At 41.1% G+C, this 122,885-nt stretch overlaps 5 protein-coding genes and 3 long non-coding RNA genes across 9 annotated transcripts; 6 read left to right on the top strand and 2 right to left on the bottom strand.

Annotated features, from left to right (window-relative positions):
• The first annotated feature begins 1,840 nt into the window (after positions 1-1,840).
• fam20cl (family with sequence similarity 20 member C, like) lies at positions 1,841-10,313 on the top strand. 2 transcript variants are annotated; one of them, XM_056269743.1, is made up of 11 exons: positions 1,841-2,109; positions 2,185-2,565; positions 3,588-3,763; positions 4,424-4,502; positions 5,187-5,279; positions 8,606-8,721; positions 8,806-8,986; positions 9,306-9,415; positions 9,630-9,711; positions 9,818-9,877; positions 9,960-10,313. In XM_056269743.1, exons 2-11 carry the CDS (start codon positions 2,189-2,191, stop codon positions 10,207-10,209), a joined length of 1,524 nt encoding a protein of 507 aa, XP_056125718.1. In that variant the 5' UTR covers positions 1,841-2,109; positions 2,185-2,188; the 3' UTR covers positions 10,210-10,313. The 2 variants fall into 2 exon arrangements, with proteins under 2 accessions (XP_056125718.1, XP_056125719.1); XM_056269744.1 differs by having other exon boundaries at positions 1,841-2,562.
• A 4,535-nt stretch (positions 10,314-14,848) lies between these two features.
• Positions 14,849-60,485, top strand: LOC130103471 (uncharacterized). The gene is made up of 13 exons (XM_056269725.1): positions 14,849-14,924; positions 15,099-15,440; positions 15,527-15,748; positions 15,860-16,186; positions 16,284-16,493; positions 34,610-34,711; positions 56,062-56,412; positions 56,499-56,720; positions 56,832-57,158; positions 57,314-57,523; positions 57,612-57,699; positions 60,057-60,111; positions 60,200-60,485. Exons 1-13 carry the CDS (start codon positions 14,879-14,881, stop codon positions 60,386-60,388), a joined length of 2,691 nt encoding a protein of 896 aa, XP_056125700.1. The 5' UTR covers positions 14,849-14,878; the 3' UTR covers positions 60,389-60,485.
• Positions 37,817-38,665, top strand: LOC130103501 (uncharacterized). The gene is made up of 3 exons (XR_008809361.1): positions 37,817-38,182; positions 38,276-38,329; positions 38,422-38,665. It is a non-coding gene; the product is annotated as an uncharacterized LOC130103501 (long non-coding RNA).
• A 2,725-nt stretch (positions 60,486-63,210) lies between the features above and the next one.
• Positions 63,211-63,789, top strand: LOC130103470 (vitellogenin-like). The gene is made up of 4 exons (XM_056269724.1): positions 63,211-63,329; positions 63,416-63,511; positions 63,600-63,719; positions 63,775-63,789. The coding sequence occupies exons 1-4, from the start codon at positions 63,213-63,215 to the stop codon at positions 63,787-63,789; spliced, it is 348 nt and encodes a 115-aa protein (XP_056125699.1). The 5' UTR covers positions 63,211-63,212.
• A 7,796-nt stretch (positions 63,790-71,585) lies between these two features.
• LOC130103433 (vitellogenin-like) lies at positions 71,586-79,926 on the top strand. The gene is made up of 34 exons (XM_056269680.1): positions 71,586-71,637; positions 71,727-71,747; positions 71,835-71,986; positions 72,149-72,400; positions 72,477-72,638; positions 72,867-73,015; positions 73,127-73,277; positions 73,378-73,535; positions 73,610-73,775; positions 73,860-73,985; positions 74,077-74,295; positions 74,397-74,614; positions 74,702-74,799; positions 74,930-75,054; positions 75,149-75,250; positions 75,337-75,456; positions 75,555-75,741; positions 75,831-75,933; positions 76,017-76,202; positions 76,301-76,400; positions 76,486-76,690; positions 76,768-77,042; positions 77,144-77,188; positions 77,301-77,378; positions 77,478-77,684; positions 77,786-77,928; positions 78,018-78,156; positions 78,242-78,371; positions 78,461-78,644; positions 78,748-78,842; positions 78,929-79,023; positions 79,125-79,290; positions 79,424-79,585; positions 79,815-79,926. Exons 1-34 carry the CDS (start codon positions 71,598-71,600, stop codon positions 79,916-79,918), a joined length of 4,863 nt encoding a protein of 1,620 aa, XP_056125655.1. The 5' UTR covers positions 71,586-71,597; the 3' UTR covers positions 79,919-79,926.
• A 4,259-nt stretch (positions 79,927-84,185) lies between these two features.
• LOC130103437 (uncharacterized) lies at positions 84,186-84,972 on the bottom strand. Its single transcript, XR_008809355.1, has 3 exons — positions 84,688-84,972; positions 84,503-84,591; positions 84,186-84,418 (listed from the first exon to the last, which is right to left on the bottom strand). It is a non-coding gene; the product is annotated as an uncharacterized LOC130103437 (long non-coding RNA).
• Positions 84,973-93,999: 9,027 nt separating this feature from the next.
• On the top strand, positions 94,000-100,433 carry LOC130103436 (vitellogenin-like). The gene is made up of 27 exons (XM_056269681.1): positions 94,000-94,009; positions 94,095-94,246; positions 94,377-94,628; positions 94,703-94,864; positions 94,955-95,103; positions 95,187-95,337; positions 95,431-95,588; positions 95,677-95,842; positions 95,929-96,054; positions 96,145-96,363; positions 96,450-96,667; positions 96,757-96,854; positions 96,969-97,093; positions 97,177-97,278; positions 97,384-97,503; positions 97,614-97,800; positions 97,889-97,991; positions 98,079-98,264; positions 98,369-98,477; positions 98,581-98,770; positions 98,848-99,128; positions 99,222-99,266; positions 99,349-99,426; positions 99,518-99,724; positions 99,810-99,952; positions 100,059-100,197; positions 100,283-100,433. The coding sequence occupies exons 2-27, from the start codon at positions 94,238-94,240 to the stop codon at positions 100,406-100,408; spliced, it is 3,849 nt and encodes a 1,282-aa protein (XP_056125656.1). The 5' UTR covers positions 94,000-94,009; positions 94,095-94,237; the 3' UTR covers positions 100,409-100,433.
• Positions 99,268-99,905, bottom strand: LOC130103438 (uncharacterized). The gene is made up of 2 exons (XR_008809356.1): positions 99,783-99,905; positions 99,268-99,703 (listed from the first exon to the last, which is right to left on the bottom strand). It is a non-coding gene; the product is annotated as an uncharacterized LOC130103438 (long non-coding RNA).
• Positions 100,434-122,885: the final 22,452 nt, after the last annotated feature.

Below are 122,885 nucleotides of genomic sequence, written 5' to 3'. Positions count from 1 at the left end.
TCCATTAAAATATTAGCAACTTCCCCAACACTGCTTTTAAATGGTTGTCAGTGGAGAAAAATACCATGATCCTTTGGTCTAAAGCTAACCACATCCTGTGTCGGGCGATATAAGTGGTTTTAAAGAGCATGGGTTCAAATGTTGAGTTGTTGAGGCTCATTTTATTGACACATTATTGCACAAGGGAGTGTAGAAATCTGGCTCAGAGCATCTGTTTACACACACACACACACACACACACTGACCTGCTGTCAGGTTACTGTGCCCTTCTTCCCATATACACACAGTAACCTTTCTTTGCTCACCTTTTTCATACCTACAGCAAAAGTACATCCACTTGTGCATCAGGTATAGCACATTATGCTTAAGTAATAATTTACCACATTTTGTCATCATTTACTAATTTCATGCTTCTGTGGAGGACAATAAACAGATATTTAGCAGAATGTTAATGCTGCTCTTTTACGTTCAATGAAAGTGCTTGGCCACAGGTGCTGTCAAGCTCAAATTTTTTTTATATATATATATATATATATATATATATATATATATATATATATATATATATATATATATATATTTCAAACACCGAAATCTCCTCTGCTGCAGCATTTAAATCTTATTTGCATTCATGTAAATTCAAATATGAATGAAACTGCATCACCACACTAAAAAGTAAAAATTATACACTAAAACTTTGTTAACTGAACAGGGTGCATCATTTTGAAAACTAAATTAACATTGCATATCATTTTACTGTATAATATTGCCCAATCTGTTTTTTTGCAAGTAAAAGCTATAAATTACTGAATAATATATGATGAAAACAGTAAAAGGAAGTCCCTGCGTGAAATATTTTGATAGCCAAAGATTGGTATATTAAAATTATATCACTTTATATCAACATGAAATATACGGTTATGATTTGTACAATTGCAGGCACCAATATGATCCCGTAATACTGGAAAAAACATCATTTGAGTTTGTAAGAAGGTAATATGCCTGACATATTATCAAACCACAGTCAATCTTTTGGTCTGCAGCACTTAATGAAAACAGCCTCCCACACTCTAAACAACTTTGATTTAATTGTTTGGCCTTCTGGCGTCTCCCTTTTGATCAGCTTCATTTTAAAACTGTTACTTAGCAACCCAGAAAAAGACAGAATAGACCGTCCACTTATACAGGGTGCTGAATGATAACTAATTCTATATGTGTACATGCACTTCTGTGTTTATATATCTCTATATGTATCATCATTGGCTTAGTAACGCCATACACTTCGATTTCGGATTTCTGATTGCATGCCATGATGCAAGATTAGCAAACATGCAGATTTGATCACAAAAGCACCATGCGGTGTGAGGTGTTCATCTGCTGGGGCACGATTAGATGTGAATGTGGTGAATGTGGGCGCATGTGTGCTTGAGAGATGCACATGCCAATCTGTGTCAGAGTTACCATGGTGAGGAGGTCCCCCATCAGATATACAGGGTGAGATTATGAGACCCAAAAGAGCAATTGTGCACCTGTCTCACCTGATTCGGAATGCATAATTTGCATTGCTTAATTTATTGAGTGTATGAAACATATGGCCAAAATCTATAAATAATTCAGTATGAATGTCAGCAATTTTTTTGTAAGTAAAAATTTAATTTAAGTTTATGTTTTCATGGCCAAACCCCCAACATTTGGTATCACTGTAAAGCCTCTGTAAGATACTCATGGCCTTAAAATATGACACATAATCGTCTTCATAAATTCCTTCATAAATGTGACCAAAAAAAAAGTAAAAAAAAAAAAAAAAAGTTCTGGGTCGCAGGAGGCTAGAGGACAACTTTGGTAAAAAGTGGCACAGTTTGCCCCACTCTCCCTTAACAGTCAATTCAGGTTCTTCTGAGTAGAGAATACACTACAACTCTGACGTGTGCTAGACGTTGCAGGGGGGAAAGTAAACAGATCCATTCAGATCAGCCTAACCTGGCACCTCTCCTCTGTAATGTTTGAGAGAAACAGGGAGTGAACAGGGGAATGAAGGTCTAAAGGACAAACCAAGCTTCCTTTTAGTCCAGGCGTACGGAGACGAAAATACCTTAATCTGGAAGCCGGGTATGTTTTGCTCTATATTCTTTAATACAGACGACTGTAGAGTTGAAATTAATTACCTTTGCCATCTCATTTCAGTACAATGCGAGTATGCACACGTCGACGTTCACAGACATTGCGTATGTGGCTATTAATCGTCTTCCTGAGTCTGCATTTGCTTGTGGTTTCACTTGTCCTGTCAACATACCACACTACTTGTGAGCCCCGCTCGCACCCTGACATCCAGACCTCCATCAGCTTCTTCATTCAGAATACATCTACTTCAACAAACACAATGGCTACTGCAGGAAGTGACACCCTGGAGGTGGAAATAGACAGCGCAGCAGATGACCTTGCCAAACTGGAGGCTCTGTACTCCCATCCGCTGTATCATATGCCCACCCCACCTGTGCCTGATGGTGATTGGTTGCTGAAAGTCCGAACAAAAAGAAAAGAGGAAGGGAGTAGCATACAGCAGTGGTGAGGACTTAATTACATCATTTATTTTTATTATTTTTGGCTACATGTGGATTTGCTAGTTCTTCTAATCCAGGCTATATAGTAAAACCTATTGTAAATCATAGCGATGATTCATTTGTGAGTGAATTTTGAGTGAGATCTTTTCAATGGCACTGTGTACACCTGATATTAAAATGCGTTTTGTTTGATTGGATGAAAAGTAGACGAGGGAGACATATTCCCATTTACAACATGTTTTAATATGTCTATTTTGTCCACTTGCGACCACTTCTGTCCTGATTTTTACGAAGGGAGGGTCTATTGACGGGTAAATGTATGGGCTTTTTCAGATGTTTCGATCTAATGGACGAAATAAGCTAGAGCAATTTACACACGAGGAGACGAGAGAAAAACATACGGAGAGCAGGATCTTTCGTTTCTGCTCTGATAGCCGCAAGACCACGCCGAACGCTGTGAGTGTGTGTTAGAAATCAGGAATGGTGAGAGAATATTGTGCTTGGTACATTTTTTCGTCTTCAAACCAAATTTGGGTTTTCAGCCTGTAAAGTTTAAATCCTGCCTGGCTAGCACATAATGTTTATGCATTAGGTCAGTAGGGGAGAGTAAACTGTCTTTTGTGGCTGCTAGAACACATTCGACCACATGAGCATTTTCACTATGAAAGCAATCCAATTTGATGCGTTTTCAACTACTTCTGAAAGTGGTCGAAAGTGGACATAAAGCTCAAAACTTTTTTTTTTGAGCCGTAAATTGCCGTTTACACATGTATTTAGCGTTGTCCAATAATCCGATCGACCAAACTGCTTCTTAATACCAGCTGTAAACAGGGCCAATGATTCAGTATAACTTGTTCACAAATCAGTCTGTATCAAGATAATCACGACCGAAAACATTCAATTTGGCGTGATGCAGCATCCTGTCCTCTAGATGTCAGTATAAAGTTCTTTGTGCATAATTACTTGGTGCACCTTCAATTATGACTGCTGTACAGTAAAAAACGCACAAGTGATTCCCATTCTTAGGTTGAGTGCTAATGAGGACGGCTATGATCCTATCCTCTGGAACGCCAGTGCTGTGACACATCCGCCTTGGCTCCGGTTTCACCTTGGTATATCTCGCTGGCAGATGTATCAGCACAAAGATCCCATCCTGTCAGCGCTGACTCAGCAACTGGCCTCCCACCGCATCGTCAGTGCAGGTAGGTGACCTTAAATTTTGCAAGGCAAGGCCTTTATATGAGAAAGAAGGAGGGAGGAGGATTAGAGGTGTATAGACGTTTCCACCTTCCAGTAATGTAATAAGTAAGTAAATTGTGAGACAAAGTTTAAGGTAAAATCCCATTGTGAGATTTAAAAAGCCGTTCAACCATGCAACTCTCAAAATATATAAGTGTTTTGTTGATAAGAATGGAGTGTAGGTAGAATTGATCTTGGAGACATGAGCACATGATGTTTTCTGAGATGATGTTTTCTCCTGAAACATTCTAAAAATTACAGGGATTAGGGAGGTAAAGTAGGAAAAAGCTTTGTAGATGATCTTGACAGGTGGTGCTGGGGAGGAGGAGGGCAAAATAAAATGATGTTGGCTCAGTACTGAACTGGACCAGGTTGAGACGAAAATTAATAAGATTGTGTATAGATAGGAAGGAGAGATGAATTGGTTGAACTTTGTATTTATGAAAAATTAAGTCAAAATTATGAGGTCAACTGTGAGACATGAAATTATGAGAAATAAACATATGCAATTGTGAGATATAAAATGAATATTACATTTGAGAAATAAAGATGCAAATATGAAACAATAAAGTTGTAATTGTGAGATATGAAGTTAATTTACAGGTTTTTATTGTACTTTTCAGTGCAAAAATCAGGTGGGACACAGCTGAAGTTGGTGATGTCATTTCGTAATTATGGACAGGCACTCTTCAAACCCATGAAGTAAGACCCAAGCATGTGCCTCTTAGTATAACAAGTCATTATATTTGTCTATTTGTGTATGTATGTATGAGTATAGTTTAAGTTTTATAGAGACTTTTTCTATTTACATATTAATAATTAAAAGCATTCAGTGCTGTAATGAGTGAGACATTCTGATTTAAACCACAGACTTTTAGACTTTTAAAAACTTAGGGGCGTTTTTGCATTGCACTACACTGCTTTTCCATTGTTTTTTAACATAAACACGTGCTAGACAGACACATGACATGGTGATCTAAAAATGTAGCGCTCAGGTTAAAATAAATGTGCACTTTTTCAATTTGATTGCCCTGTGTCTCACATTTTTAAAAGCAAAAATGGGTTCTGTGTGCACCGGCCCCAACCAGGATTTAAAAACATGAAACACAGGGCAGTGGAATGAAAAAAAGCCATAAGGTATAGAGACAATAAAAAAACAAAACTATTTTGAACTTGAACAGCATTTTTTCCGAATGTTGTGTCAATTGCAACAGTCAAACACTGGAAAATGCAATGAAAAACAATGGCAATGCAGTGCAGTGGAATGCAAAATTGTGCAATGGTTGTTCTATTGAACTATTGAACCACCCCTAAGACATTGTAAGAAAACAGTAAAGTAGCACAGATATGTTAATGTAATTCAAGATCATTCTCGTTCAACTGAAGACAGGAACGGCAGGAGGAGACCAATGTGAATCTGTATTATTTCTCTGACTTTGAGAGGCACAATGCTGAGATCGCAGCCTTCCACCTGGACAGGTAAGAGAGACTGTATATTACATGTACAGCCATATAATTAATTTGTAAGTGAATTGTTTTTATGAGTCAGTTCTTTTCAGTGAATCAGTCAAACTGGTTAACAAATCACTCTGAATGAATAATTAGCTAATCACTGAATCAAAATTATATATATATATAAATAAATCCTTATACAATAATCAAAGCAAAGACGTCCAAAAGTTAATTATCTAAAATTGATCATGTAATATGCAGTGTTTGGGAAAGTTATATTTTTAGAAGTAATGCGTATAAAAGTAACTAATTGCATTAGTTCCCTATCTGTCAATCACGTTCAACGTTACATCAAAAGTGAACTGACGAATTGAGAGCCCAAACAGGGTAAACAAAACAAGCCAATGAACATTGGCAAGCGAGATTTACATCGCGAACCACGCCCCCACAAAGCAGGTATATAAGGATGCACGCTGCACTTGCTCATTAAAACTTTCGCTTCGGAGCTGAATGTTCCATTGATTCTGCTTTGCAATCATCTGTACGAGTGCTCTACAAACCTCTTCGGAAAGAAGCTCTACAGAGAGGGTTGGTGTGACGGCACGTCAGTGGTGGTCGCCATTTAAAGAGACATTTCCTCTGCATTCATTGGAGTCTAAAAAAGTACTTTCTCTGCATTCATTGCTGTTGAAAACGTCTCGGTTACGTATGGTAACCCTCTTTCCCCGAGGTTCCCCGGGAACTGGCGTACGTCAGAGATGCTGACGAATTGGGGATCTCGCTTGAGAGACCAATACACTTCGATCCCCGGGAACTGGCGTACGTCAGAGATGCTGACGAATTGGGGATCTCGCTTGAGAGACCAATACACTTCGATCCCCGGGAACTGGCGTACGTCAGAGATGCTGACGAATTGGGGATCCCGCTTGAGAGACCAATACACTTCGATCCCCGGGAACTGGCGTACGTCAGAGATGCTGACGAATTGGGGATCTCGCTTGAGAGACCAATTCACTTCGAGTGTAAACACAGCTGCTGTTCATCGCGGTGTAGCATCGTGAGAGGTAGGGTATCACCAAAGTGTGGGTTGCTTCACAAGTCGAGTCCAGGCAGAGATCAAGTCACTGGTTTCTTTTTAATAATCAACTCAAAACTCCAAAATGTTTTTAACCAAAACTCTCTTCCAGCTTCTCTTTATGCTCTCTAACAAAAAAACAGCCAGTCTCTCTGTTCTCAGCTCATTAACAGCTTTTCTCCTTCACTCGCAGCTGTGTCCCCGTCGCTAAGGAACCTGGTAACTGTAGTCCAGGACCAGGTGGCCATTTTGGTTTGTAGTCCCCATTGCTGCAACCACCTAGATGGCACATAACTTGCCTCTGTGACATACCCTCTCACGATGCCACAGCGGCGTGAGCATATAAAGAGCAGCAGGTGTGTCACATCTTTGTTTTTCCGCTAAGGAGCCAGACTTGTGACTCAGCCGTACAGCGGAAGCTCAGCAACTGTGGCGACGAGACATACGTCTCCATTCCCTCCTTGGGGAACGAGGGTTACCATACGTAACCGAGATGTTCCCCTTCGTCAGTCACTCTCTACGTACAACAGAGATGCTGGCGAATTAGGTATATCTGACAACACGCCACTGCTGCTGGCCCTTCCAGCGCTCCGTTTGAGTCTCGTGGCCAGACTGCCGTATTGGGCAGAAATAGGAGCTCTAAGTAGAGAAGGTCAATCACTGCTGTTCCGCAAGATCCACTTAGTGTGACTTATTGGATAACGCTGGGAAAGCGTACCCATGGAGAAGGGGACGCTGCGAAAGCCACGTCCTACCCTGGAGGGAGGTACTGTGGCGGTTACACATATGGACTAGTCGAGCAGGGTAGTTCAACATATGGCAGTCTCTGGGGTAGACGCAACATCTGAGTGCTGCAGGTGTGATGGAGGAACTCACCAGGATTAGCCAATTCTGGGGAACAATACTGGAGGAAATAGACGCACGTATCCGGCCCAGCGGGTGGGAGTGGCGTTGCAAGCCGACACTAAGAACGGGTCCACTGGGGGCGAGTACATGGGAAGATACCGGCTCAGTACGGAGGCTATAGAATCTAGCGAACGTCTTGGTGTCGCTTTAACCCGCAGCTCTACATATATCTGTCAGCGAGGCGCCTTGAGCCAGCGCCCAGGAAGAAGCAACACTTCTTCAACCCGAACGAGCAAGGCATGTCTTGGGACTGATACGCCAAGACAATAGCATCCACTATCCAGTGGACTAACCTCTGCTTGGAGACAGCCTTTCCCTTCTGCTGGCCTCTGTAACAGACAAAGAGCTGGTCTGAGGTCCTAAAGCTTTGCATTCTGTCCACGAACAACTGCAAGGAGCGGACGGGACAGAGAAAAGCCAGGGCTGGGTTTGCCTCCTCCGAAGGTAGCGCTTGCAGGTTCACTACCTGATCCCTGAAGGGAGTGGTAGGAACCTTGGGCACGTATCCAGGCCTGGATCTCAGGACAACGTGAGAGTTGGCCGGCCCGAATTCTAGGCACGATTCGTCGACCGAAAATGCTTGCAGGTCCCCTACCCTCTTGATGGAAGCCAGAGCAGTCAGGAGTACTGTCTTTAATGACAGGATCTTTAACTCAGCTGACTGCAGTGGTTCATAGGGAGGTTTCTGCAGTGCACTGAGCACCAGAAACAGGTCCCAAGAGGGTATAGAGGGGGGTTGGGCAGGTTGGGGGGGGGGGGGGGGGGTTGTGGATGGGGCGAGGCGGATGTAGTCTCCTCGCTCCCCTCAGGAACCTGACGATCAGGTCATGCTTTCCCAATGACTTACCTTCAACTGCATCATGATGTGCGGCAATAGCGGCAACATACAATTTGAGGGTGGAGGGAGACAGCCTTCGCTCCAACCCCTGTGTAACACTACCTGGTTCAGGGTGGGGCAGAGGGTGCGTGGAAAGGCCTGGTGTGGTCCCCGATACACATGCACATGACTATTGACTCTCAGTCAATAAATTAGAAAAGAACTTATTTATTTGAAAAGGGATTGTAATAAGATATTTTGTTGTAAATTTAAAAGGAATGTGTTACTTTACTAGTTACTTAGATAGTTTTAGCAAGTTACATAATCAGATTCATAGTTAAAGTAATCTGATTATGATTATGGAACTTGCACTACTTGTAATGTGATACCCCCACACTGGAAATAAGATCACGTGACAATAAAATTACAGCTATTTAAAACTGTTTACCTTTGAATATTTTCTGTTATTTTACACAAAAAAGGTTTATAGTAGACATTATACTGCACATTCTGTATTCAATTCTGAACATAACTCTTTTTCTCTTTCACATTAAGGATACTGGGTTTCAGGAGGATACCTCCAGTGGTTGGGAGGCTTATTAATATGATAAAAGAGATCAAAGATATCACCACTGACCATAGACTGGTTACAACATTTTTCACGTCCCCAGGTTCGTCCCACTTGACTCTTCTCCATCACTTCCTCTGATGCGTGGTGTATTTGTAAGTCACCATCTGTCTTTCTCTTTCTGCAGTGGGGAATGTGTGTTTTTATGGCCAGTGTTCCTATTACTGCTCCACGGAGCATGCTATCTGTGGGCGTCCCATCATGATTGAGGGGTCTTTGGCTGCTATGCTGCCAGACCCGTCGTTGGCACAGCGCCGCTCGTGGAAGAGCCCCTGGAAGCGTTCCTACAGCCGAAGCAATCTGGCTCTGTGGGTGGAGTGTGTGTTTGTGTTATTTAAAGGGATAGTTCACCCAAAAATAAACACTTTGTCATCATTTACTCACCCTCAGGACATTCTAAATCTGTATTATTCTTCTATTGTACACAAAATAAGACATTTTGGACATTTTTGGTATTTTCTTTTCTAATACAGTGAAAGTGAATGGGGTCCAAAGTTGTTTTCTGGACCCATTTGACTTTCAAAGGTTTTTTTTTTACGTTCGTCTTTGTTGTGTTTTTGTAAATATTTCAGTGTGATTCGTAATTGAGGAACCACAGTAGCTAACCGATGATTATTTCTGTAACAGGTGGGAGACAGATACCAACTACTGTGACTCAGTAAAAAAGTCTCCTCCCTACGACCGAGGCACTCGATTGGTGGATCTGATTGACATGAGCATTCTCGACTTTCTCATGAGTGAGTAATGGATCAGTTAAGATAACTCAAGGGTGAACACTTACAAAAAAATACTATAGCTTTCTATGTATATCACAGAAATACCATGTTTTTGGACTCGAACCATGACATTCTTTGAAATACCTTGCTTTCATTGAGCTGATGTAACCCATCATACTACTCTCTTTTTTAAAATATTCATGTTTTCCTGATACTTTCCATCTACCATCTTCAGGTAACATGGATAGGCACCACTATGAAACATTTGAGAAGTTTGGCAATGACACATTTCTCATACACTTAGACAATGGAAGAGCGTGAGTATTCAAAATCAGGAGTCCAAGAGGTTTTCTGACAAAGTTTTGTTTGGCTCAGTTTGAATGGGCGTGATGCTTCTGTGTGCAACTTATGTGTGTGTTGTAGGTTTGGACGTCACTCCAAAGATGAACCTTCTATTTTGGCTCCTCTTGTGCAGTGCTGCAGGTAGAGTGAACATATTGTAAGTAACAATTTAAAGGGGGTTGTGTTTTTTATCAGCTTCTTATTTCCTCGTTCTTTCCCTCAGGATCCGTCGTTCCACGTTGCTTCGTTTACGTCTGCTCTCTCTCCCGATGTATCGGTTGAGCGATGTCATGCGTGCATCTTTGTCTCAGGATCCCCTTGCGGCAGTGGCACCCCTCCTTACTGAGCCACATCTTTTGGCTCTTGACCGTCGCCTGGCAACAGTCATTCAAACCATCCAGGACTGTCTGGAGCAACATCAACATCACAGTGATGTCATATATGATGACATCACTGATTACCCTGGGGCTTGATGTGATATTATTTAGATCTATGTTGTGTTGTATAACAAATCAATGACACATTATAGGGTTGTAAATTAATGTTAAATAAAGTGGATTATAACCATCTGCGACCAGTTGCTTGTTGCATGATTTGAGACAAAATTGAAAACAAAATGTTTGCAAGTAACATATAAATCATGAATATTATATAAGTACCAAACTCTCAGAGTCAGCAAAGCCATCTCAGCTGGCATAACAGGTAAGCCTATTTAAATATATAAATACATTATCCAACTGTTATTCTATCTTCATATTATCGTCAGTCTAAATGTTAGATCATTCAGAATTTATTTACAAGCAAAGCACGAATCTGAGCTTACTTACTAGATTCAATGTGAAAGTATTACAATATAAAAATATAGCTGCGAGCAGCCATTAGCGGGGCCAAGCGCAAGAAGAGCATAAGACATGCAAACATGGCTGGGAGTATCAGACCAACTGCAGCAAGGAGCAATTAAAGACATTTAAAGATGTATTTCAGCAAAATGGCTAAAAAATCATATACATTAACTAAAAATATGATTTAATGGATTATCACTTTCGACCAATAGGTGGTGTAGTTACAGAATCGATGTGATGTGATCAGAGTGAGGTGACAATGACACTTACAAAGTTTGGTGTCAAAATGTCATGTTAATGCAGATATAAAGCCTGAATAGTCATTTTGGCATCATACCTCAAATTTGCTGCTGCGGAATACGGGAAAAGTTTTATCTATCAACACGAAATCCATAACATTTAGTCGGCACGGTCTGGAGATGATACGATTCGATTTTAGTGAAAATCGGACAAACGGTCTAGGAGGAGTAAGAAAAAGTAGGAATTGAATGATAATCAAGATGACGGACAGGAAGTATGGCCAAATACGGCAAACTTAGTATCTATGTTCTCAGCATAACCCAAGGAATCTATTAAGACCAAAGTCATTACAATAGGAACATTTATTCAAAAGTTATTAGCATTTTTGTGCATTAATTATAACTTTTGACCAAAAGGTGGCCCTGTCTCAAAATATTTTGAGTACCTTCTGGGCATGCTGCTGATGGCACATACTGAGTTTTTATAATGTTACACCAATGCATTCATTAAGTATAGCATTGTAATCACAAAACTATTGAATTCAATGGAAATTTCATGTTTTGTTCTATTATAGCGCCAACACCTGGCACAATCCCATAATTTTTTTCATGTCACCTCAGAGTGAGCCCATACAGGTGTGTGTCAAATATGGTGAAAATATCTCATTTAGTTTTGGAGTTATAGACATTTATATGTATAAACACAAAAAAAATTACTGACACCTGACTTTGATTGGATTTTATTACCACTTACTATCAATATTTTGACATTTCGGCAATATTATATGGCCAACGACCTAAGTTTCCAAACTTCTGATGGTGGTTTCGTCTCGATCGGTCTAACGGTTTCGAAGATATTAGCAATTGTTTTTTAAGTGCTAAATCACAACGCTACACAAACCGTAAGGTGTAACCTAGCATGGGTGGTATCGTTGGACTCGGCAAGGATTCAGGAGCCCAAGGAGATGATTCCTGTGAAAATCAGTCAACCACACTCAGAGTTATAAGCATTTGAAAATTGTATTTTACCACTAGGTGGCGCTGTTTCGAAACTTCTCAGGCTCCTTCAGGGCATCGTACTGATGACCCATACCGAGTTTCGTAACAATCCGTTCATGCGTTCAGAAAATACAGCTTTTTGGAACATAATTCAACATGGCCGATCTGGGAAAATTGGATATCAGTCGACTCGGCCTGACGCCCTGAATCCAACGTTTTGGATTCATGATTTTGGACAAAGCGTTCAGAAGTTATAAGCAAAAATAGCCATTTTCAAGTTTGGTCTGAATACGATAAAGCGTTGCGGAGATACAGCCTTACGTCTGTTTTTGCAAGCGCTACGTAAAATGTGTTTGTGCTATTTATCGAAAACGGTTTGACCATAGGTTCTCAAAGTGCGGCCCGCGGGCCAATGGCGGCCCGCCGAAACATTTCTAGCGGCCCGCGATAACATCTGTAAAACTGTTAAAACTATTGCTTTGAAAAAATGAATATCTCCGTTTAGTGGTGTTTAGCGGCATCCATAGGCATAAGCGGTAATTACATGATCGCACTTGACCTCACTCCCAAGGCCACCAGGAACAGTGGTTGTCTACACAGGAATAGGAATCGTGGCCAACCGAAACCAGCACCACAAATCCCATTGCAATTTAAAAGGGTATGTTGACCAAGTAATCAATATTCAATGTGACTTAATAATAATCTTAACAATGTCAAGCTTATTAATAGCCGCGTTTCCATTACCTTTCAAAATGTTCGCGGGCGCGAACACTTGCATTTTCCTATCAACAGTGGAAACAACTTAAACTAGTCTATCATTTCTGGTCATACAGAAAATAATAATGCATTATTCGCAACTACTTTTATTTGTGTAAACTCATAACAAGAAAACGTGCTTTTGTAAAATAAAATAAAACAATCAGTAGCCTAGGCTACTACGCGCTTTCATGATCTCCGTGAACTGGAGCGCGAGAACTGAAACAAAATATAGCCTATGTAGGCTAAAGCTTAAAATGTGCACTTTTAAACAAACAAACTCGAATCGAAAGCAAATACCTGATTATGTAATCCGTATGAAAGGTGGATTTCTCTCTAATGCAAATCTGCAATAATGGAAACGCGACTGACAAGCAATGATAGAAATGAATGATGATGATGACTTGTTTGGTAAGCTTCTATTTTAAAAGTTTCTTTCTCTCCCCCCCAAAATTTTCACAAGTTTTGCCAGGTTTAGCCTCAGTTATGAATTAAAATGTGTTTATTGCAACTAATGTAAACTGTAGAGATGCAACCTGGTCATTAAAATAATTTCAAATGGGATTTTCTTTTCAGTTTTTTTTTCTTCGTTTTCTCCCCCGCCACTTTGGCGGCCCTCAGTTCAATGTTGGATTCCTAAATTGGCCCTCACCTATCAAAACTTTGAGAACCCCTGGGTTTGACGAATCGACTTGAATTCAATACTTTTTTGTCGCCATGGTCTGGAGATGATCTGGTTCGATTTTCGTGAAAATCGGAGCATCGGCCTAGGATGAGTTCGAAAAAGTAGTTTTTTTTGGAGAATTCAAAATGGCGGACAAATTACCATGACGGAAAATGATGTCATAGGGTGCAATTGAATCGTTGTGAGCCAAGGAATCAGGGGAAAAAAGAATTTTGTTTCTAGCCCTTATGGTAAATGGACTGCATTTATATAGCGCTTTCACAGACCCAATGGCCACCAAAGCGCTTTAAATTTTGCCTCACATTCACCCATTCACTCTCTCATTCATACACCAACGGCGGTGTCAGCCATGCAAGGCGCCATCCAGCTCGTCGGGAGCATCTGTGGTTAGGTGTCTTGCTCATGGACACCTTGACACTTGGTCAGGTGGAACCGGGGATTGAACCACCAACCTTTTGGTTTGTAGACAACCTACATGAACCACTGAGCCACTGCCCAGCACAAACATGAGTGACAGTTGGTGGCGCTAGTGGGATTGAGTTAGAGACTCCAAATTTGCTATGGTGACAGTTCAGACTATCCTCTATCTGTGTGCCAAATTTCATAACGTTCCCGCAAGCGGTTCTATATGGGCTACCATAGACACCCAGTCAGAAGAAGAAGAAGAAACGGAAGAATAATGATAATAAGAATCGGAACAGATACAATTGGTGCCTCCGCACCTTCGGTGCTTGGCCCCTAAATATATTTAATGTTAATTACAGAAAAAGTGCGATGAATTAGTTAATATTTTTTTAATCGATTGACAGCACTAAATACGATATATTTAATAGTTCTTGAGTTATAGGCATACAAACTTTGGAGAGAAAACATGTGATTTCCTTTTTCCCATTTTTGAACTGTCACCGTTGGCGTATAATGGAACAAGGCTTGCTAAAGCAACAGATATTAGTAAAAGAGTTACTAATCTCTAAATGTCAGAAATTTTTATCTGTTTATGACAAAGGAAGATTATTTTAGGTTGTAAAATGTCATGTGGTGCAACTCCTCCAAAACTGAATGTTTATGAATTAATATGACGTTTCATTAAATCGTTCAATTAACTTGAGAATAGTGTAAAGGTCTTCAAAACCATATGAAATCAAAAAACTATTTTCTGTAAATTTGAAACATGTTTTAAACAAGATTTGTCATTGACTCAACTGTTTGGGAAATGTAAAGCCTAAAAGTGAACTTGAAGCTATAAAACATGAAGATGCTCATGTAGTGGATACGGTCGTTGCACAACAACAAGTAGGTTTTTTTTAGCTTCAGAAAAAGGAAGGAAATGATATCATCTGTTTGCCTGGTCATCTTCAGACGTTGACAGCACTTTTGCAACAGCACACAACTTCTTCATAGCTGGAGAAATCTGCAACATGTAAGTATGTAAATCTCTCATTAAAATTTGTTTTAAGAAAATTGTTAAATTGACATTTCCTTAACCATGGTCTAACTTTAAACAAATACAATTCATGAAGGAGTTATTTAGATAAATGAGTTGAAATTAATGAGTGCCTCTTTCCACATTTTTTTTTTTTTCGTTCTGGACAAACAAGTGAATTATTTTCAAAGTTTAAGCATGGACTTCAGACTCATATCACTGATCCTACTTATACACATCTCGGGTAAGATTATTGTGTTAATGGATTGTAGTGTATCAATGTCTTATCAAAATTAAAACATTTTAGACATTTTAGACATGAAGGAGAGATGCCCCACTTCTGTCATGTGGTTTGTCATAGAGGATCTTTCCTTCGTCAATGCAAACTTTTTGGTCTAAGTGTTACCTTTTTCATCAGGTTCTCTAACATTGGACTGCCTCTCGGTGACCAGTGAAGATGTTTGTGCTCTGAGCGAAAGCCCTGTGCAGCTGAGATGTTCTTATTCCAACTTCAAAATCAAAACTGTGTTCTGGTTCAGCCAGAAACAGAGTACAAACTGGAGAAAGAATGATGAACCTGAAGACTTGACTTTAGACTCGGACTACTCAGGACGGGTGAAGCAGGAGGTCTTAAAAGACCGTTCAACACTCACAATATCAGACCTGAGAGAGAGAGACTCTGGAGAATATCAGCTCATGTTCATCATGAAGGATGGAGTTAAACATCTCAGCTCAGTCGCCGTCAATCTAACAGTCCCAGGTGAAACTGAGTCTAGATTCTGGTCACTTCAGCTGCTTTCTTTTGTCATGTGATGAAGTATTTCTTATTTTTGTACTTTAATTCAGTCCTGCAGGTGAGAATGAATCCTACAGACCCGAGAGATCAGAGTATAAAACTGACCTGTGATTTTTCCTGCACCGCTGGAGCTGAGTATTATTACTGGATGAAGGATGGAAAGTATTACAGAAGTACAGTGTCTCGAGACATATTTGTGTCACCCAGCACAGAGGCTGGCAGATATTCCTGTGATCTTGATACAAACTTAAAACATCGCTCCTCTACTGTGTGTGAGTGTCAAATAATACACACAATGCGGTACCGTTTGTTCATCCATGTGTATATTTAAACATGTTTTAAAGTAAGTGTGAGTTTTACATGTTAATCTGTAACTCTTTCAGGTATTTCTAAGAGTGGCTGCTGGGATGTGTCTTACTCCTCTAGAAGAGTCTGTGCTTTGATGGGCTCAACAGTAGATATTTCCAGCACATACTCACATCCCTCTGGTTATACTGTAAATAAAACATTCTGGCATTACGTTCAGCCTGGTGACTTCAGTGATCTGCGTGAGGAGCTTCAGTTTGCTGGTCGTGTGGAGTATGAGGGAAACACACTGAGAATCAAAGAGCTCAAGATGAACGACTCTGGAGAATATAAATTCAGGATCATCACTGACACAGCAGAAGGAAAATACTCTGGATCACCTGGAGTCATGCTTACTGTCACAGGTAACTGCTTATTCAAAATTGAGTTCAAAATGTTTCCTATATAATTTCTAATAGGCTTTTGTGTGTGTGTGTGTGTGTGTGTGTGTGTGTTCTTCAGATACGACAGTGATAAGCAGCCCAAACATTATATCAGAGGGACAGGAAGTGATATTAAGCTGTTCAACTAAATGCACTCTGAACAACAATCATATTTACATCTGGTACAAGAACGGACGACTCGTAACGGATGGATTCACTAAAGCCAACAAGCTGTACCTGGACTCAGTCAGCAATGAAGATCTTCAAGAGTATTCCTGTGCTGTAGAAGGTGACACTTCTCTCATGATACATGTGCTTTAGTCTGAAATGATTGCTGCATTAAGATGATGCACTTGATATGTAATTATAGTTTTGATGTTATAAGCGTATTTTTAATTTTTGTGTATCTGTAACTTGTGTCTTATGCTAGAAAGTCCAGAGACGAAAACACCTTTACTGAACGCCGTAATCATACTGTCCGTGTTTCTGATCATTGCACTCATAGGAGTCCTGTGGTATAGGTAAAAAATTGTTTCTATTATGTATTCTATTTTTTCCTGAGGTCCATTTGTAATATTTGTCAAGGGAAAAAGTTGCATTATCATTTCCACCCTCTCTCTTACTCTGAAATAAACAACCATTTTTTGCCACTGTCATAACCCGGCTCAAAGGCCATGACAAATTCAAAGAGGACGCGAAAGATTGCCAAAAGTAAACATTTATTGTAATAACTTAAACAATAAAACTAATAAGTAACAGCAAGTAGCGCGTGTTGGTCAGTGACATCAGTGATGTAAATGTGGATGAGTGACTGTTGCAAAGTTGAGTGTTGAAAAATAAAGGTAACAGAACATAATATAATCAACAACAAAACAAAGATGTGCTGCTGGCAGGAGTGAGACCAGGTCAGAGAGAGCGAGAGATTCAAAAGGCCGGAGTATTTATCTTCCCACAGCATCTAGCGCAGGTGCTCCCAATCTGGTGCTGATACCTTCATAGCTGATACCCCCCCCCCCCCCCCCCCTTAAAGTCGGTGTCCCCAAGGACCACCGACCTAGCAGTAACACCTAACAACACTACTCCACATATCTAAATAACCTAAACTACATCAATATGACACAAAGACGATATCTGACCTCCGTCCCAGCCACTTCACCTGCAAATTTCCCCATCTATGCTCATCAATCCCGGAACCTGAAAAACAGATTAAGAAAATAAATACAGAAGAAACAGATATAGAAATAAGAGGCAAGAGTACAAGAGGCAACATCAACTTGGAGCCCATACTAATCCCCATCACTGCAGAGGAGCACGAGACAGTGCATCTGCAATAATATTCTCTGACCCCTTTATATATTTAATGTCCAGGTTATAAGCCTGGAGAAACAATGACCAACGGGTCAATCTCTGGTTGGGACATCTGAGCGACCGCAAAAAAGTTAGTGGATTGTGGTCAGTATAAACCACAATCGGCCCTCCTGCTGCTACATAGACATCAAAATGCTGTAAGGCCCAAATAAGTGACAATGCCTCCTTCTCAATCACGGAGTAATTACTCTGATAACTGTTAAATTTTCTAGAGAAGAAACTAACTGGTCTCACCAAACCTTGATCATCCCCCTGGAGTAACACAGCACCTGCTCCCACCTGACTGGCATCCACTTGAAGCATAAAAGCTCGATCAAAACAAGGAGCTGCCAGAACAGGAGCAGAACACAACAGCAATTTCACATTATCAAAGGCTTGTTGACAACCAGCCGACCAAACAAACTTAATCTTGGTCTTGAGCAGTTCGGTAAGAGGAAACACCACAGTGGAGAAGTTTTTACAAAAACCTCTATAATAACCCACTAAACCCAAGAACCTCTGAAGCTCCTTTTTTGTGGTGGGTTGTGGATACTCTGCTATTGCCATGACTTTGGCCTGGACTGGAGCCACACGGCCCTGTCCTACCACCCGGCCAAGATATGTCACTGTGGCCATGGCAAAACTACACTTAGCCAAATTGATGGTGAGGTGTGCTTCCACCAAACGCTCAAACAAGGAACGAATGCGCTGAAGATGTGAATGCCAGGTGTCACTATAAATGACCACATCATCAAGATAAACAGAACAACCTGCCAAACCAGACACTACCCGATTCATCAACCGCTGAAATGTTGCGGGGGCATTTTTTAACCTAAATGGCATCACATTATACGAATATAAACCCAAAGGTGTAGTAAACGCAGAAACTTCCTGTGCACGCTTGGACAAAGGCACTTGCCAGTAACCTTTAAGCAAATCAAATTTGCTAACAAATTTGGCAGATCCCACCTGATCTATGCAGTCATCCATGCGTGGAATCGGAAAAGAGTCTGATTTTGTGACCGCATTAACTTTCCTAAAATCTGAGCAAAATCTTGGTGTGCCATCATGTTTTGGCACCAAAATACAAGGGGAGGCCCAACTAGATGCAGCAGGAACAGCAATATCATTTTGGAGCATGTAATCCACCTCAGCATCCAAATAACTTCGTTTACCTGGTGCCACACGATAAAAATGCTGTTTAATTGGCTGAGCATCTCCAACATCTATATCATGCTCAATCCAACTGGTACGTGAAGGAATGTCACCAAACAGACAAGGACACTTGTGTATCAACTCAGCCAATTCCCTACATTTAGACTCAGGCAAATGAGCCAACAACTTATCCAAATTAATAAGAGACTCTGAATTTTTCAGTCTCCCACAGAGCACGCTTTCGTCTGGCTCCGGCACCCCATCTGACTCCTGCGACAACACCTCTGAAATTACCAACAATGCTGGACAGACAACATTCTTCCCATCTTGACATGAATCAATCTCTACACGCTTGTAATAAGGTTTAAGAAGATTAACATGATAAAGTCGTTGAGCCTTCTTACGTCCTGGTGTCTCCACAATATAGTTCAACTCTGAAATTTTCTCACTCACAGTGTAAGGACCCATAAACTTAGCTTGAAAAGGTGAGCCCACAATGGGCACTAGTGCAAGGACCTGGTCACCTGGACTAAACTCCTGTCTCTCGGTGCGTCTGTCATACAACTTTTTCATTTTACTCTGCGATACCCCCAATTTCTCTTGTGCCATACACCCAGCTTTAAACAAACGGTGTCTGAACCCATTCACAAAGTCAATCAGATTTTTCGATGGCTCAGTATCAACACAGCCACTTTTCAAGACAGCCAAAGGACCCCGCACTGTATGCCCAAAAACCAAGTAATTTGGGCTAAAGCCTGTACTTTCCTGTACAGCTTCCCGCGCTGCCAACATGAGCCACGGGAGCCCGTGCTCCCAGTCTCCATCTAGCTCTGTACAATATGCGCGCAATAGAGACTTGAGCGTCTGATGGAACCTCTCCAAAGCACCCTGGCTTTGCGCATGATAGGCCGAAGACTGGTTTTGTTTAATATGTAATAGCTTCAACACTTGACAAAACATATGTGATGTAAAATTTGACCCTTGGTCGCTCTGGATCACCTCAGGGATGCCAAATATGGAAATGAACTGTGTTAAGGCCCTAACGACTGACTTAGTTGTAATAGACCTTAACGGGTACGCGGCTGGGTACCTGGTGCTCTGACACATAACCGTCAGTAAATATTTACAACCAGATTTAGCAGAAGGCAATGGACCAACACAATCAACAATAAGGTGTGTAAAAGGTTCCCTTACCGCTGGAATAGGCTGCAATGGCGCAGGTTTAATACCCTGATTCGGTTTACCTGTAAGCTGGCATACATGACAGGTCTTAATATACCCAGACACATCCTTTTTCAGTCGAGGCCAAAAGAAATGTTTTAGGACATTGAGGTACGTTTTACGGACACCAAAGTGCCCACACTCGTCATGTGCCACCTTCAAAACAACGGGACGAAACTTCGCTGGCACGACTACCTGAAAAACATCCCCTTTCACACCATCTTCACTCACTGGAACCCATTTTCTGAACAGCAATTCCTTATGCAAGAAATAACCCGATGCCACATTACCAATCTCCAAGGCAGGCAGCACACACCGGAACATTTCCTTTAAAGAAACGTCATTGCGCTGCTCTTGAATAACCTCACTAGGAGACAGTGACAAGGGCAACTCAGCCAGAGATGGGACCTGCAAAGGTACATCAACACAGTTAGATTCAGGGAACACATCAAGCTGTAATTTATGCATGGCACGTGTAACCACACAGGCCGGAGAAACTTCCTGCAATGCACCAGAATTCGAACCCGACACAAACTCAGATGGATGTAATGTGCCTATTGGTGATGCAGGAGGAGTGCCAGCCCAAACTCTACTACCAGCCAAACCGTTCCCTAAAATAAGATGTATACCCTCAATAGGTAACGTTGAAAGTACACCCACAACAACCTCACCTTGAACCAGTTCACAGTCAAGAACCATCCTGTGCAAAGGTGCTGGAAACACACTCAATCCCATCCCACGACTGAGAACAAAGTCACCAGTATCTGTGTCCCCAGCGAAAGGCAACACAGAGCTTACAATGTAGGAGTTGTAGGCCCCCGTATCCCTCAAAATCTTTAATGGGATTTTTACCTTACTCCCCACCAGTGATACAGACCCATCTCGAATGAAAGGAGCATAAGATGCCAAAACATCGGATTCACAAATGGGAGCTAAGCTCACCTCAGCAACACAGTCGGTATTCACGGTTGCAGCAAATGCCACAGGTCTAATATTGGCTTTCGTTCCCTTTGTCTTAGCCTTTAATACAGCACAATCCACCTTCCAATGACCCTTTTCATGACAATAGTTACAGACATCATCAAATGTACGATTTATCCTAATGTCAGGTTTCATATTACCGACTTTCCTCCAACTCACCATATCCGACGGCGCATCAACGCCACTACGTCGCGGACCAAAATCAGAAGCTACATGACGCTCCCAAAAACTGCTCTTATGGAGTAAGACATACTCATCAGCTGCAACAGCAGCGTTCCCAACGGTAACAACTTCTCGCTCCGAGATGTATGTGGAAACACGTTCTGGCAGAGTATTTTTAAACTGTTCCAATATTACCAAATCACACAAACCCTCAAAGGTGGTGACTTCAAGTGCAGTTAACCAACGCCTAAAGTGAGTTGAAAGATCTCTGGCAAACTCGGCATATGTCTGGCCTTTTTCTTTTTCCCATGACCTAAAACGTTGGCGATATGCTTCTGGCACAAGCTCATAAGCTCTAAGAATAGCTGCTTTTATTTGATCATAGCTAGAGCTATGTTCAGGATTTAAAGACGCATACGCTTCTTGTGCTTTCCCAGAAAGCACACACTGAAGCATCAGAGCACAATCACAATCAGGCCAGTTCCTGGCCTTAGCCACACGTAAAAAAAAAATAAAAATGTGTCTGGGTCTTTTTCATTAAATTGTGGCAATAAGCGCAAGTTACTCACATCAAAACGGTCAGATGATCTGGCCTGCTGCCCCCCAAAAGCCTCACTTGACAATAAGCCATTTCTGATCATTGACAATCGATCTCCCTCTAAATCTATTTTTGCCTGTTCGATGTCCTGGCGAATTCTCTCCACTTCCAGCTGCTTTTTAATGTCCAATTCATGTTTCATTTTTTCATGGTCTAACTGCAACATCAACATTTCTTTCTGCTGCTCAAAGGTTAAACCATGTATCGCTGGACTCTGAGAAAAATCTGTTTTAGATACCGACATAACTCCAGCTACTAATAACTTAGATTTAATAGCTAATTTAATGGTTTCTTTGACACGTTTGTCTCCGACCACCTCCACTGAATAATGCTCAGCAATCTGAAGCAGCTGCTCTTTTGTGTACTTATCCAGGGATTCCTGAGATGGAGCAGTAATAAATGCTTCGACTTCAGACATTTTAAAATTTCCTATGCAGCAAACACGCAAAAACTAAATAAACAAATTTCACTCAGTGATCAGATAGACACCGACGTTCACCCGTGTGGCCAAAGAGAACTAAGCCCCAACGTGGTTCGGAGTTTCCCCACTATCTAACCAGTACAACTAACTAAGCTCCCCCCTAGTCTTCATGTGGCTAGTTGTGGTGGGTACTTACGCACTAGAGACCGCTGGATCAGGAAAGCGACTGGTAAATCAGCAACCCTCCCGAAACCACGGACATGCTCCCAAGCAACAGCTTTTCCCACGTTCACCACAACACTACCCCCCAACAGCTCAACGAACCCAAAGGGGAACGTCGCTACAACCTACACGGGAAAACCTCGCACCACCTGACAAAACCACACAGGCAAACCGGCCAATGTCAACCGGACCAGCTGATCACAGAACGAACCACACGCAAACAACAACTGTTTATTTATATCCAAACAAACTAGGAGTAAAAAAAATAAAATAATAATAAACAAATATAGTAGGCTACTTGCTTACCGACAAAGTCATCTTCAAGTGCGTGTCTCTTCTGTTATCCAAACAATCCCCGCATCTGCCCAGATAAACCAGAGAACAAAGCCCACTGAGCGCGCCGCACGAGCGCTCCGAACAAACTTCCCGCCTACACACTATACTAAGCAACAAACTGGAATACTAAGTAACAACTATAATTTTCCGTAATCTTACCAAACAATCGCGGTACTAACAGGAAAATCACGGCTGGACGAGCCCCCAATTTGTCATAACCCGGCTCAAAGGCCATGACAAATTCAAAGAGGACGCGAAAGATTGCCAAAAGTAAACATTTATTGTAATAACTTAAACAATAAAACTAATAAGTAACAGCAAGTAGCGCGTGTTGGTCAGTGACATCAGTGATGTAAATGTGGATGAGTGACTGTTGCAAAGTTGAGTGTTGAAAAATAAAGGTAACAGAACATAATATAATCAACAACAAAACAAAGATGTGCTGCTGGCAGGAGTGAGACCAGGTCAGAGAGAGCGAGAGATTCAAAAGGCCGGAGTATTTATCTTCCCACAGCATCTAGCGCAGGTGCTCCCAATCTGGCGCTGATACCTTCAAAGACAAAAGGGAAACAGTGAACTGCCCAACACCACACAGCAAAACACCCAACTATGCATGGCCGTCACACCACTGTGCCTTCAAGCCTTCGGTTCAAACATCATCTTTGCATATGAAATAAGGAACCATGCTTTCTCATGGACTGTGCGAATGCTGCCCTCTCTAGTTGTTACAGTCAGACTCAAATAATCAGGGACCATTTGAACTCTTTCCAACTCTTGAGATCCTTCAGAACGATCTGCAGAGCTGTAGGTGCTACACAGCAGGAGCAACACAAACTTGACCCTATTCTATTCTACTTGTCGTTATGTCTTAACTAACATAACTTAATTATCTGTCTCACTTCCTCCTTATTGCTTTACCATGAATTTTTGGGCAACGTCATCGCTGTTGTATAAATGTGTGTGGTGATGGTTAATGTGTCATGGTTTTGAAACGAGCTGTTTTTGCAGGTTAGTTTAAGTAGGTCTGTTTGGATTGGGAGGAAATTGAGTTTTAAAATGTATAGGTTGTTTTAGTACATTGAACTCATTCAATCTTAAGATCCATTAAAAAACATTTTTCTTTTGACACGATGCAGTTTAAACAGGAGGAGAAGGAATAATTCATCTCAACAGCATGAGGACACTAAGGATGTTGTACAGGTGAGAGCATCTGACCAAACAGGTTATTTGACACACTATGCTTAAATATATTTTGTGTTCTGTCACTGATATTTTGTATTATGCTCTCTTTTCTCCCTTAACTCTCAGTCGAGTTCTGCTACACTGTATGATAATGCTGAACCCTTGTCTACGGTCTGCACACAGCAAGTTCACGTGAAGGATCAGGACGTTCATTATTCAACTATTAATTTCAAGCAGTCTCACATGACGAACACATCTTTGGCTCCTACTGCTGTACATTCAACCTCAGATGATGTTCATTATGAATCTGTGAAGTTCAGTAGACACTCAGGTTAGACCATAGGTTCTCAAAGTGCGGCCCGCGGGCCAATGGCGGCCCGCCGAAACATTTCTGGCGGCCCGCGATAACATCTGTAAAACTGTTAAAACTATTGCTTTGAAAAAATGAATATCTCCGTTTAGTGGTGTTTAGCGGCATCCATAGGCATAAGCGGTAATTACATGGTCCGACCGACCGATCGCACTTGACCTCACTCCCAAGGCCACCAGGAACAGTGGTTGTCTACACAGGAATAGGAATCGTGGCCAACCGAAACCAGCACCACAAATCCCATTGCAATTTAAAAGGGTATGTTGACCAAGTAATCAATATTCAATGTGACTTAATAATAATCTTAACAATGTCAAGCTTATTAATAGCCGCGTTTCCATTACCTTTCAAAATGTTCGCGGGCGCGAACACTTGCATTTTCCTATCAACAGTGGAAACAACTTAAACTAGTCTATCATTTCTGGTCATACAGAAAATAATAATGCATTATTCGCAACTACTTTTATTTGTGTAAACTCATAACAAGAAAACGTGCTTTTGTAAAATAAAATAAAACAATCAGTAGCCTAGGCTACTACGCGCTTTCATGATCTCCGTGAACTGGAGCGCGAGAACTGAAACAAAATATAGCCTATGTAGGCTAAAGCTTAAAATGTGCACTTTTAAACAAACAAACTCGAATCGAAAGCAAATACCTGATTATGTAATCCGTATGAAAGGTGGATTTCTCTCTAAAAGCGCATCTGCTTAACAGCGGAGATGGAGATATGTTTTTAGCCGACACTTAGAAAACAATAGTTTATTAATAAACAATTAAAATGCCTCGCTGTTTTTTCAGACGCATTTATTATCATTAGCCTATAACTCACCTATAAATCAGGCTAGATCAGACACGTACAGGCTATATGGCTCTTCTCATTCATCACTGCGGGAAAAATAGAAATTCCAGGTTCTAATTTGGCCTTAGAAAACCAGTAAAATCGACATGTTTTCCATATTAATTTGTGAATATTTAAAATGTTTAATAAAGGGGCAGAAAGTGATTTAAACAAAAATCTGAAGTCTGTCGATATTCACTTTTTTTGCGCAGCAGTTGGTGAAGCCAGTTTAAATTAAAATTTTGTTCAACTTTGCGTTTTAAAAAGACAACAACCGTTCATTTTTTGTTGTTCAGTTACGGGTTAAAAAAGATAGATAATAATATGCAAATCTGCAATAATGGAAACGCGACTGACAAGCAATGATAGAAATGAATGATGATGATGACTTGTTTGGTAAGCTTCTATTTTAAAAGTTTCTTTCTCTCCCCCCCAAAATTTTCACAAGTTTTGCCAGGTTTAGCCTCAGTTATGAATTAAAATGTGTTTATTGCAACTAATGTAAACGTCTCGGTTACGGATGTAACCCTCGTTCCCTGAGTAGGGAACGGAGACGTTCCGTCGGATGACGACGAATGGGGGTTTCGCTTAGAAGCCAATCAACTTCAAATACTTCAAAACGAGCCAATGGCAAAGAAATGCCATGGGTCTGCGGAATTTGCATAGCGTAACTCCGCCTCACCTCGTGAGTATATAAGGAGAACGCTGGCAGCAAACCGGCATGTTTCTTCGCTGAGGAGCCAACCTGAGTTCAGGCGATCCCCGCGGTACAGCGGAAGTGGCAGGAAGACGGAACGTCTCCGTTCCCTACTCAGGGAACGAGGGTTACATCCGTAACCGAGACGTTCCCTTTCGTTGTCACTCCGAGTTCCGTCGGATGACGACGAATGGGGATACCAGTCTAATCACGCCATTTCTCAGCTGTCTTCCAGTGCCCTGCGTAAATCTGAGATCCCTGTCGTGAGACTAGCACGGACGAAGGACTCCTATTTAACACAGGAATACCAAGGTACACTGGGGAGCATATCCCAGATCTTAGGGAAGTATGCAATTACTGCCAACCCAGAGGGGGGGACTTAAGAATACACATATGACCCGAGGGATGCATATGGGGAATCACTGGGGTGTCCAGCCGCAGGTGGAATATTTCAACCCCAGGGGTGGCAAGGTGGCTTGCCAAGGGAAAGACACATGCTCAGAGAGGCTTACAGTGGGAATACACATGTGGGGGTAGCTCCGGGAGGTACCATGCACACGGGAGGCACCTAGCCGACGCGCAGGCAAGAGACACTGGCGCCGACGTCAGGAGTGCTGGAGGAACTCAGGGCTTTCGGAGAAGCTCACCTGAGGAGAATATCGCACGTATCCAGTCCGTGGAGTGGAGTGGCGAGCAAGCGAAGACACCTGAGCGGGTCCGGTACTAGCTGGTTGAAGCGAGTACATGAGAGGACACTGGCTCCACTCGGAGATTGTAGAATCTGGCGAATGTGTTAGGTGTCGCCCAGCCTGCAGCTCTGCAGATGTCTGTTAGCGAGGCGCCATGCGCTAGAGCCCAAGAGGATGCCACACTCCGGGTGGAGTGGGCAGTCACACCAAGGGGGCACGGTCGACCTTGCTGCTGGTATGCCAAAGCAATGGCGTCCACTAACCAGTGAGACAACCTTTGCTTGGAGAGAGCCTTTCCCTTCAGCTTCCCACCATAACAGACAAAGAGCTGGTCTGAGGTCCTGAAACACTGCGTTCTGTCTACATAGATGCGAAGAGCACGTACTGGACAGAGCAGTGCCAAGGCTGGGTCTGCCTCCTCCGGGGGCAGCGCTTGTAGGTTCACCACCTGGTCCCGGAAGGGAGTGGTAGGAACCTTGGGCACATATCCAAGCCGGGGTCTCAGGATCACGTGAGAATAGCCCGGCCCGAATTCTAGGCACGCTTCGTCAACGGAGAATGCGTGCAGGTCCCCCACCCTCTTAACGGAGGCCAACGCAGTCAGAAGCGCTGTCTTCATAGATAGGAAGTTTAGCTCGACTGACTGCAAAGGCTCAAAGGGAGCACTACGCAGGGCAGTTAGGACCACTGCGAGGTCCCAAGAGGGTACGAGAGGAGGGCGAGGAGGATTCAGTCTCCTCGCTCCTCTCAGGAACCTGACGATCAGGTCATGCTTCCCCACCGACTTACCTTCTATAAGATCATGCTGTGCGGCAATAGCGGCGACATAGACCTTGAGGGTGGAGGGAGACAGCCTTCGCTCCAACCCCTCTTGAAGGAAGGAAAGCACGACGTTGATCGAACATCTCCGGGGGTCTTCTCGGTGAGAAGAGCACCAGTTGACGAAGAGGTTCCACTTCAACGCATAGAGGTGTCTCGTGGACGACGCTCTAGCGGAAGTGATGGTAGCCGCCACCGCTGGTGGCAGGGTACTCAAACCTGCCTCGTCCCGTCCAGGAGCCACACGTGGAGGTTCCAAAGATCGGGACGAGGGTGCCATAGGGTGCCCCGTCCCTGAGAAAGTAGGTCCTTCCTCAGAGGTATGGGCCAAGGAGGTGCTGTCGCGAGGAGTACAAGTTCGGAGAACCAGGTCCGGGTGGGCCAGTACGGCGCGACCAGAGTGACCTGCTCCTCGTCCTCCCTGACCTTGCGCAGGAGTTGCGCAAGAAGGCTCACTGGGGGAAACGCATATTTGCGGCCCCGCGGCCAGCTGTGCGCCAGAGCATCCGTGCCGAGCGTGCCCTCGGTCAGGGAATAATACTGGGCGCAATGGGTCGAGTCGTGAGAGGCAAACAGATCTATCTGTGCGTCCCCGAACTGGTCCCAAATCAGCTGAACCGTCTGGGGATGGAGTCGCCAATCTCCGGGGAGGGGCTGAAGCCGTGACAGCTCGTCGGCTGCACAGTTCAGGGCTCCAGGGATGAAAATGGCTCGAAGCGACCTCAGATGCTTCTGACTCCATAAGAGGAGGTGGCGGGCGAGTTGCGACATACGGCGGGAGCGCAGACCACCTTGACGGTTGATGTACGCTACGGTCGCGGTATTGTCTGATCGGACTAGTACATGCTGGCCCGAGAGCACGGCTCGGAAGCGGCGCAGGGCGAGCTGTACAGCCAGCAACTCGAGGCAATTGATGTGCCATAAGCGGTGGGGTCCTGTCCAGGAGCCCGCGGCAGCACGTCCATTGCACATGGCACCCCAGCCCGTGGTGGAGGCATCTGTCGTTACAACAACATGCCGGGAAGCTCGTTCCAGAGGCACTCCTGCCCGTAGAAAACTGAGGTTCCCCCACGGGGTGAAGGTCTGACGGCAGGTCGGAGTAACTGGTACTCGGAGCGTGCCGTGTTGCCATGCCCACCTCGGGACTCGGTCGCGAAGCCAAAGCTGAAGCGGTCTCATATGAAGCAATCCGAGCGGCGTTGCCGCGGCTGCAGATGCCATATGCCCCAGGAGCCTCTGAAAAAGTTTCAGTGGAACCGCACTCTTGCCCTCGAACTGTCTCAGGCAAGTCAGCAGTGACTGCGCGCGCTCGCTCGTAAGCTGCGCGGACATGGCGACCGAGTCGATCTCCATACCGAGAAAAGAGATCCTCTGCGCGGGGCAAAGTTTGCTCTTCTCCCAGTTGACCCGAAGGCCCAAACGGGCTACATGGCGGAGTACCAAATCCCTGTGTTCGCAAAGCTGATCTCGAGAGTGAGCTAGAATCAGCCAGTCGTCGAGATAGTTCAGAATGCGAACCCCGTGTTCCCGGAGGGGAACAAGGGCTGCCTCGACGACCTTCGTAAAGACGCGAGGGGACAGGGCTAGCCCGAATGGGAGAACTGCGTACTGATATGCCTGACCCTCGAAAGCAAACCGAAGGAACGGTCTGTGTCGAGGGAGAATGGAGACATGAAAGTAGGCGTCCTTCAGGTCGATCGCTGCAAACCAATCCTGGTGCCGCACACATTCGAAAACGCGTTTGGCGGTGAGCATCTTGAACGGCAGCCTGTGAAGGGAGCGGTTCAGAACGCGCAGGTCCAGGATTGGCCGTAACCCACCGGTTTTCTTCGGGACAATGAAATACGGGCTGTAGAAGCCGGTCTTCATTTCGGCTGGAGGGACAGTCTCGATCGCACCCTTCGCCAGCAGGGTAGCAACCTCCGCTCTCATGATAGGGGCATTGCCACCGACCAAAGTGGAGCGGACTCCCCTGAAGCGGGGAGGAGACCGCGCGAACTGAATCGCGTAGCCGAGCCTGATCGTTCGTGCGACCCAGCGGGACAGGTTGGGAAGCTCTAGCCAGGCTCCCAGGGACTGAACCAGCGGGGTCATGCGAACCACAGACTTCCCGTCGGTGGGGCAGCGAGGCGGTATGACTGACCCAGACGTGGACGGCATAGCGGCCCGATGTGGGGGTGCAGTCATGAACCGCGCCCTGACAGAGGAGACCAGGGAAGGACGAACGTTCCACGGGGGTCTGCTCTGCCAGGGGTCTGGCGACAGAGGGGGATGAGAGTGGTGCGGTCCGGGGACGGCACGCACTGTCATCCGACTCTGGGACAGAGGAGGACGAGGGGTGCTCGGCCCGGGGGCGGCGCACCGTGTCGTCCAAGAACTCTGTGTGCTCAGGGATGAACGTGTTATTTCTTTCTTTAACCACCTTAGGGTACTGCCCACCCGTGGGTGAGCAGCGGGGAGTGGAGAACAAAAGATTCTCCCCCGGCCCTCCACCGGGGGAAGGAGTGGTCCTGCAACCACCTCCTGAGAAAAACACGTCATCCCTGAGCAGCCCGTCTCAGGAGCGCCGCTTGGCCCGGCGTTTAGCGGGGGGCGGGGCTGGAGAGGGCTGGGGCGCCTTCTTGCGACTTCCTCCGCGACCGGGCCCGGGTGGAGGCTGCTGCTTGGGCCGGGCGGGAGGGGCGGGAGTCGCAGGAGGGCGCCCTCGGCGGCGAACAGACTGAGTACTCTGCCCGGTCGGCTGGGTGGAGGCAGCAGCGGGCCGTCGGGGCAGAATATGCTTGATAGCCTCAGTCTGTTTCTGCGCAGTCGAGAACTGTTGGGCAAAGTCCTCGACTGCACCGCCGAAAAGGCCATCTTGCGATATGGGGGTGTCGAGCAGCCGGGACCGCTCGGCATCCTTCATATCGGCAAGATTGAGCCATAGATGTCTCTCCTGGACCACGGCTGTGGACATCACCAAACCCAGGGAGCGTGCGGTCACCTTCGTCGCTCGGAGAGCAAGGTCGGTGGCGGCGCGCAGCTCATTGAAGAGCCCTGGGTCTGTCCTACCCTCGTGCATGTCCCTGAGCATCTGGGCCTGGTAGACCTGCAGAATGGCCATGGCATGCAAAGAGGTGGCTGCCTGTCCCGCAGCTCTGTAGGACTTCGCCACTAACGTAGACGAGTACCTACAGGCTTTGGATGGGTGCTTTGGCTCACCACGAGACGAAGCGCTCTGAGGACACAGTTGCATCGCAACAGAGCGTTCGACCGGGGGAAGCCCAGTGTACCCACGGGCAGCGGCCTCATCGAGGGGAGGAAAGGCGGATGAAATCATCGAGCGGTCGCGGGAAGACATGGGAGTCTTCCAGGACTTCGAGATTTCATCATGCACGTCCGGGAAGAAAGGTATCGGGGCCTGACGGGGACGGGGATCCGCAGCCTGACCCAAATACCAATCATCCAGCCGCGAGCGCTCGGGGCAGGGCGGAGGGTTCCACTCTAACCCGATGCTCGCGGCGGCTCGAGACAGCATGGCCGTCATCTCTGGATCTGACTCTGGCACAACTGTAGTCACACCCGAAGGCGGCAGCTGTGATGAGTCTTCACTTCCAGCAGACTCAGACCCACCTTGTGATGCTGCAATAGACATGGCATCTTCCTCTGGAGCGCCAAAGGAAACCCGCGGGACACCCGAAGATGATCTCGCCGGAATCCCCTGAACACTCACGGGTTGCAGCATTGGAGAGGGTGCGGCTGGGCACGGACTGATAGTCGGCGCTTGGTTCCAAACCGTCACCCTCAGATCACCCTGGCCACCAGCCGAAGTACTAGCTCTATTTCTAGAGTCAGTAGATCGGGGTGTGGATGAGGGGACCCTCACTCTTGCGAGATCACCGAGTCTTGACCGTAATGCTGCGATGGTCATGTTCCCACAGAGAGAACATGAGTCATCCACGAGTGCTGCTCTAGCGTGATCAATGCCCAAACACACTATGCAGCACCCGTGCCCATCAGAGTCGTCAACCAGCCTACCGCAACCAGAAGTGCACGGGCGAGGCATCTTTAAAAAGACGTGCCACGTGCAAGCTCTTTTGTGAGAAAAAGAAACCTGATTGTGTTGAAGCGCTCGGGGAGAAACACACTCGCTGTCGAACCACAGACAGATAAGCAGGAAGTGCGCGCTCGCCGAAGATCGCCGTCACACCAACACCAGAGAATCTTGCTCGTTTGAAGAACTGACAATTTCAGGAATGGCTTGTGGAACGAAGGATTAACTTGGCTCCAAAGCGAAAACATGCCGGTTTGCTGCCAGCGTTCTCCTTATATACTCACGAGGTGAGGCGGAGTTACGCTATGCAAATTCCGCAGACCCATGGCATTTCTTTGCCATTGGCTCGTTTTGAAGTATTTGAAGTTGATTGGCTTCTAAGCGAAACCCCCATTCGTCGTCATCCGACGGAACTCGGAGTGACAACGAAAGGGAACTGTAGAGATGCAACCTGGTCATTAAAATAATTTCAAATGGGATTTTCTTTTCAGTTTTTTTTTCTTCGTTTTCTCCCCCGCCACTTTGGCGGCCCTCAGTTCAATGTTGGATTCCTAAATTGGCCCTCACCTATCAAAACTTTGAGAACCCCTGGTTTAGACCCACCATTAAAAAAACTACTAACTCAACTACAGCCATATTGTGAACAAGCTTTTGCTCTTGCCAAATGTCCATGGATGTTCTGTATATCCGTGTAGTTTAAAACAGAATTTTACTTAAATTATCCAAAAATATGGAGGGTTTTGTAATGAGTGACTCAGTAGGTGTACATAGATGTGTTTCTCCTGAATTTTAATCTTTATAATGCATGTTTTTATCCAATACTTTTAAACATTGCCTGCTTAAGTTGCGTGTATGTGTCTTTAGATGAAATTAATGAATTATCTCAGATCTCAAAAGATTTTTATTTAAAAAAAATGCTGTTCCTCAACATTTGTTCATAAAAAAAAAAAAAAAAAAAAAAAATCTTGAAAAGAGACCATTACGGTTTCGACTGTATTTTTCTTCAAATGAATGCAGCCTTTGTACCGGTACATGTAATATTTAAAAAAATATATAAAATCTCTCTGGAGCCAAACTTTTGAATAGTAGTGCATATTATGACACAAGTCTGCAAGTTGTTTTTGGGTTGTGATTTTTATTTCTATAAAAAGAAAAAGGCAAGGATATTAAATTGCTAAACATATTCCAGTTGCAAAACTGTAATGAGCGTGTTGTCTGTCATTTTTTCGAACTATATTATACATTTACATTATGCAACCAGATTATTTACAAGCAGCAAATAAAAAACAAATTGGGGCAAATTAAATAACGTTAAAATAATTGGTATGTAATGTAAAAAAAGACGAATGCTGGTCCTCATAATGTTTCCTGGATTATCTTGAGTCTTAACTTAGTAAGATACGTGCTAGTCAAATGCACTGGTTTGTCATATGCCTAAATATAAAATGTGATTTAACAACCTTAAAATCTATGGGTTACTAATTACCAATGAGTCGACACTAAGGGAGGAGTGTAGTGGAATGTTTTCAAGAGTTTCATTCTAGAAATTATGAGCTACTATTGCTCAACAATAAGAGTGTATAAATCCAGCTTTAAGGAATAGTTCACCCCAAAATGAAAATTAATTACTCACCCTTGAGTATTTTTAAACCTCCATGACTTCATTGACATGCAAATCAAAATACTCTAGAAAATGTTTCCCCCCCATCCATTCATTGAAAGTCATTGAGATCCAATGTTATTTTGCACCGCATTGAATTTTACAATGATACATTGTCAGTTGATACATTGCTGAAACAGTGAATCTCCATTTTTAAGTAAACTACTTTTTTCATCATCAGGGCTGGACTGGGGCCCGGCCCACACTTTTACCCATTAATGTTTTTCTGGGGTTACGGCCTTTAAATTGGAATAAATTAATTAATCAATGCATACACAAAGGACAGAAACAAATAATAATAAATATTTTGAATATACTGCAAATGTATTAGATATTCATATTGCATTATATTGCAGGGTGTTAATTATTGCATTAATATTTTATTTCAATAAAAGTTTATTAGAAATACACCTCTATCTGATTGGTTCTTTTAATGCCACGGCGCCAGCCAATCAGAATTACTTCCAGTGAAATGTTTATGGAAAGTTTCCATAGTTCTTGGGCAGAATCCAAAGTTTAACTGTGACAACAAGATAATAATTATTATATTATTAAGTGTAAACTATGGAAGCCTCTTTGTAATGGAAGTTTGGGCCCTCGGACTTCAGCCCCACCTGGCCCTTATGTTAATCCTGACAGTATTACAGTTTGGAGACAGCAAAATCTAATATATACAGTATATATAAACTTGTCTGACACTCACATCTTGTTCTGTCTCTTTGGCAGCAAGTATAGCAGAATGTGGTTCAGTGTGTAAAAGCTCTTGGTCATTAAATGTCTTGTTTTAAACCCCAGTCTTACATTTTATTCTCTGTTGACCTTTGAGATCTTGTTCTGCTAAAATATAAGACATTCTTATCAATGTTTAGCTTTTTATATTTACCGTAGGCCAGAGACAAACATCATCATGTAACTTTCTGTCTTTCTAAGATTCATGCTGTTTGTTATTGAATGCATCATAAATGTATATTTGTATACATTATATTGATTTCCCATAATCCTGTGCCTATATAAAAAAAAGAAAGAAAAAACGGCACCTGATGATTGAAATTAATATATAAATGTGTGTGTTTTATTAACCTTATGATTCACAGAGTTAATTCAGGAAAAATTATCAAATAATATTTGCCTTTAATTTATACTGTTTTAAAATAGGCTATTTATAAACTTTTTTTTTTGTTTATTTAGATTTGTATTTAAAGTTTATTAAAAATAGGGGGTAAAACTCAACTAAAGCTGACTTCCTGAGTTGAGTTGGACTGATTTCAGAAAATGACCAGTGAAACTCAACTCAGGAAGTCAGTTTTAGTTGAGTTTTGTCATTTCCTATTTTAAATAAACATTAAATAGAAATCTAAATAGACAAAACAAATATTTATAAATATAAGCATCTCCTTTCTTTTTTAATTTGTGTGTTAGTAAGAAAAGGGAAGGAAATGAGATCATCAGAAAGTCCACACACCTTCTAAAACAGACAGTAGAAACTACAACTCAGAGAACAACAGCAACATGTAATGTAGGTAAATCTAATCGTTCGTTGCATTTAAACATTACATTAAACGTCATTTTAAGCATGATTTTCTGAAGTGTGTTACATGATTCATGATTCTGACTGTAAAGACCCTTCAAGTGTCTCAGTCAAACTCAATGAGTGTGTCTTTTTTCTCTCTCAGGACGAGCAGCTCTGTGTGTTTCATTGAATCTGAATGTACAGAAAGTGAAGAACATGAACTCCAGACTCTTACCTCTGATCCTGCTGCTGCTGCACAATACAGGTTTGACAATTACTGTCCTATTCTCATCTGTCAGGTTTTAATGTAAATGTGGCTCTAATTATCTTTCACATGTTCCAAAAGTGATTGTTTTAACTTAACCCTGTTCTCCTCGTTTCCTGTTTACACTTGTGGTGTTTGGGGTCGATACAATTGGGGTCGATATTGTAAAAAGTGATCAGTTGACCTAACTTTAAAAAATCGAGGAAACCCGTTGCCTTAATTTTTCGTAAGTTTATTTACTTAATAATTTTAAGTAAAGTGGAATTGTCACGTTCACACTTTTCATTACGTTTTTTTTTGTTTATGTACTTAATAATTTTAAGGCAACGGGTTGACTCAATTTTTTAAGTCAGTGACCTGAACACTTTTTACAGTGTGAATAAAAAAAAAAATCCATTGTAATGATACAAATCTTTTTTTTTTTCGTTTACGTTTTGTGATGGATATTTTGTGAATATATATATATTTAAACATTATAAAATACATTAAATCAGTATATCAGGTCTTTTGAAGTGTCTTGTTATTGCACAAATGCCACACAAATTTGCAATAATGTAAAATATATTTGCAATAATGTAAAATATATTTGCAATAATGCCACATAGGTTGCCACTAAAAGACAAGACTTGATTGTAATCACATATTATTTATTTCAATAATCCAAATGTATAAAACTTTAACTTTAGAATAATAATTTTTTTAAAGTAGCTAAATAAAACCAGAAAAAACCCCAGCAATAAGCAGATATGAATACTGAGGGAATAATCATGTTAAATGGACTCAATGTGGGATACAATGGGAGTGATACCAGGCCTCCGTTTATGTGTGGACATTTTCAGATTGATGCTGGATTTAATTATTATTATTTATTTTTTTGAGGGGGGACAAATGAAAAAAATATATATTTTTCACTTTTCCCATCCATTTTCAAAGAGTGAGTGACTGTTTTTCTTTTTCTTTTGTTTGGACACACCTTTAGAACAACTGAATCAAGCCCAGATATTGTGACTGTGTGTATATATAGATCATGTAGAAAAGGTGACAACATTTTATGCAACCGAGATGAAGGAAACCATGTTTATAAACTAAAGAAAAGTCCATTGGAGTCATATTGACTCCAAACACCACATGAGGGTTAATGTCCAGTGAGTCTAAATGTTGCTATAGTTTAAATTTCCTCACTGTGCGGTGTCAGTGTATTTTAAAAAGACTTTTGATAATATTTAAAATTGACCTAAATTGATTATCATGGTGGTGTGTGTGTGTGTGTGTGAGCAGCAGATTGGTGAATCTGGATTGTAACAATTGAGGATCTCTCCTCTGTCTGTATGTAAACTTCATCTCAGTAATGAAATGTTTTCTTGTTCAGGGTTTGTAACATTGGACCGCTTCTCTGTGTCCTGTAGTCAAGAGAATATTTGTGCTTTGAAGGAGTTTCAGGAGACACTGACGTGTTATTTCTCCAACATCAACATCAAAACTGTGTTCTGGGTCAGCCAGAAACAAAGTTCAAACTGGAGAAATAATGATGAACCTGAAGATTTGACTTTAGACTCGGACTACTCAGGACGGGTGAAGCAGGAGGTCTTAAAAGACCGTTCAAAACTCACAATATCAGACCTGAGAGAGAGAGACTCTGGAGAATATCAGCTCATGTTCATCATGAAGGATGGAGCTAAACATCTCAGCTCAGTCGCCATCAATCTAACAGTCACAGGTGAAACTGAGTCTAGATTCTGGTCACTTCAGCTGCTTTCTTTTGTCATGTGATGAAGTATTTCTTATTTTTGTACTTTAATTCAGTCCTGCAGGTGAAAATGAATCCTACAGACCGGAGAGATCAGAGTATAAAACTGACCTGTGATTCTTCCTGCACCTCTAGAGCTGGGTTATATTACTGGATGAAGGATGGAACGTATTTAAGATATACATGGTCTAACAACATACTTGTGTCACCCAGCAGCACAGAGGCTGGCAGATATTCCTGTGCTCTTGATATAAACTTAAAACATCGCTCCTCTTCTGTGTGTGAGTGTCAAATAATACACACAATGCGGTACTGTTTGTTCATCCATGTGTATATTTAAACATGTTTTAAAGTAAGTGTGAGTTTTACATGTTAATCTGTGACTCTTTCAGGTATTTCTAAGAGTGGCTGCTGGGATGTGTCTTACTCCTCTAGAAGAGTCTGTGCTTTGATGGGCTCAACAGTAGATATTTCCAGCACATACTCACATCCCTCTGGTTATACTGTAAATAAAACATTCTGGCATTACGTTCAGCCTGGTGACTTCAGTGATCTGCGTGAGGAGCTTCAGTTTGCTGGTCGTGTGGAGTATGAGGGAAACACACTGAGAATCAAAGAGCTCAAGATGAACGACTCTGGAGAATATAAATTCAGGATCATCACTGACACAGCAGAAGGAAAATACTCTGGATCACCTGGAGTCATGCTTAATGTCACTGGTAACTGATCATGATGGATTTGATAACATTGTAATGAGAAGATTCACAGAAAATTTACTGCCATCAAGAATTTTAGAAAGTTTTTGTTTTCCATGTCAGTCCAAATCAATGTTGGTGTTATGAACTGCTCCGAGACTTGAAGGTGAAGATCCAAATGCAGCTTTATTCAAGAATAGTCGTACAGGCAGGGTCAAGAATCAGCAGACAGGGCAATGGAGAATACACAGAGAGAATCCAAGAAACAGGCAGAGGTCAGGGCAGGCAGCAATAATCAAAATCCAAGAACAATCCAAAGTCAAAAACAGAAAACAAACACGGTAAAACGTTTAGAAATGCAGACACACAGTACAACAAGACACTGGGGATGAGTGAATGAATGTGGTATAAATAGACTGAGACTAGCAGGATGACAAGACACAGGTGAATACAATCAGTGACAATGAGGTACAGGTGAATGAGATCAGTGATGATGAGTCCAGGCAGTGAGTATGGGAAATGTAGTTTGTGAGGAAGTGATCATAGTCTATTGTGGAGCGCCCTCTGGTGGCTCTCGAGGGCACTCCAGCTGGTGATCGTTACAGTTGGGCCCAACTTGAAGTACTTTAACTCTGTTTTTCAGAAATGACAGTGATAAGCAGCCCAAACATTATATCAGAGGAACAGGGAGTGATATTAAGCTGTTCAACTAAATGTACTCTGAACAACAATCATACTTACTTCTGGTTCAAGAACGGACGGCTGGTAACGGATGGATTCACTAAAGCCAACAAGCTGTACCTGGACTCAGTCAGCAATGAAGATCTTCAAGAGTATTCCTGTGCTGTAGAAGGTGACACTTCTCTCATGATACATGTGCTTTAGTTTGAAATGATTGTTTCTCTGATGGTCATGATTCACTTCTTTGTGTTGTGAATATCCAGTGGACAGCACAGCGTTCAGCCATTATACAGTCATTCTGCTGGTGTTTGTACCTCAGTTTCTCATTATAGCGGCTCTGTGGATGTGGTGAGTAAAACTTAGTGAAATTCACAATTGCATGATGTACAGTGAATATAATGAAATTAATTCAGATTATAAGATTGTGAATTATGATAACAGCTTTTTCATCAGAATGCATCTAATCTCAAAGCCAAACTGAAGACAAAAGTGAAGGTGAGAAATTATTTATATAAAGAATCTGTTATAAGACATGCGACGATAAACATTGTAAATGTATTTAATGTCTTTCTATTTGTCTGTCTCAGAATCTCATGTTCCACATCTGTTCATCTGTCCATCAGAGCTGGTGGAGTGATGTCATTGTGTTGTTCCATTGTGAGGTCATCACCTAGCAACAGTCAGAACTGTCAGCAGCAACATCAGTGATGTCATATCCAGTGACTTATCATTGACTGCGCAGTCTTCATAATCAAATAAAACGATAGTACAGGTTTTAGTCATCCATTTTTTTTCCTCCTTTTGCTAAATGTAAGATGTGCCTTCAATAAATGTAAAAAAAATAAAATAATAATCTATAAAGGTTGTATTTATTTATTGATACTTCCTAATGATGGGCGTTTGTGTTCTCTTTATCTTATGATTTCTTTATTCTTGTATTAGTGTGCACTTTCATTTTATATTTCAATAGAAGAGCTGTAACCAGTAATGATGCCTGTTACTGTGGGAAATAATTTAACAAGTTGTCAAAAGCTGGTGATGGGGATTAAGAACAATGCAGCTTATAGACGACATTGCCTCCATGATCAACTTTGCTTAAATGTGAAGACATCGCCGCCTTCTGGTCGAGTTAAATTGGCCTATAAAGTCATAGGTTAATGAGCCATTTTGAATGTTTCCATAAACTGCGTTACCTCTGCAGGGCTTTAGTGCATTGAAACATTTATACGTATAAATATGCTACCATGTTCTTAGAGTATCTTAGCAGTTTGGAGACACCAACATCTAGTGAACTGCTTTTATGTGCTACAGATGTTTAAGTTCTTCAGAACTTGTCTGTCTTTCTCATCTTGGTCTGTCTCTTTAGCAGCTGGTCGAGCTGAAAGTAGCACAGTGTGTAAAGCTCTTGTACTCTGAAGGTTTTGTGTTGAAACCTTACTTGTAGAGTCTTAAAATGGCACCCCTGTTGATTTCTGAGTCTTTGCATTGTGCCAGAAATATGTAGCTATTCTTAGCATCATGTAACAACAGCCCGTCTTCCCTTAACCCTGTGCCTTCAGTAGAGTTCAGTAGAGTATTTCAGTAAAGTGTCTTCTGCTGCAGTTAAAGAAACTTTTTCTCTTAACTTGATCCCATATTTCCAGTTTATGGGAGACAAATCAACACACAGCCTTCCTGATCCCTTCTGTGCCTTATTTTGACTAAAGATGACAACTGACTTCATTTATCAAAAATATATTTTAGAAAAGAGGAAGGAAATAACATCAGCAGTGTCAAAATGTCTTTGAAAGAGAGAGTAGAAATGACACCCTTTGGCAGGGTTTACTTTCCTGCATAGTTTAGCTCCAACCCTTATCAAACACACTTGAACAAGATAATCAATCTTCAGGATTGCTACATACGTTCACACCATGTCATAATTACTGTAATAAGAGATTCCAACTTGTGAAAAACATCACGTCATCGTAGAACTCGTAATTACAACTTGATAACTCTGAACGCTTCGATTTGTATATGTGACCACTGCAGATTAATTTAAACTTTGACAGTGTTGTCATAGAAACGCATAATTCCGAGTCTGAGGACATGAACAGCTCTGAGTAGAACGTCACGTGTTCTCATCTCGAAATGATGTTAATTATGACATGGTGTGAAGAACGCAGCATAAGTTACAGGCAGGAGAGTTTATAAGGGTTGGAGCTAAACTCTGCAGGAAAGTGGACTTCCAGCAGCCATCGTCCACAAACCCACAAGTGCACATGCAGTGTGTTATTTGGGACAAGGCCATAGCAGCGCTCACTATAGAGTCAGAAGGATTTTGATTGGCTGCCAGTGTTTTCTATATTCATCAGATGGGAAAAAGTGATCACATCTATATTTTCTCCATGTAATTGTGGTTATAGTTGTGGTGTTATAGTTGTTGAAATTTTACTCAAACAATGTAGCTGTCACAGTCACCACCACCTAGTTGTCTTCGTCACTGTCATTTTCATCGCCTCTGTCACTGTCATGTGCTAGTCCCCGGGTGCTTCCTCGATCCTCCGTCCTCCATCCTATTAGTGATGGCCGGTTCGTGAACGAATCGTTCTTTTGAACCGGTTCTTTTTAGTGAACCGGTCGAACCAGTACACTAAATCGGACTGAATCGTTCGAAACAGTTCGCGCCTTGCGTCAGTGCTGATACACAAGTAACTAAAGTTACTCACTTTAGTCATGCCTGACAGTCCCTCTGACTCGAAATAAACCAATATCCCGGAGTATATTTCACTCCAGTAAATCCAACAGTTTGAAACGTGTTGTTTTTGAGAGAAGTGATGAGCACGAGCAGCTGATACTGCGCATGCGCGTACTACCGAACGCACATGTACAGCGGTTCCCTTTCGAGAGGTTCCTCTTATTGCGTAAGTAGCTTACGCTATGGGAAAACTCCTTTTCTCGAGAAATATTGAAGTCTTTATGTAAAACGCATTGCAGCTGCACAGCATACAGCAATGAGCGAGGCAGCTCGGTCATTGGCTGTTCAGCGGCAACTGCACGAACCTATGACGGGGCGACTCTGAACCCGCTTCCAATGAGCGTGCTTCGCGCCCACGCGCGTCAGAGCCCGCCAAGATGGGCGTGGCCAAGGGCTATATATTGGGCGCCCCGTCGTCTGAGTTCTTCAGATTTAATCTCCTTCAGCAAAGAACCTTCTCTTCGCTGGATCCTCCGGATTTGTTGGAGTCTTTTCGCCGCCGCCGTCGACAAGCCTACAGCAGGACTGCTTCGAGGACGCCGGCGCCTTCAGCCGCCTTCGATCGCCCTTCTGCTAAGCCATCCGGCGCGCATCATCTAATATCCTTTCAAAAGCTTTCAGTGTTGGCCCCTTGCGACACTTTCTAAAATAGCAAATTTAACAAGGCGTTGTTTCAAATGCCTTCCTGCGCCTCGTGTCGAGGCCCTCTTCAGGACGGGGATCGTCACATCATTTGCGCCCGCTGCCTGGGACCGGACCACGCAGAGGCTGCCCTTACTCGAGGCGGATGTCCCGAGTGTGACGCCCTGGGCCTCACCGAGCTGCGCGCTCGCTTCGCCGTTTTCACCGCGAAAGAGCCCACCTCTTCTGTGCTGCCATCTCCTCTAGTCGAGCCGCGCAAGAAAAAGCGCCGCTCACAGAGGCCGCCGGAGTGCAGTGCAGTGATGTCACGCCGGGCCAATCCCCGCGTGCTTCACCACCACCCGAAGACTCCCCGCCGCCAGTCCAGTTCACACAGGCGGACCAGCACCCCTCCAGCGGAGCGATGGGGCTAGTCTCGTTTGGCGCGTCAGGGGATGACGATGACAAGGATGACAGTTTTTCCGGTGACGCTGCATCCGACGACTGGCCGGGTTCGTCGTTCGACCCCGCGCCATCGACATTAGCGGGCACGAGCGCGGGCTCCATCATGGACTCGGAGATCGTCCGTATCCTGTCTAAGGCCGTGGAAGACCTCGGGCTCGATTGGTCTTCCCCGGAAGAACCCGCCCGCAGCCGACTGGACGAGTGGTTCCTGCAGGGGCGCCGACAGGCCCCTCGGCAAAGGCCCTCCCCCTTCTTCCCGGAAGTTCACGACGAACTCACGAAGTCGTGGAAAGCCCCGCACTCCGCTCGCCTGAAGCCTTCTTTTTCTTTGTCGCTCTCCTCTGTGGACGGCGCGAAAGAAAGAGGCTATGAGGGGACTCCGCCCCTCGAGGAGGCTGTGGCCAATCATCTGTGTCCACCCTCCAACGCTGGATGGAAAGCTAAAGCTTCTCATCCCTCGAAGCCTTGCCGGTCTACGTCAGCTCTCGCTGGTCGCGCATACGCCGCCGCCGGCCAAGCTGCATCAGCGCTTCACTCTATGGCTGTCCTCCAGGTGTTTCAAGCTAAACTTCTCCGCAGTATGGACGAGTCTGGACCCGATCCTGAGGCATTTAAGGACCTACGCAGCGCCACTGACGTAGCGCTGCGAGCTACAAAAGCCACCGCCCAATCCATCGGCCGTGCTATGGCTAACCTGACTGTCCTTGAGCGCCATCTGTGGCTGACGCTAACAGAGATGAAGGATGCAGATAAGGCGCCATTTCTCGACGCGCCTATCTCACAAAGCGGCCTGTTTGGACCAGCGGTGAAGGAGTTCGCCGAGCGCTTCACCGAAGCCCGTAAGGACTCGCAGGCTATGCGTCATTTCCTGCCCAAGCGATCTAGCTCATCGCAGAGCCGCCAAAGGCCGCCTCAGCAGCAGCGAGCTAAGACGGCGCCTCCCGTCTCTCAGCCCAGACCTGAAACGGATTTTCGACGCCGCTCGCGCTCTGCCAACAGGAAGCAACCGCCCGAGCGACGGGGACCTCGGTCCAAGATTGTGCTGAACCCAGAGCCTCGTAAGTCCTCCTAGCTACAGGGAGAAAAAGGGGGAGCGCGTGTCTCGCAAGAGCCGGACCGTTCTCTCCAAAACGTTTAAAGCATTACCCCAGTCCCCTTACAGGCGGCTGGAAATGTCTATACAGCAGCCAATGTGCCAGCCACACAGCTCGCCCACCTGCAAACAAACGCCGTTTTTAGGGCGACACACAGAAATCACATAAAGAGCAATTTTCTGCCTGTGTCATTAAAGGGTCACGTGTCCACACCAAAGTGTGCATTCCCACATATCAAAACTGTCAACGCAGTGCCAAATGTTTTCCCAGTTCAAGCTGGACGCCCCATAAAAGTAGATTGTGTGCCAACTGTCACGTATGCACCACTACACATAAGCACTGTTCCCACAGTTATAAACACTTCCCCAGTAAAAGCGGGAAGTTTTATAAGAGTGGCGCGTGTGCCCGCTGTTATGCACGCACCCCAACTCACAAACACTGTTTATATGACCAAAAACCTCCCGCCACGAGCGGGAAGTTTTATGAAAGTGGCGCGCGTGCCTACCACAGTTCATGCACCCCCACCCATAAGCACTGCCCATACAGTGTTAAACATTTCCCCATCTCACTCTGTGAGTATTACGGCGAGCGTGCCTGTAATCTCACACGCACCCCTGCACTCGGCATTCAACAAAGCTGTTCAGCGCGCGCCCGCGCCGCTGAGAGCTGTAAGCTCGACATTAGCACAGAGCGATTCGCTGGCGGGAGCCATACGTCACTGCGACACGCCCCCAGCCAGCATTCAGCCCATATCTGTGCGAGCGAAAGCTTGGGAAAATGTCCCCGACATGCCGAAATGGGTTTTGAACATAATAAAACACGGTTACTCGCTTCAATTCGCTCGCAGACCGCCCCGCTTCACAGCAGTGGTCGAGACGAAAGTGAGAAAAGATGTTTCACATGTTCTACGCACCGAGATGCTCAAACTGATAAAGAAAGGCGCTATAGAGACAGTCCCTCCCTCTATGAGCGAGGCAGGTTTTAACAGCCGCTATTTTCTCGTCCCGAAAAAGGATGGCGGTCTCTGCCCCATTCTAGATCTCAGACATCTGAACAAAGCTTTAATGATTCGCTCGTTCAGAATGTTAACAACCAAACATATCCTCGCGCAAGTTCGCCCAGGGGATTGGTTTCTATCAGTAGATCTGAAAGACGCTTACTTTCACATTCCGATAGCGCCTCATCACAGGCCTTTTCTGAGATTCGCTTTCGAGGGACAGTCATACCAGTACACAGTACTACCATTCGGCCTGTCACTGGCACCCCGTACATTTACGAAATGTATAGATGCAGCACTTTCCCCCCTGAGACAGCGGGGAGTGCGAATACTAAATTATCTCGACGATTGGCTAATCCTAGCACAATCAGAGAGCCAGTTAGTGACACACAGGTCTTGGATTATCAGTCATCTCCACCCCCTGACGATTCAGTGGTTATGGCAAACCTTTGGCAGAGCAGAGGTCGACCTCTTTGCCTCCAAGGAAAATGCGCACTGCCCTCTCTTCTTTTCAAAGAGCACAGACGCGCTCGCCCAAGTCTGGCCGAGCCGCCCGCTGTATGCCTTCCCTCCGGTCGCGATGCTACCTCAGGTCATCGGCCGGATCAGGGAGGAGAAATGTGCAGTGCTCCTGGTAGCCCCACTCTGGAAGAACCAGACGTGGTTTCCAGAACTGATGCAGATGATGCAATCTGCCCCATGGCCGATTCCACTGAGGCTAGACCTCCTCAGGCAGGCCAACGGGATGATCCTCCATCCCCGCCCCGATCTGTGGGCCCTCCATGCGTGGCCCCTCAACGGGTTCCCGGGAACCTCCCCAGTGGAGTGTTAAGAACCATCACTGAGGCGCGAGCGCCCTCTACGAGGCGCTTATATGCCCAGAAATGGAAGGTGTTCAGTGACTGGTGTAAATCCAGGAACCTGAACCCTGAGACATGCGAAATACCGAGTGTGCTCGTTTTCTTACAAGAGCTGTTGGAGGCAGGCCGCACCCCCTCCACGCTCAAAGTATATGTGGCTGCCATAGCGGCATCGCACGACCCTGTGGAAGGACGCACACTAGGGAAAAACTACCTAGTCGTTCCTAGTCCCCATTGGGCCGTTCCACGTTGTCCTTTATAAAGCCCGCCTTCGGCTGGCTCGTTGGATAATTACTTTGCTTAAAGGCTCAGGCATCTGCCTTCGGCTTAATAGAGCGAAGTCAGCACGCACGGTGTTTTACATGGCGTTCCCATAGCGTAAGCTACTTACGCAATAAGAGGAACCTCTCGAAAGGGAACGACTCGGTTACTAACGTAACCTCGGTTCCCTGAGAAGAGGGAACGAGTATTGCGTAAGCTGCCGTGCTTGTGCTTGGTCAGTTCGCTTCAGTCGATTGAACCTAAAGAACTCAGACGACGGGGCGCCCAATATATAGCCCTTGGCCACGCCCATCTTGGCGGGCTCTGACGCGCGTGGGCACGAAGCACGCTCATTGGAAGCGGGTTCAGAGTCGCCCCGTCATAGGTTCGTGCAGTTGCCGCAGCACAGCCAATGACCGAGCTGCCTCGCTCATTGCTGTATGCTGTGCAGCTGCAATGCGTTTTACATAAAGACTTCAATATTTCTCGAGAAAAGGAGTTTTCCCATAGCGTAAGCTACTTACGCAATACTCGTTCCCTCTTCTCAGGGAACCGAGGTTACGTTAGTAACCGAGTCGTTATCGGATCACCAGTACAGAACCGAGAACTGTTTCTTTCGGACACGTTCGACATAATGAGAACAACTGATCGATGAGCTGAGCATGCATGCAATTTTTTCTGAGGGACGAAATGTACCTTTCTTAAGTATTTATTTAGTTGAACATCAGTATAGTGTAATAAAAAAAAAACATGTTGGAAACATGTTTAACATGTTTATCACATAATTACTGTATTATCACTGTATTATTTTAAAGTTTGGAAACACAATGAATGGATTGTAAAACTGTCAGACTAAACATTTATTAAAATAATATTTTCAGGAACAGCTCATTTAATTTCTAAGTAAGTTGATATAAATAGTTGATGTAAACTCTTGCCAAAGTTTTAATGGTGCACACTGCACAGTACTGCTTAGTAAATGTTTATAATGTGTTAAAACATAACGTATTAAACATATTGGAGAAGAAAGACATGCATCGATTTTTTTTAGTTTTGTCGACTGTATATTCAGGTTTCAGCAGTTCTCAGCTCAGCACACAGGCCTATGCTACGGTTCTCGAGTCAAGAACTGGTTGTTGCAGACAGTTCTTGAATCACCAGTACAGAACCGAGAACTGTTTCTTTCGGACACGTTCGATACGGAGAACCGATGAGCTGGAGATTCAAGGAATTCAATTCCTTAAGGCCTCTCCTCAGGAGGTTAGACCCTTTTTTTCAACAATATTTTTTGTATATGTATTGTATTATGGTCTTATAAAATAATTTTGAGTTACAATTTGCAAATAATTTTACTTTTTTTAAGGGATTTCAATTTTTTTTAAATATTTAAAATTCTTAAATATAACGTTAACGTTAGAATATAATGCTCGCATGAGCAATCGTCGATTAAAATAGTGTATAGACGCTTATACAACAAAGTTATGAAGATTAATATGATTATTTCACCAACTTGTTAAAATGTATGCGTTTTATATTAGAAATGACTCCTCCTTAACTGTCCGAAACACAGTGAGTAGAAATTTTCAGCCGTCCGGAACACCGTGAGTCCTCATGGTAATTCGGACACTGCGTCTCCCGTCATTTTTTTTTAAGATTTCTCCAAAATAATTTGTCCAAAATGTGTCAATCAAACTTTGGAACGTGTGGAAGGCATGTCCCCAGAGACAGACGAGCCAATCAGGTTTATCTTTCCACGGATTGATATCTTACGGGACGTTTTACTGTGCAAAGTGTCCGGAATACAGTGAGTCTACGTTAGCAATATTGTTGTCCGGGTGGAAATCGGGAGAAATTCGGGAGAAAGGTCGGTCCGGGAGATTATTCCTTTATTCCTCTGTGTATTTAAGTTACTCTCATGCTACGGTGGCCGAGAGAGCTCAACGCGATGCAACTGAAGCAAACGCATGCAAATAGAAAAAAACGTGTGCAAAAAGAAAAAAAACCCACCTGCAAATTAAAAAAAAAACATCATCATCAGTTTCACAACACATGTGTGCTCCAAATACAGAAACGCGCTGCAAAAGTTCACAACACAACCAAATACAGAAACGCATTGCAAATAACACAGACCACAACGGAGAATGTTTCAGGGGAACCAAATAAGTGACGAACCCGGCTGGGACGTGCTTACTGCTCGTGAGCTTCCCATGCCCTACTCCCCTCGAAGGGCAGACGGCAGAGCCCTTAAAGTGGGACTTTGGAGTGAGCAGGGCTCTAGTGTGCCATTATAGCCGTGTGGATCGCACTTGATGAAGGAGCAACGAAAGACAATGTAATTCTTCATTATTTTCACCTGGGATGTTCCCATGACAACGCAGCACGGCGTCCATCAGCTGAAGAGCTGGGGCATGTTTAAGATCACAATGGTGCGCAACGTTTTGCTACGGTTTCCGGGTTGAACGTCATGTTTCCTGGAAACGGCGTGCACCGATGTGCAACGGGGTTTGAGATGCGTTTTCTCTTGTTTGGTGGGCGTGTCAGAACTGCAGTCCAATCAGCAGCAACATGTATATAAAGCACACGGTATTAAAGAGTACTCGCACAATGGAAGTAATTTACAAATGTGTTCGATACGCAACAACTGAGGATATTAGAAGACATGTTTGTCGTAAGTATTATTGTAAAAATATAGTATATCAACATAATGATGTAGTTGTTTATATTTTTAGCTTCATTGCAAGTGTGTGACATTTGGTATAGAAATAAACAATGCATGTAAAGTGCTTTTCCTAAAAATGAGAAAGAAAATACCGGGTATTAATAAAACATTATGAACAACAAGAATGTGAGGCTAAATAGATGTGTTTTAGTCTTTATTAGGTAAGATGTGCTTCCATTTCAGTTTCCACAAATCCCTTCACTCGATTGGGATGTTCTCTTGTGTTCTGGGCGGCAAGTGCAGTAACTGTAACATCGGGCATATTTTGTAGTATTAAACATATTTATACCGACTTCATCAGGCTCCGAAAATTCTTCACAAAGAACACAAAAAGCCTTCTCAGCTGCCGTAGTTGCAACTCTTGCGTCATCATCAGTGCGTTCAACGCATCACCGTTTCTGTTTAAAAAACGTTCTGCAACGTTTTGTCGGCGCTGAACGCACCCCTGGTCTTACGACAGAAATATAATGCTGTTAACATAACGGTTGCAAATACATTTTTATTTTTACTTTACAAAAAAGCTTTTAAAATATGCGTGTGTCTCAACTTTGGACCCTATTACCTAACATTTCTTATGAAACTTTTCTTTATGAAAATTTAAACATAACGAAACAATTTGTACAGTGTAACTGATGTATAGATAAATATCTTTCCTTCATGTTCTTCTTCTCTATCTTTTTTATTTATTTATTTTAGTTTTCAGATCATTGTTCTTTTCTCTTTTGTATTCTGATGACATTGAACATATTGTTAATACATTTTGTATATTGTATACAAGGTGTATGTAATAAAAATGTAATCTCTGTATGTTTTGCAAAAATAAATAAATACATAAAGTAGAATTTTAAGCTGTAAGCACCAGCACGCATAGATTTATGGATATCTATGTCAGCACGTCCCAGCCGGGTCCGTCACTTCTTTGGTTCCCCTGGAAACATTTCCGTTGTGGTCTGTGTTATTTGCAGCGCGTTTCTGTATTTGGGTGGTGTTGTGAGTATTTGGAGCACACGTGTGTTGTGAAACTGATGAAGATGTTTTCTTAATTTGCATGTGTTTTTTCTATTTGCATGTGTTTTCTTCAGTTCCAGCGCGTTGAGCTCTCTCGGCCACCGTACATGTCAGTGTTCAGTGTCGGTTATTGTTTGTCTTATACACACTGTTTCGCATGTTGGTAGTGATGGTGAAATGAAGCTTTGTGAAGCATTGAGGCTTTCTCCTCAAGTGTATCGTAAATTGGTTCATTACTCAAAAGGTGGAAAAGCTACCTTTCCCAATTGTTTTATTTATTGTTTTACATTATAAATCACTTTGTGCTATGAAAACCACAAAGCAATAAAATCATCAGTGTTAGTGTTGATGTTTACACAATGTATGAACAAATGAGAGATCAATTAATTTATGAAAGAATTAATACATAGGACAAATTAACTCTGCTTTGTTTAACAAATGCAGCCTTAAAACTTTAGCCGTAGTCCTAAACCTATGTGTTCATAGGCAAGGCTCATATAGGCATACTGTATATCAGGCCCGCCCACAGAAATGACTGGGCCCCTGAAAAGGTCCAGTGAATGGGCCCTCCCCAAATCTGCAATAGGCTACTCATATCATGCGTGTGCTCTCTCTCTCTCTCTCTCTCTCTCTCTCCTACATTAACACATACATTTAACTGAGAGAGACTTACTCAGTGATGGGGGGTGTGTGTGTGTAGTTACACACACACACACACACACACACACACCCAGGGCTCTCAAGTGTCACGCATTGAGCATGACAGTCACTAATTTCGGTCTTTTGTCACGCACTCCCGCCACACATTGTATTTCTCACGCGGAAAAACGTTTTATAATATATGTAATATGCCGCAGCGTCCAAAATGTCTCTGGCCGTGCTGCTCTCACTTTGGACCCGACAGGAATCAAGCGCGTCTCCCCTGTATTGTTAGTCGAGCTACACAAAAGACAATCAGAAAATAGCACTATTGTATCTGGGTACGATTTAACGCAACAACCAATGAAAAAAAAGAAAGAAAATTGTCATAAAACAACCCCATTCCCGCGACCTGTCCAACATCTAATGGTGTGTTCACACCGAACGCGAATAGAGCGTCAAATACGCGTCTATCGCGTCTAGTTAGACGCTTGAACATTCGCTCGAGTTCAAATTTTTCAACTTGCGCGGAAGACATTCGCGGCAACGCGTCGCCCAATTCGCGTCATTCGCAACGCCCGGCGCGAATGATGCGTCTTTTCGCGTCTTTGCATTGACTTTGTATGTAATCTACTCGCGCAAATAATTAAATTCCAATCGATGTGAACACACCGTAAGGCAGCAAATTCCATCCTATCTTCGATATGTTGTAGTAGTTTTAGCCGGACAGTGCACATGACAACTGCTGCTGTAAATGACATGAAATATTCTCTCAGTCCTCGCGCATCTGATAAAGCCTCATTAGATAATTTACAGGACGATTTTAGGCAATCGATTGCTATCACACTGGGGAGGTGGTGAGCAATATAGGTCTTAATTTTTCTTTTACTGTCTATGGTCTTACCGTGTCAATTCGCGCACTCCATCGTGTGTCACTCACTTGCGCTGCTGACCGCGAACTGGCGCGAAGCACTGGCGTTTTGACTTTGCGTTACGTACAACAAAAAATAGCCTACACAGACCATTTTCAGGAGAGGGGTGTTTCATTATGGCACAGGCTACTTTTTACTCAAGCAACATTAAATAAAATGCATTTTTTTTCTCACTTTCAACAATAAATGGTGCTATTTTGGTTAAAAATAAAATATGATAACATTTGCTTATATTTAGGATGAACATAATTATTGCTGGACTGCATGGACTAGCGGCTGGGCCCCAGAAAACGTTCCCCTTTATCCCCCCTTATGGACGGCCCTGCTGTATATAATCAAAATAAAAGAAAGCTATTGTGAAATGGTGAAAGGCTGGGTAGTGAAAGTGCTTGTGAACTGGGGAGTTGTGTAATTGAAGAAATTAAAGATTTTTTATTAAGGAACAGGACTTTTATTAAGTTCAACAGTGTGAGGGCTACGTCTATTTCTTTTTTTATTTACTACTTCTCCTACCTTTGAGAATATTCTCTCACATGGGACTTGATACAACCTGAAAATGCTGCCAGACTTCCGAACGGCCTCTTTTCACTACCGAAGCGCATGACACTCGAAACCTGCGCAAGAGGCTTGCGCTATTTTTGAATCAGAATATGAAGCAGTCACGTGGTTGTGTGTGGAAACCATAGACTGTAAAAAAAGATGGTATTTTGGGTGGTTGCTAGAGCATTGCTAAGTGGGTGTTGCTAGGGTATTCTGGTTGGTTGTTAGGGCGTTGATAGGTTGCTAGGGCGTTGCTAGGTGGCTGCTAGGGTATTCTGGCTTGCTTTAAACAATTTAACCAGTCATATGGATAGAGTGTGTGTGACATGTTAGTCATGATGATTCTATTTTGATGTGTCTGGCTTTATCCTATAAAGCTTGTTGTATTTTTCTTTTGGGTTGAAATTCTGAGAACTGCTCTCCCGGCCGTAATAAAGAGCATTTAAAGGACAATTACTCAAGTCTGTCTGTCATCTAAGCTGTGCAAGCAAGTAAATTAGAATTACAGATTAGACTCGGCTGTAGTCGACTGAAGACTCGCTGGAGTGTAAACTTAGCTAACGTCAATGTATAGGCACGCTAGAGTATAAGTACCTATAGGTACATAGTTAGGTTTAGGGAAAAAATCTACAACATACCCAATAACGGTAACAATCAATGTATAGTTTTTGATTATGATTGAAACAACAAACAATTCAAGTAAACCTATAAGTTCAAGCTTTATTTTTACAAGATTGAATGGTAACACTTTAGAAAAATAGTCTGTCATTAATGCAGGAAGTAATGCAGGACTAAGGAGTAGTAGCCTGGTACAACGGGGATAAATGCACCGCGGGGGAAAAGGCTAGTTTGATTTTATTTTCCTCTAAACCAGATGGAACAAAAATATCCGCTTTTCAAGATGCAAGTAGAAATTTGGCGGACCTGACACAATCGCGGGCAGCAGCGCAAAGTTTATCCTGCGCTAATTTGATCTAATATTTGATGCTTTTAAAATGTTGTAGATTTAAGTAGCAAATGAGAATCGATAAAATTAATGTTTATATTTTGAGACAAAGGTCGTCTTAATGATTTTCAGTTTTGTTCAAGGTAATTATTAATACGGGAAAATATGTATAAGTATGGTATTGGGGTAAAAGGCGCCCCGCCCCTTCTGTTGGGGCAAAAGACACTAATAAACATGATAATAAATATCTGGCTGACTTTTCCTTTTATGGACATGGTTAGATTCAGCTGGTAGGCCTATATATTAAGTTGGGTGTCCACCTTGATGAAACAATCATATTTTTAAAATATGATATTAATCATATATAATAAAATATAATTTATTGTTACTACTGTAAATCTATATTAAATTATTATGGCATCTCCTTCAATGCTTTCATAATCTTTACTTTTTAAAATGTTTTTTTTTAATATTTTAATGAAAGTATATTTATTGAACAAAAATGAATTCTTATTTATCAAAATAAAAAGACAATAGTACTTTGCTATTAGTGATTGTTTTGAAAAGGTATTAACTTAGATATTAAAAACATATTATTAACTTATTATTATTAAAAACACATTTTTATTATTTATTATTTTTAGCGATAGTATCTGTATAAATATGGTGTGCCTTTAGCCCCATGCTGATGAGCCTCTATCCCATGTGTGGGGTCTCCCTTGGCCTCCCTTGCCACCTCATACATTTATAAGATTTTTAAACAAAAAAAGAATTACTAATTAATTACTAATCACAACATTAACGTGTCTGAGATGTGAGTAATTGTCTTTTTTTACTCTCAACGACAACGTGTTAATAAAATGCATCACTAATAACTCAAGTGTTACCCAGTCCCTCTTCAAGGACTACTAGTGATCTGGACCATTGTTTTAAAGTGAAAAAGAAAGATGTTATTTTCTTATTTGAGTTACTGTTACCTTATATCAGCTGGAACCAGTCTAGCCATTCTACTCTGACATCTGTCTTTAAGCATTTTCGCCAGATCACAGATCTGTCACTCACCGGATATTTTCTCATTTTCGGTTCATTCTCTGTAAACCCTAATGGTTGTGCATCCCAGTAGATCAGCAGTTTAGATCAGTAGATCAGCAGTTTCTGAAATACTCAGACCAGCCCGTCTGACACCAACAACAGTGTCACGTTCAAAGTCACTAAAATCACCTTTCTTCCCCATTTTGATGCTCGGTTTAAACTTTAGCAGATTGTCTTGACCAGACAGTTGATGGTAATCATTAAATTCCATTTTCCTACTATGGAAGTCAATGGGGTCCATCAACTGTTTGATTACCAACATTCTTCAAAATATAGAAACTCATATAGATTTGGAACAACATGAAGGTGAGTAAATGATGACACAATTTTCATTTGTGGGTGAAATATCCTTTAAATTTGTATCTCTGTTGACCTTTGAGTTTTTCTGCTGCTGAAGTATAAGACATTCTTATCGAACATTAGCGTTTTATATTTACTGTATGTCAGAGAAAAACATCATACCGTAACATTCTGTCTTTCGTGATACAGGGAGGAGATCCAGTCAAATTTTATTTCTTAACAGCAGACAATCAAATAATAAATGAAGAGTAAAATTAATTAATCCGGATTACAAGTTTAATAAAGAAACATAAAAGGAACAGTAAGATATAATTAACACACTCTAAATATTCTTAGCCTAAAGATAGCCTAAGCCTAAAGGCTTAGCCTAAAGAACATTGGTTTAGAGATCTCTCTTTGAAAAGACAGGTTGCAAATGAGCAAGGTCTGATTCCAGAGGTTTAGACTGTGCAGAAACTGATCTCCATATTATACAGTTGCTTATCGGAACAGGGCTAAGTTCCTCTTTTCATAGTATATTGCATTGAAGCAGACACACAAGACACACACATATCTAGTGTTCATGTTTTCACACTCGGAGGTGTTAGCCCATACACTGCAAGATGCAGACATCCCAAGTCTCCCGGAAGTTCCATATGTGGAGCATTTGTGGTCTGTCTTTCGGAAACTTATAGACTTTTTTAAATTAAAGATTAATAAAAGAAATCATTAAACATATTCAAATGATAATAATGGTAAACACATCAAAATGATAGTAATGAGAAACACATCAACATGATAATAATCATTTCTTAAAATATTGATTGATTACATTTGATTAAATGATACTTAAGATATATAATGTGTCACGATTCCTGGCTTGTGTTTTCCTTGTCTTGTGTGGACTTTAGTTATTTCCTGTTCTGTGCCATGTTTTGTAGTCCTTTTTAGATTTTCTTGTTTATGAGTCTCTCCAGGTGTTTCTAATTAGCCCCGCCCCCTTGTTATCTCGTTTAGCTTGTTTGTCTGTGTATTTAAACCTCTGTGCTTCAGTTGTTGGTTGTCGGTCGTTGTTGCTTGTAGCTGTCTCCATGTTCCTGTCTTGAGTTCCGTGTTCCTTTGTTTGCCCTGGATGACCTTTTAACTTTATTAAAATAGAGCTTGCCTTTGGTTTCTCTCTCTGCTTCGTCCTTGCCTCAACGTTACATAATGATTCAAGGATAAAACATAAGTAAAGGATAAAACATAAGCAAGAAATGATTCATGCATCACTATGATTCATGCTGTTGGTTATTGAATGCAGCATCAATGTATCTTTGTATGATTTCCCATAATCCTGTGCCTATAAAAATAAAATAAAAGTTATTTTAGGAGAAATAATTACATAATATTTGCCTTTAATTTATGCAGTTCTGGAATATTTATAAATATTATTATTTTGTGTCTGTTTAGATTTATATCTAATTTTACTTAAAAATAGAAAATAATAAAACTCAAGGTTTAATTTATTTAAACTGATTAATAAGATCATGTAACATAATGGCTAATACTGACTTCCTGAGCTGAGTTTGACAGTAAACATTTTCTGAAGCGTAAGCATCTCCTTTTTTTGTGAGTTAGTAAGAAAGGGGAAGGAAATAAGATCATCAGAAAGTCTGCACAGCTTCTAAAACAGACAGTAGAAACTACAACTAACATCAGAGAACAACAGCAACATGTAATGTAGGTAAATCTAATCGTTCGTTGCATTTAAACATTACATTAAATGTCATTTTAAGCATGATTTTCTGAAGTGTGTTACATGATTCATGATTCTGACTGTAAACACCCTTCAAGTGTCTCAGTCAAACTCAATGAGTGTGTCTTTTTTCTCTCTCAGGACGAGCAGCTCTGTGTGTTTCATTGAATCTGAATGTACAGAAAGTGAAGAACATGAACTCCAGACTCTTACCTCTGATCCTGCTGCTGCTGCTCAATACAGGTTTGACAATTATGTCTTATTCTCATCTGTCAGGTTTTAATGTAAATGTGGCTCTAATTATCTTTCACGTGTTCCAAAAGTGATTGTTTTGATTTTAACTTAATGTCCAGTGAGTCTGAATGTTGGTATAGTTTAACTTTCCTCTCTGTTCTCCAATGTCAGTGTATTTTATGTAACGATTCTAGCTCAAATAAAGGGAATATAATTTTAATAACTGATCATGAATCGCATACATAGATTAAATTACCCGTAAAGGGGATACGTTGCCAATGTATCTGTATGGACAACTAAATACAACGGATTATAATCAATTATCATACAGGTAGACAAAAATACATCAATTGTATATATCAATAATCAATCACAATGAATTATAATTAAATATGAATATATCAATTGTCTAGAATAGATTGATTCTCAGGATAACCCTTAATGGAATTCATTTGTTATCGAATAATCTGTTCGTCCAGCAAACTGACCGTACGATCTTTCATCAACCCCCAAGAAAAGTTATCCTTCTTATAGACTCTCAAGAAAGGCTATTTCTCTGGCCATGAAAAATAACTTCCCTGTTCTATAAAAATACTATTTAAAGTATCCACAATTGTAAAGCTTGTAGCTTAGATCAAACATTTTAGGGACTTCGCAATATGAGCAATAGACAGAGTCAATAAATGAATATAATGGATTTAATAAAGGAAAACTACGTATACCGGTGACTAAAGTTACACGGAATAAATGTATATGCAACAAAATAAATGAATGAATGAACAAACGAGAATACGAAAAGGGAAAACAAAGACTAAAGAAGACAAACAAAAGAAAACAGACCCGAAGAAGTCTGAAGTGTAACTGAAGAAATAACTGAAGACCTAGAGGAAACCGCTGAAATTTCTTTGATGCGGCCAATTAATCATCATGGTTGTGTGTGTGTTTGTGTGTGTGTGTGTGTGTGTGTGTGTGAGCAGCAGATTGGTGAATCTGGATTGTAACAATTGAGGATCTCTCCTCTGTCTGTATGTAAACTTCATCTCAGTAATGAAATGTTTTCTTGTTCAGGCTTTGTAACATTGGACCGCTTCTCTGTGTCCTGTAGTCAAAAGAATATTTGTGCTGTGAAGGAGTTTCAGGAGACACTGACGTGTTATTTCTCCAACATCAACAACATCAAAACTGTGTTCTGGGTCAGCCAGAAACAAAGTTCAAACTGGAGAAAGAATGATGAACCTGAAGATTTGACTTTAGACTCGGACTACTCAGGACGGGTGAAGCAGGAGGTCTTAAAAGACCGTTCAACACTCACAATATCAGACCTGAGAGAGAGAGACTCTGGAGAATATCAGCTCATGTTCATCATGAAGGATGGAGTTAAACATCTCAGCTCAGTCGCCGTCAATCTAACAGTCACAGGTGAAACTGAGTCTAGATTCTGGTCACTTCAGCTGTTTTCTTTTGTCATGTGATGAAATATTTTTTATTTTTGTACTTTAATTCAGTCCTGCAGGTGAGAATGAATCCTACAGACCCGAGAGATCAGAGTATAAAGCTGACCTGTGATTTTTCCTGCACCTCTAGAGCTGGGAATTATTACTGGATGAAGGATGGAACGTATTTAAGATATACATGGTCTAACAACATACTTGTGTCACCCAGCACAGAGGCTGGCAGATATTCCTGTGCTCTTGATATAAACTTAAAACATCGCTCCTCTTCTGTGTGTGAGTGTCAAATAATACACACAATGCGGTACTGTTTGTTCATCCATGTGTATATTTAAACATGTTTTAAAGTAAGTGTGAGTTTTACATGTTAATCTGTGACTCTTTCAGGTATTTCTAAGAGTGGCTGCTGGGATGTGTCTTACTCCTCTAGAAGAGTCTGTGCTTTGATGGGCTCAACAGTGGATATTTCCAGCACATACTCACATCCCTCTGGTTATACTGTAGATAAAACATTCTGGCATTACGTTCAGCCTGGTGACTTCAGTGATCTGCGTGAGGAGCTTCAGTTTGCTGGTCGTGTGGAGTATGAGGGAAACACACTGAGAATCAAAGAGCTCAAGATGAACGACTCTGGAGAATATAAATTCAGGATCATCACTGACACAGCAGAAGGAAAATACTCTGGATCACCTGGAGTCATTCTTACTGTTACAGGTAACTGATCATGATGGATTTGATAACATTTTAATTAGAAGATTCACAGAAAATGTACTGCCATCAACTATACTCCATTTTATACTATACTATACACATTTTAAGTCCAAATCAATGTTAGGCCCAATTTGAAATACTTCAACTCTGTTCTTCAGATATGACAGTGATAAGCAGCCCAAACATTATATCAGAGGGACAGGAAGTGATATTAATCTGTTCAACTAAATGCACCCTGAACAACAATCATACTTACTTCTGGTTCAAGAACGGACGGCTGGTAACGGATGGATTCACTAAAGCCAACAAGCTGTACCTGGACTCAGTCAGCAATGAAGATCTTCAAGAGTATTCCTGTGCTGTAGAAGGTGACACTTGTCTCATGATACATGTGCTTTAGTCTGAAATGATTGCAGCAGTCTGAGTGTTTCTTATATGATTAATTTCTGCTTACAGGCCGAGAGGAGAGCACAGCACTACGAAACACTGCAGTCGTACTGTGTGTGTTTTTGACTCTTGCGTTCATAGGAGTCCTGTGGTATAGGTCAGTAAATTTTGTTTTAAGTTGAATGATTTTGAAAAATCTAAAACCTAAAATTATGAGCTAAAGTAAATATAATTATTTAAGATTCTGCACTATTTTGTCACAAATTAAATTTAATCTGTTAAAAATGTTGACTCAAATTGTAAAATAATTTAATGCAATTTGATAATATATAAATATAATCGGTAACACTTTCTATAAAGCCTGTATTTATAATGCATTACTATATAAGGGTATTCCTAATGGTTAGGTAAATAGTAGCCTACATGCATAATGTATTATAACAACCTTATAATATGTTGTATCATCTTATAAATAATCATTACATCAGGTACAATATATTATAATATGTACGGACCTATTTGTGGTTATAACTTTTAAGAGTACAATGTATTATAACACAGATGAAGCATGCATTTAAAATGCACCATATGGGTGCTCTTAATGGATTATAATACACCCATAATGCCTTATTGTGTGTTGTATCATATCATAAATAATCATAACAACAGTAATACCTGTGGTTATAACTATTGAGTGTGATCATTTATAACACACAATGAACGTAATTTTATCCACTTAAGTTATAATGCATTATATATCCCCAATTTTACTTTCCCAAGTCTCATATCTTGACATTGTTTACTTAGATATGCATAGTATCACACTTCATCTGGTATTTTACTGCTTGAAGTAAAGTTTTCTTTTAAACATCTAAAAAGCTTTATAATGTGGTCATAATATTTCTAAGTGGTCTTTGTCTGCTTTAAGTAAAGTAACAAAAGTTAAGTCTTTTAAACAGCCATAAGATATCATGAAGTTATAAGACATTTCCCTTCAGGTCAAAATCAAAGTTGCGAGGAAAAGTACAAAAGAACAATACATTCACAATGCAAATCATGTTTTATTCATAAAAAACTGAAAAATTACGAGGCTTTGCCAAATCTAATACATATGTAGTAATATAGTGGAAAAGCATGTAGATTTAATTGGTAGCTTAATATTTATACAAAAAGAAACTAGAAATCAGGAGGTCATTCCCTTTTTAACAAACATTTTCAATTGATATTTAGAAGTGTTAAAGTGAATGCAGCTAACTTTTTTTTATGTCCAGCTTATTGGTTATTTTTGTTCTTGTCTTGAAAATGATAAGTAAAGATACATTTAAATATACAATATTAACAGTTATATACAGCTTGAGGTGCACAAAAGTGCAGAAAAATACGTTATTTTACAGTCTGGTTAACCACATTCATGTAAGTTGTATTTTCTAATGTCATGTACAAGGCAGCGAAGAATGTGTTAGGGTGGTTCCTGGCACTTTCAGTGGTTCACTGGTACTTTCATATTTGAGTGTTTCCAATGAGGTTAATGTTAATTTCATTGTGACCTAGTTTAAAGGGATAGTTCACACACAAATGCAAATTCTGTCATCATTTACTCACCCTCATGTTGTTTCCAAACCGGAATGAGTTTCTTTCTTCTGTTGAACACAAAATAAGACATTAAAGAATGTTGGTAATCAAACAGCCATAGTAGGAAAAATACTATGGAAGTCAATGGGTGAGGTTGAATAATTGATTACACAATTTTTATTTTTGGGTGAACTGTCCCTTTAAGCTCACTGGAAACTGGAAGCAAGCTAAAAAAAAGTACAAAGCAAATGACTTATAACCACTTCATGATATCTTATGGCTGTTTAAAAGAAGACTTAACTTTTAGTACTTTACTTAAAGCAGACAAAGAACACTTATAAATAGTTTGACCACATTATAAAGCTTTTTAGATGTTTAAAAGAAGACTTTGTTTTGTCACTTTACTTTAAGCAGTAAAGATCACTCATAAGATGAAGTGTGATACTTTGCAGATCTAAGTAAACAATGTTAAGATATGAGACTTGGGAAAGTAAAAGATATTAAACTATGGGATACATTACATACAATCATTGTGTGTTATAAATTATGATTATCATATTGATAGTTATAACCACAAATAGGTAAGTATTATTACTGTTATGTGTGTATTCTAATGCATTAAGAACACCCTTATGATGCATTATAAATGCAGGATGTTATAATGCATTGTACTCTTAAAAGTTATAACCACAAATAGGTAAGTATTATGATGTATTGTACTTGTTGTTATGATTATTCATAAGAAGATATTACATATTAAGGTTGTATATAAGGCATGATGCATGTATTATAATGCATTAAGAATACCATTGTAATGCATTATAAATACAGGCTTCGAAGAAAGTGTTACCATATAATATTTTAATATAATTTGTAAATATATATTTTTTTATCAAATTTGGACCCCTCTGTGTACTATATAAATAGTTGTGTTTCTTTAAGGAGGAGAAGGTGTGCCTTGTCTAAAACCCACAGGGTTGAAAAGGAGGAGGTGCTGGTGAGAATGGATGACACTAAATGTAGTTTTACACACATTTATTTAAAAAGTCAACTTTTCTAATTTTTTAATGTGTTTCCCCCAACAGTATGACTCGGTGCACGATAACGCAGTATCCTCTGACCTCACGCAGAAAGCAGATGCCGAAAATCAAGACATTCAATATTCCAGCATTAGTTTTAAAACAAAAGATGCATCTTCAATCCCTACAGCCTTATGTGAAAAATACACCACAGAAACAGAGGATGTCCACTATTCCACTGTCATGTTCAAATAACACACTGTTACCCTCTAGTGAGCTAATCATATTATTGCATTTGGGAGATATAACTTGCATAATTCATTGTTGTCCACACCCCAGCAACCGATTTCCCACACTTTGTATTCTCATGTATCACTCCGCATAATAAAATAATTACAGTTTAAATCAATACTTCATGTCAATTTATTTTTTGGTAAGTAGCCGAATAATGTGCATAATAGGCAGAATAATGTATATTCAGCTGGTCATCACTTCAGGATGATACCTCTGCTTCATGTAAGAAATCTTTTTACTACATGAGAGATATTATGGCTTTCTTAACTATATGATTGCTCACAAGTAGTACTAAATAAAATATAATTATTTTGAGTAATATATAATAAATATAACATGCTTTATATATATATATATATATATATATATATATATATATATATATATATATATATATATATATATATATATATATAGTATTACAGGATTAAGCACTAAAGTCCAGGTTCCACTGGATTGCCAAGTTAGACCAATGAGCTGGCAGGAGTAGAAACACAACCGGTTGGTTCTGCTACACAACTGGTTAATCATACATTTTGAGATCAGTATTTGGCCAGCAAAAGCTTGACTTTAAAACAGACATGGTGTTTTTGCACAACCGCTGATCATGAGAACTGTTGTATTGGCCTTGACTATAGCTCTTGTGGGTAAGTAACCTGCAACTTTTAAATGACATAATTTGATTGCATATCACAGCATATCATAATTTGACAAAATTGCCACCGTAGGACCTATTTAAATGAATATTACTCTTTTTCTGATATTTCAGCAAGTCAACATGTGAATCTTCGCAAGAAGCTAATCTAATTTTACTAGTGATAAAAGGATATTCTACGTGATGTGGCTATGCTTGGCTATGTGACAATGATTGCCAGGTATTGCAGTGATGCTCTTGAATGCCAAGTGGAGCTTCTGAAGGTAAAGATGATTCTAAATCAGGGATGGTTAACTTGGTCCTGGCGGTTCACTGTCCTCCAGAGTTTAGCTCCAACCCCAATCAAACACACCTTAACAAGCTTATTAATGTCTTCAAGATTACTAGACAGCTACAGGCTGGTGAGTTTTTATCAGGGTTGGAGATATACTCTGCAGGACAGTGGCCCTCCAGGACTGAAGTTACCTATCCCAGTTTTAAATTATTTGATTGTGTGGATATATGGACCACTTGCTCTTTTTCTTCTAGCCCATCCATGAGATTGTTTCTGAGGCGACTGCAAAGGCTGACATTGCAGAGATCACCTTGATTCTGTAAGTACTGGGCAATGCCGGTCACCCTGCTAGCATTAAATACTTCACGAAGTTTCTACCAGTATTTGGGACCCAAATACCTCAACTTCCCATGAGAGTTTAAGTGTGTGCAATTTTGGCTCTGAAGGCCGTTGCCAAAAAGGAACCAAAACTGGTTAGTCAGAGATTTTTGAGTCATGCTTCGTCATACTGATCAAATGGTTTACTATAGTGTTTCTCAACTGTTGGGTATGTTACTCTAAAAAAGTAATTCATTTCTATCAACTAATTACATCTTCAACACGGTTATTAGATTACTGTACCAATTACTCTTTCTAAAAAGTATTGGATTACTTGTTACTGATTACTTTCTAAATCCCATATCAACCTTGACCAGTTGAACAATACAAGGACAGACATGAAACTACTCTTTTAAAGGGGTCATGAACTGAGAAATCAAGTTTTACTTGAGCTTTTGACATATAAAAGGTCATCACAAGAATATCCTGTAGGTTTCAGAGCTGAAAACGTCCTTGTTAGTCAATCACAGCAGTGGGCGTTTACACTGCAGTCTCACAGTTTGCCCCTTCAAACAGAGCATTCAAATCAGAGGGCTAAAATCAGGGTAGGATAAATGCCTTTTATTTCTAAATTATGACCATTTTTGATGTAAAAAACAAACATTGTATAATGGACCAACATTATAAGTGCACCCCAGGGAATGTTATAAAACAATAAAACAATGCAGTTCATGACCCCGTTTAATTCTTTCAAATAAATAATATAAATTTACATAAATTATTCTGAACTGACCACAGTATTTAAAGGGAGATGGTTACATTAAAAACATACATTTTAACATTAGACACAACATTTTTGTTAAATCCACATAATTGTTCTTTAGTCTATACAGTATTTAATGCAATTACATGTAATTAAATGACAGAAAATGTTTGAGTAAACCCTTACTTTACTTTTTCAAGGGAAAATAAATAAAATTACAGTAATTAATTTCTTAGTAACGCATTACACCCAACACTGGTTATTATATGCATCTCGCTTTGCATTTCAGGTCCAGAATGTAGTTCTGCAGATTTTTGTGGACAAAGATCTTCACCCAGAGCTGCGCATGGTCTCATGGATTGTTCTTTTTGAGACAAAGCCAAGCTTGGGTCTGGTTATTACTCTTGCACGTGCTTTACGGAAGGAACTAAATCTACAGGTGGCCAGTCTTGTGTACTCGCACATGAAATCCTTGACAAGGAGCAAATCCCCTGAGTTTGCTCTAATGTGAGTTTTCAGTAATATTTTTCAACATAGATGTTTAAAACTTTAACTTCTAAAATCCAAACCTGTCTTTTTCAGTGCTGCGGCTTGCAATGTTGCCATCAAGACACTAAGCCCAAAACTGGACAAACTTAGCTTTCTTTACAGCAAAGCAATGTTCTTGGATGTTTATGAGTGTAAGAAAGTTCCGTTGATCTATCAATGGTGTTTCATGCCAGGAGATGGTTTCCTCTGAAAACTTACTGATTAGTTTTGTTGTTTAGCTCCTCTCATGGTTGGTGCTGTCGTTAGTGCTTTCATGATCAATGATGCCGCCACCATCCTGCCCAGAGCTGTTGTAGCTAAAGCACGTGCTTACATTGTTGGAGCTGCGGCTGATGTGATTGAGGTGAGTAGCTATGAAGATGCAGTACTTTTCAATTTTATTCATATCTTAAAATCCATACTGTACCTAATTTAAGTATTTTATTTCAGGTTGGCATCAGAACTGATGGAATTCAGGAAGCTCTTCTGAAATCTCCATTTCTGTTTGAGGACAGGCAGTCCAGGATGAAACAAGTGCTTAAGACTGTAAGTGTGGCATATTAGAAACGTAATTTATGCAGTTTTTCTTAACAGCTACATACGTATATGTTTTTGTCTATTTGTTATACTGCAGTTAAAAGCATTCAAGGCCCTGCCAAAGAAGCAGCCATTGGGCTCGATCTATGTGAAACTTCTTGGACAAGAGATCGCTTTTGCTAATGTTGGCAAAGCAGTTATTGAACAGGCAACACGGGTGTGTTGTAGTAATATAATTTCATATAAACTTAGGGTGTGGTCACACTTGGCAGGTTGGGTTCAATTAAAACGAAGCCTGGTGCGATTGCTCTGTTAGTGCGGTTCATTTGAATAAGTGTGAACGCTGCCATCCGAACCCTGGTGCGCACCAAACAAGTGGACCGAAACCCCCAATGGACCCAAGTGGACTGAAATACTGTTTTGACTTTTTTTTTTCACATTTTATAAGCTCTTTGTGAGTTCTCAGCTGAAAAACACAATTATACGTATACACATACAACAAGCCCATTTAGCCCAAAACACAGTATTTTTGGGGATTTTTTATGAGATCTGTTGCAAAATATATGCCCTTAAGCCTGTTTTTTTTTTGTATCTTTAAGTTTGGTGTTAAAAATTACTGTGTGGATGCTAAGCAAAGCTAAATGTATCATTTTCTTTTTGGTCCGGACAAAAAAGAACCATGCTAAACTACAAGTGTGAACACATCCTAAAACGCTGTCATATGAAATGATTTGCATTGACTTCTAAAATTTGAAAGTAGAATGTTCAACATGGGGCTAACAATCAAATTTTATTTACAGCTTATAGGCCATGAGACGGGACCCCAAATTTGGGCTACCGGTACCATTTTGAGGGATTACATTTCTTTTTGATTTTCATGAAGGTACACATCTCTAGTGTTGGAAAATGTGTGATAGCATCCATTCCATGGTAGCTTTCATTAGAAATCAACACTTATATCATCCTACCTCAAGGTAAGGTGTTTAGTGACTACAAGAGAGAAAAATTTATCCTTTTATAATTTAAAAAATGTATTAAAAAAAAATAATATTTTTTTTATTATATAAAAATGTATAAAATTTTATAATTTTTTAATACAATTTTAAATTTATTTATCCTTTTTCTTGACATATGTTTGAAAATCATCCTCCGTAACCAAAAACTACCTTGAATCTAATGCTATCACACATTTTTCAAATACAGGGTCATATACACAAAAATCACCATGCGGTTTAATCCCACAAAATGGTACCAATCGACCCTCTGTCTCACGGCCTATTACTACTGAAGGCTATATACCAGAGCTGCCTGGCAGGGAAAGCACTTAAAGCACTGCAGAATGGCATTGCTTTTAAATATGCCAAGCCCCTGCTGGTGGCTGAAGTGCGTCACATATTCCCATCCGTAGCTGGTGTACCCATGGAGTTTAGTTTGCACACTGCTGCTGTTGCTGCTGCTAATCTGAAGGGTAAAACAGTCTAAAAAGCACAGTAGTCAGTTTAAAGTTTTTCTCTTTGGGAACAGAGAAATACATACAGAAATGTTCCTTTTAACTTTAACTTTCTTATTACCATCATGTCCAGTCCAGGCTATTATTACAACCACCTCTAACTGAAACCATCAGTGTTGCTCATCTGATGAAGACGGATGTGAAGTTAACTGCTGAAGTTTCACCGAGAATTGCCTTACAGACTTTTGCTGTAATAGGACTCAACACTGGCTTCATTCAAGCTGCTTCCATGGCCAAAAGGAAACATCAATACATTTTTCCCTCTAAAAGAGAAAGTAAAGTTTGACATTCCAAATGCTAATTTTAAGATACAGGCAATATTAAATGTTTCCTTCCACAACAGTGATGTTGACATATACCACCAGTGCAGTGAAGGTTAAAATGAATGGAATTGAAGTGCCAACCAAGAATATTTCATACCAGCACCCAGTGGCGTAGGTTTGATTTTGAAATTGGTGGGGACGGGACATCAATATATAAATATATTTAAATTTTGATCGAAATTAATGCTAGGGATATATCAGTGTCACTGGATATTGGTAGGGACACGTCCCTAGCGTCCCTACTAAATTCTACGCCCCTGCCAGCACCCAACAGGTTGAAGTTCTCTCCACATTCATTTTGTATACAAGTCTGTTGCTTGCATTAGCAATTACATTTTTAGACTTTTTTAGATTTTTAGTTCTGCTCCTGATGTTCCGTGTTTTGCTGATAGTTTGTGCCTTATTTTTGTAAATAAATAACCCACTGCATTTGGATCCGGCTCTTTGTTTCTGAGTCTGCTCAACGTTACAGAGGGAAGCGCTCCGACATTGTCACAAGTTGGTTGCAATAATAATGAATGCAGGACCTAAACTCAGCAGTTTAACTTTTATTTACGCTGGACTCTGGTCAACCATCTGAACAACCATTGCTGAAGAATACCCAGTCGCCAGTCCACACACTCCATAAATGTCCCTCGAGCTCCGTCTCCGGAGGCTGACACAGGCTGGTGTCGTTATAGTGGACGAGATGTTGTAAATCCTGGAACGCCGTGTGTGTCTCTCGAGGGACTGGTTTCCCTGCGAGAGGAGGAGAATTTTCACTGCTGCTAGATCCATAGTTTGGTCAGCTCGCGGACCTTTCCCGAAGAAGACAGAGACAGAATTGCTGCAGTAAAGGCTTTATTTGCAACAGGACATTTCTGCAAGATAACAAAAATATGCAATATAGCTGCCATTTACAGTATTACTCTATGTGAAAATACAAAAATATACAAACAGAAAAAGCCATCTTCTAATTCTAGCTGTGATGTCTTGGCATGCAGCATCCATTGCATCCAGGAAGGACATTTGGTCCTGTGGACGATGGTCAAAAATCTTCCATCTTAAGAAAACTTCTTAATGGGGTTGAGGAAAGGGGAGTAATGGGCAAGGAAAAGAGACATCATCCTCTGATGGGCATCAAACCAGGCCGTGACTGCACGGGAATGGTGGAATGCCACATTGTCCCATATTTTCATAACTTCAATCAGCTGTTTCTCTGTAGCAATGGAATAAAATACAGGGGATATATTTGTGTTTCAGTTCACAGTGGCCCTCATTTATCATTCTTGCGTAGAAACGGGCGTATATGTTGGCGTTAGATTATGCTTACACTCCTCTCACCGCCAGATTTATGAAGCTGTGCGTACCTTTGAAATCCAGGTGTACGCAATACCTGCCCTTGATAAATCCCGCGGCTGAAAATGATCGTCATTAGAATAACACGCCCCTATATATTCAAGTCTCCGCCTCCCCCACGCCCTCATTTTACGCCATGGACACACGGAAGACGGCAAAGAAGAGAAACTTCTCCGACGTGGAGCCGAAATGACCTATCACAATGCAATATTTTACAGCACGTCTTTTGAATTAGCATTCAATTTCGAATCACGTCACATGTATTGGGGTGTACAATAGTGATGATGATGATGTGATGTGGAGTACCATTCATTCACATTAATAATTGCATGACAATTTGTAATATTCTTCTTATTATTAGTATGATTTGTATTATTCATGACGCTTATTGTTATTTAGAAGAAGAATGTCATTATTATTATTTGTATTATTATTATTATTTAAAAGAAGAAGAATGTATTTTTTTTTTTTTTTTGTCACTCTGAATAATTTTTTGGTCATTGAAAGCCTTTCATTACCGAACCCAGTCCGTGCGCACCTGCCGGGCCAAACCCTGAAACGTCAGGGTAAAGCGCACAGGCTCGCAACTGAAGGAATACATATGCTTACAAATCAAATGCTTTGGTAACGTCACACAAATTAAACATTGAAGTCCATGTTGCACAAAAATAAACTCTGAAGTTTATAATTACTATGTTTTTTTTTGTTTTTTGTTTTACAGTGGGTCATAATATATAATATATTTTAGTTTGTCAGTGCATTTTGTGGTGTTAGGAATTGTTTTTCTGCGCATTTCAACTCAAAACGTGCGTACACCACTCCTGAGCTGGCGTAGGATTTGAGCGTGCCGTCCATATTGATAAATCTCAAAGTCACCGTGGTTTTGGGTGTACGCCAGGTGTACGCTGGAAATTTGGTGTACGCACTTTTGATAAATGAGGGCCAATATGAACAGCTGTTCAATTTGACTTTAGCCTATAAGTTAGGTTTAGAACATGATGTTATCTGTTCTGACATACAGCGTGAAAGCATTTGTAAATTTGGCAGTAAAAATCCATTGTTTTGGTTTTGGTTGAGTTTGTATGTAAAAGAAGTTCAAGCATTTTAAATTTGTGTTATTTTATTTATTTTATTTTTTATTTTTATTTGAGCATCTAGGTTCCACAAAGTTCTATATAGTAACAAAGGTCAGCACAGTAGGCCAAACTAAAGAAGGATACATGCGCAAAGAATAAGTAAGTAAATAAATAAAAACGTGAATATGATGCTCAAAAGGAGTAGGCAGAAGCTTAAGCTTATTGACGCCTACCCCCTTTTATACATTTGTGCAGTAGTTACATTTACTACAATCAAGAAGACAATTGATACATATTTATGTTGCACTTTTCCAGTGACCATACAATCAACAAAATTAACGCACAACCATTCTGATGATTCCAAGACAAGAAAAGAAGAATCGTCAATTAGTACCCTTTCCACATTTAAGGATATTCTTCCATCCTGTACTTAGACAGTATGACTTGTTTATACTTTGATTTGAACTGATAAATGAATGGGCACTGCTTGAGTTGGGCTCTCAGGTTATTCCAGAGCCTGACGCCACACACAGACACACACATACTTTTCCTCGTAGTTCTGAAAGCTGGTACTTTAAGTTGGCCATAACCTCTCAAATTGTAACAGCTATCTCTTTTTATGAATCATTTTTTAATATTTACTGGTAGTACGACCCGATTTGCTTTATACACTAATTGTGCAGTATAAAAATCAATTAAATCCATGAATTTAAGCATGTTACTTCGTAAAAACAATATATTTGTATGTTCGAGGTGTCCTACCTTATGAATAACTCTGATTGTTCGTTTTTGGAGTATTACAAGGGAATGTAGGGAACTTTTATAATTATTACCCCAGACCTCAATTCCATAAGTGGTCAAATAAGACTTGAATACAATATACACAGCGCCTTGTAATTTAAAACGTACTTAGCTTTGTTTATAATTGCAATATTTTTTGATATCTTCCTTTGTATGTGCCCAATGTGTGATTTCCAGCTCAGTTTGTTGTCTATCGTGATTCCCAAGAATTTGATTTCTGTTACTTTTTCTATTTTACAGTTTTTTCCAACTGCTTACACACGTTTTCAAAACTATGTCCCCTTTTTTTCAAAACTCTACACACAATTACCAAAACTGTACACACAAAATGCAAAATGCCTCACATCTCCTTCAAAATGTAACACTGCATTCAAAATGCCATAAACACATGTCAGAATGAAGCATTTGCATCAAATGGTAAACACTTCTTTCATAATAGTACATTTTTGGATATACCATGTAAACACTGTTATTCTAAATCTAAAGCTCTTTGGTCTTTCATAGGCTTATATCTACATTTCAATAGAATGTTCTACAGTGAAAGTAATCTGCTGAGAGGGATAATTTGTTTAAATCCAGCCATGTTTTAAATTTGGCTAATTCCTGATTTACATCCTTTATAAGTCTATTATAGTTATCATTAGAATAAAATATGTTGGTATCGTCAGCAAATAACAAAATTTTAAGAAATCTGATACTTTAAATATATCATTACTGTAATATATAAATTGAATAGCAAGGGAGCCAGATAGACCCTTGAGGCAGCCCACAAACAATGCTCATACATTTTTCGAATTTTTGTACAAGAATAGAATGATTAATGGTATCGAATGCTTTCCTTAGGTCTATAAAAATTCCAACAGCGTGTTTTTTGCAGTCTACAGCACTGGTGATTTCTTCCACAGCATCAATAATAGCCATAGTGGTCGATCTTTTGGGTCTAAATTCGTATTGCCCTTCGTTAATTAACTCATGCTTCGCAATAAATTTATCCAGTCTGCTATAGAACGTTTTCTCCAATATTTTTGAGAACTGTGGCAGCAGAGAGACAGGCCTATAATTTGTAAATATATGTTTACTTCCGTTTTTAAATAGTGGTAACACTTTGGCTATTTTCATTTTGTCTGGAAAAGTTCCAGTTTGAAATGAAGCATTACATACGTGTGTAAGGGTTTCACAATATTGTCAATTATTCTTTTTATTAATCTCATATTAATGTCCAAATAGTCCATAGATGATTTATTTTTACATTTATGCACAATAGTTTTGATTTCAGTCTCGCTCACATCAGAGAGGAAGATGGTTTGTAGACTGTATGCATTTTGTGTCAAAGCAACAAGAAATGCGTTAATTGTATAGCCTACACAGACGGATGTTGTGCTAACTGTGTTAAGAGTTTAGGAAAGCCGTAAGTGTTTTACTGCTTATTCTGTGACAACAATTTACTCCAATAAAATGCTTTTATTGAATACCATCTTCCCCAGAGTGTCACATGAAGCTTGAAACTGTGGAACTGGAGAAGCAGAGGTCAAATAGGCAAGAATTGCTATGCTACTCAAATGCTACTCTGTTGAGCCTGTGTTGCGTTGCCTGCCTGGCTGTCTGCCAATTAGGACTAGTCATATCACTGTTGGATACTACTGCCTGCCTTCTAGTAAGACCTTCACCCACCGAATTTTCATACAGTATTTCACCTTTTTTTCAGTAGCTAGTTTCATGTGATGCTTTTGTTTCAGACCTAAAATCCAATCTTTCTGCAAATTTGAGCAGCAATGAGAAGACTGAAGATCTGAGAGAAACTGCAGAAGCCCACATGGCCTGTAACTGTACAGAGGAGTGTGTTTAACTGCTGAAGCAAAATTGCAACGTTTTAAAAAAAAACAATTAAACAAATAAAATATATACATAAACTAAATATGGGTTAAAGCTCTAAAAACATTTAGAGCTGTTAAATGCCCCCCCCCCCCCCCCCCCCCCTAATTTTAATAAACGTGGTCTTTAGTAACAATTGTGATATTTCTTTTGATGTAACAATATCAGACATACGTCTATGCATTGTCATACACATAATTGCATGCGTTAACATTAGTTGATACATCATGAACTAACAATGAAGAATATTTTACATTAACCAAGATTAATAAATGCTGTGACGAATATTGTTCATTGTTAAATCCAATACCTAATGCATATAAACTAATGTTAACATAATGAGCTCATTTGTTAAGTGTTGTAAATATTGCTCTGCACTGCATAAAAAAACACTGCCAAAACACAACACATTTTTGACATTACATTACAGTTTTTTTCTCTGAAGCATAGCTATAAGCAAATCCATGAAACTGTACATACTGTATTATCTTGGTTGTATCATGTGTACGAAACACTGCACCATGGATCCCACAACTGTTCTTTTAATACTTTTGCCCAGGTACAAAGAACATATAATAATTATATAATGTCTACAGAAGTTCACTTTTGATGTTTTGTGAATTCTTATTAAATATTGCCATATGCATAAATATTAGATGATAACCATATGTGATTTGGATGTTTATCAATATAAGAATCAATGACCATGACTTTGTTTGCTCTGTTCCAAGTCAAAATTGCATGATGCAAATGACATGACATTGCCCTTTCAACTATTCTGAAAGTATTTATTCATGGCGTCCTTAGACTGATGTACCACTAAACGTAATTTTAAGTTTGTTATATTGCATTGTTATATTTAAGTAAAAGTGAAAGTATTCCAAACAATCTTTCACAGAAAAATTGGAAGTATTCTAAACGATCTTTCATTAAATTAAATAATTAAAAATATAATAATAATAATAATAATAATAAGTATTTCACTGTGGACTTTGGCCTATGGATGTGAGGCCAGGGTAACCTAAACTCTAATTGATATCTACTTAGCAATCATCTCACCAGCCAAAGCATTTGTTAACATTTGTTAATCATTATTTTAGAATTAACATTTGGTCAGCAAAAATAAAAACTATAAAAGTCTGTTCTTTTCTTGAAATCTTCACAAACCACCAGCCATGAGAGCTGTTGTGCTTGCCTTGACTCTGGCCTTTGTGGGTAAGAAATTTCATTGTTAGAAACAATTTTTTAGATGCAAAAACTTTATTTTTAGAGTTTTGTCTCATTGTCTATATTGTTTCTTTTAGCGAGTCAACAGATTAACCTTGGTAAGTGTTCATTTAAAAGTTTAATTTTCTTTTAAGTGACAACTTTATTCTACAAAAGACTAAAATATATATAAAATTATGTTTCAGTTCCTGAGTTTGCCCCTGATAAGACCTATGTGTACAAGTATGAGGCTCTGCTCTTGGGTGGTCTTCCTCAAGAAGGTCTGGCCAGAGCAGGAATAAAAGTCAGCAGCAAGGTTCACATCAGTGCCGTGACAGAGAACACCTTCCTGATGAAGGTAATGACTATTCAAAAAATAGAAAAATTGAAAAGAATTCAAGGTAAAACACAACAACAACAACAACAACAACAACAACAACAACAACAACAACAACAACAAAAAAGTCCCAGCTAGTACAAGCAATTGTACACAAATTTAAAGTGAAATGTTCCTTTTCAGCTCATGGATCCTCTACTTCACGAGTATGCTGGCATTTGGCCCAAGGATCCATTTGTTCCTGCCACTAAGCTCACCTCAGCTCTGGCTGCTCAGCTTCAGATTCCCATCAAGTTTGAGTATGCTAATGGTGTGGTTGGAAAGGTATTCGCCCCAGCAGGAGTCTCCCCTACAGTACTGAACCTGCACAGAGGAATCCTCAACATCCTTCAGCTTAACCTCAAGAAGACCCAGAACATCTATGAGCTGCAAGAGGTGAGAAAGTGATCCTAGTATGTTTTTGATCAATTTTGAGTTCTGCAATCTAATTTTTTTTTACTTGTCCTTCAAGGCTGGAGTTCAGGGAGTGTGCAGGACCCACTACGTCATCAATGAGGATACAAAGGCCAACCACATTATTATCACCAAGTCTAAGGATCTGAACCACTGCCAGGAGAGAATTATAAGGCACACTGGCTTGGTGTACACTGAGAAGTGTGCTGAATGCACAAAGGTAATGAAGAAGACAACACAGAATTGAGAAATTTACCTATTATGTTGTTAGCTATTGATAATGCTAAATTGTTTAGCTTTTAGTCCATATCTGTTGGATTTGAGGCAATCTATATGCTAGTGTACTCCTAAAGTCTTTCTCTTCTGAGAAAATGGACCAAAAATGTTACCTTGCACTCACAAAACATTCTCTAGAGCGAAAAAAGGACACTTACCTGTCTCTCAACAGAGAGTCAAAAGTCTGATTGAAACTGCATCTTACAACTACATCATGAAACCATCTGCTGCCGGTGTACTGATCGCTGAAGCCACAGTTGAGGAAGTGCATCAGTTTTCACCCTTCAATGAGATCCATGGTGCTGTCCAGATGGAAGCAAAGTATGATTAATAATCTGCTTGATTTCTCCTAAAAATATGAAGTAATACTTCACATATTTCATTATTTTTCAAAACGCTAAGGTACAGATTTTTTTTTTTTTTTTGTTACAGACAAACCTTGGCATTTGAAGAGATTCAGAAAACCCCTGTTGTTCCAAGCAACACTGATTACTTGGCTCGTGGATCCCTGCAGTATGAGTTTGCAACTGAGATTCTTCAGACCCCCATTCAACTCATAAAGATCATTGATGCACAAGCACAGGTAAAGGTGTAAATTGCATCAAAGCTCTAAATTATTACAAAATACATCCACATTGAACTGTCAAGAGTTGACGCATGAACATTGCTTTTACTCTTACTAGATTGTCGAGGTCCTGAACCACTTGGTTGAAAATAACCTGGCCATGGTCCATGATGATGCTCCACTAAGGTTTGTTGAGCTCGTCCAGCTCCTGCGTGCTGCCACCTTGGAGAATATTGAGGCTATCTGGGCTCAGTTCAAAGACAAACCAGTTTACAGGTAGAATTTTGTAAAAAAAAAATGAGCAGCAATATAGTTAAACATTAAAAATGTTAAAACAATGAATCTGTTAGGCGCTGGCTTCTGGATGCTCTTCCTGCTGTTGGCACACCAGTCATTGTAAAATTAATCAAGGAGAAGTTCCTGGCTGGTGAACTTACCATTCCTGAGTTCATTCAGGCTCTTGTGGTTGCTCTGCAAATGGTCACTGCTGATTTGGACACCATCCAGTTAACAGCTGTGGGTAAATCTTACTATACTCAAAGTGCTGTTCTTCAAATCTTACCAGAATCAAATGAATCATTTCTGTATGTTGCTGAACAGAGTTTGGCTATGCACGAGAAAATCTCCACAATCCCAGCTCTGCGTGAAGTCGTCATGCTTGGATATGGTTCCATGATTGCAAAACACTGCGCTGCAAATCCCACTTGCCCTGCCGAGCTCCTCAAGGTAAACACCTCAAGACATCCATACATTTCTGCTTTGGACATAATATAATATTTTAAAATTTGTCTAATTGTACATGCCTCAAACTCCTCAGCCCCTCCATGATATTGCTATAGAGGCCATTTCCAAGAATGACATTCCTGAAATCACTTTGGCTTTGAAAGTTCTGGGCAATGCTGGTCACCCTGCTAGTCTTAAAACCATCATGAAGCTCCTACCTGTACTAAAAACTACAGCTGCTGCTGTGCCCATTAGAGTCCAGGTTGATGCCATCTTGGCCCTGAGGAACATTGCCAAGAAAGATCCCAAACTGGTAAGTGCCAGACATTGTAGGAATGACCTGCTGTAAAAGATGATTGTGATGATTGTGCATATTTTCATTCAATAATATACTAATCTCGTTTTCTGCCTCAGGTTCAGCCAGTGGCCCTGCAGCTTGTATTGGACAGGGCTCTCCACCCTGAAGTGCGTATGGTTGCTTGTATTGTGTTGTTCGAGGCCAAGCCCTCAGTGGCTCTCGTCTCCAATCTTGCTGGTGCTTTGAAGACTGAGACTAACATGCAGGTTGCGAGCTTTGCCTATTCCCACATCAAGTCCTTGACCAGAATCACTGCACCTGATATGGCATCTGTGTAAGAATAACAAATAATTTTTCATATATTTTAATTTATCACACCATTTGAGCACAAGCTAGAGGTAATCATGGTTTTCTATTTCAGTGCGGGTGCAGCTAATGTTGCCATCAAGCTCATGAGTCGCAAACTGGACAGGCTTAGCTTCCGTTTCAGCAGAGCCCTTCAGCTGGACTTCTATCATAGTGAGTGTAGCCATTTTTATAAGAGAGCTAAAATCAGTGTCTTGGGTATTTCTTAAAATGCGTAAAAAATTCTCCTGACATAAAAAAAAAAAATCACATTAATTGGATTCTTATCTCTGTCCCGGTGCAGCTCCTCTTATGATTGGAGCTGCTGGTAGTGCCTACATGATCAATGATGCCGCCACCATCCTGCCCAGAGCTGTTGTAGCTAAAGCACGTGCTTACCTGGCTGGAGCTGCTGCTGATGTTCTTGAGGTGGGACAACCAAGACTACTTCTTCTTTTTTTTTTTATCTGATTCATCGTTTTAAAATGTTTTCAGTCTTCACTCAGTTGATTCTTTCAAACAGATCGGTGTGAGAACTGAAGGAATCCAGGAGGCTCTTCTGAAATCTCCTGCTGCAGATGAAAGTGTTGACCGTATCACAAAGATTAAGCGCACTCTGAGAGCCGTAAGTTATTTGTATTTTATTCTATGCTATTAAATTTAAGACGTGACATATATAAAAAACATGATTTCTGTTGGTTACATTTTCAGCTCATAAACTGGAAGGCTCTGCCAACCAATCAGCCATTGGCTTCAGCATATGTAAAAGTGTTTGGACAGGAATTGGCTTTCACCAGTATTGACAGGACCATCATTGAACAAGCAATGCAGGTATTGGGTTCAAGTTCATGTATCCTGTTTTGACTTATTATTTGATATATTTCCGTAATTCTTGTTAGATTTATTTTGTCTTTTCATAAAATCCCCAGCTTGCCACTGGACCCAAACCACGTGAACAGTTGAAGCGTGCCCTTAAAGCTTTGCAGGAAGGAATTGTCTGGCAGCGTGCCAAACCCCTACTTATAGCTGAAGTGCGTCGTATCTTTCCAACAACAGTTGGTGTGCCCATGGAGCTCAGTTTGTACTCAGCTGTTGTTGCAGCTGCAAGTCTCAATGGTACATTTTTTTCTCCTAGAATTTTTAGTGTTCTTTCCTTTGAAATGAGATCACTTCTTGGTTTTATATTAATTTGTTCATCCTTCTAGTTAAAGCCACCATAACACCTCCTCTCCCTGAGGAGATTGAGACTATGACCCTTGAGCAGCTCAAGAAGACTGATGTTCAACTCCAAGTTGAAGCTAGACCAAGGTACACTTTTAAAAACACATGAAGCTAAGAAGTAACATACAGCAATGCCTTTAAAAACATAACCTCCCTTATTCTTGTTTCAGTATTGCTTTGCAGAAATTTGCTGTGATGGGAGTGAACACTGCCTTGATCCAAGCTGCTGTTATGGCAAAAGGAGAAATCCGTATAATTGCCCCTGGAAAAGTGGCTGCAAGAGCAGACATTCTCAAGGGCAACTACAAGGTGGAGGTTCTACCTGTTGATATTCCTGAACACATTGCTGATGTGAGGTATTGAAATCTTAGTCTTGTCAGTGTATCAAAACTGTTTAATGAATTTCCCCAAAAAAGGAACAACAGTTTATTCCAATGTTTTCTTGTTCTGACAGCTTTGAGACTATTGCTTTGGCAAGAAACATTGAAGATCCTACTTCAGAGAGAATTGTTCCATTGGTTCCTGAGTTGTCCCTGCAAAACTCCCAGACATTGGTAAGCAACACATGCATATGTGGAAGTATGCTTCAAAATCAAAGAGGCAAGATTTGTTGCAGTACTTGTTAATTTTCTGTTTCAGTCTTCTGAGATCCTTTCTCCTGACATGCCAGATGAGACTCCTGTGAGAGCTGCTGCTCCATTTCACAAGACTCTCTGTCTTGCTGTCCCATATATTGAAATCAAGGGGTGCGTTGAGGTGCACTCTCACCATGCTGCTTTTATCAGAAATTCTCCTCTCTTCTACATAATTGGACAGCACTCAGCCCGTGCTGCACTGACAAGAGGTACTCATTCAGAGAAGATTACATTGATTAAACTAAAAAATTTCCAGACAAAATAATAATGGTCATTCTGGCTTTAGCTGAAGGTCCTGCGGTTGAAAGACTGGAGCTTGAAGTTCAAGTTGGTCCTAGAGCTGCTGAGAGACTCCTTAAGCAAATCAGCCTCATTGATGAAGAGACTCCAGAAGGAAAGGCCTTCCTGTTGAAACTGAGGGAAATCCTGGAGACTGAAGACAGAAATGCGTCCGTCTCCTCTGAAAGCAGCAGTAGCAGCCGCAGGAGCCGCAGGAGCCGCAGCAGCAGCAGCAGCAGCAGCAGTTCAAGCTCCTCCATGTCCAGCTCTCGTGTGACTGAGGTGAGGATGTGGGATCTTGTTTAATGGCTTGGTTGCTAACATTTATATCATCAATCTCTCATATTTTTATTCATTCTCATTTCTTTCTTATGGGTTTTCAGAATGCCAATCACATGGAGCCCTTCAAGAAATTCCACAAAGATCAGGTAATTACTAAGGAATGCTTTCTAAAGGTTTTATATCAACACATTATTGTATATTTGGAGAGATTGAGTTCCTTCCAGTACAGTTAGTACTATACAAAAACTTTGCTTGCAGTTCATGGCACACCATGGTGCCTCAAAGGCTGTAAGCAGTGGAAGCACCGCATCTAGCTTTGAGCAAATCCAGAAACAGGTGAACCAATTTCTGTGATTTGATTTGTCTATAACAAAACATACAAAGGGATTTCACAAATCTCGAATGAATTGCTTAAATGCTTGTTCATTCTTTCAGGCTAAATATCTTGGAGATTCTGCTCCACCTGTTTTTGCTGCCATTGCCCGTGTTGTTAGAGTGGACCACAAGTTGTTGGGTTACCAGCTTGCTGCTTTCTTTGACAAGCAAACTGCTAGAGTGCAGCTCGTTGTTTCCTCCATTGCTGAGAATGACAACTGGAAGTTGTGTGCTGATGGTGTCCTGCTGAGCAAGCACAAAGTCACTGTAAGATCAGAGCTGAGGCTGAAGTTAGCCAAAATGTCACAATTGTCTTTCTGTCCTTGATTTTCTACTGGTCTGAATTGTACATACATTTTCTTCTTCAGAGCAAGGTTGCTTGGGGTTCAGAGTGTCAACAATATGCAGTCATTACTAAAGCTGAGGCTGGAATCCTTGGAGAATTCCCTGCTGTCCGTCTAGAGTGGGAATTTGAAAGGCTTCCAGTTATTGCCATCACCTATGCCAAAAAGTAAACACAATGATCATGAACTGTTTTGTGGTAACTGTAGAAATGTTATGTTTTGAATACTTTTTCCTTATGTATCACTTTTCAAATAGGCTGTCTAAACACATCCCTATGGCAGCATTGCAGTCAGGATTCAGGTTTGAAAGAGCCACGAACAGTGAGAAAGAAATCGATCTGACTGTGGCCTTGCCAACTAAGAGGACCTTGAATGTCATTGCTAGGATTCCAGAGGTGAGTAGCCAGTAATATTTAAACTATGACTCACTCAGAGATAAAAGAAAGAAAAGGCAACTACTGTAACTATTTTCTGCTCTAGATGACTCTGTCAAGGATGGCTATTCCTCTCCCTATCACTGTTCCCATCAATCCAGATGGAACTCTTTCTATTCATATTGATCAGGACATTCAGTTCAGAGCCCAGAACTATATCTATGAACAGACCACAGGTACAAATCAGTGATATGACATACAGGAATTAAATTAAATTTAATCAGAAATCACACAGTTGCTTGATTTTTATTTGATTTTTTTTTAGCTCAGTGCAGCATGATGCAGGACACAATCACCACCTTCAACAACAGGAGGTTCAAGATGGAAATGCCCATTTCCTGCCACCAAGTCTTAGCCCAGGATTGCACACCTGAGTTGAAATTTGTTGTTCTGTTGAAGAAGGATGGACAGTCTGAAAAAAACCGCCTGAACGTTAAACTTGCTGATATGTAAGTTCACTCTGTTGTGAACTATCCATTTAATCTGCAGGTTTATTCACTGTGATTATAATTTTACTACCACTGTACTGAGTTGATCACCTGTCTTTAACAGTGATGTAGAGATGTATTCTTTGGGCACCGATGCAAAAGTTAAAGTTAATGAAATGGAAGTTCCCATCAGCAGTCTTCCCTATCAGCATCCCTCAGGTAGGTTCTTAGGTCCACGTGGTATCTTCGACTTAATTCACATAACATGTTTAGCTAATATAAATTAAAATGCACTTCTTCTTTAGGCTCCATCCAGATCAAGAAGAAGGATGATGGTTTGTCACTTTATGCTCCTAGTCACGGGCTTCAGGAAGTCTACTTTGCCAGTGGTCAATGGAAGGTGACTGCAAGTTAAAGAGTATTTATCAGCTACTGAAGTTCTGCAGCAAAAACACATCATCCAGAGTTCGATAAATTCCTGACATAAATTTTCATTTATAGATTCAAGTTGCAGACTGGATGAAGGGACAGACATGTGGCATCTGTGGAAAGGCTGATGGAGAGATCAGACAGGAGTACACTACGCCCAGTGGATACCTGACCAAGAGCTCAGTCAGCTTTGCTCACTCATGGGTGCTTCCTGCTGAGAGCTGCCGTGATGCCAGCCGTAAGATTTGTCTGATGCTGTGCATTACAACAATATCATATGTTTGAAAGACTTTTAAAACAAAATAAATATTTTTCCTATTTTTTGTTATATATTATATTCACATGATATATTATATTAATATTTTTATCAGAATGCCGCATGAAACTTGAATCTGTGAAGTTGGAGAAGCAAGCGATTTTGAATGGACAGGAATCTAAATGCTACTCCGTTGAGCCTGTGCTGCGCTGTCTGTCAGGCTGTACACCAATCAGAACCATCCCTGTCACTATTGGATACCACTGCCTGTCCACTGGTAAGTGATTTCATTACTTGTTTGAAGATTGATATGACTCAATCCAGGAATTCTCATATGACTGCTTGAGAAAGCAGATTTTACATCCTAAAATCAAACACTGACATTTAATAATATTACCATGAACTACATTGGCCAAACAATATGCAAGTGATTACATTGTCTGACTGGGAAAATATAACATTTTGGTTTCTAAATGTCACTTACAGTTTTATATCCTGTGTTACAGACTCCAACCTCAACATGTTTGATGGAATCTATGAGAAGAGTGTAGACTTGAGAGAGACTACAGATGCTCATGTGGCCTGTCGCTGCTCTGAGCAGTGTGCTTAAACCCAATTCTTGGCTCAGCAGAACTTAATTTAAAAATTTTGAAGCTACTGTAAATTAATGCCTTAATTTCAATAAATCTGAATGAGCATTCTATAAAATTTGTCTGCTGACTATTTTTTTATTTTTTTTTAACAACCGGAGCACTACTTCCTATTGTTGTCTACTTCTGCTGTAACAGCCATAGATACTGGGTGGGAGGTTAGATACAACCAATGGGTTTTTCAATGACAGATAGTTATGATATTTTAAGATGAATTCAAATAAAACATAAGGGGCATACACTATCAGATGAATGAAAATAAAATATAAGGGGCGTACACTATCAGATACTGAATATTAAGACATCCACTTGCACAGGATATAAATGAGCAATCACTAGTCCGAATAATTTGTAGAATTGTGGAAAAGGCCTTGGATACAGTATCATCTAAATGAGCAGTTTCTCTTAATTACTGACCATTGGGTAATTAATCTCCTAGATGTCTGTGCTTTTTATTTCAAACACAAGCAGGGTCTGTCTGGGCATTTTATTTCAAACCCAAGCAGGGTCTGTCTGTACATTTTATTTAAAACTCAAGCAGGGTACAGTAATTGCCACCATCTTGACTATCAAAGTTCATGTCAAGTAAAAATGGCCTCAGGACTTTATATTCCATTAATACATCTTTTAATGGAAAGTTTGAAGCTCAGAAGTCTCCAGTTACAGCAAGAAAGGCAAAACATTGCTTAGAAGAAAAACAAACCAGTTAGTCAGTGTTGTATTTCCCTTGTGTGTATGTGTGAGAAGGAAGGAGACCGGGGTCGGCTGGCTGAGGCTCGTGGTTATTTTATTCAATAAACTCAGATCACACTCGCGCCACATGCGCTCACAACATAAATCTCATTCACAGTACAAAGTACTCGGTAACTTGTCAATAGAGTCCTCTTTCCTCCACGATCCCACGAGTCCTCAGCCCTCTCTCCTCGAACGCTGGTTCCCGTCTGACTTTATACAGTCTCCCCACGCCAATTACTGCAACGAGACACAGGTGTCAGTCATTTTGCACTTGACCCACTTACCGCCGCTCATCTCTCCACTCTCTCTCTCGTCGCAGATCTCGCTGAACCACGCCTCCCCCGCCACAGTCAGCTATATAAGCAAACTAAAATAAAGCAATGGCACATATGTCACAATTATGTTTGTCTAGTCTGCACCTGTTCTCGTTAGTCCCTGTTCCTGATTAGTTTACCTTTCTCCACCTGTGTCTAGTTAGTTTCCTCATTTACTCCTGTGTATTTATACTCCCTGTTCTGTTCAGTCCCTTGTCGGTTCTCGTTAATGTTAGATGTGGTTGTGTCCTGCCTGAACTCATCAAGTAAAGTTTGACACAGTTACACTAGTGGTACACTTACTACATTAATTTCATACCTATTTCTAACTGGCATGAATTAAAAATCTGTTACATACACATTTAACACTGTACATGTCACCTGAAATATTTAAGTCAATATAAAATGTAAGTAGTGGTAGATATTTTATTTTCATTTTGTGATGTACACTGTTAAACGTTTTGTGAAATTACAGCATATTACAGGTTAATAATTGCATTTCTTTCACAGTAATTTCACAGTAAGACTCTTGCATGTAACTGGTATCTAACAACACTTGCAAATTTGTTGTAAAATCTACAGTACTTTACTGGCCATTTCAGTTAAAGTTTTACAATTGTACTGTAAAAAAAAGTTTGGTTTACTGCGAGTTTACATAATTTGAAAGCACAAAAATGACTAAACCAACTGTAACAGTGGCTGTGTAAATAGCACAACGAAATAAACAGTCTTTATTAACAAATCAAAATCCACACGCAAGAGATCATGGGAAAGAAAATATCAACCACACGGCCGGCTCGCAAGCCGCGACAAAGGAGACAACGCGTTGGATAATTATCAAAAGGACTAACATTTATTAAAGTAAGTAGAATTAAAAGGAAAAAGATGAAACGAAAAGAAAACAAACAACTGAATCGGGTACGGTAAATTAGAGTTATGAACCCAGTATGGGTCATATTTGTGGGTTGTTTATTTTTTCCTTAGGTTAAGGTGAGTGACGTCATGATGACTGAGGAGTTACACTCTTCAGTTGGACTGCCATCCTCCTCCAACTGATGAGGGATGGTGGGGGCTCTGGAGGAGGATTTGGAGCAGGGGAAGGGCAGGAAACTAGGGGAGGTGACAGAGGGAGAGACGAGGGTGGGAGGAGCCAGGAGCAGCAGTAGCCAGACGGGGACACATATTTCAGCCAGGACGATGGCCCATGGTGGAGTCGGGTGAGGGAGAAGCCGTGGTGGAGATTTGGCTGTCGACATCAGGGGTAGATGGACAGGTGTATCCGATGGACATGATTACCTGGATCCAGACAAAGAGCCAGTGAGACAGGGCGACACAGATTGTCCTGAAAGGCTGAGTCGGAGCCGCAGTGATGACTGTCCGAGGTGGAGCCGGGTGCTAGAGGGCTGAGGTGGAGCTGGTATGACCAAGGGCCGAGGTTGAGCCAGAGAGAAAGCGGAGCCAGACAGAGCCGAAGGGGTGGAAAGACAGAGTGCATCGGACGGCTTGGAAATCCAAGGCGCAGGCAGAGATGACATCTGGCCAAGGTGGAGCCGGAGGGACAAGGGAGCCTGGTGGAGCCGTACGATTGATGGTCCCAGGTGGAGCCGAGGTAGGGAGGAGCCAAGGTGGAGCCGACAGGCCGAGGTGGAGGGATGGGATTGATGGCAGGAGGCAGAGCCAAGGGATCCTCTTGACTAGGCAGAGCAGGAGAACAGAAGACCCGAGGCAAATCCACACAATAGAGTGGTGTCAGAGGAGAAACCGAGGGGCTAAAGGGAACGAGCTGAGGTGGCGTTGATGGACTGACTGACCTTGGAAGAGGAGGCGGGAGAGGGAGGCTGGGCGGGAACTCTGGAGACACAGGAGACTTTGATGTTCTTGGCTCACACACCTGGTCAGATAATTTGTTGGGCTCTGGCTCCAGGGTGATGGTGGGCTCAGTCCTCTTGTCTGGCATATCAATCGTGGCAGGCTCTGGCTCTCCATTTATGGTGGGCTCTGGCTTCATGTCCATGCAGCGGGGTGATGGCTGGCTGGGCTTCGGGTCCAGAGTGGGGTAGGGAATGTCATCCGCTGGGCAGATGGTAAACGTTTATCCATTGTTTACCAGCAGCACCCACTGCTCAATCCTCTCAAAGACTGTTCCATGGGAGACGTGCCTTAGTTCACATGACGAAACAAAGTAGTATCCAAAATAAACATTCTTTATTAACAAATCAAAATTCACACGCAGGTTCATGGGTGGAAAATCTTCAAACACAAACCACTTAGGCATAAACAAGACAGAACAGAAGGAACAGAAAGAACTCAGGGCTTAAATACATAGGGAGAGGTAATCAGTGTGAACAGACAAAGGTGTATGGAACTATTCAACAAACAAGGAAACTAACTAGAGAACACGGGCGTTGCACAGGGAAAACAACCAAAACAGAACATAACCGAATATACGTTACAAAAGCATCATACTGTATTATGCATTAGGTGTTGCTTATAAAAAATATTGTGTTGCAAGATGATGTCACATCTTTCAATGTTTTATCTTATGCTTCACTATTGTGAAAGATCCATCTACAAACAGTTATGAATTTGGAATAAGTTATTGGCAAATATTAATGCTTAAATAATGCTAAAATAAAATCTTCATATTCATGCTTACACTCTAAGAAATAAATCCGTAAAATAACAGAAAAAGTACTGGCAGCTCATTACCCGGACTTTGTCCCGTAATTTAAAAACGGAAATTTTCTGTTAATTCACAGTGTGCCCACTGTAAATACAACAGAAATTTTCTATTATTTAATGGTGTATCTATAGTAAAAGACCGGACATTTTCTGTCATTTAATGATGTATTTATAGTAAAAAAAACAGGACACTTTCTGTTATTTAACGATATAACTACAGTAAAAAAACGCAAATATTAAATAAATCCGTAAAATAACAGAAAATGTACTGGCAGCTCATTACCCAGACTTTGTTCCGTAATTAAAAGATGAAAATTTTCTGTTAATTTATGGTTTTCCTACAGTAAAAATAAAACAGATGAATTTAGGCAATATACCTACAGCAAATAAATTTTACTTTTATGTTAGTTAACAGTGTAATGATACAGTAACTCTTGTTGAAAACATTTCAAACAAATCTTCTGTGATTAAAACATATTTTTATTTACTTATAGATCTACAACAATTCCAAAAAAAAAAAAAAAAAAAAAAAAAAAAAAAAAAAAAGGGAAAAGTATATATAGTTTCTCATCTCTAAATTGTTTCAAGTCTGCAAATTTATGACACTTTGTTAACATTACAACAATTGCATCCACTGAATAAATTATTTTAAAATGTGTGAGGGGAAAAGGTTTTTCAGAGGAACATGGATTGGGGGGGTACTCTTCTTGTCTTCAGGTAAGTTGAAGGCTGTAAAAGAAATACAAAACACTATTTATGATGACATACAGAATGTGTCAAAACAAAGATTCTAGGTGGGGAAAACTCACTCACCAAGAAATGTGTAGTAAATTCTTCAGAGCCATCGGACTGATTGGACCAGGTTCTGGTAGGACTGCAGACTCGGGTTTAGCCACCAAAAACTACAGAGGGGAGGGAACAGTATGTGGCCTATCCATCATGATGTTTCAAATTTAGTTACCATGTACTGTAATGGTTCTGTCTGCGGTTAACCGTACCTGTCTGTGCCGCGGCGAGAGGCCTGCATTACGGCCCAGCTGTCCCTCCAGGTTGTCGTTGTTCTCTCCGTGCCGACACAGGTAGATGGTTCAGGGCTGGACGTAGATGTTCATCAGGTAGATTATACTGGATCTGTTTGATAATGAAGTGCCGATCACCGTCTATCGCCTAGATGAAGGAGTTATCGGTATGTTCAGTTAAAGTTCCATTTTGAGATTTGACAAAAGCTAAAACTTTACATGGTTTTTCAAAGTTGTTCATACAGGAACTTCAGCAGTCCTGGAGGAATGTGTATACGTTTGGTTTCCCTCATCTTAGCCTTTTCGACCTTCGTTCAGGATTTCTGCACAGAAAAGTTGGATATTGAGAAAAAAAAAGATAAATTTTAGCTACACAAGAAATTAAATGAAGGAAAATGAACTACAAAGTATCATGCAGATCTGGTTGAGGTTGAAAAACAATTGTACAGTATTTTATATAAATAATCAGCCATCCCTAATTCTTTCAAATTCAAACACTGTATATAAAATGCTAAAGTTAAAATGCTGTTCACTTTAAAATGAAAATTGTCATCATTTACTCACCCTTAAGTTGTTTCAAACCTGTATGAATTGCTTTCTTCTGCTGAACACAAAGGAAGATGTTTTGAAGAATGTCGGAAACCAACCAGTTAACTGGATCCATTGACTTCCATAGTGGGAAAAAAAAAATAGGGAAGTCAATGGCTCCAGTTAATGGTTTGGTTACCGACATTCTTCAAAATATCTTTTGTGTTCAGCAGAAGAAAGAAATTCATACAGGTTTGAAACAACTTGAGGGTGAGTAAATGATGACAATTTTCATTTTAAAGTGAACTATCCCTTTAAACATAGTTCTGTCAGGTCCATAAAGTCAAGAACACACAGACAAAATAATTAAGAATTATTTGAATAGATTGCAAACAGGTTGATGTTCCTGAATTGAAATTTGGCGGTATGGCTCTGTTCAGGGAGTCCTCTGACCTTTCATGAGCACCATGAAATAGCAGAGAGTCAGAGGACAGCAGCAGCAGCATTAGGGAACGCTCACACAGTTTTAGACTGTGAGAGCTAAAATATCCCCCTGTGAACAGAGCAGGCAACATGACATAGCAAATGCCACGTTATGCATAAGGAGGAGCTGGGGAGGTGGCGGGCAGCAGAAGCGAGCAGCGAGCCAGCAGAAGCGAGCAGCGAGCCAGCAGAGCGAGCAGCGAGCCAGCAGAGCGAGCAGCGAGCATGTATGAGCAAGGTGAATGAGCTTAAATAGGGCGCCTTGTTTGAGCTTTGGCCATTGAGCAGCGAGGGGAGTTAACCAGCTAATGCGGCTCAGCTGGAGCAGATCAGCTGACGGGACAGTGTTGATAGCAAATAGCATAAGCAGCGGCTTGACTACCTGGCCTGCCAGAACTGACGCTGACGCTCAATTTCTGTCAGGTCCATAAAGTCAAGAACACACAGACAAAATAATTAAGAATTATTTGAATAGATTGCAAACAGGTTGATGTTCCTGAATTGAAATTTGGCGGTATGGCTCTGTTCAGGGAGTCCTCTGACCTTTCATGAGCACCATGAAATAGCAGAGAGTCAGAGGACAGCAGCAGCAGCATTAGGGAACGCTCACACAGTTTTAGACTGTGAGAGCTAAAATATCCCCCCAAACAAAACCACACCTGGCAATCCTCTGTGATACAGAGGATGATTTATTGACTACATGAGCTATTCCCCCCAAAACAAAATTGAGTGTCTCGAACGGTGTCGACTGAGCCGCCCTAATTTAGCGATTTATAATAGTAAAATATTAATTAATTACTGAAATGACTAATCAAGAGCGCAATAGCTAAAACATGCTGTTACCTAGATTATCTGTATTTAAACTGTTTGACAGTCTACAGTGTAAGCTCTATGGATAGATGACTAATCCACCTCTGAGAACGAGCTAGATGAATAAATTAACAGCTGATAGCGCATTCAGGGCGCTGAGTAACTGAGCAGAGCGCGAGCAAAATAATGATCAAATGTGTTTTATTAACGAAACAAATCAGAGACTTGAGCTCATGGCTTCTGGTCGTCAAGAATATCCCGAACATCGGGACGGAGGTATCGTTCGTAAGCAGCAGAAACCACCGCCCCATAGCTAAAGGGTTAAACCGGAGCGAGTGTCGCCGCCGTAGTTGTTCCACTATGCGTAAGAATGAGCTGTATACGGTCCGGAGGCAGTCCGCAGAAGTTAATTCCTATCACAGCAAGCTGTTTGAATCTGCGCTGCATAGTGGTAAAAGCCAGCGTGAGCAACGCGATCAGTTGCCAATGACAACAGATAACGCACGTAGCCAATATGATCGCATAAGCATTTTAATGAAAACGACTAGTTAGATAGCCCAAATGCCACACGGATAGCATTAACAAGAAGCATGTTGCCAACACACTGATAGCATTAACAAGAAGCATGTTGCCAACACACTGATAGCTTTTAGCAATGAAAAAAGGAACTTAGCTTCGTGAAGATTTTCAGAGATGAATGGAGAATGAATCACGTCGAGTCCTGTGTCAATATTTGCAGCAGAAGCGAGCAGCGAGCCAGCAGAAGCGAGCAGCGAGCCAGCAGAGCGAGCAGCGAGCATGTATGAGCAAGGTGAATGAGCTTAAATAGGGCGCCTTGTTTGAGCTTTGGCCATTGAGCAGCGAGGGGAGTTAACCAGCTAATGCGGCTCAGCTGGAGCAGATCAGCTGACGGGACAGTGTTGATAGCAAATAGCATAAGCAGCGGCTTGACTACCTGGCCTGCCAGAACTGACGCTGACGCTCAATTTGTTTAAATCTTCCCTATACAATTTGTATTTCTACTGACCATGTAAGCATACACATCTTTGAAGGGGGTATTCAGCAACCAACTTTTTCTATCAACATTTTTCCTCAGACTTGAAATGTGTGTGTTGGCAGTATTGAACACTCATAGTGATTAATAATAATAAAAAAATGCTAATAAAACAAAATACAAACCCATAAGCAGCATGCAGGTGGTGCTTGGGATGCAAACTACAGCAGCAAAGTCCTGTCAATAGATAAAACAACAGAAACACTATGAAACAAACTGAGGAGGGATCTGGTAAACTTTAAAGAATGCCTAACGTTACAGGCAGAAGAGTAGATAATAGCAGTCATGTTAAATGTAAATTAATATTTCATGGTCATTATTTGGGGTTTAAAGTTGTGTGTGTGTGTCGTCTAAAACAAAAACAAGTCTAACGTAAACATAACGTTAACTTACCTCGTCTGGCAGAAAAGGTGGTGGTGTTTTCCTTGATCCAACTGTCACTGTTACTGCATCTTCACACACGGTATCTTCACGTTGTATCTTCATGCCTTTTAAATCAAGCAGGTCTTAATGGCCTTTACTTTTCTTGACGATTTCTCTGGTAGCTTTTGTTTGAAGGCATTAAATTGCTCCAAAAACACTAACGTTAGTACTGCATTTTATCACAACTGGTTAACGGATGCGCTCGTCAAGAAATAAACCGCATCACTGACAAATAAAAGTAAATAAACCAAATTACAACGAGACAGACTATAACACATATATCAGGGAACCTCCACGAGTGTATACTAAAAAAATTTATGTGTGACGATATGCATAAAATGATAAACGTGACGGCTCCGACATTCATTTGCCTAACATGCCAGATGGCAACTAAATAACGTTACGTTAACAGCTTATTTGAACATAAATTTCGTATTTTACCACAGAAGTGTCAGAATGGCTTCCACACAACCGAAACCCGACTTTAATAAGCAACTTTGGCCGCGGTCATCTGCGTGTGTAATGGCGGTTGCGCCTTAAACTTTTCGCGCTGCCAGGTTCTTGTTCCCACAATGCAACGCGTAATTCAAAATACGGGTAAATGACCTGTAAAAGACAAATACGGAAAAATCCTTCAAATTTATATGGTACATTGTACCGTAGTTTTACGGAATTTTTTTACAGTGTAGAATAGTTTGACTACCTCAAAATCAGCTAATTTGCAAGTCTGCGGAGCAAGTACAGGTCAAGTTCAGTGTCTAACACCTGCTTCTCGTTTTAGTTATTCCCGGGAGAGAATAAGCTGCTTGAGGATTGAAAAGAGAGAGATAGGCCTACGCGGTGAACTCAATGCTGTTTTGGGAAATCCTAAGCATTCCAAGAAGTGCAGAAAGAATGTTGTTACACTGATTTTAGCATAATTTTGCGGTTTATTCACAGTAATAATTTGTACAAACAAACAAACAAATAAACAAACAAACATGGGCCAGCTTGAATTCGCATGATTTCACAGTAACTTTCTGAGTAATTTGTAAAATAAAACTCTGTAATCCTGTACATTTCTGGCAACTTACTTCTGATGTAGACTGACACAAAGGTTGCACAAGCATTTCATATTCACAGCCCCTTTCACAATGTGAGTTTTGCATCTTATGTGTTATTAACATGTGATTAGTTTACGTTATGGACAAGTTCAGAGGAGTTCAGAGACCATGCATCAAATTCATTTATCAGCTAATTTTAATCAGTGCTCAATTAATCAGAGCATCCCTAGCTGGCACAGGATTTGAATTTGAGTTAAAAATCTGCCATCTTTGCTCATAGTGGTTCATTGCGTAAGGTGTGATTGTTATTTAACTAATAGCTCTAGAGCCACAAAAAGTGCCATAAGTCAATCATATCATGACAATGCTGGTTGGCTGATGGAGCTTCAACAACATGTACAGTCCTAAATATTTCACTAGCAATCCGCCGGAGCTACTGAAAATTACTTAGTAAAATGAACAATTATAAAATATTTAAAGTGAAACTGTGACATGGTCCTCAAACTAATATTGACTTTAACAAGTTTTGATGACATTAGCCAGGGTGACCTAACCTAAAACTGATAGTCTTATGCCAAATCTGTCTATATTGTGTACTTTGAGAGCAAAAATCTACAAAAAAGCAGAGCAAAGTGTATCAAATGATACTGGGCTATCCAATAGAACTGAACTACACAGCGCAACCCACACAGTGGATCCCTTTACATCGAGTGACCCTACGAAAACAAAGCAATTTCTTTTCAAGATTGTCTTTTCCAATAAATTAATCGACTCTGCTATGCGTGATCACTGTAGACGGCTCGATTAGGTTGAGGGACTCAAATGTATAAAAGTTTGGCATTTATAGGCATTAGGCCAATATCAAAAACAATGGTGTTCAATGGTGAAAATCAGCGATTAATTGCAACATTTATAAAATCATATATGTTTTTATCCTTTCCATATTTTACCTTCATAACAGCGACACAGGGGCTGAGCTGCCTGCGCCGCCATGTCACGGGTTGTGTGTGTTTTGATTCATGTTTGTATTTCATTTCTAGTGTTTTTCGGTCAGTTTGTTAATTAGTTCAGTTCCCCTCTATTTTCTCCCTGTTGGTCTCTATGGTAACTGATTGAGTTAGTTCTGTTCAGGTGTGTCTCGTTAATTAGTCTCAGTAGTTCCTGTGGTTGCTGTGTATTTAAACCCTGTTACCCCTTTTCCACCAGCAAGAACCAGGTGCTAGTTCAGAGCTAGTGCAATTGCTGGTTCGGAGCTGGTTCGACTGACGAGCTTTCTAAGAACCGGTTTGCCTTTCCACAGGCCGGAGAGCCACCACAGAGCCAGGTCTTACATCACTGTATACATCTCATGTTGCCCAGCAACTCTAGCGCGGCAGCGCCAAACACAAACACACTAGGCTTGTTCGAGATGCATCGGCTTCTCGCAGACCGATTGGCGCATGACATCAAAGTACTGCAAAAGCGATCGAAAAGCACAAGGAGTCGTACACTCCCGCAGCTCCGATCAGTCCGCGCCGCTCCGATGCATCTCGAACAAGCCTTCTATCAACAATGGCGGTCGTTGCGTTACTATTGATGCTCATGGCTTTGCGAACCTAACGTACATCGGCATCCAAACACGGCGAATACAACACGTTCGTGCAGCTTACCGTGACTTGCATAAACGAAGATTACAATCAAGCTGCTATTAGCTCGATTAGCTGCTATTTAAAAAATGGCGGTCACAAGTTTCTGTTCGTCTTGTTGGTCACGGTAACCCCGCCCCCAGCCGCTGACGTAAGCGGTTCTTACTTCTAAACCAGCAATGATTTGGTGCTACTTAAGAACCACTTTTACTGGTTCGGAGCTGGTGCTTTGGTGGTCGAAAAACAAAGAACCGATTTGAAACTAGGCTCTGGCTCCGAACCAGGACCAGCTCTGCCTTGGTGGAAAAGGGGTATCTGTGTCTTACAGTTCATTGTCAGTTCTACGTTATGTCAAATGTTTGTTCTGTTTGTGAGCCTTGTTCCAGAGATTCTGTTTTGTAAAGATTTGAGTTTGTGCTTGTAATTAAAGTTAAAACTGCTGCACTTAGATCTTGCTTTATCTCTGCTTAAACCAGCCTGCGACTTATATATTGATATTTAATATTATTTTAATATATTTTCTGTTAAATTTTGGTGTGTTACTTTAAATAAAATTGTGGTTATTTTATTTTATTGGCTAGTATTTTTAAAATTCAGATTCAGTAAAATTATTGAATTTAATCTAAAGAAAATCTAATAATATAATTATACAAAATAAAAAAATGAATCATTATTTTACAAAAGTTATTTTTGGTTTCAGTTTTTGGCCAAGCGCATCCAGAATTTTCATTTCGATGCATCTCTAATATACACTCACCTAAAGGATCATTAGGAACACCATACTAATACAGTGTTTGACCCCCTTTCGCCTTCAGAACTGCCTTAATTATATGTGGCATTGATTCAACAAGGTGCTGAAAGCATTCTTTAGAAATGTTGGCCCATTTTGATAGGATAGCATCTTGCAGTTGATGGAGATTTATGGGATGCACATCCAGGGCACGAAGCTCCCGTTCCACCACATCCCAAAGATGCTCTATTGGGTTGAGATCTGGTGACTGTGGGGGCCATTTTAGTACAGTGAACTCATTGTCATGTTCAAGAAACCAATTTGAAATGATTCGAGCTTTGTGACATGGTGCATTATCCTGCTGGAAGTGGCCATCAGAGGATGGGTACATGGTGGCCAAAGGGATGGACATGGTCAGAAACAATGATCAGGTAGGCCGTGGCATTTAAACGATGCCCAATTGGCACTAAGGGGCCTAAAGTGTGCCAAGAAAACATCCCCCACACCATTACACCACCACCAGCCTGCACAGTGGTAACAAGGCATGATGGATCCATGTTCTCATTCTGTTTATGCCAAATTCTGACTCTACCATCTGAATGTCTCAGAAATCGAGACTCTTCAGACCAGGCAACATTTTTCCGGTCTTTGGTGTCTGTCCAATTTTGGTGAGCTCTTGTAAATTGAAGCCTCTTTTTCCTATTTGTAGTGGAGATGAGTGGTACCCGGTGGGGTCTTCTGCTGTTGTAGCCCATCCGCCTCAAGGTTGTGCGTGTTGTGGCTTCACAAATGCTTTGCTGCATACCTCGGTTGTAACGAGTGGTTATTTCAGTCAAAGTTGCTCTTCTATCAGCTTGAATCAGTCAGCCCATTCTCCACTGACCTCTAGCATCAACAAGGCATTTTCGCCCACAGGACTGCCGCATACTGGATGTTTTTCCCTTTTCATACCATTTTTTGTAAACCCTAGAAATGGTTGTGCGTGAAAATCCCAGTAACTGAGCAGATTGTGAAATACTCAGACCGGCCCGTCTGGCACCAACAACCATGTCACGCTCAAAATTGCTTAAATCACCTTTCTTTCCCATTCTGACATTCAGTTTGGAGTTCAGGAGATTGCCTTGACCAGGACCACACCCCTAAATGCATTGAAGCAACTGCCATGTGATTGGTTGATTGGATTTGCATTAATGAGAAATTGAACAGGTGTTCCTAATAATCCTTTAGGTGAGTGTATATGGGCCATTCTACAAAAAAAAACTAGTGCAAACTGCTGTCCCACAACCAAAAAAAAAAAAAAAAAAAAAACACATTTAAAAAACATTTAAGTATTCAAATATTAAATGCTAACTAAGATCCTTCTATTATCTTTTGAATCCCACAAAAATATTTAAAATATAAGCAAGCTTAATATATATATATAAAATCATAATTTATTGGGTACTTTCAATGGGGAAATATTGAAATAATTTGTGCATTTTTTTTCCATTGTTGTTTTTAAAAATATATGTATAATATCTTATCTAAGTTATCTAAGTTAAATCATATATTTCTATTATTTTGATCAGGAAATCCCTATCTCTTATAGCTGAGTAGACAGGGCCCATCATTTTGAAGTAAATGTTTTCAAAAGTCTTAAATTCTGTGTGTAACTTTAAGGAACATAACTACCAAACACTTTTTTGGGTGTTATTCCATAAAATTTTGTTTTTGTGTGTTCTTTATACCAATTCTGTAGAATGGCCCATATATATATATATATATATATATATATATATATATATATATATAAATACACACACACTGTATATATATATATATATATACACTGTATATACTTTACATATGTATATATACTTTATGTATGCAGTATATATCAGTTGGGGAACATTGTCAGAGCAGAAGGAAGTATGTTTTCTTCCAGGATAACCTTGTACGTGTTTTGAGTCATGTGTACTTCACAAAGACAGATCTGACTGATTCTGATCTTCTCTGATGAGTCGAGTTTTCAGCTTTGCCCAACACCTGGTCCTCTAATAGTTAGACAGAGACCTGGAGAGGCCTACAACCGTCTCGGTTGCATATGGTAACCCTCGTTCCCTGAAGGTCGTGACATATATATATATATATATAATTAGGCAAAGATACATTTTCCTGATCAACTTTATGGCAAATGAAGACAAATACAAAATTGACATTGGTCATTGCTCTTGAGGGTGACATGACAGGACAGGGTAACATAACCTCTAATTGATATTGATGTTCAGATAGGTTGATCCAACAGTCTTTTTATGTTTACAGACATCTGTTAATAATTCATTTAAAAATGAATACTGGTCAGCAGTAAACTAATATAAAAGATCTGATTCTCTGAGTAGCTCTTCACAAACCATCAGCCATGAGAGCTGTTGTGCTTGCCCTGACTGTAGCCCTTGTGGGTAAGTTGTATGTTTTGAACTTAAGAAGTTCCTGTATCACTTTTCTTAAAATATTTCTCTTTAAGAAAGTAAATAAGAACCTATTAAAAATAAGTTAGTTAAATTAAGTCACTTTCAAAGCATATTTTCTCATGTGTTTCTTTTAGCATGCCAACAGATCAACCTTGGTAAGTAACAAAATTGTAAATAGGCAATTTACAACTATTGCATATTTCTTTTAACTCAACCAAAGAAATACTCTACCATTTTCAGTTCCTGAGTTTGCCCCTGATAAGACCTATGTGTACAAGTATGAGGCTCTGCTCTTGGGTGGTCTTCCTCAAGAAGGTCTGGCCAGAGCAGGAATAAAAGTCAGCAGCAAGGTTCACATCAGTGCCGTGACAGAGAACACCTTCATGATGAAGGTAATGACCATTTTGAACTGTAAACTTTGTAGGTGTTCAACACTATGGAAAAAAACTAAAACTGCGTTAGCAAGCATTGACTGTTAAAAGCAACAATTGCCTTGTTTTAAGTGAAAATATTCCTTTTCAGCTCATGGATCCTCTACTCCATGAGTATGCTGGCATTTGGCCCAAGGATCCATTTGTTCCTGCCACTAAGCTCACCTCAGCTCTGGCTGCTCAGCTTCAGATTCCCATCAAGTTTGAGTATGCTAATGGTGTGGTTGGAAAGGTATTCGCCCCAGCAGGAGTTTCCCCTACAGTACTGAACCTGCACAGAGGAATCCTCAACATCATTCAGCTCAACCTCAAGAAGACCCAGAACATCTATGAGCTGCAAGAGGTAAGAAAGTGATCCTGGTATGTATTTGATCTTTTTTGAGTTCTGCAATCTAATTTTTTTACTTTTCCTTCAAGGATGGAGTTCAGGGAGTGTGCAGGACCCACTACGTCATCAATGAGGATACAAAGGCCAATCACATTATTGTCACCAAGTCTAAGGATCTGAACCACTGTCAGGAGAGAGTCATGAAGGACGTCGGTTTGGCATACACTGAGAGGTGTGCTGAATGCACAAAGGTAATGAAAAAGACGAGAAAGACTTGAAATATTTACTCGATACAATGAAAATGCCAAGAGTCAAGTGGTCACATACCTTTCACCCAACAGAGGGTCAAGAGTCTGATTGAAACTGCATCTTACAACTACATCATGAAACCATCTGCCGCCGGTGTACTGATCGCTGAAGCCACAGTTGAGGAAGTGCATCAGTTTTCACCCTTCAATGAGATCCATGGTGCTGCCCAGATGGAAGCAAAGTGAGATTGATCCTCTGTGAGATTTCCCTTAAAAAAAATACGTAACAATATTACTAATAAATAAATATATATATATTTTTCAGACAAACCTTGACTTTTGTTGAGATTGAGAAGACGCCTGTTGTTCCAGTCAAAGCTGATTACTTGGCCCGTGGATCCTTGCAGTATGAGTTTTCAACAGAAATTCTTCAGACCCCCATTCAACTCATGAAGATCAGTGATGCACCCGCTCAGGTATAATTCATTACTTAACATCTTTAAAAGTCTCCAAGTCAAAGCCTTTGATCCACGAAGACGTCATCTAAGTGTTGCCCTTACTCTTTCTAGATTACTGAGGTCTTAAAGCACCTTGTTGAAAACAATGTGGCCATGGTCCATGATGATGCTCCACATAAGTTTCTTGAGCTCATCCAGCTCCTGCGTGCTGCCACCTTGGAGAATATTGAGGCCATCTGGGCTCAGTTCAAAGACAAACCAGTTTACAGGTACAATGTTTGAGCAATAAGTTCATAGCAATATAGTTCAAGGGAAATTTGTATTATGAATATATTTTGAAAACAATGAATCTGTTAGGCGCTGGCTTCTGGATGCTCTTCCTGCTGTTGGCACACCAGTCATTGTAAAATTCATCAAGGAGAAGTTCCTGGCTGGTGAACTTACCATTCCTGAGTTCATTCAGGCTCTTGTGGTTGCTCTGCAAATGGTCACTGCTGATTTGGACACCATCCAGTTAACAGCTGTGGGTAGATCTTATACTATACTCAAAGTGCTGTTCTTCAAATCTTACCAGAATCACATGAATCATTTCTGTATGTTGCTGAACAGAGTTTGGCTATGCACGAGAAAATCGCCACAATCCCAGCTCTGCGTGAAGTCGTCATGCTTGGATATGGTTCCATGATTGCCAAACACTGCGTTGCAGTTCCCACTTGCCCCTCCGAGCTCCTCAAGGTAAACACCTCAAGACGTCCATAAATTTCTGTCATGGACATACTATAATATTTTATATTGGTCTAACTGTATGTGCCTCAAACTCCTCAGCCCATCCATGATATTGCTACAGAGGCCATTTCTAAGAATGACATTCCTGAAATCACGTTGGCTCTGAAAGTCCTGGGCAATGCTGGTCACCCTGCTAGTCTTAAAACCATCATGAAGCTCCTACCTGGACTGAGAACTGCAGCTACTTCTCTGCCTCTTAAAGTCCAGGTTGATGCCATCTTGGCTCTGAGGAACATTGCCAAGAAAGAGCACAAACTGGTAAGTGTCAGACACTGTAGGAATCAATTACTGTAAAGATTACACACATTTTCATTCAATAATACTAACCTTGTTTTCTGCCTCAGGTTCAGCCAGTGGCCCTGCAGCTTGTATTGGACAGGGCTCTCCACCCTGAAGTGCGTATGGTTGCTTGTATTGTGTTGTTCGAGGCCAAGCCCTCAGTGGCTCTCGTCTCCAATCTTGCTGGTGCTTTGAAGACTGAGACTAACATGCATGTTGCGAGCTTTGCCTATTCCCACATGAAGTCCTTGACCAGAATCACTGCACCTGATATGGCATCTGTGTAAGAATAACAAATAATTTTTCACATATTTTAATTTAGCAGACAGAATTAAGCACAAGCCAGAGGTAATTATGGTTTGTTCATTTCAGTGCGGGTGCAGCTAATGTTGCCATCAAGCTCATGAGTCGCAAACTGGACAGGCTTAGCTTCCGTTTCAGCAGAGCCATTCAGCTGGACTTCTATCATAGTGAGTCTTGCCATTTTGAGAGAGATATAAAAAATGGTTTCTTGGGTTTTTCTTAAAATGTGTAAAGAATTCTCCTGACACATTAAATGTATTCTTACCTCTGTCCCTGTGCAGCTCCTCTTATGATTGGAGCTGCTGGTAGTGCCTACATGATCAATGATGCCGCCACCATCCTGCCCAGAGCTGTTGTAGCTAAAGCACGTGCTTACCTGGCTGGAGCTGCTGCTGATGTTCTTGAGGTGGGACAACCAAGACTTAAAAAAAAATTGATTCATGGTTTTAAAATATTTTCAGTCTTCACTCAATTGATCCTTTCAAACAGATCGGTGTGAGAACTGAAGGAATCCAGGAGGCTCTTCTGAAATCTCCTGCTGCAGATGAAAGTGTTGACCGTATCACAAGGATCAAGCGCACATTGAGAGCTGTAAGTTTTCATGTCCAGTGTACAGTATAATTGTGTACTTTTAAGTAAAATTATAAACATAATATAGGCAAAATGTATATAACTTCTCTGTTTTAACACCTCAAGCTCACAAACTGGAAGGACTTTCCAACCAATCAGCCATTGGCTTCAGCCTATGTCAAATTACTTGGACAAGAAGTGGCTTATTTCAACATTGACAAGACCATAATTGAAGAAGCAATACAGGTATAGAGTTTTAGCTCATGTCTACTCTCTCATTATCATATTTTTTTTAGATCTGTCTCACAAATAATTCTCACAATTAGAATTAAGTTTCTCATAAACACCATCCCCAGATGGCCACTGGACCCAAACCACGTGAACAGTTGAAGCATGCCCTTAAAGCTTTGCAGGAAGGAGTTGCCTTCCAGTATGCCAAACCCCTGCTTGCATCTGAAGTGCGTCGTATCTTGCCAACAGCAGTTGGTGTGCCCATGGAGCTCAGTTTGTACACTGCTGCTGTTGCTGCTGCAAGTCTCAATGGTATGTTTTTTTCTTAGAATGTTTTATCCTTTCCTTGGATATGAGGGTGTCACTTCGAAGTTTGATGTTGCTCTGTTCATCCTTCTAGTTAAGGCCACCATTACACCTCCTCTCCCTGAGGAGATTGAGACTATGACTCTTGAGCAGCTCAAGAAGACTGATGTTCAACTCCAAGCTGAAGCTAGACCAAGGTAGACTTTTGCAGCTACATTCATGAAGATGAGATCTAATGTACATGACAACAGTTTTACAAACAATCTCCCTTATTCTTATTTCAGTGTTGCTCTCCAGACCTTTGCTGTGATGGGAGTGAACACTGCCTTGATCCAAGCTGCTGTTATGGCAAGAGGAAAGGTCCGTACAATTGTCCCTGGAAAAGTGGTAGCAAGAGCAGACATTCTCAAGGGCAACTACAAGGTTGAGGCTCTGCCTGTTGATCTTCCTGAACACATTGCTGATGTCAGGTACTGAAATATTAGTCAGACCAGTGTAGCAAACATTCTGAATCAATACATAAACAATTCAGGAGGCTTCTGAATGTGAGATTCACCTTTTTTTGTTCCAACAGCTTTGAGACTCTTGCTGTGGTCAGAAACATTGAAGAGCCCAACGCTGAGAGGATTGTTCCCTTAGTACCCGAGTCTGCCATGCAGAATACCCAGACTGCTGATTATTTGGTAAATTTTGAACACGCATGATGGATGTGTTAGTATTCTGAACATTCATTTGCTTTAAAGTTTTAAAACAGTAAGGCATATAATACTTAATTATTCTTTTCAGTCCTCTGAAACACCAGATGAGACTTCTGTGAGAGCTGCTGCTCCATTTCACAAGACTCTCTGTCTTGCTGTCCCATACATTGAAATCAAGGGGTGCGTTGAGGTGCACTCCCACAATGCTGCTTTTATCAGAAATTCTCCTCTCTTCTACATAATTGGACAGCACTCAGCCCGTGCTGCACTGACAAGAGGTATTCATTCAGAGAAGATTACATTGATTAAACTAAAAAATTTCCAGACAAAATAATAATAGTCATTCTGGCTTTAGCTGAAGGTCCTGCAGTTGAAAGACTTGAGCTTGAAGTCCAAGTTGGTCCTAGAGCTGCTGAGAGGCTCCTTAAGCAAATCAGCCTCATTGATGAGGAGACTCCAGAAGGAAAGGCCTTCCTGTTGAAACTGAGGGAAATCCTGGAGACTGAAGACAAAAATGCGTCCGTCTCCTCTGAAAGCAGCAGTAGCAGCCGCAGGAGCCGCAGGAGCCGCAGCAGCAGCAGCAGCAGCAGCAGCAGCAGTTCAAGCTCCTCCATGTCCAACTCTCGAAGGAGTAAGGTGAGGACGTGGAAATGTAGCATGTTGGTTAGGTAGCCAATATTTGTGTCATAAATATATTTTCTCACTGAATCATTTTATTTGGATTTTTAGACTGCCATGGTCATGGAGCCCTTCAAGAAATTCCACAAAGATCGGGTAACTACTAAAAATACTATTTTTAATATTATTACTTTAGATTATATCGATTACTTCTTACAAAACTTATTTTTGCTTGCAGTTCATGGCACCCCATGGTGCTTCAAAGGCAGTAAGCAGTGGAAGCACTGCATCTAGCTTTGAGGCTCTCCAGAAACAGGTGAATCAACTAGTATCATTAATAACATATAATCCAAAGGTGACATTTTGTACTAAATTCCACTTAAATTGATTATGGTTTATGCTTTCAGGCTATATTCCTCGGAAGTGCTCTTCCACCTGTTTTTGCTGTCATTGCCCGTGCTGTGAGAGTTGACCACAAGCTGCTGGGCTACCAACTTGCTGCATACTTTGACAAGCCAACAGCAAGAGTGCAGCTCGTTGTTTCCTCCATCGCTGAAAATGACAACATGAAGATCTGTGCTGATGGTGCCCTGCTGAGCAAGCACAAAGTCACTGTAAGACTGGAACTATTATCGAAATTAATTTCTCAAGTGAAATAATTTACATCAATACCATCCTTTGAACACAAATGTCCTTCAGGCCAAGGTTGCTTGGGGTCAAGAATGCCAACAGTATGCAGTCACTGCTAAAGCTGAAGCCGGTGTCCTGGGCGAATTCCCTGCTGCACGTCTAGAGCTGGAATGGGAGAGGCTGCCAATAATTGTCACCACATATGCCAAAAAGTAATGTTCAGCAACACTGAATGACAAATGTATGGAGTAATGTAAAAAAAAAAAAAAAAAAAAGAATGATTTAATGGTTATTATCTGTGTATCACGTCCCAATTAGGCTGTCTAAGCACATTCCTATGGCGGCTTACCAGACGGGCTTTAGCCTAGAAAGAGCATCGAACAGTGAGAAAGAGATTGAACTGACTGCAGCTTTGCCAAGTCAGAGATCCTTGAATGTCATTGCTAGGATTCCAGAGGTGAAATAGTTTTCAGTTAATTTGTGACTCTCACAGAGATATAATAAGAAACTTCAACAAATTCTTTTTGTTTCTGCTGCTCTAGATGACACTGTCAAGGATGAATATTCGTCTCCCTGTCGCTGTTCCCATTAATCCAGACGGAACTCTTTCCATTCATATCGATGAGGACATTCTCTCCTGGATCCAGAAACATTTCAAGGAAGAATAAGAAATGAATTACATTTTAAATTTTCACATTCATTTTAATTGAATACATTGCCACTGTTGTGATATATGTAATGTCATGCAATCTAATGTTAATAAATACCCTGCAAGTGTCAGAATTGTGCGAACTGATTTTATTTTACATTAATACTCAGTACTCATAAATGTTTTTTTTTTACACTTGACAATAATGTTCACAATTTATTCTTTAGTTATGAAACATATATATAATATGGTGACCGAGAGGGGACATGTTCGGTTTGCATAGTTTTGTCATGGTCATGGCATATTAATTTGTGGGAACGTGATAATATGTCGTGGCCAAAATATCATTTTGTCGAGGTAACGACAGCATTTTTATGTTGTGGCCATGTGATGTGAAGTCGTGGCTTTAAGATCTTATGTTAAAGGGAAGGACATATTTTTCTTCTGGCCATGAATTCTTGATTCTTGAGGGAACAACATCAACTGTATTTCTTGTGGCCATGAGTTTAATGTGTAAACAAACCTGCGTGACCATAGCAACATGGGAATATCGGAAATGGATGTTGTTAATAAATGTTAATAAATAACATTTTATTCCAATAGTTTATTAGCAATAAATGTTAAAAGATTATGTAAAAACATAAAATAATATAGGCCTACAAGAAAACATTTTGATCCATCCCATTCCATGGCCTTTTAAATCCATTCAATGATCATGTCTTTTTTATGTAATATTTGTATATTAGGGTATTATTATTATTAAATAGGCCCCTATAGCCTATTGATTACTAGCTGAGATAGAATGAAATATATAGCCTAATATGATACATTCCTGTAAAGTGAACTTCCTGTACAATTCCCATTAAGTGCGCCTACAGAAGGGAAGTCATAGAATCAAGGCTTTATTGGCATGACTGTCGGACACAGCATTTTCAAAACATAGGCTAACCTCTATGATACTGTGAGTAGGCCTATAGATAATACAAAATCTTAATTGGCTAAAGAGACAATGAGATCAAGCGGACAATATATAGGCCTATATATATATATATATATATATCTGTCAGGATTATTTTTTGTTTGGTTGTCTTTTTGTTCCTATGTGTTTATTGTGCTTCAGTTCAGTTCAGCCTCTATTGTTTCCTAGTTAGTCTCCTTGGTAACTGATTATGTTCAGCTGTCTATCATTATATTTTCCCTGTTCATTTACTCACTGTTCAGTTCAGTTATGTTATACTCTTATATTTCTCCAAGTTTATTAAAAGGAGTTATCGTGAGATATTCTGTGTCATGCATTTATTCAATACCACCATATATGTGACAATATCAGTGAATTAAAAATGGATTAAAAATACTTTAAGGGAAAGAATAATATTTTTTTTGTAGCTTAAATATTATTTTAACATATATCAGTTATATATATATATATATATATATATATATATATATATACTATATATATATATATATATACACTCACCGGCCACTTTATTAGGTACACCTGTCCAACTGCTCGTTAACACTTAATTTCTAAGCAGCCAATCACATGGCGGCAACTCAGTGCATTTAGGCATGTAGACATGGTCAAGACAATCTCCTGCAGTTCAAACCAAGCATCAGTATGGGGAAGAAAGTTAATTTGAGTGACTTTGAACGTGGCATGATTGTTGGTGCCAGAAGGGCTGGTCTGAGTATTTCAGAAACTGCTAATCTACTGGGATTTTCACGCACAACCATCTCTAGGGTTTACAGAGAATGGTCCGAAAAAGAAAAAACATCCAGTGAGCGGCAGTTCTGTGGGCGGAAATGCCTTGTTGATGCCAGAGGTCAGAGGAGAATGGCCAGACTGGTTCGAGCTGATAGAAGGGCAACAGTGACTGAAATAACCACTCGTTACAACCGAGGTATGCAGCAAAGCATTTGTGAAGCCACAACACGCACAACCTTGAGGCGGATGGGCTACAACAGCAGAAGACTCCACCGGGTACCACTCATCTCCACTACAAATAGGAAAAAGAGGCTACAATTTGCAAGAGCTCACCAAAATTGAACAGTTGAAGACTGGAAAAATGTTGCCTGGTCTGATGAGTCTCGATTTCTGTTGAGACATTCAGATGTTAGAGTCAGAATTTGGCGTAAACAGAATGAGAACATGGAACCATCATGCCTTGTTACCACTGTGCAGGCTGGTGGTGGTGGTGTAATGGTGTGGGGGATGTTTTCCTGGCACACTTTAGGCCCCTTATTGCCAATTGGGCATCGTTTAAATGCCACGGCCTACCTGAGCATTGTTTCTGACCATGTCCATCCCTTTATGGCCACCATGTACCCATCCTCTGATGGCTACTTCCACCATGTCACAAAGCTCTAATCATTTCAAATTGGTTTCTTGAACATGACAATGAGTTCACTGTACTAAAATGGCCTCCACAGTCACCAGATCTCAACCCAATAGAGCATCTTTGGGATGTGGTGGAACGGGAGATTCGCATCATGGATGTGCAGCCGACAAATCTGCGGCAACTGTGTGATGCCATCATGTCAATATGGACCAAACTCCCTGAGGAATGCTTCCAGCACCTTGTTGAATCTATGCCACGAAGAATTGAGGCAGTTCTGAAGGCAAAAGGGGGTCCAACCCGTTACTAGCATGGGGTACCTAATAAAGTGGCCGGTGAGTGTATATATTAATAGGCTAATGACAAATTATTCAAACTCATTTATCGTAACATACTAGTGTCTGCCTAAGCCTACAGAAATACAGTCATAAAGTCAAAACTTTTATGGCATGACTGGGCATTTACAAAACATAAGTAAAATAACATACAGTAAGTTAGTAGGTAAAGTTCCCCATGAACTGAATGGGAAATAAAGCAAATACATAATAACAAATAAAAAATATAACCAATAATAATAATATACAAATATTAAATAAAAAAATAAACTATCAGTTAATGTATTTAAAAGGCTGTGGGATCGAATGCGATAGATAAAAATGTTCCCTTTCGAGGGAACTCACGCTGCGTCGAGTGACGACACTTTGAGGAATGCCTTCAGTGTGATAGCATCTGAAGTACATGTGCAACTTGTCCAATCCTGATTGGAGCTGTGTTACCTGTGATGTGTGACGGCATAGGAAACAAAGGGAGCAACACAGCACTGTCAGCTTCTGGTCTTCAGCAAGCGCTCTGTGTAAAACTGTCAGTCCTATTTCGTGTTGTTTGTTCTGAGAGAAAAAAATCTCATGTAATATGAACGGCTCGAATCTCGTGTTCAGCCTATCATTCAGACATTGCTTCACTTGTCTGGTGTTTATAGCTGCATTTAATTCTGATGAATTAAAATGATGGAATAATTATCTGACTTTGAGAAGTTTAGATATCTAATTAATATAGTATACTCATCATTCAGGTCATGTTTCACTTGCCTGGTGGTTATGGCTGTATTTAATTCTGATTAATTAAAAAGGTGGAATAGTCATTTGACTAAGCTTGGAGCAGAGCATGCATGGGCAGTTCTCAAGGGGGCTGCCTGTGTGCATTGTGAGCAGTTGCCGATTAGGATGCTCCGCTCCCGCCTGGCCATATTCGATGAGAGCAGCCAGGCTTGTGCTTTCCGCTGTTTGGGTCCCGTGTCTGCCGAGATGGTGCGGCGTCTCAGATTGTGGGGATCACAATTGGAGATGATAGATGTGTTCAAGACGACTTCGGCCCTTTCTCTACCCTCAAGCGCTCTCGAGAGGGATCCAAAAGCCTGCTCTGCGGCTTCTTCCACCACAAGCGAGAGTGGAAGATATTTGAGATATTTTTACAACGGTGTGGTTCATGAAAGCTTTCTGGAGTTTGAAGTGGCAGAACACCTGGATGCTGCCCCCTTAAGTGACAAGATTATATTCTTCCTTGAGAAGCATGGGCTGGAGTACAAGAAAAACCTTGTAGGCTTGGGCTATGATGGCACAGCAGTGATGCACGGGGCACATGCAGGTCTTCAAGCAAAAATAAAGGAAGTAGCCAAACATGCCTTCTATGTTCACTGTAGTGCACAGTGCTTGAACTTATAGTAGACGCTGTAAAAAGTGTGGCAGATGCAGGAAACTTCTCATTATTAGAACTACTGTATGTATTCATGTCTGGGTCTTATGTACATAACAAATGGCTGGAAGTGGAGTGGGAGATGTTTGATGGTGCACCAAGGGAACTCCAACAGCTAAGTGATACACATTGGACCTGTAGGCACATAGCATGTCGTAATGTTATGGACAGGTTGCCTGCAATAGTACAGGTGCTTGAAGAGATCGCATCTGAGAAACATCCACAAAGCGCTGTAGAAGCAAGAGGGATACTGCTCAAATTGATCTGAATTTTGCTGGATCTCTTGTTCTGTTCAGCAAGGTCCTGAATGACTCCAAGTTTTTATCAGACATGTTCCAATCTAAAACAGTGGACTATGCTAAGGCTGTTGAACTTATTGAAGCACTTAAAGAGACACTGGTCCAGTACCGTAGTCAAGCCTATTTTGAGGAAATGTGGAGTGAAACACTTGATTTATGTCAACAAAGTAAAATTGATACAGCTCGAAAACCAAAGAGGCCAAGACAGACAGCAAATGTGCTTCAGGATACTATCATCCACTACACCTTGGGACAGCTTTTTAATCTCTTTTTAACTTGGAAGTTGTCTCAAACAAACTGTTTAATCAAGCTAAAACTGGCTCATACTACGCTCCCCCTCCCTTACTGCTGTCTATTCCTGACTATTTACGCCGCTGGCCATGCTCCCTACCGGCGAAAAAGCGCAGGAGACGAGGTGGCTTAGCTGTGAAGTTAAAGCTCTTCCTGGCACTCCATCGTGAGTCTCAGCCGTGGGGCTCCTTGCGGTGGCTTCTGACAAGAACTGCTTCGTCCGATGGCGCTCTTTGGAGCCAGTAGGCCTACACAATGGGATTATAACCTTGATTCCGACTGCAGCGGCTCCGCTTCCTGGTTTCTGTTCTCCTCGCCTCTTCTATGGAGGAGTGTGTACAGATCATCTTCGCACGCTACCTAGGGCGAAACAACCTGAGGCATCTACCGAGAACCGGCCACGGCTAAAAATGGCCTTGATTAATGGCAGATCTGTGGTAAATAAGACTTTCATCATTAAAGATTTCTTCTTTTCTCTGGATCTGGATTTTTTATTTATAACTGAAACATGGCTCTCTGCTGGGGATTTAAGTCCTTTCTCTGAACTGTTACCGTCAAATTGCGTATTTTTCAACTCTCCCCGTTTGACTGGTCGAGGTGGAGGATTGGCCTCCATCTACAAGGACGTTTTCTCTTGCCGAACTACTGCGCTGAATGAGTACAACAGCTTTGAACTACAGCTGTTTACGCTGGAACTTCACGAGCCTCTTTTGGTTGCAGTACTGTATCACCCTCCTAAATATAACAAGGAGTTTTTAACTGATTTTGCGGACTTCCTTGGAGAGTTCATTCCGAAATTTGACAAACTTTTGATATTAGGATGTTTTAATGTTCATATTTGTTGTGCTGATGACTTGTTAGCTAAGGAATTTTCTAACTTACTAAATGCCTTCGATTTGGCTCTCCAAGTCAACGCTCCCACTCATCATCATGGACATACACTTGACTTAGTGTTATCTCATGGTTTTTCACTCTGTAATCTTGAGGTGTGTGAAAATGGCTTTTCTGATCATAAGTCCATTTTATTTTCTATTCCTTTTGCACTTGATGGACCTAAATCTATTAATCATGCTCGCCGTTCGCGGCTTATTACGAATACTACCAAAAATGCCTTTTCTTTACCCTTCCATGATGTTAATCTACCAATGGAAGACTGTCTAGGTAATATGAGTGCTGAAGAGCTTCTGTCCATGTTTAATATTTTATGTGAGAATGTTTTAGACACGGTTGCACCATTCAAGGCACAAAATTTTACACCAAGAACTGAACCCTGGCGAGATGATACAATACGTTCTCTTAGGCAGATTTGTAGAAGAGCGGAGCGTAAATGGAAAAGAGACAAACTTCAGGTCTCTTTTGAAATGTTAAGAGATTCGCTAGCTCAATATCAGAAATCGCTAAAAGTAGCCAAATCAAGGTATTTTTCTGAAATTATTAATAAGAACTGTCATAGACCCCAAATTCTTTTTAAAATGATCAACGCCACTATCAACCCTTCGGTTTGCTCTCTTGTTGATGTGTCTTCATCTATGTGTGAGGACTTTTTAACGTTTTTTATTAGTAAGATAAATGATCTAAGGGTAGGAATTATTCCATCTACTCCTGATCCCTCAATCTACCACAGCTGTACAGCTGTTTTTAGTCGATTTAATCATATCACTGGCACTCAGCTTCAAGAAATAGTAGAGCACCTTAGGCCTTCAGGCTCCTCAGCTGATGTTATTCCTCCATTTTTTCTTAAACAAGTATTTGATGATGTTCTTCTCTTCTTCTGGTCATGCTAAATCGTTGTTTAGAAACTGGTATTATACCTGAACCGCTAAAACATGCATCAGTATACCCCTTACTTAAAAACAGAACTTGGACCCCACAGTGTTGCCCAACTTTAGACCGATCTCCAATTTGTAATTTTTGACTAAAATACTAGAGAAAATAGTCCTGCAACAATTAAAGCTTCCTCACTGATAATGTGATTTTTTAAACTCTTCAATCTGGGTTTAGAAAACAAAATTCGACAGAGACTACATTGCTGAAGGTTTTTAATGATGTACTCATAACCTGTGATTCTGGCGACTATGCGGCTCTTGTGCTTTTAGATTTAACTGCTGCATTTAATACAATAGATCACTCTGTACTTTTTACCCGACTGGAACAGTGTGCAGGCATTACTGGCAGTGCATTGGACTGGTTTATATCTTATTTTACTAACAGAAGCTTCTCAGTGAAGATTGGAGAATATTCCTCTAGTAATATTCCTCTGTGCTATCGTGTGGGGTTCCTCCATGGTCTATTTTGGCCCCTATTCTTTTTTCTTTATACATGCTTCCATTATGTTCTATTATTAGAAAACACGAGCTGTCATTCCATTTCTACGCTGATGACACTCAAATTTATCTGCCTTTAAAACGCTCGTCAGATAGTCGGGAAACTCTTATGGCCTGTTTGTCCTCAAATTTTCTGAATTTTAATGAGAGCAAAACAAAAATAATTTTAATTAGACCCTCAGACTACTCCACCATACCTAAAGTTCATTTTGGTGGTTTGTCTTTTTATGTGAAGCCGTGGGTGAGAAATTTGGGTGTAGTATTTGATGAATCCTTGAAATTTGAGAGGCAAATAAATTCAGTAGTGAAATCTTGCTTTTTTCAGCTAAGATTACTATCAAAAGTAAAGACATTTCTCTCTTTTAAAAATTTCGAAAAAGTAATACATGCATTTATTTTTTCTAGGCTAGATTACTGCAACTCTCTTTATGTTGGGACTAGCCACTCAGCAATGTCACGACTTCAATTAGTACAAAATGCGGCAGCTAGACTTCTGACGGGTGCAAAAAAACGGAATCATATCACGCCAATTTTACGCTCCTTACACTGGTTGCCAGTGCGTTATAAAGTGGAGTATAAACTTTTAATTTTTGTGTACAAATCTCTGAATAGTCTGGCTCCACCATATTTGTCTGCTCTATTGACAGCATCATCCGTCTAGATCACTACGTTCATCAAATCAGAGACTCCTATCTATCCCTAAGTCAAAACTTAGGTCTAGGTGGGACCGTGCCTTTTCTGTAGTTGGCCCCAGACTATGGAATGACTTGCCCATTTCAATTAGAGTGGCCTCTTCGTTATTTGTCTTTAAATCCAAGCTAAAAACACTATTATTGGATAAGGCATTTAACACATGATAAAGCATTATTCCACTCTATCTCATCATTTTAAATGGGTAAAGCACTTATCTTATAGTATTTTTTTTTTAAATGTATACCTGTACTGTTGTTGTATTGTTGTTTGTTTTTATGATTTTTATTAATATTGTAAAGCACATTGGACAATGTAAATTGTATTTAATTGTGCTATATAGGCCCTGTCCCAAATGGCACACTCCGGACTTGTGGACTTCCTCAGAGTCCACACTTTGGTGACGTCATGTAGTGCAGACCTATAGGCCCTTGGCGCGAGTCCGCGAGGGCGCATTGAGAGGTATTTTTGAGACAGACTCGATCGTCACGCCGGAAACAGGAAGACGGTCTGGTTGTTGTTATGAACAGGAGCCACAGGTTCGGGGAAATATGCTGCCTATTATTGTTGTGTTTGCATGAGACTCAGTAAAGCCCTGACATTCTGTTCTATTTATTTAATGAATCATAATGCGATCGTATTATTCAGCTCGCTATTATTAGCCTATATTTGAGACATCAACCACTGGTCGATGATCATAATGTTTGTATAAACTTGTCATAAAAACCGTAATGATAATTACACTTAAATATTTTTTTCTCAACCATGTTAACAATTGTCCGTGAGCGAAATCTCCTCCCATCCATAGTCTGATTGGCATTTCGCAAGGATTCCTGGGTAGTTTAAGTGCGTGGAGCCTGCATCTATGCGGGCTTCGAGGAAGACCGCTTCAAGGGTACAAAGGGGGCGCTGCTGAGCACACTTCAGAGCGTTAAAATGCTAAATGGGACGGCCTACGGACTCGTAGACTCGGCGAGCACGCGCAATTTAAGTCTACATTAAGTGCGCCATTTGGGACAGGGCCATAAATAAATTACCATACCATACCATAGAGGTGAATCCCGGCATCACTCTCCACTTCGGTCCCTCCTCGACCCTGAGTTCCATCCACCACTGGTTCCGCCCAGCATAAGGACATCACCGCGGGTCTCGTCCAACGTGAAGCTTTCACCGCCGGTTCCGTCCAGCCCTGAGTCTGCACATCGCCATCGGAAACGGCGGAGGAGGGGGAGGACCACCAAACTCCTCAATAACCCGGAGGCCGTGCCCGAGCAGGCCAATGTTTTCCCGGAGGTCGTGCCCGATCAGCCCGCTGTTTTCCCGGAGGCCGTGCCCGAGCAACCCGCTGCCATTCAGGAGGCCGTCCCCAAGCAGCCCGCTGTCTTCCCGGAGGCCGTGCCCGAGCAGCCCGCTGTCGTTCCGGAGGCCGTCCCCAAGCAGCCTGCTGCCGTCCCGGAGGCCGTGCCCGGGCAGCCCGCTGCCGTCCCAGAGGCCGTGCCAGTGCAGTCCGCTGTCTTCCCAGAGATCGTTCCGGAGATACCCACCATCAGTCCGGCCAGGGCAAGGAGGGCTGTCTTCCTCTTTTTTGCTGTGGCAGTACTGCATGCTTGGAGGAGACACAGTAGGTCTGCCGACCCAGAAACTGTTCAGGTCACGTGTGCCGATCCAGAGACTGTTCACGTCACGTCTGCCGATCCAGAGACTGTTCACGTCACGTCTGCCGATCCAGAGACTGTTCACGCCACGTCTGCCGATCCAGAGACTGTTCACGCCACGTCTGCCTATCCAGAGACTGTGCACGTCACGTCTGCCGATCCAGAGACTGTTCACGCCACGTCTGCCGATCCAGAGACTGTTCACGTCACGTCTGCCGATCCAGAGACTGTTCACGTCACGCCAGCCGATCCAGAGACTGTTCACGTCACTGAACATGTGGCCTCATGACATGATGGCCTCCACCACGCTGTCTGTTCCTGAGCCTGAGCCGGTGTCTGTGCCTGAGCCAGTGTCTGTGCCTGTTCCTGAGTCGGTTCCTGTTCCTCCGCCGTGGTCGCCCGAGGGGCCTTCACCGCCCTGGCCGCCGACGGGCCTTCACCGCCCTGGCCACCCGACGGACTGTCTCCGCCCTGGCCGCCCAACGGACTGTCTCCGCCCTGGCCGCCCGACAAACTGTCTGTTCCGCCCTGGCCGACCGACAAACTGTCTGCTCCACCCTGGTCACCTGTTAAGTCATCCATTTCTGTTCCTGTTTCCCTTCATGGACCTGGCCCCCCATCCCTGGTCCTCCACCGTTCCACCTCCCTCCTGGACTCTTGTTTTGTTTTGTAGTGGTGTCTTGGAGCGTCTGGTAGCCGCTCCGTAGAGGGGGGGCTATGTCACAGGCTGCGTTCCAAACCGCATACTTCCCTACTATTTAGTATGGGAAAAAGAGTAGGCGAGCGAAAAAGTATGTATGAATCCAAAAGAGTAGGCGAGAATTACCTGGGTGACGTACTAATTATCGCGAGATTCGAACTTAAGTGCGTTCGAATATGCCTACTTTCCTACTATATAGTAGGCGAAAACACTACGTGAAGGAAGCAGTACGTTCGAAACATCAGTATTCATAAAAGAGTAGGGGAGAAGTTCCCGGATGGATTACTGCTTCCGGCCCGATTTTTGAGTGCTCAACCCAGGGGCGGATTGGCCATCGGGAATACCGGGAACAATCCCGAACGGCCGGTCCATTTCAGACTGAAGACCGGTGGTGAAAGAGCATTGTTTTTTTGTTTATTTTTTAATGATACGCGACCGGCCTAACCGGCCGCTCAGCTGCAGCAGAACGCTGTGTGTGTGATTCAGACCGGGCCAAACCAATACTTTCAATCTGAGGGGGGATACGAGCGGCCCCTCCCAACTTGGACTGATCCTCGTTTTTCCTGACATCCGATTGGCTCAAACTAGGCGCCGATCAAAGGAGTTTACTTTTGGTTATGTTTGGCGGGTTTGTATGAATGCAATGCAACAGAGACGGACGGTAAAAATGGCGAAAAGAAGAGAAAGAAATGGGTGGGGCCGAAAAAATAAGAATTAAAAAGAAAAGATTTTTGGCACAAGAGGCAGCTAAATGCGCCAAATTAACAGACCTTTTCCGTAGTGGAAAGAGTGCTGTGGCAGCCGGAGATCCAGATGAGGAAGGACCCAGCAGCATGGACAGGACAGGTGCATGATTAGGGATATATTAGTGATTTATTATACACTGAAATTGTTTATATTTGCATTTAAATATAGGCATTTATTACATGGCTTGGTAGAATTCCAATGTAGAATACGGTCTGTTATTTCTTGATAACACACCGCTGCTAAGTATAACACACCGTTGCCATGAAAAACAGAGCGTTGCCATGGGCGCAGTTCAGAGACGGAACTGTTCAGAGACTATTTTCTTTAGTGGAAGCAATACAATCGTTTTTAAATAAATAAACTGCTTTTTAAATCAATATTTTGTGTGAAATTATTAATTTATTTGGTAGGTAGCCATGTAATAAGTGGGATAATGTGTAGTGAGGCGGTTGCTATAGCGAATACAAACGCTATAACAACCGCCTCGCTATACATTATCCCTTACATATATTATACATTTATAGATATATTATATATTATAAACAGCAGTTTGCAGTTTGTCGTCACACACAGACAACATCCTTCTATAAGCAAGGAATCTGTATGTCTGTATATGTATATTTGTTAGTATTTGTAACTATTTTATCACTCCGACTGACTGTACACGACATGCTGGTAGTTAGCAGTATACTGTGACTAATGTGTTCGAGATTAGGTTTTGCTGACCTGGTTGTGTTCAGTGCAGTGGTGACTTGCTTATACAACCTGAAGAGGCAACTGTCATCCTAAAATCTTCAGTGTAATCTGATTCTCTTTATACCATAAAAACACTATTAGAATTAAAATAACTGCAAAAAATCCTTCTGCTCGTGCACCAAGGGCACTCGCGTAAAAGGCCTCTCCATCTTAAAGTCCTGGGCTGAATTTCAGTCCCAGTACGTCCCTGGCTCAACCGATGGATACTCTTCTATCCAGTGGCGTGCACAGACCTCCTCAGGGGCAGGGGCGGAGGGACCAAAAAGGGCACTAATTTTTTTAATTTTTTTATTTAACAGTACCTGCATTTTTATTCTCTCTATTCAGCCAACTTGTGAGAGGGATGCTTCCTTTGGCTGCATCAGAGAGTTCCTTGATTTTTTTATTTTTTTATTCTTTCTTTCCTTGGCATTCTAAGAAAATATGTTTTTACAATTATTAGAATGCATAACACATCAAATGAAAATAGGGAAATTATGATAATATTACTAAATATTATTTACTTTACCAAACAAAACAGTGAGAATCAAGAAGGTAAAATTAATAATTTTATGGAAAATTAATTTTTAGTTTTGTTGATGTTGTAAATTTAATGTATGTATTATATGTATGAAAGACAGTGTTAGCTATCATGAATCAGTAACACTTTACAGTAAGGTTTCATTAGTTAAATTAGTTAGCATTAGCTAATAATGAACTGCACTTCTACAGCATTTATTAATCTTAGTTAATATTTATTTCAGCATTTACTAAAACATTAAAATCAAAAGTTGTATTTATTATCATTAGTTAATGCACTGACTGTGACATAACATGAATAAACAATTAACAGTTGTATTATTAACTAAGATATACAGCAACAAATGTGTTGCTCATGGTAAGTTCATGCTAGTTCATACATGAGTAATGAACAAATGAACCTTTTTGTAAAGCGTTACTATGAAATCAAAGATATAAGTTCCTTACAATTTAGAGTTGGACATTGACTTAAGATTTCATTTAACTAGATGTATTTCCCCCTGCACTTTTATTCCTTGGATAAAAACGAAAAACATTGTCACTCAGAATGCGTCTGAAATCGACTTATACTTTTATTATAGTTAAGAATAACTCGCTTGCTGCCGCAACTTTTAGAGTAGCATGGTGATCGTAGGATAAATGTAATTTTCCGTATTAGCTTTAACGTTACCTGCTGCTCGTTTGAAGACTCGCGCGAACTGCTGCTGCGTAGTGCGCGTACCAGAACCGTTAAATGCATACGAGGTTTTTATATATAATATTTGTTTGTATTATTATTGTTAGTGGCAAGGGTGTGTAAGTGTATTGTTATTTATTATAATATTTATAATAATTATTATTATTATTTACAATTATCAGAAAAGGGCACAATACATTTTGAGACAAAAGGGGCAGGGGCTTGCCCTCCCCCCGGACAGCACGCCAAATACGCATTATACTTTATTCCCTTTAATTGTATGTAAGTGTGAACTCGTGAAATACATCTTAAACACACTTATTTAAAATGTCTATTTACATCTGAAAGGAAAATATTCATTGTAAATATTGACATATTGCAGATGAGCACATCACAACATGAAAAAGACATCTGAGTGATGTATGTGTGGCATTATTATAGGATAACGTTAATTCACTGTTGTCAACACTGTTGACATTAGACAAATGTGCTGTAAATAAACAAATCTATAAAGTAACTAAACATTTTTTTATTCAGACTGGTGTGAGCACTGAGGACGAGGAGCCCAGAGCTGAATCCTGGAAACGGTGCCATGGATGAGACGCTCCATCTCTCCATCTGCCCTTATCGCCTCAGATTGTGAAGTGCAGTGCAGCAACAAGCTCCGGCACGAAGGCACGGTCACCTCTGGTGAATTCATCAGAATAAAGCCGCAGAATGGGAACCGCTGTGTTGAGATGGCAGTATGAATGTGGGGTTCAGCGCCTGTAAATACATGCTTGTAGTTTGAATAAAGATTTGTTTCATGTGTTGTTGAATTGTATATGCATTTGTTTATTGTGTGATAGTTACTTTTATTTGTTCTTTTACTCATTTATTCATGTTTCTTATTGTTGTCAGTATAAATATAATTATTTAATGTATGCATTAATTCATGGCTTGACTGACAATTGAAATGTTCACATGTATTCATGCATAACTCATATGACAAAACAAATTACATTTTGCTTGTTTTATTAAATTATATCATTTTTAGTATATAAAAAAGTAATATAATTAAGTATTGGTCAGCATTTAATATTATTTTGTTCAAGATTTGTGGGGGGGCTAATAATGCAATTCATTCTGAGGTAATATTAATTTTTAAAGAGCGATACTTAAATTTTTCGAGTATAAAGTCAACAGTTTTCTCCAAAGGAGATCTTCGAGCAGCAGCCCGTCTCCTTGTGCAGACATTACAAACGCCGAGGAAAACTGTTCTAGGTTGTGCTGTCGAGTTGCTGATGTTATGAAGTGTTAGTGCACCTGTCGCTCATATAATTTAAACTTATAAACTTATTACATAAAGATCATGGAAAGATACCATAGTTGTATCTAACAATGAACAATCATAATGACAAAACAGAAAACATATCATTGGTTGGTGTACATCATAATATGATAATTATACACAGGAAAAAAGAACAATAACAAGGCTAAATATCTTTAAATAGTTCTTCATAATACATTAAAAATTGTTTTGTTGTTATAAGTCTGAGGGATGAAACGAGAGGTAAATTCATCAAGAAAAGAGGAAAACTTAAAGGAGAAACTTGTTGGGTATAAAATAAAGAAATTAACAACATATTCAAGAGATTGCGATTTTGGGGTTTCTTAAAAAAAAAATCATTATAAGGATACAACTGTGGGTCACATTAGTAGGGTTTAAAATATAACACCTTAAATCAACCTGTATAATATTTGGTGTTGGACTGGTTAAGGAGGAGTGCTACCAGAATGGTGTGTCGATTAGAACACAGGAATGAGTCCAGAAGTTACTTCTCAATTGATTTATTGCCATTTGCTTTCTTTCTTGGTTCTCCCATTTACTTAATATGGCTTTACAATTGCTGCATATTGCTGGTGTCTACAATCAAACAAAGTTAACTTTACTAACACAAATGATAATAATAAGTACACTCACTGGCCACTTTATTAGGTACACCTGTCCAACTGCTCATTAACACTTAATTTCTAAGCAGCCAATCACATGGCGGCAACTCAGTGCATTTAGGCATGTAGACATGGTCAAGACAATCTCCTGCAGTTCAAACCGAGCATCAGTATGGGGAAGAAAGTTGATTTGAGTGACTTTGAACGTGGCATGATTGTTGGTGCCAGAAGGGCTGGTCTGAGTATTTCAGAAACTGCTAATCTACTGGGATTTTCACGCACAACCATCTCTAGGGTTTACAGAGAATGGTCCGAAAAAGAAAAAACATCCAGTGAGCGGCAGTTCTGTGGGCGGAAATGCCTTGTTGATGCCAGAGGTCAGAGGAGAATGGCCAGACTGGTTCGAGCTGATAGAAGGGCAACAGTGACTGAAATAACCACTCGTTACAACCGAGGTATGCAGCAAAGCATTTGTGAAGCCACAACACGCACAACCTTGAGGCGGATGGGCTACAACAGCAGAAGACTCCACCGGGTACCACTCATCTCCACTACAAATAGGAAAAAGAGGCTACAATTTGCAAGAGCTCACCAAAATTGAACAGTTGAAGACTGGAAAAATGTTGCATGGTCTGATGAGTCTCGATTTCGGTTGAGACATTCAGATGTTAGAGTCAGAATTTGGCGTAAACAGAATGAGAACATGGAACCATCATGCCTTGTTACCACTGTGCAGGCTGGTGGTGGTGGTGTAATGGTGTGGGGGATGTTTTCCTGGCACACTTTAGGCCCCTTAGTGCCAATTGGGCATCGTTTAAATGCCACGGCCTACCTGAGCATTGTTTCTGACCATGTCCATCCCTTTATGGCCACCATGTACCCATCCTCTGATGGCTACTTCCACCATGTCACAAAGCTCTAATCATTTCAAATTGGTTTCTTGAACATGACAATGAGTTCACTGTACTAAAATGGCCTCCACAGTCACCAGATCTCAACCCAATAGAGCATCTTTGGGATGTGGTGGAACGGGAGATTCGCATCATGGATGTGCAGCCGACAAATCTGCGGCAACTGTGTGATGCCATCATGTCAATATGGACCAAACTCCCTGAGGAATGCTTCCAGCACCTTGTTGAATCTATGCCACGAAGAATTGAGGCAGTTCTGAAGGCAAAAGGGGGTCCAACCCGTTACTAGCATGGGGTACCTAATAAAGTGGCCGGTGAGTGTATACATTCACATAACCATAAAGAAAATCTTTAAACAAATCAACAGTTATAAATTAATATCAATACAGAAAGTTTGAATAAACTTACAAAGTCATAGCAAACACATGCAGCAAGCTGAGCAAACAGTCAGCACAAAGACAGACACACTAGTGAGGTTGATTAGTAAGGTAATTATCCTCAGGTGAAGGAAGTTCCAGGTAGTGGGCGTGTCACCCAATAGAGTGACTAAATTGGGATTTTTAACAGCCGCCCCCAAATATGACAACATATTTGTCCAAAGAAATCCCATTCATACAGTAGGATCAGTGGGAAAGGCAGGAAGAACGATTAATTGGCTAACTGGACGGATAAATTGTTTGCCATTTATGATGATCTCAGCCACTCGAATGCGCCCATCAAAACTGGGCAGGACTTTAGAGACTGTCCCTATGGGCCAGGAACTACGAGGGAGCTGAGGATCCATCACCATGACCACAGCAGAAGTTGAGATAGAGGGACCATCCGTTTTCCACTTCTGACAGGACTGAAGGCTTGGGAGATAATCCTTGATAAAGCTAACCCAGAACCTGTCAGCAAGGATCTGACTGTGTCTCCACTTCCTATGGGTCAAGAGCTCAGAGTCAGCATACATTACTTGTGGAAGGGACGCGTCTCGCCGCCCCATCAGAAGAATATTTGGCGTTATCGGATCCGTGTCCGAGAGGTTCGATGACACGTAGCCAAGGGGTTTTGAATTCATTATCTCTTCCACTTCTATAATTACAGTGTGAAGGACTTCCTCGGTCACAACTTGAGTTCCCAAAGTAACACGCAGGGCATTTTTAATAGACCTCACCTCACGTTCCCATGTTCCTCCAAAGTGAGGAGCATGTGGCGGATTGAATGAGAACTTGATCTGCTGCTGTGCCAGTTTCTCCTGAAGTGTAGGGGCAAGTAGAGCATAGGCTTCTCTGAGCTCCCTTTCGCCACCTCGGAAATTTGTGCCCTGGTCGGATATAAGTTCATGAGGATGTCCTCGCCGGGCTACGAATCGCCGAAGGGCTAGGAGGAAACGGTCAGTGTCAAGACTAGACAGGAGCTCAAGATGGACACATCGGGTGGTCTGACATTTAAAAAGAATGCCCCATCTCTTCTCATGCCTTCGGCCAGTGGCGGTCTTAACATAGAGGCATAGGTAGGCGGCTGCTTGGGGCCCCCTACCAGCGGTCGTAGTAGGGGGGCCCCCAACCAACCTCAAAAAAATATATATAAAAGAAAAGAAAAAGCCCCTTATCATCATGAACGCTTCAAACGCATTGTAAATGTTATTAATATTCTTAAGAAATGTTGAAGTAGTAGTTAAAATGTCCAGTTCATGGTTATCTGTCCCTACACATAACACCCCCTACTTTCGCAATAAAATGGACTAGTCCGAACGGCGCGCGGCGCGAAACCGCGAAAGATAAACATGACAGGAGGACTGGGAAGTACACAACGAAGCAAGACGACTCTAAACGCGAAAATGAAACGAAGTTACCTAAGCGGCTCAAATAAAAGAAAAAAAGACAAAAGACGCCGATATGTATTTGGCAACGCTGCCAAAAATGACACACTTTTTTACGCCTACTGTTGGGGACACATGCCGCTACAGCAGCAGCTGTGAAGTGACGCTAGTTGAGGATAACGTGTAAGTTATACTGAAAGGGCAAAAGTAAATATGACATTTATTATGGGTTTATCTGATGATTTTAAGTTCACGTAAATTAAAAGTTGTTAAATATTTTTTGAAGCCTAACAAAATGTAAATTTTTTGGCTTTCAATTACACTGTAATGTTGGATGGCTGGCTATAATTAATGTTTAAAATTAGGGGTAAAAATCATTGTTATCCAGACATTAATAGCTGTATTAGTATCAGTGATAATGACCTTCATTCATAAAAAGATGCCATTAAACAAGTATTTAAAATATACTGTCTTTATGTTGTCTCTACATTCATTTGTAGATTAACTGTGAAATTATTACATTATAAAATATACAAACTAATACAAACCTATAAAAACGTTTGTTTGTAGAATGTTTTAAATGTCAATCTCATATGCAATGCCAATTGCAACCTCACTCACTCATACAAAGTCAATTATTCATCTTGGCAATATTTGCTAAGTATATGGCTGTTTGTGGGGGTTTGCCCTAACTACTTGTCTTGCTGGTTATATTGATATGGATTTGATCTTAAAAAAAGAATAAACAGTGCTGGGTTTCCTGGCATTTTGGCAAAGACAGGTGTTTTCTGAAACCTTATTCTCTGTTTGGAAGGTTTTTTTTTCTCCTCTCCAACCTTTACTTCCCCGTAGATTAGCTTTTCCTACCATTCAGTCAGTAATTTTTTTTTCCGTTCTCAAAGATGGGATGGGGGGCCCCCATACATACCTTCGCTTTGGGCCCCCAATTTGCTAAATCCGCCACTGCCTTCGGCCTATCTTGATGGTGAAAGGGCCAAAACAGTCCATACCAGTTGACCAGAAGGGGGGTTTATGGAGACGGAGTTTAGAGGCAGGCAAGTCCGCCATGCGAGGAACAGAGGGAGAGCCTTTCCATTTCTTACAATCTACACATGTTTGCTGAACCCTCTTCACAGCTTGACGGCCACGTAAAACCCAGTATTTCCGCCGAAGATGGGCAAACACTCTTTGTGGCCCAGGGTGACGCAAAAAAGAATCAATTCCCAAGATGATCAGTGAGGTAATATGATTCTTAGGACCCAAAACAATTGGATGGATAATATCAGGCTCAAGATCCTCACTCTGACGAAGTCGGCCGCCCACTCTAATCAATCCTGTAGCCGAGTCATATTCTGGGGCTAATTCAACCAGGCGACTTTGAGGAGGGACATCTCGGCCACTTTGAAGTAGCCTATATTCTTCAGGAAAATCCTCTTTTTGAGCTTGACAGAGTAGATGGAGCTCTGCTTGAACATGTTGGGGCTTGGTGGAGTCCAGCTGTATACTCTCAGCAGTAGCATCAAGTAAAGCTGTCCAGGTGCTAAACTGGGAATAGTCAGATTTTAATAAGCTGTCAGACTGCTGGAAATGCCCACAGAACAGGGATTTTCTCAGTTCTGGCACGGCTTCATTGGAAGGAAAAACTGGAGACTTTGGCCACTGATCTGTTGGCAAGTACAGGAAAGATGGCCCTGAGAACCAGCGACTGGTATTGATGAGTTCTATCAACTTCTTGCCCCTTGTGATGTCATCGGCAGCATTATTGGCAGAATCCACATACCTCCACTGTTCAGGCTGAGTGTGCTCAAGGATTTCTGTGATTCGGTTTGCAACAAAGACGTTATATCTACAGTTGTCAGAGCAAATCCAGGTCAGAACGGTGGTGGAATTGGACCAAAGCATGACATCATTAATGGACAAGGTAAGTTCTCTTTGCAGAAAGTAAGCCAACTGAGATCCAGCTAAAGCCGCACACAATTCAAGACGTGGAATGGATATGGTCTTCTTTGGGGCTACCCTAGAACGGGCCATAACAAAGGAAACAGACACATTTCCATGTCTATCTGTGACACGAAGATAGGCAACTGACCCATATGCCTGTTCAGAGGCGTCACAAAACAGGTGAAGCTCTCGAGTGCCAGCCATCTCATCGGTTCCTATCTGGCTTCATCCACAGGTGTTGGAGCATGACTTTTGCATGAGTGGTGAATGGAATGATAAACCCGAGAGGGTCATACTGCCGGGCAAGAATACGATATAGAATCCGCATGGTGAGGACTATGTACTCCACTGGGCGGTGTTTGAAGCTCAAGGTGTCATGCAAACAATGCCAGGTAAGTCCAAGAGTCCCCTCACACGGGTCAGAGCAGTCATGACTCAACCATAGCTCAGAATGGACAGACCGTGCGTCAACAGGTAAATGATTGATTACAGAGGCATGGTTACTGGCCCATTGACGAACTTCGAAACCACCCTCAATCAAAGTGGAGCGCAGTTTGTTGACCATGGCTTTAGCTTCAAGAGCAGAAGGTAGACTTTGTAAGCAGTTGTCCACGTAAAAGGCACTCAGGACTGAAGTCTGAAGATCAGAATGTTCTGCAGCAAGACTCTGAGCATGCCTTTGGAGCGGGTATATAGCACAACATGGACTGCACGTAGTGCCAAAAGGCAAAACCTGCCATTCATGAACTTTAGGGGGGATATCTCTCTTCATGCTACGCCAAAGAAAGCGTAACAGGGGCCTATCAGTTGCAAGCGGATTTGATGGAACATTCCTTTAATATCCCCACTGATGGCAACCTGATGCTCTCGGAAACGGATGAGGACTCCAAGCAAGGAAGGGCCTAACGTTGGACCTGGCAACAAGTAAGCATTAAGGTTTTCACCCTGGTACTGGTAAGAACAATTAAACACCAGGCGGTGTTTGCCATTGTGCTCCACTAAATGATGGGGTATATACCAGGACTCATGACTTTCTCCCACTTCCCATGAATTCAGTTTCTTGACATACCCAGCATCAATGAGTTTTTGGATCTCCTGCTCATCGATGACTGCACGCTCTGGGTTCCTGGATAACTGTCGCTCAATGCAACGTAAAGTTGGCAGGACTGCTTCAGGAGGCGCATGCAATAAGGGGGCATTTTTGACTCTGAGCAAAGGAGTGGCATATCTCTGTATTCCATTAATCTCATGGCACTCTGTTTGTTGCTCTAGGCACTCAAAGGCTTGCTGATCCTGCTTGGACCTGATAACAGCTTTAAGATTCTTAGAATATGGAAATATGTCGATCTGCCACAATCGTTCCACATCCCTCTGTAACTGGTCTTTGTCAAGCGAAGTAAGAAGACACCGGGTATCAGAGCTGGATTCCCGCACCAGAGAGGTCGGACCATGCAAAGTCCATCCTAAGCAAGTGTGCAGGGCAGCTGGACTTCCAGGGGGGGCAAATCTCACACATTCCGTAGAGCACAAGAGATGAGAATGGTCTGCACCCACCAACAGCAATGGTCTGATCTTATGGAACTCCTGCAACGGCAAGCCTTGGAGGTGCTGATAGGGTAAGTCTGCTCAGGTAGATCTAGTTGCTTAGCAGTGAAAGCATCTTTGATTTCATATTTCTTCTGCTGTTGGGAAGCTGATGAAATTGAAAATGTCACTGTAGCACCCACAATTTTATCTGTGCCTTGTCTGATTGTGCGCAAGATTAAGGTCTCTGCCGCCCCATAGAGGCCTAAACTCTCCGCAGCAGATGACAGGAGCATGGTTCTTTCTGAACCGTCGTCCAGAATGGCATAGGTCTCCAGAGATTTCCCGTTATGAGTCAAGACAACTCTTACCACTTTAAGGAGTACAGAATTGAATCCACTGGGCCTACTCAGATAGAGAATTTGTTGCTCACTTTTACGAGTTTTCACTTCATGCAGGATTCCTAAATGCCGACCTTGGCATTGGGGGCAGCCTTTGTTTAAGTTCCAGTTAGATGAACGATGGGAACGTCCACACTTCCAGCAATGGCCATTGTCCGTAATCCACTTTTCCTTGGCTGCTGCATCAAATTCTTGAAATCCAGGACACCGACTAAGATGGTGAGCTTGACTGTCACAGAAAGCACAGGATGGGAATGCAGATTCACTGGAGAATTTCACACGAGGATTAGTGCTTTGATTCTGGATGTGATCTCTAGCACTCTCTTCCTGACTTACACCCTGAAAGAAAGTGGCGGTGGAATGATCTCTAGCCAGTGGCCCTGTAACCCTCCGTGATGACTCACTCACTTGAACAGCCAAACTTTGACATTCTGCTTCCTCCTCTAGCCAGTTGGCAAAGTCTATCAGATTATACGGCACATCTGGTCTTAATAGTCGGGTTTGTCTGGCAAAACTGGCAACCTGGTCAGCGGGGAGCTTACTAAGCAGCTGATGGGACATGGGACGCACAGGCCAGCTCCCTTGCACCTTCGTCATAACCCCAGGACTGAAGCATGCCTACCAAAGCTCTAATACGTACGGCAAACTGACTGAATCCTCGAGAATCTCCAGAGCGGACATTTAGAAGGCTCTGGACAGAAGTAATTTCTCTTAACACCAGATGGTGGGGTTGGCTGTACCTCTTCCGAAGAGCTTTTAAAGAAGTAGTGTAAGGCTGTGGATGATGAGCATAAGCGAGGGCAAGATGATGGGCTGAATCCAATTTCAAGTGATCAAGAAGAATATGATATTTATACTGCTCATTTTCCTCAAGTGGCAATAAGTTCTCCAAAGCCATATTTAGCATTGCAAACTCATGGGGTCTTCTCTTCTAAAAAACGTAAATGAAGGCCTCTCATATGCTGACCTTCCGAGCTGAACAGGGGGCACTGATATGTAGGACACAGGAACTGCTGACTGGGCTGGATGACAGGAGTGAGCAGCTGTCGTAGAATAAACCCTATGGGGAGAATGCACCCAATCCGCAGGTGCTTCATGAGACTGGGACGCCGAGACTGTGGGAATCATATCAGCAACAGAATGGCACTGAACATTTCTAGGGTGACTGGCTGCATACTCTTCTAGGTGCCTACCAGGATTGACTAGTGCAGGGCCCAGAGGCAAATGGCGAGAAC

This window comes from Rhinichthys klamathensis, unplaced genomic scaffold (assembly GCF_029890125.1).
Source record: "Rhinichthys klamathensis goyatoka isolate OS25496 unplaced genomic scaffold, OSU_Roscu_1.1 h1tg000289l_1, whole genome shotgun sequence".
In the NCBI taxonomy this organism is placed as follows: domain Eukaryota; kingdom Metazoa; phylum Chordata; class Actinopteri; order Cypriniformes; family Leuciscidae; genus Rhinichthys; species Rhinichthys klamathensis.
Note: the sequence above shows the minus strand (reverse complement) of the source record. Positions and strands in the feature narration are given on the sequence as shown.

Coding starts and splice junctions, on each gene's coding strand:
- LOC130103433 (XM_056269680.1), top strand. CDS start 71,598: ATGAGAGCTGTTGTGCTTGCCTTGACTCTGGCCTTTGTGG. Junction 77,189..77,300: donor AGAAATTCCACAAAGATCAG/GTAATTACTAAG, acceptor CTTTGCTTGCAG/TTCATGGCACACCATGGTGC. Junction 77,685..77,785: donor TGAGCAAGCACAAAGTCACT/GTAAGATCAGAG, acceptor TTTCTTCTTCAG/AGCAAGGTTGCTTGGGGTTC.
- LOC130103436 (XM_056269681.1), top strand. Junction 97,992..98,078: donor CAAGCTGAAGCTAGACCAAG/GTAGACTTTTGC, acceptor TTCTTATTTCAG/TGTTGCTCTCCAGACCTTTG. Junction 98,771..98,847: donor CCGTGCTGCACTGACAAGAG/GTATTCATTCAG, acceptor TTCTGGCTTTAG/CTGAAGGTCCTGCAGTTGAA.
- LOC130103471 (XM_056269725.1), top strand. CDS start 14,879: ATGGACTTCAGACTCATATCACTGATCCTACTTATACACATCTCGG. Junction 56,721..56,831: donor ACATCGCTCCTCTTCTGTGT/GTGAGTGTCAAA, acceptor TGACTCTTTCAG/GTATTTCTAAGAGTGGCTGC. Junction 57,524..57,611: donor GTATTCCTGTGCTGTAGAAG/GTGACACTTGTC, acceptor TTCTGCTTACAG/GCCGAGAGGAGAGCACAGCA.
- LOC130103470 (XM_056269724.1), top strand. CDS start 63,213: ATGGTTGGTGCTGTCGTTAGTGCTTTCATGATCAATGATGCCGCCACC. Junction 63,330..63,415: donor CTGCGGCTGATGTGATTGAG/GTGAGTAGCTAT, acceptor ATTTTATTTCAG/GTTGGCATCAGAACTGATGG. Junction 63,512..63,599: donor TGAAACAAGTGCTTAAGACT/GTAAGTGTGGCA, acceptor GTTATACTGCAG/TTAAAAGCATTCAAGGCCCT.
- fam20cl (XM_056269743.1), top strand. CDS start 2,189: ATGCGAGTATGCACACGTCGACGTTCACAGACATTGCGTATGTGGCTA. Junction 3,764..4,423: donor CCACCGCATCGTCAGTGCAG/GTAGGTGACCTT, acceptor TGTACTTTTCAG/TGCAAAAATCAGGTGGGACA. Junction 9,878..9,959: donor CCTCTTGTGCAGTGCTGCAG/GTAGAGTGAACA, acceptor TCTTTCCCTCAG/GATCCGTCGTTCCACGTTGC.